General features: G+C 37.5%; 3 protein-coding genes and 2 non-coding genes across 14 annotated transcripts in view; 2 read left to right on the forward strand and 3 right to left on the reverse strand.

Annotated features, from left to right (window-relative positions):
• Positions 1-764, forward strand: part of MRPL19 (mitochondrial ribosomal protein L19) — an 8,892-nt gene extending 8,128 nt beyond the window's left edge. Inside the window, exons 5-6 of the mRNA XM_043917918.1 lie at positions 1-73; positions 166-764. The exon at positions 1-73 is cut by the window's left edge and continues 109 nt beyond it. Of these exons, the coding sequence (XP_043773853.1) occupies positions 1-73; positions 166-387 (295 nt within the window). The 3' untranslated portion in view covers positions 388-764. The remainder of the gene's footprint in view (positions 74-165) is intronic.
• Positions 765-6,403: 5,639 nt separating this feature from the next.
• Positions 6,404-7,524, forward strand: LOC122703576 (anaphase-promoting complex subunit 13-like). The gene has a single exon (XM_043917919.1). It carries the CDS (start codon positions 7,021-7,023, stop codon positions 7,243-7,245), a length of 225 nt encoding a protein of 74 aa, XP_043773854.1. The 5' UTR covers positions 6,404-7,020; the 3' UTR covers positions 7,246-7,524.
• Positions 7,525-18,213: 10,689 nt separating this feature from the next.
• Positions 18,214-102,465, reverse strand: GCFC2 (GC-rich sequence DNA-binding factor 2). 10 transcript variants are annotated; one of them, XR_006343528.1, is made up of 19 exons: positions 102,148-102,285; positions 99,514-99,572; positions 98,321-98,446; positions 81,207-81,428; positions 79,981-80,078; positions 68,085-68,200; positions 59,041-59,227; positions 54,398-54,521; positions 53,315-53,396; positions 52,714-52,826; positions 51,490-51,689; positions 47,440-47,590; positions 41,904-42,025; positions 34,756-34,832; positions 32,783-32,849; positions 30,893-31,039; positions 26,621-26,745; positions 25,356-25,803; positions 18,216-18,995 (listed from the first exon to the last, which is right to left on the reverse strand). XR_006343528.1 is itself a non-coding variant. In XM_043917920.1 (17 exons), the coding sequence occupies exons 1-17, from the start codon at positions 102,416-102,418 to the stop codon at positions 25,683-25,685; spliced, it is 2,349 nt and encodes a 782-aa protein (XP_043773855.1). In that variant the 5' UTR covers positions 102,419-102,459; the 3' UTR covers positions 22,976-25,682. The 10 variants fall into 10 exon arrangements, 4 of the variants coding, with proteins under 4 accessions (XP_043773855.1, XP_043773856.1, XP_043773857.1 ...); XR_006343529.1 differs by having other exon boundaries at positions 99,514-99,520; positions 102,148-102,255; XR_006343527.1 differs by lacking the exon at positions 99,514-99,572 and having other exon boundaries at positions 18,214-18,995; positions 98,321-98,422; positions 102,148-102,460.
• Positions 102,466-109,007: 6,542 nt separating this feature from the next.
• Positions 109,008-109,114, reverse strand: LOC122704083. Its single transcript, XR_006343715.1, has one exon. It is a non-coding gene; the product is annotated as a U6 spliceosomal RNA (small nuclear RNA).
• Positions 109,115-121,867: 12,753 nt separating this feature from the next.
• LOC122704129 lies at positions 121,868-121,975 on the reverse strand. The gene has a single exon (XR_006343754.1). It is a non-coding gene; the product is annotated as a U6 spliceosomal RNA (small nuclear RNA).
• Between the last annotated feature and the right edge of the window lie 21,719 nt (positions 121,976-143,694).

Genomic DNA, 143,694 nt, shown 5'->3' on the forward strand with positions numbered 1-143,694 from the left:
TGAATACAGCACTTTTGATATGAACATGAAGCCAGTAGCACAAGAACCTAGCCAAGAAGTTCCTATTAATCAGGTATAAGTTGTACATTTGGAACTGGAAGTGCAAGAATAATTTTTTTTGGCAATTATCAGCCTAATTTGTTCCTTTTCTTATATCTTCCTTAGCTAAAAGTAAAAATGAAGCCAAAACCCTGGTCCAAACGCTGGGAACGTCCAAAATTTAATGTTAAAGGGATCAGATTTGACCTTTGTTTAACCGAAGAGCAAATGAGAGAAGCCCAGAAGTGGAGTCAGCCATGGCTTGAATTTGATATGATGAGGGAATATGACACATCAAAGATTGAAGCTGCAATATGGAATGAAATTGAAGCATCGAAAAATTCCTGATCTGAGAATGGGTTTGGTTACTGGCAGAGGATATACTGACCCTCAGAGGATTTATTTAGAAACCAATTTAATCTCATATATTAGGACATAGTCATTAAATCAGTTAAGTGTTATTTTATGAATTTTATTAAAAAAATCATCACACCCGTTTATTATTTTAAAAAGAAAAATGTTCATGCCAAGTGGTCTGATGTTCATTCTTTTAATGGAGGCAAAGCTATAATAGCATCAAACTGTTACTGGAATGCTCTTCATTGAGCTTGGGATCTGAACAAGGAAGTCGGTAGGATGATTTTTTGAATTTGTGAAATAAATTATAAATACAAGAAAGTGTATGATTGAAAGGGTAATAATAAAATGAGCATTCATATACCCACCACCAGATTAAGAAGTAAAACATTTGTAATATTGAAGAAAGTTAGGAAATAGAGCATTTAGTAGAATCTAAGAAGACTCTTGTGTGTCTGTAATTGCATCTGTCCCCTCTCCCACATACATGTGGATACTGCCTACAGGCAGTATCCCAACTTTGTGTTAATCATTCCCTTGCATTTCTTTTAGTTTATTACATAACATACATTCTTAAACAGTACATTTACTTTTGAAAAATCTGTTTGCAGGTGTAAAAGGACAAGATTGCCTTTTTTTTGTAGTGCTGGGTGTCAGAGCATGAGAGGGCTTCTCTGCTTGCGGCACACAGACTTCTCTCGTTGCTGTGCATAGGCTCTCTAGTTGTGGTGCGAGGGCTTAGCTGCTCTTTGGCATGTGGGATCTTGGTTCCCCAACCAGGGATTGAACCCTGGTTTGATCCAGTGTCCCCTGCATTGGAAGGTGGATTCTTAACCAGTGGATCACTAGGGAAGTCCCAACATTGTTATTTTTACATGAAGGCTTTGGGGAGAGCATAATGAAGTTCTTTGGATCATAGTTGCTTCAGCTTCCATGAGAGTTTACAAAAAGATACTCCACATGAGTATCTTGCTTTGGTCAGTCTCCAAAGTAAAGGTTTCCAATCTCCTTCCTGGAGGCTAAGGGTCTTTCTACCTTTACCCATATTGAAGAAAAAGAATGAGATTTCTGGCACCCTGTATTTTTATGGCCATCCTGTCCATCCCCCTCCCCCACACACAAGTGCCTGCAGTCCAGAAAACTGTTCTAGCTTCTCTAGAGAAACCTCCTAACTTCAGCTGATGTGGAGGAGGGCCAGACAAGCAATTGTGGGGAGTTGGGAAAAGGATATCCTATTTGAAACTTCCAGATAGTTTCATCAGGTTTCATGAGTTTAGCCACTGTCCTTGACCCCCTAGTTGCTGATCTGCTGACTTAACAATTGAGGTTAACTGGGTTGGTTCTCATCTTCTCCACTGCTGGCTTGATTTGCCTTTCTTAAGTCTGCCAGTCCATTCATGTTTTCTCAGCTTTTAAAATTGTGTTCTGCTTGTTTCTTGTCCTGTTCTTCTTGTGGTTTTATATCTCATCCATATGTTTCTCGACATTTTGTACTATTTGCGTCTTGTCCTGTTTTCTCCTTCCTTGTGGGTTTTCTTTTCTCTGTGGTATATTTTGGTGGTTATATGAATAATTCATTTGACAAATTAACCTATTTAGCCACTTTTCCCAGTAATAGATTTCTTTTGAAGAAAATTTCAGATATTAGTCCTTGGGGTTCTCAACATTCAGTGCTATCTTGCTCTTTCACTAAAAGTTACACTGCCACCTATTTTCAGAAAGCAACATATATACCATCATTCACTTATTTAGATTACTTGCTGAGATAGCCTCTCAAAGTAAAATTTTAACAGTCTATGTCCTACATTTTCTTCTCTTGTCAGAAGAGAACCATTAAAGCTTGTTCATTTTTTACCTTGATAAACACACTTCAACGTTGGTAGAAGGGCAGATGAATGGTATATTTTGAGATCTAAAGCTGTGCAAATGTATGATTGGCTCCTAAGTACATATGCTTATAACAACATAGCCAGTCATGTTTTTTACTCTATAAAATTCTCTAAAGTTCTTTGGAATTTTCCCCCAGAAAAAGCAGATCTTAGTAAATTTTTATTGTAATATATATGTATATTTTACCATAATAAAAATTGATATTAAAAATGATTATAACAATTTATCTTTTTAACCATTTTTAAATAGGCAATTTTAGTGGCATTAATTACTTTCATATTGTGCAGCCATCACCATTATCTTCAAAACTTTCATCACTCTAGAAAGGAACTGTAGCTAGTAAGTAATAACTCCCAATTCCTCTCTCTTGTGTCAGCTCCTGGTAAGTTCTAATCTACTCACTTTATGAATTTACCTACTCTGATTCTTATAAGTGGAATCATACAGTATTTGTTCTTTTTTAATATTTTAAAAACATATACTCCAGGTATATACATATCTTGGAGTATAATTGCTGGATCATATTTTGAAATTTCCCTTATACTTTCTTTGATCTATTGGTTGTTAAAGAATGTTAATTGCCACATTTAATATGCCACAAGTGAAGTTTCCACTTCTTTTGTTACTGATTTCTAGCTTCATTCCATTGTGGTCAGAGAAGATACTTAGTGTGATTTCAGTCTTTTTTAAAAATAGAATAAACAGTCACATTTTACAAAATAATTTATTTATTTAACTTTTGGCTATGGTGGATCTTTGTTGCTACAGGAGCTTTTTCTGTAGTTGCAGTGTGCAGGCTTCTCATTGTGGTGTCTTATTATGTTGTAAAGCACAGGCTCTAAGGAGCATGTGCCTCCTGAGCTCTAGAGCACAGGTTCAGTAGTGGTGCATGGGTACAGTTGCTCTGCAGCATGTGGGGTCTTCCCAGATCAGGGACTGAACCCATGTCTCCTGAATTGGCAGGCAGATTCTTCACCACTAAGCCACCACGGAGGCCCTGCATGCAGTCTTTTAAAATGTACTAAAAATTGTTCTATGGCCTAACATATGGTCTGGACAACATGCCTTGTGCACTTGAGAAACATATTTTACTGTTGTTGGGTGGAGAGTTTTATATGTCTGTTAGGTCTAGTTTGTTTATAGTGTTGTTGAAGTCTTCTGTTTCCTCATTGATCTGTCTGAAGGTTTTATCCATTTTTCGAGAGTGGAATATTGAAGTTTCTAACAATTCTTATAGAGCTATCTACTTTACTCTTTGATTCTGTCAATGTTTGCTTCATATATTTGGGGGCATGTGTCATTTTTTGCATAAATTTTATCTTCTTGATGAATTTTTATCAATATGTAATATGCATTTTGGTTTCTTAAAACAGTTTTTGGCTTACAGTCTTATTCTGCTTAATACTAGTATACCCACCTCAATTCTCCTTTGCTTACTATTTACATAGAATACCTTTTTCTGTCCTTTCACTTTCAATATATCTGTGTCTTTGGAGCTAAAGTGAGTCTCTTAGCATATAGCATATAGTTCTTAACCTATAGCTGGATCATTTGATTTTATCCATTTTGCTGATATTTGCCTTCTGTTTGGAGAGTTTATTTAATTCATTTACATTTAAAGTAATTAGTATATGGAACTGCCATTTGTTGTCTTTATGTATTATACATTTTTTGTTTCTCATTACTGTCTTCCATGTTGATTTTTTCGTGGTGAACCATTATGAGTCCCTTCTGGTTTCCCTTTTGCATATAGTTGTTAAATATTTTCTTTGTGATTACTATGGTGATTATAGTCAACATTATACAGTCTAATTTGAATTGATTATCAGTTTGAATTCAACAACAAAATTTCTAGTCCTATAAAGCTCTTTTCTCCCTTTATTGATGTTACAAATTACATCTTCATATATTGTGTGCCTGATAATATATTTATAATCATTTTGTTGCACTGTTCTTTTAAGTCATGTAACTGTTAGTTGCTCAGTCGTGTCTGACTCTTTGGAACCCCATGGACTATAACTCGCCAGGCTCCTCTGTCCATGGGATTCTCCAGGCAAGAATACCAGAGTGGGTTTCCATTTCCTTCTCCAAGGGATCTTCCCAACCCAGGGATCAAACCTGGGTCTCCCTTTAAGTCATGTAGGAGATAAAACAGAGTTACCAAACAAAATTACAACAATAATACCTATTATATTTTCCCATGTATTTACCTTTACTAGAGGTCTTTTATCACAAACTAGATGTAGATTCAAGTTACTGCCTACCGTCCTTTCATTTCTGCCTGAAGTACTCCCTTTAGCCTTTCTTGTAGGACAGGTCTAGTTGTAATGAATTGTCTTAGGTTTTGTTTATCTGGGAATGTCTTTATTTCTACTTTTTGAAGGTCAGTTTTTCTAGATAGAGTATTTTTTGTTGACAGTATTTTTCTCTCAGCAAGTTAAATATCTCCTGGCCTCTGATTTCTGATGAGATTTGTCTGTTAAATTTATTGAGGATATTTTGATCATGAGTTGCTTCTCCTTTGCTGCTTTCAGTATTTTTTGCCTTGTCTTTGTCTTTGCCAGTTTGTCTTTTGCCAGTTTGATTATAATATGTCTTGGTGTGGGCCTCTGAGTTTATTCTGCTTGGAGTTCATTGAGATTCTTGGATTTGGAGATTCATGTCTGTCATCAGATTTTGCCTATATTTGACCATTCTTTCTTCAAATATTCTTTCTGATCCTTTCTTTTGGGACATTCATAATGCCCACTGGTCTTTTTGATGGTACCATTAGTTTTGTAGACTGTGTTCACGTCGTTCTTTTTTTCTTTTTGCTCCACAGGCATGATCATTGTAATTATCCTAGTTTTAAGTTAGTTGATTTATTTTTTCAGCCTGCTCACACTGGCTGTTGAACTCCTCTAGCACTTTTTTAAAGTGTCAGTTATTGTAATTTCCATCCTTAGAATTTGTCTGGTTCCTTTTATGATTTCTATGTCTTTATTGCTAATCTCATTTTGTTCATATATCCCTTTTCAAATTTCCTTTTGTTCTTGGTCTTTGTTTTCCTTTAGCTCTTTGAGCATGTCTAAGAGTCATTTAAAGTCTTTGTCTATTAATTCTGATATCTCTGCTTCTGCAGCGATTGGTTCTGTTTAATTTGTTCCTTTAGATGGCCATGCATTCCCATGTCTTTGAATGTATTTTGCTTATTTTTGTTGAAAATTGGACATTTAAATATTTGAATGTGATTCTGGAAATCAGATTTGCCCTCCTTCCCTAGGGTTTTCTCTATTTTTATTATTGGACTATAGTAGTCCATTTACTTAATGATATTCTCAAAATTATTTTTTGCAAACAATATATTCCTTATGTGTGATTGCTGAAATCTGTTTCTTACCTTTTTTTTAGATAGTGTTTTGATAGGTTTTCTTAAAAGTCAGGAGCTAAAACAAACACACCTCTCCCTGTTTTTGCAGGTTGTCACTTTTCTAATATAGTCCCTCAACAATAAACCAGGCTTGCATTAAGCCTAACAATTAGCCTGAGTTGAAAACTTAGGGTCTTTGGAGTCTTTTTAAAGCATGTTTCTTATTCTGGATGTGTGTGGCTTTGTAAATTTCCCTATATATACTTCTGATTATCCTAAGTGCCCAAAGTAACTCCCCACCCTCAGCTTTTTCTCCCAGTCCTTAGATGGTCTATTGTATCATAGATCTTAGATGTATCTCAGTTGTAATCTTTTGACCCAAGCACTTGTGGATTGTTGGCTTGCCTTATGCTGTTTTAGGGCAATGCTTTCTGCTTTTCTGGCCTGAGTTTCAAGTTAGGCAAAACAGAAATGAGTGCTTTGCTTCAGTTTTCAAGAAACCCCCTGAGAGGCTAGAGTATAGACATAAATAGTAATTTGTGAATGAGGTCTGCTCTGCACCATTCAGTCCATCCTAAATAAAATCAATCTTGAATATTCATTGGAAGGACTGATGCTGAAGCTGAAACTCCAATACTTTGGCCACCTGATGCGAAGAACTGACTCATTTGAAAAGACCCTGATGCTGGGAAAGATTGAAGGCAGGAGCAGAAGGGGACGACAGAGGATGAGATGGTTGGATGGCATCACTGACTCAGTGGACATGAGTTTGAGTAAACTCTCGGAGTTGGTGATGGACAGGGAGGCCTGGCGTGCTGCAGTCCATGGGGTCGCGGGGAGTCGGACACAACTTAGTGACTGAACTGAGCTGAACTGAACTAACTGCACCATCCAGAGACAGGGAGTGAAGTTTCACACTGAGAACAAAGCTGCTTTTTTTTTTTCAAGACAGCTGCCATATCAAGGAGGGGTGAGGGAAGGGCAAATAAAAATGCCACAAAAGGTCCGGCGGAGGCCAGCGCCGCGCTTGGCCAGTGCTGGTAAAATTTTCCCGCGCCCTGGCTTAGGTAGTGTAGAAGAGGAGAGCGTTCAGGTTTCTGCCGATCCTATTGACCGAGGTCGTTCTCCTCACCTCATCCTCATAACTACCTCCCTTACCACACATCGGGAGGGTGGAAAGGGACGTATGTGGCGGTCCTGGACTTCCCCCGCTTCCGCATTTGATATAGGGAAGCCCAGGCTGTGGGGCGGGCTGTCCTGTCCGGACGGTGGTGGCCCGAGAGGGTCATTTTTAGCGAGGGAAAAGGCATTCCAGGTTTGCTCTTGTAACTACAAGTTTACAGAGCTCTAATACAGAGGTCCGACAAGATCAAAGCTGCAGGAGAATGAACAGTGAAGTACAGAGAGTTGGGAGGATCTTGGATTTGACTGATGATGCTTGGCGAGAAGACAAGCTGCCTCATGAGGATGTTGCAATACCACTGAATGAGCTTCCTGAACCTGAACAGGACAAAGGAGGCACCACGGAATCTGTTAAAGAACAAGAGATGAAGTGGACTGACTTGGCCTTCCAGTACCTCCATGAGAATGTTCCCCCCATAGGAAACTGACACCTGGCTCCTTGTTCATCTACAGATTTTTTTTTTTAAATACAGATATAAAACATTTTCTTTCTGTCTCCTAACTTAAATCTTTTAGTGATAGATCAACACTCAAAAATGTACAACTAATTTTGTGGCAGCAAAATGCAATGTGAAAATGCTCAACCAGGTTAAGAAGCTGATTGCAGTTTCTTAGGGATGCAGAACATCTGGCCCTTTGAACCTAAAGTTCTTCATTAACTAGCTTGTGTTTGAACATGATTCATTAAACATTTGCCTTAAAAAAGCCACAAAGCTTTACAACCAATTGTTTTTGTTAAAATTTTTTCTAGGATTTTTTGAGATATAATTGAGTACTATGTAAGTTATAGCTTAATAGTTTTATTTCATATGTTGAAATGATTATCAGCATTTTTAGGTAATATCAATAATCTCATATTTGTACAAAAAAAATAATTCTTTCCTTGTGATGAGAAATTAGAAACTATTCTCTTAACAACTTTAAAGTATACTATACAGCAGTGTTAACTATAGTCATCAAAGTGTATATTACCTCTCTAATACTTATTTATCTTATAACTGGAAGGCTGTACCTTTTGAACAACTTCATCCAATTCCTCCACCTCCTGCTCCCTGCCTGAACCACCAAGAATCTGATGTTTTTGGGTGTTTGTTTCAGTTTTACATATAAGTAAGTTCATACAGTATTTATCTTTCTCTGACTCATATCACTTAGCAAAATGCCCCACAAAGTCCATCCATGTTGTAAATGGCAGGATTTCCTTATTTCTTTATGGCAGAATAATATTCTATTGTATGTATATTACAAACCACAACTTCTTAATTTATTTATCTGGTGAGAGATACTTAGGTTGTTACCATGCTTTGGCTATTATAAATAATGCTACTATAAACTTGAGGGTGTAGATAATTCTTTGGCATAGTGTTTTTATTTCTTTGGATATACCCAGGAGTAGAAGTGCTGGATCATATGGCAGTTATATTTTTAATTCTTTGAGAAATCACCATACTATTTTCATAGTTGCTATACTAATTTACATTTCCATGAATATTGTACAAGTGTTCCCTTTTCTCCACATCCTCAAGGTTTGTTCCCACATGTATTTTTGGTGGTAGTCATTATAATAAGTGTGAAGTACTATCTCATTCAGGTTTTGATACACAAAACTATACAAAAAAGGTGATGGAACTCCAGCTGCACTATTAAAATCCTAAAAGATGATGCTGTTAAAGTGCTGCATTAAATATGCTAGCAGATTTGGAAAACTCAGTAGTGGTGATAGGACTCGAAAAAGTCAGTTTTTATTTCAGTCCCAAAGAACGGCAATGCCAAAGAACGTTCAACTGTGTATATGCTCGGTTATTCAGTCATGTCTGAATCTTTGTGACCCCATGGACTGTAGCCAGCCAGGCTCCTTTGTCTGTGGGATTTTCCAGGCAAGAATATTGGACTTGGTTGCCATTTTCTACTCCAGGGGATCTTTCTGACTCAGGAATTAAACCCACATCTCTTGCGTCCCCAGCTTGGCAAGCAGATGCTTTACAACTGGCACAACCTAGGAAGCCTGAGAAAGCTCAAAGATCAAACTACCATACAGTTGCACTCATTTCACTTGCTAGCATGGTGATGCTCAAAAACACCTATATGGCTTTGACTATACGGACTTTGTCGACAAAGTGATATCTCTGCTTTTAAAAACTCTATCTAGGTTTGTCATAGCTTTTCTTCCAAGGAGCAAGCAACTTAATTTCAAGATTGCAGTAACTGTTGAGAGTGATTCTGGAGCCCAAGAAAATAAAATCTGCCACAGTTTCCACGTTTTCCCCACCTATTTGCCATGATCTTAGTTTTTTGAATGTTGAGTTTAAGCCAACATTTTCACTCTCCTCTTTCACTCTCATCAAGGGGCTCTTTAGCTCCTCTTTACTTTGTGCCATTAGAGTGGTATCATCTGCATCTGAGATTGTTAATGTTTCCTCCAGTAATCTTGACTCCAGCTTTTGATTCATCCAGCCCAGCATTTCGCATGATGTATTCTGCATATAAGTTAAATAAGCAGGGTGACAGTATACAACCTTGATGTACTCCTTTCCCAATTTTGAACCAGTTCATTGTTCCATGTCTGGTTCTAACTTGCTATTTGACCTCCATACAGATTCCTCAGGAGGCACGTACAGTGGTCTGGTGTTTCCATCTCTTTAAGAATTTCCCACCATTTGTTGTGATCCATACACAGTCTAAGGCTTTAGCATAGTCAATGAAGAAGTAGATGTTTTTCTGGAATTCTCTTACTTTTTCTATGATCCAACTGATGTTGATAATTTGATCTCTGGTTCCTCTGTCTTTTCTAAATCCAGCTTGAATATCTGGAAGTTCTTGGTTCACATACTGTTGAAGCCTCGCTTGGAGGATTTTGAGCATTACTTTGCTAGCATGTGCAATGAGGGTAATTGTGTAGTAGTTTGAACATTCTTTGCTACTGGCTTTCTTTGGGATTGGAATGAAAGCTGACCTTTTCCAGTCCTGTGGCCACTGCTGAGTTTTTAAAATTTGCTGGCATATTCAGTGCAGCACTTTCACAGCATCATCTTTTAGGATTGAAATAGCTCAACTGGAATTCCATCACCTCCACTAGCTTTGTTCATAGTGATGCTCCCTAAGGCCCACTTGACTTCTCTCTCCAAGATGTCTGGCTCTAGGTGAGTGATCACACCAATGTGGTTATCTGGGTCATTAAGATCTCTTTTGTATAGTTCTTCTGTGTTATTCTTGCCACCTCTTAATATCTTCTGTTTCTGTTAGGTACATACCATTTCTGTCCTTTATTGTGTTCATCTTTGCATGAAATATTCCCTTGGTATCTATAATTTTCTTGAAGAGATCTCTAGTCTTTCCCATTCTATTTTTTCCCCCTGTATTTCTTTGCATTGTTCACTTAGGAAGGGTTTCTTATCTCTCCTTACTATTCTTTCAAACTCTGTATTGAGATGGGTATATCTTTCCTTTTCTCCTTTGCTTTTTGCTTCTCTTCTTTTCTCAGCTATTTGTAAGGCCTCCTCAGACAACCATTTTGCCTTTTTGCATTTCTTTTTCTTGGGGATGGTTTTGATCACTGCCTCTTGTACAACGTTACAAACTTCTGTCCATAGATCTTCAGGCACTCTCTCTATCATATCTAATCCTTTGAATCCATTTGTCCCTTCTACTGTATAATTGTAAGGGATTTGATTTAGGTCATACCTGAATGGCCTAGTGACTTTCCCTACTTTCTTCCTTTTAAGTCAATTTGGCAATAAGGAGTTCATGATCTGACCCACAGTCAGCTCCCAGTCTTGTTTTTGTTGACTGTATAGAGCTTCTCCATCTTTGGTTGCAAAGAATATAATCAATCTGATTTCAATATTGACGATTTGGTGATGTCCATGTGTAGAGTCATCTCTTGTGTTGTTGGAAGAAGGTGTTTGCTATGACCAGTGCGTTCACTTAGCAAAATTCTGTTAGCCTTTACCCTGCTTCATTTTGTACTCCAAGGCCAAACTTGCCAGGTATCTCTTTTTTTAAATTAATTTATTTTAATTGGAGGCTAATTACTTTACAATAGTGTAGTGGTTTTTGCCATACATTGACATGAATCAGCCATGGGTGTACCTGTGTTCCCCATCCTGAACCCCTGCCAGATATCTCTTGACTTCCTACTTATTCCAGGTATCTCTTGAATTCCTACTTTTGCATTCCAGTCCCCTATAATGAAAAGGACATCTTTTTTTGGTGTTAGTTCTAGAAGGTCTTGTAGGTCTTCATAGAACCACTCAACTTCAGCTTCTTCAGCATTAGTGGTTGGGCATAGACTTGGATTACTGTGATATTGAATGGTTTGCCTTGGGAATCAATAGAGATCATCCTGTCATTTTTGAGATTGCACCCAAGAACTGCATTTCAGACTCTATTATTGACTGTGATAGCTACTCCATTTCTTCCAAGGGATTCTTGTCCCCAGTAGTAGATATAATAATCATCTGAATTAAATTCACCCATTCCAGTCCTTAGTTCACTGATTCCTAAAATGTCAATGTTCATTCTTGCTGTCTCTTATTTGACTACTTCCAATTTACTTTGATTCATGGACCTAACATTCCAGGTTCCTATGCAATATTGTTCTCATGGTGTCAGACTTGACTTCCACCACCTGACACATCCACAACTGGGCTTTGTTTTTGCTTTGATTCAGCCTCTTTATTCCTTCTGGGCTATTTCTCCACTCTTCCCTAGTAACATGTTTGTACATCTACTGACCCGGGGTGTTCATCATAAGCATAGCACTGCATAGCACTGCATTAATATATATATAATATATATATTAATATATAAGATTAACCTGTTATCAGACACGTGGTTTGCTGATATTTTTCCCATTGTATAGGCTGTTTTTTCATTTTGTTGATTGTTTCTTTTGTTCTGTATACATTTTTAAGTTTGATGTTGTCTCAGTTGTTTATTTTGCATTTTCTTGCTTGAGTTTTAGAAGTCATATTCAAAAAATCATTTCCAAAACACATGTAAAGAAGCATTTTTCCTATATTTTCCTTTAGGAGTTTTAAGGTTTCCAGTCTTACATTTAAGTCTTCATTCCACTCTAAATTAATTTTTGTGAGTGGTGAAATACAGGGGTCTAGTTTTATTCTTTTATATGTTCAGTTCAGTTCAGTTGCTCAGTCATGTCTGACTCTTTGCGACTCCATGAACTGCAGCACGCCAGGCCTCCCTGTCCATCACCAACTCCCGGAGTTTACCCAAACCCATGTCCATTGAGTTAATGATACCATCCAACCATCTCATCTTCTGTCATCCCCTTCTCCTCCTGCCCTCAATCTTTCCCAGCATCAGGGTCTTTTCAAACGAGTCAGCTCTTCGTATCAGGTGGCCAAAGTATTGGAATTTCAGCTTTAATATGTAAATATCCAATTTTCCAAGCACCATTTATTGACAATACTATGCTTTCTGCATTGATTATTTTTGGTTGCCTTGTCAAATATTAGTTGCTGTATAAACATGGGTTTATTTATGGGTTTTCAATTCTGTTCCATTGCCTGTGCATCCATTTCTATGCAAGGACTATACTGTTTTGATTACAGTAGCATTTTAATATAACCTTAAATCAGGCAGTGTGATGCCTCTGACTTCTTCTTTTTCAGGATTGCTTTGTCTATTCAATGTCTTTCATAGTTCCCTATATGTTTTAGGATTTTGTTTTCCTCTGGTTAAAAAAAAATGCCATTGGAAGCTTAATAGGGATTGCATGAATTCATAGATGGCTTTGGGTATTATGGACCTTTTAACAGTACTCATTCTTCCATTCCATGAACATGGGATACCTTTTCATTTATTCATGTCTTCTCCAGTTTCTTTCATCAGCACCTTAAGTGAGAGATCTTTTACCTACTTAAGTTTATTCTTAACTTTTTCTAATTCTTTTTGATGCTATAGTAAATGAAATTGTTTATTTCATTTTCAGATAATAGTTGTTAGTGTATAGAAACTCCACAGATTTTCATATGTTGATTTTGTATCCTACAACTTCACTAAATCTATTGATTAGATCTAATAAGGTTTTTTTTGGGGGGGGGAGTTTTAGGATTAGAAAATCATGTCATCTGCAAATAGTCAATTTTACTTCTTTTGTTCCAATTCTGATGCCTTTTATTTCTTTTTCTTGTCTGATTTCTCTGGCTAGAATTCCAATACTTTATTGAGTAGGAATGATGAGAGTTGGCAACCTTGCCTTGTTCCTAGCCTTAGAGGAAAAACTTTCAATTTTTCACCATTGAGTATGATGTTAACTGTGATCTTGTCCTATGTGGCCTACATTATGTTGAGATTTGGTTCTTCTGTACTTAATTTTTGAAGAGGTTTTTATTAAAAAATATTTATTTGGCTGTGTAGGGTCTTTTTAAAATATTTTATTTATTTATTTGGGTGCATCAGGTCTTAACTGTGGCATGCAAGATGGTTGCAGTGCACAGCCTCTCTAGTTGTGGCACATGGACTCAATAGTTATGGCATACAAGCTTAGTTGCTCTGCAGCATGTAGGATCTTAGTTCCCTGATCGGGCTTGAACATGCAGCCTCTGAATTGAAAGGCAGATTCTTAACTCCTGGACCACCAGGGAAGTCCCTATGTAGGGTCTTGGTTGCAGCATGCAAAATCTTTGCATCATGTGATTTCTTTCATTGCAGCACATGGACTCTATTTGTGCTGCATGGGCTTGGTAGTTCTGGCCCATGGGCTGCAGATTGTGGAGGCTCAGTAGCTGCAGCATGCAGGCTTAGTTGCTCCTTGGTATGTGGGATGTTAGTTCCCTGACCAGAGGTCAAACTCATGCCTCCCTGCATTGCAAGGTGGATTCTTAACCACTGAACCACCAGGGAAATCCCTCTAAGAGTTTTTATCATCAACAAATGTTGACTTTTGTCAAATGCTTTTTCTGTATCTCTTTCTATGATTAGTTTTCTTTAGTTGTATTAGTGTGATATATCATGTGTATTCTTCTGTGGATGTTGACCCATCCTTGCAGGGTAAATTCCACTTAGTCATGGTCAATGATCCTTATAATGTGCTACTGAATTCAGTTTGCTAGTATTTTATTAAGAATTTTTGCATCCATATTCATCAGGGATATTGGCCTGTAGATTACTTGCAGTGTCCTTTCCTAGCTTTCGTATCAGGGTTATGCTGGCCTCATAAAGTTAGTTGGAGAATATTGCCTCCTCTTCAATTTTTGGGAAGAATTTGAGATGTATTAGTATTAATTCTTCCTGGTGTGGCTCAGCAGTAAAGAATCCTGCAATGCAGGAGATGCAGGTTTGATCCCTGGGTTGGGAGGATCCCCTGGAGAAGGAAATGGCAACCCACTCCAGCATTCTTGTCTGGAAAATTTCATGGACAGAGATGTCTGGCAGGCTACAGTCCATGGGTTCCCAAAGAGTTGGACACGACTGAGCAACTGAACACACACTTCTTTAAATCCCTGGGAAAATTCATGAGAGAAGCCATCAGGTCTTGGAGTTTTCTTCTTTGGGAGATTTTTGATTATTAATTCAATCTATTAGTGATTGGTCTGTTCAGATTTTCTATTCCAGATTCAGTCTTATATTTCATCTTTCTAAGACTTTTTCCATATCAAGGTTTTCCAATTTGTAGGCATATAATTGTTCATAGTAGTTTATAATCTTTTATATTTCAGTTGTGCCAGTTTTGAATGTCTCCTCTTTCATTTATAATTTTGTTGTCTGAGTCTTCTCTTTTATCATTGGTTGGATAATTAAAGTTTTGACAATTTTGTTTATATTTTCAAAGAACCAATTCTTTTGTTAATACTTTCTATTGTTTTTCTCTTCTCTATTTCATTTATTTCTGCTCTTATCTTCATTATTTTCTTCCTTCCCAGGTAACTTCATGGCCTATTGTTTGGGGACCTGAATCAAATAAGACTGTACACTGAATTCCCTGGCCAGGTAGGGCCACCCCTTTTGTTCTACAGACAGGGAAGCCACAGGCTGGCTCTGTGTTCAAGTGCCACTTTAAGCAGAGCTGTTGGATAAAATATGCAACTTCCTATCAAAGTGCCCTGATAAGTTTCCTGGTAGGGTGGGCAAGACTATAAAATTTTCCTGTCAAGCTGAGTAGAATAATCAGATCCAAGGTTGGCAAGGGTCTTTGCAAACTTGACTCAGGCCAACCCATGCACCAAGTTTCCTGGCTAAATGGGGCCACTGGACTTGCAGATGATCACCTGTGTTTGCCAGTCTATTGGTGTTGCTGGGTTAGTTTTCTACGTGTTCCAGCAAGGATTTCTGGTTTGGAAGGGCTGAAGTGAGAGAGACTATGAATTAGCTCCTTTGTGTGGGCAGAGAGAGGGAACCAGTTCAGTCTGGAAAAGCTCTGTTTGAGGTCTTGACTCAAGCTAACCCTCACCCCAAATTCCCTGGCTGAGTGGTGTGCTCTGTGGAGGATCAGCTCTGCCTACTGTACTCTGTTGTTCAGTGTCATTGGGTTACACAGCTTATCAGGTTTTCCAACCATGCTTTCCCTGTGAGGTGAGGCCAGAGTAGAATCCCAAGATGCAGCCAATAATCCTGGGGGAGCTGGATGTTTACCCTGGGCTCTTTTTTTCCCACTGGAGGAAATGGAGGGGCAGTGGAACCCTCTTGGTGTATTGCTGCCCTTGCCTGGGGGATAGGCAACGTGCTAAGCACGTAGCTGCTCCCCTTACTCTGCTTATGCAGTGTCTCAGTCTCTGTGGCGCAGGGGAGTGCTTCAGCCTCACCTCTGTGTTCTAGGATTTTCTCAACAGTGTCTTGCTTGTGAATAGTTGTTGGTTCAACTTGTGAAGGGGAATGAAGCTAGGAACAACGCCTGACATGATCTATGTTGCTGTCTTGGTGACTTCCTACCATTTAAAATTTGTTTTGCCTCAGTGTTTGGTTGGCTGCTATTAACTTTTTGACCTTTCCAGAGTTCTGGAAAAGTTGGTTGTGAATGTTGGGGTTTTTTCAGTGTTTCTCTGGAACATCAAGATCTTGGAGGTATCTAGTAACCATTTTTCTCAAGTGTGTTGTTTTTAAACCTCCCTTTAGCATTGTGGTGGGACAGTTATTAGCTGAGAAGAAACAACTCCCTGAGTCTTTTGTATAACTCAGCGTTTAAAAAGTAGTGTTTTCCTTTGTTTTCAAGAACAGGCTAGTCTATGTCCTATTAGAAGTCCTCCTGTTTCAGACACTGCAAGGCACTTCATGTCTCTTAATATTCACAAAAACCTGGTGAGATCAGTGTCTTTATTTTTACAAATGAAGTAGCTACGGAGAGGAAAGTAGCTTATCTAAAGTGGAGATAGGTGATCAGGCTAATGTTAAAACACAGAAATGTCTGAATTTTCAGAACTGTTTTAAAAAAAATACCTCCAAACTATCTCGGATTATGATAGGGAAGGTGAGGGATGGAGATTTGCTGTTTAAAAAGTTCTCATTGTAAGAAAAAAAAAAAGTTCTCATTGTGACTGTAATGTATAGTTTAGGAACCATTGCACTTAACATCTTGGTCTTACAGGAACAGCAGAATGGAGGTGAAATTCAAGGCAGGTCACTTTGTTCTAAATTAGGCCACTAACCAAAATGTCTACATACTGTGAAGGGAGTAAGTAGAGTGACTAACTTGTCTTGGTTTGCTAGGGATTCCCCAATTTTAGTATTGAAAGTCCTGCATGTTGGGAAATGTTAGTCCCAGAGAACCAAGATGGCTAGTCATCCCTACCAGTCATATATTTACAAAATTTAATTATCTGCAATAGCCCTTATTTTTTTTTTTTTTTTGGTTGTGTTGTGCAGCCTAAGGATCTTAGTTCCCCAAAGAGGGATCGAACTCATGCATGTCTTGAGTTCATGGCATTTTTTTTTTTTTTTTAATTTTGGCCACACCATCTTCATTACTGAATGGGCTTTTCTCTAGTTGCAGCAAGCAGTGGCTACTCACTAGTTGTGCGGCGCTCAGGCTTCTCATTGTGATGGCGTCTCTGCTGTAGAGCATGGGATCTAGGGCATGTGGGCTCAGAAATTGCAGCTTGCAGGCTCTAGAGCACAGACTCAATAGTTGTGGCGCATGAGCTTAGTGGCTCTATGGCATATGGGATCTTCCCAGATCATGGATCGAACTTGTGTCTTCTGCACTGGCAGGCAGATTCTTTACCACCAAGCCACCAGGGAAGCCTGGGAGTGTGGAGTCTTAACCACTGGACCACCAGGAAGTCCCTGCAATAGCCTTTTTATAATTTAAAAGTCCTAGTGCTCCTGAAGACTAGAGCACAATAGGGAGGTGGTATTTCTATGTATTCCAGTATAGCTTTGCTATAAGAAGTCCAAATATATCCAGAAACATTCTTTGCTTTTCAATGAATAGGCTATCAGTAGTTCTCACATTATTACTTCACAGAGCCTTTAGTTCTGGATAAATTTTAAAAGGGTGCTCTATCCTTTATTTATCTCCATACCTCCTGTCAAATGATGGGTGCCACTTTTTAACCATTGAGGTCCTAATAACAAAATTTAAAAAAAACGTGTAAATTACTTTTATTGCATCCTTAAATAATTACTAATTGAGGTTGTATTCATCTGCTGGCCTCTATGTAACTTACCAAATCTTGGAATCAGATTGAACACTATCAACTCATATCCATACAGAATTTCATATGGTATTTGCTTTTTATCACAGCAACCTTTGAAAACCCAGCTTCAAAAATACATATCTTCTAAAGTTATGTCAGATAATCTAATGTTGAAACTGAACAACCCTGGGGTATTAGTGCCAGTGGTTCTGACAAGGTGTCAAGTACTGCTATTTTCCTTGAAAACTTAAAGTGTCCCACAATGCACCTGCGTTCACGGTGCTGCCACAGGGCATCTATGATCAGTTTGGGAACTGTGGTTCCATAGACATTTAATTCTGTCATGTAACCACTGCATGAAAATATTCAAATGAATAGACAACCTTAATGTTCTTTTGACATTTTGTAAGAAGCCTGTAAAATCTCTCTGGAATAATTCCGTGAAACTTATTCAAGTTTAAAGGTATCATCAACATAAATGTTTTGTTCATGACTGTCTTAAAGAATCTGCCTGTGACATTTCTGGTTAGCAGGTCATACTGAAATATCCGGGGCAGTGATCCTAAAGCACTATCTTTAAAAAATAATTAATTTTAATTGGAGGATAATTACTTTACCATATTGTGGTGGTTTTTTCCCATACATCAACATGAATCAGCCATAAGTGCACGTGTGCCCTATCCTGAAACCCCTTCCCCACCCCATCCCTCTGGGTTGTCCCAGAGCACTGGCAGTGAGTGCCCTGCTTCATGCATAGAGCTTGCCCTGGTCATCTATTTTACAGATGGTAATATACATGTTTCAATTAAAGTACTAGTCTTGCTGGAAACTTGTTAGGGTCAGGTTTGGGCAGAAAAGAGTAAGAAACCACTGGTCTGGTGGACTGTGTTGTTAAAAATATCTCTGAATTATCACCATCAGTTTTCTTCCATTAACATCCACTGATGACTTCTGAAAACTGTCATAGGAAGGGCAATTAATATGGTCTTCAGTGGTGCTCAGTCCATTCATAACACTACCAGAGATAGTTCATTATTCTAGATAGTTGTCTGACTTACAAGGTATTTTTTAAAAATTGATGCATAATTAATGTACAATAAAATACACAGATCTTTGGCTTTCTCTTTGAATGTATTCCTACCTAACTTCTTTCATTTAATGACGTTTTCAGGTATACTTATTGTTTACAATAGTTTATTTCTAATGTTGAGTAGTTTTCCATTGTATGAATCTAAAACTCTATCCATTTTGGTTACAGTTTGGGGCTATAATTAATAAGGCTCCTATTAACACTCTTATATAAGCTTTTCTTATGAACATATTTTTATTTTCTTAGGTAAATACATCTAAGAGTGACACTGTTGAGTTGTATGGTTAGTAAATGTTTAATAAATTGAGGAACAGTTTTCCAACGCAGTTTTTCCATTTTACACTTCCATCTGTGACGTAGGAGTGTTCCAATGGCTTCACATTCTTGGCAGCATTTGTTGATATTAGTCTTTTTCAGTCATTCTAGTGAATGTGAACTGTTGTATCATTGTAGTTTTAATTTGTATTTCCCAGCAGACCTAAGATGTAGAATACTTAAAAAAAAAAACATTTATTTATTTTTAAATGAAACAAAGATGAATATTTTTAATGATAAAAGGTACAATTCACAAAGATGATATACATCATAAATCATGAGACACCTAACAAGAAAGAAAGAAAGATGTATAAAGCAAAAATCAGAATAAATTTAAGGGAAAAGAAAAAATATATATAATCTAATCATAGTGAGACATATTAACATTTCTCTGAGACTATTTTATCAGGTGTAGAAAAAATAAGAATGGGAATATCTTGAATGATGTCATTAATAATTTAAATGTATTTCTATTTATATTAATTTATATTAACCTTATATCCTACACAAATATATTTAAAATTTTGTATCTCACATGTTATCAGATGTCCATAGGACATTTAGAAAAACTGGCAAAAAGATAAATATTACCAAATTTCAAAAAGTAGCTGTTTTTTTGTGATTCAGTTATACATATACATATATGTTACTTTTGAAATTATTTTCCATTATAGATTATTATAAGATATTGACTATAGTTCCCTGTGCTATACAGTAAACCTTTGTTGCTTATCTATTTTTTTTAATTAGAAATGTAGCACTCTATTCATACTAAGTCAAACAAATGGAATCAAAATGTCATAAATTTTTTAGTTAGGCAAAAATTAGTAAGTTTTTCTAAAATATATATACTATACATATTATACATATGTATACAAAAGTTTCTCTACTACAATTAATAAAGGCTTGATAAAGAACATCAAAAAAAAAAAAGAATAACTGGAAAACTAAATGAAATGGGAGCACTAAATATGAAATAGAAAAAGTGAAACAAACTAGATAAAAGATCCTCATACAGTCCAGCTGTTTTTAAACATGGCTGCTCATCAGAAACATATCTGGAGCTCTGGTGAAAAAATAATATAACTGAGTATTTGTATTTTTCAAAAAATTCCAAAATAATTCTGATATGCATATGGATTATAAAAAGTGATTACAGATTTTCTATTAAACACTTGCTTTGGTGATATAGAATTCTATTTTTCAGTTGACCAATCATGATACAATGGTATTAAGTAACAGTTACATAATCACTACAGTCAAAGATGTTTATCAGTTTTCAATCAGTAGCCAGACAAAAAATAAAAAGATAATTACAACTGCAAGTCATAATAGGAATATGATTAACCTAACAATATAAAATAATTAATAAAAATTGGGGGGTCAAGCAGAGGGATGTGGTAAATGAAGTGCATACATGCACATATTTTCATCTACCTAGTCAGTCTCTGTCTTTTGGTTGGTGCATTTAATCCATTTACATTTAAGGTAATTGTCAATATGTATGATCCTATTACCGTTTTCTTAATTGTGTTAGGTTTATTTTCTGTAGGTAGGTCTTTTCCTTCTCTTGTTTCCTGCCTAGAGAATTTCCTTTAGCATTTGTTGTTGGTGTTCCGTTTAGCCTTTGTTGGTTTGGTGGTTGAATTTGCTTAACTATTGCCTGTCTGGAAAGCTTTTGATTTCTCCATCAAATCTGAAGGAGAGTCTTGCTAGAGTATTCTTTGCTGTAGGGTCTTTCATCACTTTAAATGTATCATGTTATTCCCTTCTGGCTTGTAGTTTCTGTTGAGAAATCAGCTGATAGCTTGATGGGAGTTCCCTTGTATGTTGTCATTTCCCCCTTGCTGCTTTTAATATTTCATCTCTGTCTTTGGTTTTTGTCAGCTTGATTATTATGTGTCTTGGTGTGTTCTTGGGTTTATCCTTATGGGACTCTGTGTTTCCTGGACTTGGCTCTTTCCTTTCCCATGTTATGGAAGTTTTCAGCCATTACCTCTTCAAATATTTTCTCAGGTCCTTTCTCTCCTCTCCTTCAGGACCCCTATAATGTGAATGTCGCTGCATTTAATGTTGTCCCAGAGGTCTCTTAGGTTGTCTTTTTTTGCCCCCTATATTCTGTTCTGCGGCAGTGATTTCCACCAATCTGTCCTCCAGGTCATTTATCCATTCTTCGGCCTCAGTTATTCTGCTATTGATTCCTTCTAGTGTATCATTCACCTCTGTTTGTTTGTTCTTTAGTGCTTCTAGGTCTTTGGTAAACATTTCTTCGCATTTTCTCAAGCTTTGCCTCCATTCTTTTTCTGAGATCCTAAAACATCTTCACTATCATTATTCTGAATTCTCTTTCTGGAAGGTTATGTCCACTTCATTTAGTTGTTTTTTCTGGGGTTTTATCTTATGCCTTCATCCAGGACATAACTTTCTGCTTTTTCGTGCTGATTAACTTTCTGTAATGTGGTTTGTTAGTCACTAAGGGACTGTGGTTCTTCTTGCTGCTTCTGTCTGCCCTCTAATGGAGGAGGTTAAGAGGCGTATGTAATCTTTCTGATGGGAGGGACTGATAGTGGGAAAAACTAGGTCTTTCTCTGGTAGGCAGGGTCTTGCTCAGTAAAGCTTTAATAGTTGTCTGCTGACTGGTGGGGCTGCAGTCCCTCTCTGGTAGTTTTTTGGTCTGAGGTGACCCAGCTCCATGGTCGGGTTAATGGTGACCTCGAAGAGGGTTTACACCAGGGAGGGACCTTCCCAGACTGCTGCTGCCAGTGCCCCCATCTTGCAGTGAGCCCCTGCAGACCAACACCCCCACAAGAGACCCCCCAACACCAGCAAGTTGTTTTGGTCCAGTCTCCTGTGAGGTCACTGCTTCTTTCCTCTGAGTCTTGGTGAGTGCAAGGTTTTGTTTGTGCCCGCCAAGACTGGAGGTTCTCTTTTCCCCAGTCCTGTGGAAGTCTTGTAATCAAATCCCTCTGGCCCTTAAAGTCAGATTCCCTGGGGATTCCCAGTCCATTTGTCAGGTCCCCAGGGTGGGAAGCCTGACATGTGGTTCAGAACCTTCAAAACAGTGGGAGAATTTCTTTGATATTACTGGTCTCCAGTTTATGGGTCACCCACCTGGCGAGCATGGGATTTGACTTTTATCATGATTGTGCCCCTCTTTCTGTCTTGCTGTGGCTCTAAGGTGTAGAATACTTTTGAATACATTTTAAATTTTGAAAAAGTCCAACTTATCCTTTTTTTTTTCCCCCAACTTATCCTTTTTTTCTTTTTTGGTTAGTGTCTTCTGTGCCCTACCCCCTGAAATCTTTCATCTATTCCAGTGTCAAAGACAGTCTATGTTTCTCCTTGCAAGCTTTTGTCTCTAGGCTTTACATTTAGATTTGATTCACCTGTGTGGGTGTGTAGAAAATAAGGATTGAGGCTCATTCTGTTTCTTATTCAATTGTTCTACCAATATTGTTATACTCTCCTTTTCTGATGTATTAACATGATACTATGGTCAAAAATTGATTATTTATATTTAGGTCTATTCCTGGACTCTTGATTTTGTTCCGCTGATGTATTAGTTTATTCTTATCCTAATACCAAAGACTTGATCATTGTAGCTTTATAGTAAGTCCTGAATTCAGAAAGAACAAGTTTTCCAATTTGTTATTCTGTTTCAAGATTGTTTTGGCTATTTTAAGGTCTCTGTACATTGAGATAAACTTTAATTTTTATGTATTTTAATCAATCACTTTGTTCTTTTTCTTTAAAGTCTGATAGAATTTTGATAGGGACTGCATAACAATCAATATTAATCAATATAAGAAGATACCTGAAACAATACCTGAGTTTTCCAATTCATAAACATGATGTCTATCTTTTTATTTAGGTTTACACATTTTTTTCCCTCAGCAATTTGTGTACTACTCAGTGCACAGTCTTTCTATAGATTTATTCCTAGATATGTGACGTTTGTCAAGGCTACTGAAGTATTACTGCTTTAAAACTTGTTTCCACTTAAATCACTAGTATGTCCTTAGGCTTTGAGTTTTGTAAGATCTTGCTAAATTTAATTTTTTTTTTTTTGGTAGAGTGCATAAGGTTTTCTATGTAAACAATCTTGTCACTTGAGAATAATGATTCAACTCTTGTGTTTTAACCCTTATGTCTTCTTCCTGACTGACTGCATGGTTAGGACCTACAGAACAATGCTGAACAGAAAAGGTGAGAGCAGACATCCTTGCATTAATACTTTACCATTAAGTATGATGCTAAATATGGATGTTCTTTTACAGATGCTCTTTATTAAATAATTTATATTCCTGTTTTTGTACTGGGAGAGGGTGTTGAATTTTGTCCAGTGCTTTTCTGTAATCATTGGATGATCGTATGGTTTTCCTCTTTTATTCTGTTCATAGGTGAATTATACTGATTAAATTTCTAATGTTAAGCTGACCTTCTCTTCCTGGAATAAAACCTATTTGGTCATGATGTATTATTATTTTCCTTTTTATACATTGCTGGGTTCGGTTTGCTAGTATTTGAAGGACTTTTATTTCTATATTCATGAGTAATATTGGTCTATTTTCTTGCAATATCTTTTTCAGATTTCATATCACATATGGTATTTCTTATAAGTTATCTACATAAAATAACCCAACTGTTCTGAGGTATATTTTCATGGCCATTGGAAAGCTCCTAAAAGCCATATAAAAAAGTAAAAACAAAAAGGTAATTTATCTGATTCTGTAAAAATTTTATATTCTTTAAGTGAACAAAAACCTGAAAAAATCCAGAGAAAGAACTGAGATGTGAGTTAAGTTGTTAACTCAAAGGTTTGTTTTTGTTAGCTGGCATTTCTCTTCTTCATTCCATTCCATTTCTTCATCCATTTCACAGTAACAAGAAAAAAAAAAAAGAACTCTGCACTGAGGATTAGGCAATCTCCACAAATGTTTTTGAATATCCTTAGTTACTGTATATGATGGATAAAAATCCTGAGATTCAAAACCCAAGCATAATAAAATTTCAAAACTACTGGGAGTTTAAATCAATTTGCAGTTTTAAAAGTAGTTTTAATATTTTCAATTCTACAAAAAGCAAGAGAAATTCTCTACCCAAGTTAAAAATGTAAGGAATCATCTAACACACCTTTAATTACAAAGGCAAAAATCATAGGGAAATTTCAGGTGGTGTACACTTTTAACAATAAAAAAGTACAAATTTAATACACAATAAAATATTTGCCACTTATATAAAAAAAAGCTGTGTATAGACATATGTGTACATACTTTTTAAGTAGAGAAAAGTTCTGAAAGGATAACAAAGTGAAAACAGCAGTTGCCTCTGGGAATAATAATTGTGTAAGAAAACTTGACTTTTTTTAGCAATGGCTTGAATTTTCTAGATGAGATTCTGTTCTGTATAATTTGTGTAACTAAAATAAACTTTAAGAAACTGTTCATACCAGTGAATCATGAATCTTCACTATAGTAGAAATCACATACCACTCTGCGAAAATTTATTACATGCAGCTTCAAAACTAGTGTTGATGACGTTAGAAGCCACACACTCAAACCCTACATATAGAGTTCAAAGGCTGGTTCTTTATTCAAACTATTAAACCGGACATATAACCAACTTTTTCCTGATTTATCTTTTGGGCAACAATTTGCAGGATACATTTAAGACTTCCTGAAAGTTATTTAAACAAATAGATTTAAGAAAAATTATCAGTAAACTCACTGTGAAAAATGTTCTCAATTTCTTTTTGATTCAATGACCTTGCCTCACATTCTTAATCACACACATTTTTAAAAAATGAATCATATGTTCCGAATATTTAAAATACTTGTTTCTTCTCTAAGCCTACTACCAATGACACACACAAAAAAAGCATAACAAAAAATAGTAGTAACTACCGAACAAGCAATAACTTAGTACACCAAAACTCATACACAAATTTAAAGAAAATGGCAAGTGAGGAAAACTGTAACACAGCATGGGCACAACATCAGTCATCTTTTTGTTTTGTTCTCATTTTTTACCATACCACGTGGCTTGTGGGATCTTAATTCCCTGACCAGGGGTCAAACCCATGCCCTCTGCAGTGAAAGTGCAGAGTCCTAACCACTGGACTGCCAAACCATCAGTATCTTTAAAATATAATATCTTACAAATCCATAAGGAAAAAATAGATACTTCAAAAGAATTACAAATGACCAAGAAAACAAGTAGGCACTCTCTAATAAGTCAATATAAATAATTAAAATAAGATTTTTTTTTACCTATTAAGTATAAACGAGTTAAAAAAAATACTGCTGGCAGAGATTCATTGGCTGTTCTCAGACTTGTGTTAGAACAATATACTGGTATAGATTCTGAAGCACAATCTGACAAGCATTAGTAGCTTTAAAATGCCTTAATCAGAATTCTTAATAAGTAATTCATTCCAATTAAGATTTTCATTTTAACTCATACAAATGGGTTAAAAACAGAGATTGCTAAAATGAAGAGAACTAAAAGATGTTTTTATGGTTCAGGACAGAAGACTCACCAAAGCCAAAGCAGCTACAATAAGCTTCAAGTCCTTTCTTAAACTGGAAAAGTCATCAGAAGAATCAAATGGAAATACATTAAACTCCTACTGTTCCTGTGTGTTTAATTCCTGCAAACACTCAAAAAGGGGAGGGTCAGTCTTTCATGATACCAGAAGGCAGAATATGGAGGGAATGGAGGGACAGAGTGCTATTCTTTTGGTTTAGGAATTCTCTCCTCCATTACTGGGAGTAAAGAAAAGGCAACACCTTTTTTTCTTTTTCTACAAGCAAAATAGCCAAGTGTGACTATATTAAAATCTCATTTTAGTACTTTTCTATAAAGTTTACTCAAATTCTTTAATTACTGATCTAAGATGGTCTAGGTGATATTCTTCTATGAAGGATTCTGCTTGATTCAAAGCTTTTATTTTCACCAGGATAAGAATTATTTCTTTGACTTCATCCCTGAAAAAAACAACAAAGGGCATTTTCCCTCTTAGAAATGCAATGTATAAGGGCACAGTGAAACATCAGTAGTTGATCTGAAACAAACTTTACCTGATGCCAATATCTAAAATATATAGCATAAAGTATTTAGATGCTACCTTCTTCACATAATCATGAAATTCCACCAGAGACTGTTAGTGGATATATTCTGGAAAATTTTAATGTGAATGACTATAAAAACATAGAAAAAGCACAGAAGAAATCTATCATTAGCAATCTGAGCAGTGGTGTGTTGCTACCAGCAGTTTATATGGACTATCATGGTGGGAGTATTTATCCCACAGATATAATCAAATGCTGCAATTTGAGCGTCATTTTGTTTGTGTTTTGAGGTGGTTTGCCAACACCATTGTATTCAAGTCTTTAAACATCTAGCGCTGTGAATGAGATCCAGCTGCTGCTGGGTAAATGCCAGGTTGCAGATCTATACTTAACAAATATTGAGCTTTTGAAATGGCTAGGAAAATTAGAAAGACATTAAAAACATGCTTAAATAAAAGGCTTTTGACTTACAGTTTTAATTCTAAATTCCCCTGTGATATAGTTTTCTGGAAGTGCTTATTTTGGAAGAGATTTTACATTTAAAAATATTAACTAATATGCCTGAGGTGTAAAAGTAAAATACTGAGTAATTCTAAAGTTGCATATGAAAATATCTCCTAATTCTACAGTGACAGTCTCAGATTTTTGAATGTAAAGTACAAATCTTTCTAAAAATTGCCAAAAACAGAAGCCTAAACAATGCTTATGGAGGTACAAATAAAATATGCATTACCTGATTTCATTTCTAGATAATTTACATGCAGACTGCAGTAAAAACTGGATGAAATTTTCTAGCTGGGGAATGGACGTTCTCATGGCAGAGTTTTGGAACCACTTTTCTGGTAAATATGCTGCTATCTGATAATCAAAACACATGGTTGATTTTTAATGACAGTTATTAACTAAGTACTTTAACATAATCTCATTTAATCCTTATACTACTCATGTTAAGATTCCTTGGAAGATCCCCTGGAGAAGGGAAAGGCTACCCACTTCAGTATTCTGGCCTGGAGAATTCCATGAACTGTATAGTCCATGGGGTCACAAAGAGTCAGACATGACTGAGCGACTTTGACATACACACTACTCACGTTGGTTGTATTATTCTTCCATTTTATAGTTCATGGTTAAATAACTTTTGAGAATTTCCCCTTTTCTTTGTTAAGGTTTTATACTTAAAAAAAAATCATATTTGTATACCGAAAGCTTAAAGGAGACTACTCTTTATAAATACTTACTAGTACTTGTAATACTTTCACTACTCTGTATTCCTGAGTGATTAAATTGTACAAAACATAATCTATAACTAAACACCAGAAATGTGTAGACAGAAAACACTTAGTTAACAAACCTACATTTGGCCCTTTAACAATGCAGGGAGTTAGGGACAGTGACCTATGCGCAGATGAAAATCAGTGTATTAACTTCACAGTCGGTCCTCCATATCTGTGGCTCAGCATCCACAAGTTTAACCAACTGTGGATTTTGAAATACTCTAGTACGTACTGATAATTTATTGAAAAAAAATCCACATAGAAGTGGACCCATGCAGCTTAAATCTGTGCTATTCAAGGGTCAACCGTATAAAATAGGTACGTTTAATGTGATTTCACAATATGAAATTAGATTACTTTGTGTATAACCTATATGAATAAATTATGGTTAAGAAATAAAGGTCATTCTAAGATACACTGTGTAAAAAATTTATCATAGCTTTCTTCTAATTTAACACATTGCTTTAAATGTCAATGGCAGCATAAGGAGTCAATGTATGTGCATTCATTTGTTTCTTTTGGGGGGGAAAACCCCTCAAACAACACTTACTGTCATCATGCTAAAGGTAATACATGACTTGGGGAAAAAGCTTTGGGAAAAACCAAAAAATGTAAACAAAAAGGAAAACTTCCTTGTTGGAGAAGAATTTTTTTTTAAAAAGGAGAGAGAATGGGAGCAAGGAAAAATCTGAGATCATACTCTTTAACGAAATTCTTGGTTATGTTAGTTGCTAAGGTCAGGATCAGTATGTACCTCTAGAAAGTAGAAAGTTGTACTATATATATATAAAATAAAATACATTAAAAGAAAGTTCTGGAATGCATGTTTTCTAAAATAAATCTAGTTGGTCAACACGGAAAACACAGTTGAAAATGATTTATCCTATTTCTTAATCACTTTTTTCAATTATCTAGAAAAAACAGACCCACTAGTTGCCTAAGGCAGAAAGTCCTATAAGTCTTGTTATGCAAACTATATCTTTTTAGTTTTAAAACCAGCCGTTAACTGATCTGGAATTTAATGTCATTTATACTTGATTTCCCCTTGTTTTGTATCACAAGGCTCAATAAAATTCTGAAGGAACTATCTAGCTTTCCCATAAATGATCCTGGGACTTAAAGCCACCCAGTTTTGGTCTGGTTTTCTAGCCACAAACTGTGAAGAGAATGTCATATATCATATCCTCTATTGCATAGTAGAGCTTTCTGGTCAAAGAGAACGAAACTGCAATCTGAAACACAACAGGATGGATGAAGATTGAAATTTCTGATAAATAATGTAGTTAAAAACTACACGATACAAAACTACATGATACAAAAACCATAGCTGGGAAAATAATGGTTGTCTAGGAACTGCTAGACAGTTCCTAGGACTTGTCTAGGAATCCGCCTGCAATGCAGGAGACCCTGGCTTGAGTCCTGGGTCAGGAAGATGCCCTGGAGAAGGGAATTCCAGAATTCCTGGGCTTCTCTTGTGGCTCAGCTGGTAAAGAATCTGCCTTCAATGCGGGAGACCTGGTTTCAATCCCTGGGTTGGGAAGAAGTCTTAGGGCTTCCCTTGTGGCTCAGCTAGTAAAGAATCCGCCTGCAACGCAGGAGACCTGGTACGATCCCTGGGTTAGGGAGATCTCCTAGAAAAGGGAAAGGCTACCCACTCCAGTATTCTGGCCTGGAGAATTCCATGAACTGTACAGTCTATCGGGTTGCAAAGAGTTGGACACAACTGACTTTCACACTTTCAGGAATATATAAGAATATAAATATTTTCCCACATTCTTAGAAGATTATGTCCATTGATTTTTTAACTTAGGATAATTTCCTAGAAGTAAAATTGCTATGTAAAAGCATGTGGACTTTATTTATTTATTTTCTTGGCTGATGGTTCTTTGTTGTGGTGGGACCCTTCTCTCATTGTGGCATGCAGGCCCTCTAGTTGTGGCGCATGGGCTTAGTTGCCCTGTGGCATGTGGGAATCTCAGTTCCCTGACAAGGGATTGAACCCATGTCCCCTGCATTGGAAGGTAGATTCTCAATCACTGAACCACTAGGGAAGTTCTCTAAAAGGGTATGAACTTTAAAGGTTTTATATCGATTGTGCCAAAAGAGTCTCCAGCATTGTATTCCTCTTCCCACAGTGCAGAAACTATTTCTCAGAATTGCCTCTTCACACTTTCTAGATGAATGATGTTCCTGGACAGATGTGGGGCTGTTGTTTCCATATGCTTATGACAATACTGGGAATTACAATGAAAATAACAGCACACACACACAGAAAAAATCCTTACTGAATTATTTAGAATTCTCTGATTATTAGTACTATTAATATTTTCCACATGTTTAGAGGTTATTTTGGCACCTTCTTTTTCGTGGGGGGGATTGCTTTGCCTTTTGGTCATTTTCAATAAGCACATTCAAATTGTTTAGATTTGTAGAGAGCTTTTAAAAAAATGTGGGTGTTTATCTTCATTATGCACATTATAACTTATTTCTCTGTTTTTCAACTTTCTTTCTATTTAACTTTTTATTATAGAAAATTCCAAATATAAACAACAGGAGAAAGAATAAGTATGTGCTGGGCTTAGTTGCTCAGTTGTGTCCGACTCTTTTGTGATCCCGTGGACTATAGGCCACCAGGCTCCTCCTCCATGGGGATTCTCCAGTCAAGAATCTGGAGTGGGTTGCCATGCCCTCTTCCAGGGGATCTTCCCAACCCAGGGACCAAATCCAAGTCTCCCACACTGTAGGCAGCTTCTTTACTGCCTGAGCCACGAGGGAAGCCACAAGGGAAGAACAGGTATAGTGAGCCCAATAAGCCCGTCTTCGAGTTTTAACAATAATCAAATAATCCTGATACCTTTATTTATTTAACTGGAGGATAATTACTTTATAATATTGTGATGGTTTTTGCCATACATCAATATGAATTGGCCACGGGTATACACGTGTCCCCTCCATCCTGAACTCCCTACCCACTCCCCCCCAAACCCATCCCATCCCTCCAGGTTGTCACAGGGTACCCTGTGTCACACATTAAATTCGCACTGTTTATCTATTTTACATATGGTAATGTACATTTTTCAATGCTATTTTCTCAAATCATCCCACCCTCTCCTTCTCTCACTAAGTCTAGAAGTCTTTTTATGTTTGTGTCTCCTTTGCTGTCCTACCCATAGGATTATCAGTACCATCTTTCTAGATTCCATATATATGTGTTAATATACAATATTTGTCCTTCTCTTTCTGACTTACTTCACTCTGTATAATAGGCTCTAGGCTGATCCACCTCATTAGAACAGACTCAAATGCAATCCTTTTTATAGTCCTGATACCTTTCTGTTTGATGCTTTTTGGTTGACTGAAGTTTTTTATTTTTGTCAAATCTATTATCTTTTCTCATCATTTTTTTTTTTTTTTGGCATTCAAGTTCAGAAAGGACTCCCTTAACATCAGGTATAGTCATTTATCTTCCTAGTACAATATTTTATAGTTTTATTTTTTCACATTTAATTTTTTACTTTAGCTATAATTTACACTGGTATTTAAGTGAGAGGTGAGGATCTGTCATTTTGTAAATAATTAACCAGTATACTAATTTTTAAATACTGGATTCTCCTGGATTTCTAGTCTGTTAAATTGTTATTAGGTAACACAATTTAAATTATTTTGCTATAAAATTAATTTTAATAACTTTTAAAAATGATAAAATGAGGATCAATTTCTATACAACTTACCTGGCTGCACTTTTTAACAACATCTGGGCCAGGTATGGCATTGAGAAGAGCTATAATAAGGTAACGATTCAGCAGCTTCCCTAGTCCTAGCTCTTGCAAGATGTCTTCTGGGAGGAGTTCATTCCAAAGAAGAATATTGCCAAAGAGCTAAAATACAACACAATTTCAAGTGACTCTGTACCTTTTCTCCAAAGGAAAACTGTAATAGTCTCCAACAAACAAAAAGCTGGTCAGACTGTAAAACTCTCACCACAATTAGTACTGTTGGAACCATCAGTTTTAGAATGGAAAACATTTCTGGATAAACACTCAATTCCTCCCAACCTGCATGTATTTCTTCATCGTATCTTCATTTTTTTTTTTTTTAGGATAACCACTCAAAATCTATTTCAAATTACCTTGTTGGAACTTTTCCAGATCAACAATCTTCCTTCTCAATCCATTCTCTCTTGGAGGCTGGGGCCATTGGATATAAGACTGCAGAACCCCAGGATTCATAAAAGCACTGATGTTAAAGCCAGTGGTACTGTTACCAATATGTGACCTTGAGAAATCAATCAAACCTGAGAACCTCACTGCTCTAATATAGAAAATAAGATTAATAATAACCTGTGGGTTTGGAGATGTTTTGGGTAAAATCCTTTTAAGAAATTCTAATAAAATTCTAATCAAAATAATACAGGTTGTATTTCTCTCCTCTAAATGCAGACCTTTATGTGAATTTTATGGTAGCTTCCATTTTCTTTCCATTACTAAATTTATTATGTAAGTGCTAAACTACATCCAGTTGTACTAACATGCAATGGTTTTTCACAATGTCATTGTTGATGTTGCTCCCTCTTCCTGAAAAGCCTTTTTCCTGACCCAACCACATGACAAGTATTGACTCACCCTATCAAAGCTATTCCTGCTGAAGTCATTCATGACCTTATAACTATGAAACCCAGTAAACATTTTCAGTCTTCCTTCTAATTCTCTTCAGTGGCATTAATACTTTGCTCTTAAAAGTCCTTCACTTAGTTTCCCTGATGCCACTCTCTTGTGACCATTCTTAGTTTAACAGCTTATTCTTAAGGCCTGTCTGAAGACTTCACTTTGTCTGCCCACTGCTTCTTCTCTTCAGAGGTTGTCATTCATCACCATGCCTCCAAACACTGCCTAAATGTGACTGAATCCCAAATCTCCAGCTCAGATCTGTCTCCTGTAATTCAGACTCACAGATTCAAGTGCCTCCCTTTATCCCATAGATATCTTACATCCACTATGTCCACTTATCTTTCCTCCCAAACCTTTTCTTCCTTCTCTAATGCCCTCAAAGAATGCCACCATTCTTTGTTAATAGGGTGCCAAAGTCAGAAACTTGGCTAGCACCCTACATTCTTCAGGGTAGAATTAATTCTGTAATTAGTCATTGGGTTCTTTCGATGCTTCATCCTAAAGATCTTTTGAACCAATCTTTTCCTTACTGTCCCCATTGCCATTGATTCTGCGCCAATTTCATCCTTTACTGTTTAGACCGGAGGTTAGACAACTATGGCCTGTGAGTTAAATCCAGCTTATGGTCTGTTTTTGTAGAGTTGGTGCACTGAGAATGGTTTTTATAATTTTAAATGATTAAATATTTTAAGACATGAAAATTATATGACAGTCAAATTTCAGTGTCCATAAAGTAAAGTTTTACTGAAACACAGACATGCTCATTTATTTACATATTGTCTATGACTGCTTGCACTACAGTGACAGAGCTGAACAGTTCAACAGACATTATACGACCTACAAAACCTAAAATACTACTGTCTGGTCCTTTATAGAAGAATTTTTCTGATCTTCACTATACAGTAAACTTTTTTCAAAGAAAATATTTTTTTCTTTTTGCAGTCTTCTGCTTACCTTTAGACCTGACCAGAACTGTCTTTCTTGAAACTTTGAATGTGGTGATGTTCTGTTTTCTACAGCACTAATTTAAAGCAAAAGAAAGAAAATGCAAATGACTGTTCATCTTTCAGAAACAGAGTTTAAAGAACTGAATGGTTACTTTTTTTTTTTTAATCAACCAAACTATATCTTTTTTTTTTTTTTTCAAACTATATCTTAACAATATAATTGAAGGTGCTCTGGTGATACCTAATAAAATTACTAATGTATGTACACTCTTACTCAACAAATCCATGTTTGAAAATGCCTTCTATAGATACATTTGCACATGTACAGGATAATATGTTCATAAAATTATTCACAACATTGTTAGTAATGGTTTACTGCTTACATATTCATCAATTACAATACAGCCATAAAATGGCATATTGTGCAGCTAAAAAAGCATGAGGAAACAATCTGTGGATGACACAAAAAGTTCTCAAAGATGTACCAAGTTAAAGTAAGGTACAAAACAATGGTTATGACAACAATATACTTACTTTGCTATAAAAAAGAAGGGGAAATAAGATTAATTCTAATTGCACTGTAAGTATTAAAATTCTATCTAAAGTATTTAATTCTAACTGCAGAAAAAAATTCCAAAAAAGTAAAAAAAAAAAAATTACCAACAGTGAGTGTTCTTGCATGTCTACGGAAAAGAAGGCAAAAACTGGGTAGATGGAGGTCAGGAGCAGGAGAGAATAAGACTTTTCATTTTAAACATAAGTAAAAATTTTAAATACACATATTTTTTAACTGTGCAGATATATTACTCACCTAAAACACTGAAAGTGAAAGTGAAAGTCGCTCAGTCATGTCTGACTCTTTGCAACCCCATGGACTATACAGTCCATTGAATTATCTAGGCCAGAATACTGGAGTGGGTAGCCTTTCCCTTCTCCAGGGGATCTTCCCAACCCAGGGAATCAAACCCAGGTCTCCCACATTGCAGACGGATTCTTTACCAACTGAGCCATCAGGGAAGCCCTGATGGCTCTAAAACATTACAAATCTTAATTGTTGTTGTTGTTTAGTTGATAAATCATGTCTGACTCTTTTGTGACTCCATGGAAGGTAGTCTGCCAGGTTCCTCTGTCCATGGGATTTCCCAGGCAAGAATACTGGAGTGGGTTGCCATTTCCTCCTCCAGGGAATCTTCCCGACCTAGGGATCAAACCTGCATCTCCTGCATTAGCAGGTGGTTTCTTGACCACTGAGCAATCTGGGAAGTCAACAAACTTTAATTGGGGTGAAATTTTACATGCAGGCATCTCTTCAGGATTCCAATTAACCAGCAAGCTTAGAAGTTCTTTTTTCCTTTCCATAGAACTCTTTGATCATGTGAGTACTCACTGTAGAGTGAGCTTCAGTCCATAATCCATTACTACAACTGATGCTTTCTTAGCAAACCTACCAATATGCATCAAATACTACTTGTCTGATCATTTAAAAGTAAAAATATATTGCAAAGATGTAGGTTCTGGCCCCTCAGTGATGTTCCAGGCCTTATTTTGAGCTCTCTGTGTCAGGTATTATTCTGAGCACTCTCTTCATCTTCACGGTGTCCTATGAGATAGGCGTTAATTTAATGCCCATTTTATATACAAAGACACTGAGGCATGGAAAGGCCCAAGGTCAAGTGTCTAGTAACGGTGAATCTGCACTCCCGAAGCTGTGTTTCTAACCACCTGGCTATGCCACTTGTCATGTTCTCAGGAATATCATCACATCATACATGGCATATAAAAGGTGATTAAGAAATATTTGTTGAAATATCAATTTGCATGCTCGCTTCGGCAGCACATATACTGAAATATCAATTTGCATCTTAATAGGTATATGTGTTTTGAAAACAATATATTTAGTTTCTTCTCTATTACACTCTTAAATGAATCTGTATTGCAGGAGTAACTATTTCAAAAAATCTTGAAATTAGCAACTCTTACCTCTTTGGATACAGAGGAATAAAAACATCATCTTCTATTGCCTTCTTCATTCTTGAAACAATGGATTTAAGTAAATCCTATTTTTAAAAAATGTAAAAACATCACTGATAGTCATAGATAAAAATGTATGAACCAAAAAAAAGAAAAAGAAATGTATGAATCAAAAGTAGCAATTTTAATAGAATAGTGCAAACTTGTACACACTCAAAGACCTAGGTGTTAAAGTAATTGTAAATTAGGTACAAGAGAACTTCATTCATCCAAGTGGTTGCATACTGTAGTAGCCGGTGCCTTTTCATTGCAGCGTAGTATTCTGCTGCATGATAGACCATTCATTTAGATGGTCTTTGGTTTAGGGGTTATTATGAAGCATGTTACTATATAAATTCCTGTAGAGCATGTCTTTTAGTATGCATGGGCATATATTTCTAATGGGTATATATGTAGAGATGGAATTGCTAGAATCCAGTTCATGTCAACTTTGGACAGAATGCCAAGTTGTTTTCTGAAACAGGGGTATCCCATTTATAGTCCCACTAGTCAGTATGAGAAATCCTGTTCCCCTACACCTTTACTAAGTCATATTTTTAGGGTTTTTAAAAGCTTGCAATTCTGGTGAGTATGTCAGTTAGTCAGTTCAGTCGCTCAGTTGTGTCTGACTCTTTGCAACCCCATGGACTGCAGCAGGCCAGGACCCTGTGTCCGCCACCAATCCCCAGAGTTTACTCAAACTCATGTCTATTGAGTTGGTGATCCCATCCAATCATCTCATCCTCTGTCGTCCCTTTCTTTCCCACCTTCAATCTTTCCCAGCATCAGGGTCTTTTCCTATGAGTCAGTTCTTCACATCAGGTGGCTAAAGTATTGGGACTTTCAGCTTCAGCATCAGTCCTTCCAATGAATATTCAGGACTGATTTCTTTTAGGATGGACTGGCTGGATCTCCTTGTAGTCCAAGGGATTCTCAAGAGTCTTCTCCAACACCACAGTTCAAAAGCATCAGTTTTTCAGTGCTCAGCTTTCTGTATAGTCCAACTCTCACATCCATACATAACTACTGGGAAAACTATAGCTATGACTAAATGGACCTTTGCTGGCAACATAATGTCTCTGATTTTTAATATGCTGTCTAGGTTGGTCATAACTTTTCTTCCAACGAGCAAGCATCTTTTAATTTAATGGCTGCAGTCACCATCTGTAGTGATTTTGGAGCCCCCCAAAATAAAGTCTGTCATTGTTTCCACTGTTTCCCCATCTATTTGCCATGAAGTGATGGGACCAATGCCATGAGCTTAGTTTTCTGAATGCTGAGCTTTAACCAAACTATTTCACTCTCCTTTTTCACTTTCATGAAGAGGCTCTTTAGTACTTCGCTTTCTGCCATAGGGTGGTGTCATCTGCATATCTGAGGTTATTGATATTTCTCCTGGTGATCTTGATTCCAGCTTGTGCTTCACCCAGCCCAGCATTTCTCATGATGTACTCTGCATATAAGTTAAATGAGCAGGGTGACAGTATATAGCCTTGACATACTCCTTTCCCAATTTGGAACCAGTCTGTTGTTCCATGTCCAATTCTAACTGTTGCTTCCTGACCTGCATACAGGTTTCTCAAGAGGCAGGTCAGGTGATCTGGTATTCCGATCTTTTAGGCATAGTCAATAAAGCAGAAATAGATGTTTTTCTGGAACTTTCTTGCTTTTTCAATGATCCAGTGGATGTTGGCAATTTGATCTCTGCTTCCTCTGCCTTTTCTAAAGCCAGCTTGAACATCTGGAAGTTCTCGGTTCACATACTGTTGAAGCCTGGCTTGGAGAATTTTGAGCATTACTTTGCTAGCGTGTGAGATGAGTGCAACTGTGCGGTAGTTTGAGCATTCTTTGGCATTGCCTTTCTTTGGGATTGAAATGAAAACGGACCTTTTCCAGTCCTGTGGCCACTGCTGAGTTTTCCAAATTTGCTGGCATATTGAGTGCAGCACTTTCACAGCATCAACATTTAGGATTTGACATAGCTCAAATGGAATTCCATCACCTCCACTAGCTTTGTTCACAGTGATGCTTCCTAAGGCCCACTTGACTTCACATTCCAGGGTGTCTGGCTCTAGGTGAGTGATCATAGATAGCATTGTGATTATCTGAGTTATGAAGATCTTTTTTGTACAGTTCTTCTGTGTATTCTTGCTACCTCTTCTTAATATCTTCTGCTTCTATTAGGTCCATACCATTTCTGTCCTTTATTGAGCCCATCTTTGCATGAAATGTTCCTTTGGTATCTCTAATTTTCTTGAAGAGCTCTCTAGTCTTTCCCATTCTGTTGTTTTCCTCTATTTCTTTGCATTGATTGCTGAGGAAGGCTTTCTTATCTCTCCTTGCTATTCTTTGGAACTCTGCATTCAAATAGGTATATCTTTCCTTTTCTCCTTTGCTTTTTGCTTCTCTTCTTTTCACAGCTATTTGTAAGGCCTCCTCAGAGAGCCATTTGCCTTTTTGCATTTCTTTTTCTTGGGGATGGTCTTGATTCCTGTCTCCTGTACAATGTCATGAACCTCTGTCCATAGTTCTTTAGGCATCGGTCTCTTAAGATATAGCCCCTTGAATCTATTTCTCACTTCCACTGTACAATCATAAGGGATTTGATTTAGGTCATACTTGAATGGTCTGGTGGTTTTCCCTACTTTCTTCAATTTAAGTCTGAATTTGGCAATAAGGAGTTCATGATCTGAGCCACAGTCAGCTCCCAGTCTTGTTTCTGCTGACTTTATAGGGCTTCTCTATCTTTGGATGCAAAAATATAATCAATCTGATTTCGGTATTGACCATCTGGTGATGTCCATGTGTAGAGTCTTCTCTTGTGTTGTTGGAAGAGGGTGTTTGCTATGACCAGTGCGTTCTCTTGGCAGAACTCTATTAGCCTTTGCCCTGCTTCATTCTGTACTCCAAGGTCAAATTTGCCTGTTACTCCAGGGGTTTCTTGACTTCCTACTTTTGCATTCCAGTCTCCTATAATGAAAATGACATCTTTTTTGGGTGTTAGTTCTAGAAGGTCTTGTAGGTCTTCATAGAACTGTTCTACTTTAGCTTCTTCAGCATTACTGGTTGGGGCATAGACTTGGATTACCATGATATTGAATGGTTTGCCTTGGAAATGAACAGAGATCATTCTGTCATTTTTGAGACTGCATCCAAGTAGTGTATTTCAGACTCTTTTGTTGACCATGATGGCTACTCCATTTCTTCTAAGGGATTCTTGTCCACAGTAGTAGATATAATAGTCATCTGAGTTAAATTCACCCATTCCAGTCCATTTTAGTTCGCTGATTCCTAAAATGTTGACATTCACTCTTGCCATCTTCTGTTTGACCACTTCCAATTTGCCTTGATTCATGGATTCATTAGATTTCAGTTAACAATGAGAAACAAACTTGTCTCCTACACCTTCCACAGATTGTTCATAGTATACCTCTCAAGATCATGCAGAACAAATCTAATCATCCTTCCATATGAAAACTCTTCAGATTTTAAGATTGATATCTCACTTTTCTATATTTTCTCTTTCCCATACCATCTTAGACACTCTCCATTTAATATACTTTAACCTAAAATTAAATGCAAATAGCCCAGGGAAATGAGGAAAGCACATATAACAATTTTACTCAAAAGAGCAGACATCTAGAAGGATGAACTTCCATTAGTCTTTCTGCTACTCAAGTGACACTGTTGGCTCATAGTGAGTTTACGGACGATTACAATCCCTCTCCATTTTACCTGTGTTGCTTTAAAGTTGCGCCTCTCCCACCTTTTATTTATGCATAAAATACATATTCTTTTCACATTTCATATTTTGAGAGTCAGTCCTTTTCTCAGTATTTTGAAATTCTTTTGGATTCTAATTCTGTTATCCATAGATTTATGATAGAATTCCTAGCTTTCTGCCATTGAGAAATTTCATTAGCATGTATTTTACATCCTCATCCAATTCAATAAAAATACCGAACAGGACAAAGCTGAGAGGATTCCAGCCTTATGAATCAGTATTCTTTAGGTATAATTTTACTGGTTTTCTTTGTATCTAACTATACCCTATTTCCCCCCCATTTGATCTGTAAGAAAATTATAACATATTTAAATAATTATTTACTGTACCTGTACAGTACCTTACTTAGTGGAAGTAACTGAGATATTAGTAATATGGAAGAATATGCTTTGACATACATTTGGTTTTAGGAACCCCATCAATGAGAGATTACAGTAACCACTGCTTTCTCATTTTAAGTGTTCATAATCCATCTCTGTAATAATCTATTTTAGAACCTTAGAATTAAAAGTATTCTCACCAGGCATTAGCTTACAGAATCATTTACTTTTCACTGAAAATCAGCCACTGTGCTGTCTGATTTGTGCCTCTGGGGCCTTTCTCATTCTCTTCAATTCTTTCAACATCACTAACAAAAACACAGTGAGCTCACCAGCAAACTGTGTTACTAATGGAATCTTACCTAGTACACTGATTCTCATATAGGAGTAACTTTGCCATGCCTCAGAATATTCTCTAAGTCTAGAGATATTTTTGGTTGTCAAGACTGGGAGCTTACTGCACAGAACATCTCACACAAAGAAATATTGGTTCCAAATGCCAAGAACGCCAAAGCTGAAAAGTCCTGATGTAGCTCTGGTCTCCTACTAAAGCCAAAAACCTATTTCCAACATTCATCGTAGGAGGGTTTTCAGAATTAAGATTACCAGTATAAAAACTTCATGAGTGGATCCATAAACTGTTAAAAGACTTTAGTGGTTACAAAATGCCAGGCCTGCCACTGTTAAAAGTGATCTTTTAAAGTGACTTGGCCCTATAGGCCCCAGCTTCCTCACCTGTAAAAATGTAATTAAAATCAACATGTTTTACAAGGTTTTGAGGATCAAATGAGAAAGTGTTTAAAAAACTGTAACTGTAAATGCACTATTTACATTTAGGCTATAATCACATAATCCCATGTAGAGAGCAAATACAGGACTATATAGCTGTTTGCTTGTTTGCTTGCTCTAACATACTCGTCTTGGTTCTATGCTTTGTAAAAACACAAAATAAACTTACTCCTTCATCAAACATAATCTCCAAGCACACCATCTTTAAAGTTGAATCTAATTCTTGCATGATTTTCACATGTTTTTATCCTGTTGGAGGTGAGTGGAAAACGCCCTTTCTCCTTCAGTTGCTACAATGCTCAAATCCTATTCTTTCCTTTAGGTCCTTGCTCAGATTCCACATGTAATAAAAATTCTTTCACTGCTGAAATTTCTCTCTCCTGCCTCTCTTCTGAAGCTTGAGAGCACTTTATCTGAGCCACTCATGGAGAGGCAATGTGGTCAGTGAGATGAGCTTGGGTTTTAAAGTAAGACTGAGTGCATTCAGCTGCTTCAGTCGTGTCTGCCTCTTTGCAACCCTGTGGACGGGAGCCCACCAGTCTCCTCTGCCCATGGGATTCTCCAGGCAAGAATACTGGAGTGGGTTGCCACACCCTCCTCCGGGGGATCTCCCCGATCCTGGGATCCAATTTATGTCTCCTGTGTGTTCTGTATCACAGGCAGATTCTTTACTGCCGAGCCTCTGAGGATGCCCAAAGTAAGACGGACCAAGGTACAAATCTTAGTCCTAACTCATGGTATTACTCTGAACAGGTTTCTGCGATTCAGATTCTTCATCCGTAAGATGAAGCTATCATCTTTTTAAAAAAAATTGTTTGTTTATTTTTGGCTATTCTGGGTTTTCACTTCTGCTCAGGCTTTTCTCCAGTCGCAATGAGCGCGGGCTCCTCTCTAGCTGTGGCGCACAGGCGTCCCTCGTTGCAGAGCACAGGTGCACAGGCTTCAGTAATTGCGGCTCCCGGGCTCGAGAGCACAGGCTCAACAGCTGTGGTACATGGGCTCAGTTGCTCCTCTGCCTGTCGGATCTTCCTGGACCAGGGATCGAACCCACGTCTCCTGCACTGGCAGGCGGATTCTATACCACTGAGCTACCAGGCAAGCCCCATCACCCATTTTTAACAGGACTGCTGAGACTAAGTGGGCTGACGCAGGAATAAGGCCTAACAAAGTACTGAGTACATAGCAGGAGTTAGACAAGTAAGTCTTGTCATTCCCACTTACTTCCTACTTCAAATAACAGTTTATATGTATCTTGTTTCCTCTAAGATTACATGATTCTTGATGGCAGAATCATGCCGGTATCCTCCTCTCTCTTTTTCTTCTTACGGCTTCCCTCCTTCATTACTTAAAACGTATTGGTGCACATATGACATGTCTCCTTGCTTTTCAACTACTTTGATTATTCCACTCTGGGTATGCTCCAGTCTGTGAATCTCCCTCTTAATTCTCTTAAAACTCAACATAAAATTGTCTTACTCTTTTAACTGCATCAATCTACAATATTATTATCAACAAACAAAATGATTTAAAAAAACAGTAGTGTAATAAAAGATTCAAGAAACTCTCACCACAGCCTCTGAAAAGTTCCTTCCTCTTTATGTCTTATGTTCAGTAAAACTCAATTCTACATTATGCTGAGAATCTATCCTTTTTTAAACTTTGAATCCTCAAAGAGCTACCTGTTCTTGACTATGCAGATTACAGAATACCAGTTAAAATACTGAATGTTAGTCTAGTTTTAAAATTATTGTTAAAGTAAGGTCATAATATTACTAGATTTTTGCCAAAAGAACAAATGTAATTAGTTTTCTTTTCTTTTAGAAGGAATCAATTTGCACTAATGTATTAATGCCTGTTCATCTCTGCAGGGCCAATGTACATTCACAAACCTGAAAAACAGGTAGTTGGGTCATGAGATCTGTTGAACAAATCAGACCATTGAACAGACAGAAATACGCTAATAAGAATGAAAGTAATAATCTGGGTCTTACTGCATGTTTGTGTATTCTATTATAATGATTACCATTCCTGTAAGAATGTTTGGAAATATCAAGGTGTATCCTTTAATCTTATTAATTATAAAGAGCAAGAAATGGTCAGTCCTAAATATTTTTCATCAATAGTATTCTGATAATTACTTCTGCATCGTCTGTAAACAAAGATTTATAATAAATTATATTGATTTAAAAGTAAATCAAGAAATTCATAATTATAGACATTATTACCTGTTTGCCTTTATTAACTTCATTTTCACAAGTGGAATGTTCTTCAAGAATCATTCTGCACTGTGTTATTAAACTTGTTGTCTGTGTGGTTGACAAGGGATCCCAAATGAATTCTACAAAGCCTGAAACAAAAATTTTCAGTGGTGCAGTTTAGTTACTAGACTACTTTGCTTGTCACATATAAACAACTGAGGCCTTTTGCAAATGCTACTTCCCTCCTTAAGTGGTTTAAAAAAATCAATGCCAATCAGTACATTATGTATTTGCATACATACTCAATTTTCTTATCTTTTTCGGGTTTTGCTGAACTTGTATGGCTCAGCTACAACTCTAGTTAAATCACCTTGTCAGTGTTGGTGGCCACAACCATGCAGTTAAAACATGACTGGAAAAAAGTACACTTTAAATTGATCACCATGGCACTCCAGTGAGACCAAAATGCTGCCCAGCAATCACATTTCGTTTTTCTGGCCCATTCTCTTTCCCTTCTCGTGAGACAATTATTTCCTGCCTTCTCCTTCCTCCTTGCTCTCAGTTAATGGGCTTCACTCTTCCAGATGACGATTTCTTATGATTTCTTTTTTCCACCCTTGCTCTCACTGTCAGTTGATTACTTCCCAACTTGATGAGAAAAACAGAATTAATCAGAAAAGCTCCACAAGCTCCTACCATGGCATCTACCAATCTAGCAGCATCTGCACCCATAAATTCTAACTTGTCTCCCATTTCTATGGATGAAGCACTAGCCTCCTTGCTAATGCCAACCTTTAATTTGTACAAAAGAGTCCAACCCCTTTGGCTTACTTGAAGATTCTGCTCCTGGAATTCTGCCCTCTCACTTCAGTATCACCATCACTTCTACTGGATCTTTTCCATCACTGTACAATTTTTTTTCTTGTATTAAAAATAATCCCTTTGTTGACTCTAATTTCCTCTCTAGAGCTGCCCTATTTCTTTCCTTCATTTTACAACAAAATTTACTCAACAACTGTTGAAACTTTCTATCTCCAATTTCTTTCCTCAAACTCCTGAGTTCACTTCAGTTAGGCCTTACTTCAGCAGTTCTCCTAAACTACTCTTAATCAAGTAACAGATAACTTTCACATTGCAAAATCTAAAGGCTGATTCTAGTCTCCATCTGATTTAACAGCAACAACTACAACATTTTTTTTTTTTTTTAAACTTGGCTTCCAGGATACTGCTGGTTTCCCACTGACCTCTCTTGTCTCCTTTACTGTCTGCTTGTCATCCTGTTGACTTTCTAAATGAGGGACCTCAGGACTCAGGTCACTTACCTTCTCTTTCCTATTTATATTTATACCCTTAGTATGTCAAGTCAGTTTTGTGGCTTTAAATGCTATCTATGTGCTGATACACTCCAAATTTATATCTCCTCCGTGGATCTGTCCTTTAGACTCATACATTTAACAGCCTAGTTGACAGCTCTATTTGGATGACAGGCATCTCAAACCCAACAGGTGTCAAACTGAGCTCTCGCTATACCTCCTCCCCAAAACTTGCTCCTCTCAGTCTTTTCCATTTGAGAAAATGGCAACTCTGTCCTTCCAGCTACTCAGGCCAAAAACCACTTAGTCATTCTTGATTCCTCTCTTTCTCTCTTGTTCCACAATCCATATCAAATTCTGTTAGTGTTACTACTGTTGAAATATATACAGAATTTGACCACTTTCTAGCCACCTCCAATTTTTAACACTCAAGTCAAACCACCATTGCTTAGATTACTGAAAAAGCTTCATAACTGATCTGCATATAGTTCATTCTTAACACAGGAAACAGAATAAGTCTGTTAAAATGATAAGGCAGATCTTGTCACTTCTCTGCTCAAAACTCTCCAACTGCTTCTCACTCACTTACAGTAAAAGTCCTTACAAATGATTATAAGGCCCCATATGCCACAGCCACGGTCATCCTGCTAACCTCTTCTTACTGTCCCTATTGCTCACTCTACTAAAGTTACTCTGGCCTATCTGCTGTTTTTCAAGTAAATCAGGCTAGCCTCTGCCTCAGGGCCTCTGCATGTGCTGTTTCTGCTGCCTAAGATGCTGTCACCTCAGACATTCATTTGGCCCACTTCTTTACTTCCTTTTGGAAATCTGCTCATTTGTGACCTTTCCAGGAAGCCTTTCCCTGGACAAAGTATTTTAAATTGCACTCCTCTTTCATAATTTGTATCTCTCCCCCTTACTTTATTTCTCTCCTCGGCCCTTGTAACTAACACACTATAGATTTTACTTGTTTATCGTTGGTCTCTTTCACAGAATGAAAGCTCCATAACATCAGGGATTATTATTTTGTTTACTGATGTATACGCTGAAGTTAAAAATTGTGCTTGACTCTTGTAAAATACAAGTTAAATAATTTTTTAAAAATTTAAATAGGTTAAAAAAACACCTCAAATCAAATATAAAACTGATTTCTCAGACATCTTGAAGGTTAGGCTTGTAATAATCTTAGAAATATTTGGCCAACTAATACTGAGAATCTACTATGTGCCTAGCATTAACTATTAGAAATACAGCAATAAGTAAGATTAGGTTTGCCTCAGAACAATTTTGTTTAATGTCAAATACAAATATATTTTATATATTTTATATATATATATATATGTATAGTTGCTTAGGTAAACAATTATAACATGTAGGTACCATCCTAAAGATTAGTTTAGAGTACTTCAGGAACCCTGAAAAGGTATGCCTAACCCAGTTCCTAGAAATGATGTCTATAGAGTGTTCTGAAAGATGAAGAGGAGTTAGTTAGCTAGATGAAAGAGGTATAGGGTTAAGGGATTTGTCAGGTGGATGGAGTGTAGAAGATGTAAAGGCCAAGGAGAAGATAGCTTAAGACCAGTAGAGGTAGAGATGAGGGGAAGAAGGAACTGAGCTTGGCAAGAGATGAGGCTAGAGAACTACTAAACAGAGACAAAATCCTGAAAGTCCTAGAACGCATGTTAAAGAGGTTAGACTTCAACCTAAAGGCAGTTTAGAATAAAGTGTTTTAAGTGAGGTATGACAGAATCAGACTTACATTTTAGACAGATCACCATGGCTGAAGTATAGAAAATGGGTTAGAAAAAGGAAAAAAGTAACAGATGTGGCATTTGCTTATATAAAAGAGGTTAAGAAAAAAGCAGGAGTAGATGACTTGGAGGTTCTGGTTTGAACATGTGGGTAGGTGGAGGTTCCATTTTCTAGACAAGGAATATAAGAGGAACAAGTCTGCAGCAAAGATGACAAGTGTGATTTTGCATTTGGAATTTGAGTTGCCAAGTAGATATATTCAGAAATTACTCTGATAAGAGATATGGTGCTCTAAGAAGAGATCTGGATTTGTTCTTTCAGTTCTTTTTGATTGAAAATCAAGCAGAAAAGCACTGTCCAAAAGAACTTTCTGTGATGAAAGGAAAAAACATCTGACACCTGCACTATTTAATGTGATAGTCATGAGTGATATATGGCTATTGAAGAACACAGATATAGATGGCACTAGAGGAGAGTATGCAATTACCCAGGGAGCTCAAAAAGAGCTATTGTAAAGTGAAGTATTTGGAATTTTCAGATGAATACTTAAGTGAGGCATATATATTCTATGCTATCATTAGTAGTGCTTAATAGCTAAAACTAAATGGTTAAAAGCACTATTTTTCCAAGATACTCCATGATTGCACTGTAAATTATTCTGAGGAAGATCTTTAAAGTTTAGTCAAGTTGGCTGAGAAGCAATAAAAAGCAGGTTGCTTTAGTTTTTAAGAGTTTTCAGACTTTGCAGTCAGAATCCATTTTCAGTGACATGGTGGAACAGATCCTTATCAAGTATAATTTCAGATAAAACAAGTTGAGATTGAGGCACAAGCATTAATGCCCAACGGCTCTGAGCGCTAGTAGGAGAAGTAAGGGGAATGTAGTAATGTTTATCTAAAGAAAGAAGAAACTCACCATACACAAAAATAAACTCAAAACTAAATGTAAAGCCAGACACTAAAAAAATTTATAGAAGAAAACACAGACATGACACTCTTTGATATAAATTGCAGCAAGATCTTTTTTGATCCAACTCCTAGAGCAATGAAAATAAAAACAAAAATTAACAAATGGGATTTAATTTAATTTAAAAGATTTTGCACAGCAAAGGACCATAAGCAAAATAAGAAGATAACCCTCAGAATGAGAAAATATTTGCAAACAAAGCAACTAACAAGGGGGTCAATCTCCAGAATATACGAACAGCTCACGCAGGTCAATATCAAACAATAAGTAACCCAGAAGGCAGAGGATCTAAACAGACATTTCTCCAAAGAAGACATATAGATGGCTATATGGCACATGAAAAGATGACCAACATCAGAAATGCAAATCAAACTACAATGAAGCATCATCTCACAGAGGTCAGAATGGCCACCATCAAAAAATTTACAAACAATAAATGCTGGAGAGGATGTGGAGAAAAGGGAACTCTCCTACACTGTTGGTGGAAATGTGAATTGCAACAGCCACTATGGAGAACAGTATGGAGCGTCCTTAAAAAGCTGAAAACAGAACTACTAAATAACCCAGCAATCTCACTCCTGGGCATATAACCCAGAGAAAACTGTAACTAGAAAAGATACACTCACCCCAATGTCCACTGCAACATTATTTACAATAGCCAGGACATGGAAACAAGCTAAATGTCCATCAACAGAGGCATGGATAAAGAAGATATGGTAATATTCCATTATATACCATGGAATATTATCACCCAGCCATAAAAAAGACCAAAAATACCATTTGCAGCAACATGGATGAACCTAGACTGTCATATTGAGCGAAGTAAGTCAGACAGAGAAAGACAAATATGTGACATGGTTTCTATGTGGAATCCAAAAATCAGGCTACAAACAAACTTATTTACAAAACAGAAGGAGAGTCATGGCTGTAGAAAACAAACTAATGGTTACCAGGGAATAAATGTGGGGAGGAATAAATTGGGAGATTCGGATTGACTAGACACACTACTATATATAAAACAGAAAACTAGTGAGAACCTGCAATACAGCACAGGAAAATCTACTCAAGACTCTGTAATGGCCTGTATGGGAAAGGGATCATTAAAAAAAGGTGGGTATATGTATAACGGATTCACTTTGCTGTACACTTGAAACTAACACAACATTGTAAATCAACCATACGCCAATAAAATTTAAAAAAAAAAGGAGAAGAAATGTAAGGGGAGAAGTTAAGGGAAAGACATACACATAGTAGAGATCGAAGTGTGCCACTAATAAATGACTTATAAAAGTAGCTAATAAAAGTAATGCAAATGTCACAAATACTAAAGGTCCAAGAGTATCAGGAGTTTGATAGCTAGTCACCTGCACAAACAAGCTGTTTTTAATCAGCTTAAATTATAAATCTCTTGATTTTTACTGCATATTACAGCTGTGTTCAAAAACGAAAAAAATTTGTGACTGTAACAGGAATTATTGATCTTATACTTAGCTAAAGAACAATTTAATTTTATCAAGATTACAAAACAGTACCTGTAAGTCGAGGAATAACTGTTTTGTTGATGACAGTAGACAAGATTTTCTTATCAGAACTATCTTCCTTCTTTGAATCTTCCATACTGCAATCTATAAATTCTTTTACAGATGTGAACCATGGCATCTGTTTTAAACCTATGGAATCAAACTTATAAATAAAATTATCCAAGTTATAAATAAATTCTTAAACTTTATCTTTAAATAGTTAACTTTTTCCATAATTACCAGAGCTTTTTTTTTTTTTTAATTTTTTTATTAGTTGGAGGCTAATTGCTTCACAACATTTCAGTGGGTTTTGTCATACATTGATATGAATCAGCCATAGATTTACACTTATTCCCCATCCCGATCCCCCCTCCCATCTCCCTCTCCACCCGATTCCTCTGGGTCTTCCCAGTGCACCAGGCCGGAGCACTTGTCTCATGCATCCCACCTGGGCTGGTGATCTGTTTCACCATAGATAGTATACATGCTGTTCTTTTGAAACATCCCACCCTCACCTTCTCCCACAGAGTTCAAAAGTCTGTTCTGTATTTCTGTGTCTCTTTTTCTGTTTTGCATATAGGGTTATCGTTACCATCTTTCTAAATTCCATATATATGTGTTAGTATGCTGTAATGTTCTTTATCTTTCTGGCTTACTTCACTCTGTATAAGGGGTTCCAGTTTCATCCATCTCATTAGGACTGGTTCAAATGAATTCTTTTTGACGGCTGAGTAAAATTCCATGGTGTATATGTACCACAGCTTCCTTATCCATTCATCTGCTGATGGGCATCTAGGTTGCTTCCATGTCCTGGCTATTATAAACAGTGCTGCGATGAACATTGGGGTGCATGTGTCTCTTTCAGATCTGGTTTCCTCAGTGTGTATGCCCAGAAGTGGTATTGCTGGGTCATATGGCAGTTCTATTTCCAGTTTTTTAAGGAATCTCCACACTGTTTTCCATAGTGGCTGTACTAGTTTGCATTCCCACCAACAGTGTAAGAGGGTTCCCTTTTCTCCACAGCCTCTCCAGCATTTATTGCTTGTAGACTTTTGGATAGCAGCCATCCTGACTGGTGTGTAATGGTACCTCATTGTGGTTTTGATTTGCATTTCTCTAATAATGAGTGATGTTGAGCACCTTTTCATGTGTTTGTTAGCCATCTGTATGTCTTCTTTGGAGAAATGTCTGTTTAGTTCTCTGGCCCATTTTTTGATTGGGTCATTTATTTTTCTGGAATTGAGCTGCAGGAGTTGCTTGTATATTTTTGAGATTAATCCTTTGTCTGTTTCTTCATTTGCTATTATTTTCTCCCAATCTGACGGCTGTCTTTTCACCTTACTTATAGTTTCTTTTGTAGTGCAAAAGCTTTTAAGTTTCATTAGATCCCATTTGTTTAGTTTTGCTTTTATTTCCAATATTCTGGGAGGTGGGTCATAGAGGATCTTGCTGTGATTCACTCTCACCACTACTGTTCAACATAGTGTTGGAAGTTTTGGCCACAGCAATCAGAGCAGAAAAAGAAGTAAAAGGAATCCAGATAGGAAAAGAAGAAGTGAAACTCTCACTGTTTGCAGATGACATGATCCTCTATATAGAAAACCCTAAAGACTCTACCAGAAAATTACTAGAACTAATCAATGAATATAGTAAAGTTGCAGGATATAAAATTAACACACAGAAATCCCTTGCATTCCTATATACTAACAATGAAAAAACAGAGAAATTAAGGAAACAATACCATTCACCATTGCAACAAAAAGAATAAAATACTTAGGAGTATATCTACCTAAAGAAACAAAAGACCTATACATAGAAAACTATAAAACACTGATGAAAGAAATCAAAGAGGACACAAACAGATGGAGAAACATACCGTGTTCATGGATTGGAAGAATCAATATTGTCAAAATGGCTATTCTACCCAAAGCAATCTATAGATTCAATGCAATCCCTATCAAGCTACCAACGGTATTTTTCACAGAACTAGACCAAAGAATTTCACAATTTGTATGGAAATACAAAAAACCTCGAATAGCCAAAGTAATCTTGAAAAAGAAGAATGGAACTGGAGGAATCAACCTGCCTGACTTCAGACTCTACTACAAAGCCACAGTCATCAAGACAGTGTGGTACTGGCACAAAGACAGAAATATAGACCAATGGAACAGAATAGAAAGCCCAGAGATAAATCCACGAACCTATGGACACCTTATCTTTGACAAAGGAGGCAAGGATATACAATGGAAAAAAGACAACCTCTTTAACAAGTGGTGCTGGGAAAACTGGTCAACCACTTGCAAAAGAATGAAACTAGAACACTTTCTAACACCATACACAAAAATAAACTCAAAATGGATTCAAGATCTAAATGTAAGACCAGAAACTATAAAACTCCTAGAGGAGAACATAGGCAAAACACTCTCCAACATAAATCATACCAGAGCTTTTCTAAGGATCAAGGGAGAATAATTCCATATTTTAACCCAATGTATACAGTGGGTTACAGTTTATAGGGTCACAAAGAGTTGGACAGGCACATACAGTACTAGACCACCAAGGCTAGACAGGATGACATGACTAACACATGACGTCTAGATGGTGAGACAGGATATTACATTTCATGCATTTATTCATGTCCAGAAATGCCCCCTGTGTATTCAGGATGTACTAAGTGGCAGGTACTGTTAGGAACAAAATATACATTTATAATGATAGCAGTTAAAATACCCATGGAATTTGCTTTTAAAGATATACTTACCTCATACAAAATTCACTTCTGGCTCTCCCAAGTCTCCCTAGCACAAATGTATACTTTGCATGTGGCTTATCTTATTATTAAGCAAACAGCAGATGGCCAATTACTATTTGTTGAATGACTGAATGAACAGATCTTTGCTATATGTGACAGAATACTCAATTCAGCTTGAGTGGTTAACAAATAGGCTGCCATCCAACCTAGCTTAGGGCTAAGCTTGGTTCCTAAACTAAGAACACTGCATGGCCCTGAACCTAACAGAAAGTCTAAAGGCATGCATGACTAGGGCAGAGGAAGACCTGCCTTAGTTGAACAAAAGGGATTCACCCTTTGTTAAATCTTTATTTTCAGCTCTCCTCTCTTCCTAGAATTTCATTTTCTCAGTTCTGTTTGCTTAACCACATGGATGTCCCATCATCATTTCATTGTCTATAGTTTAAAACTTCCTTGAAAACCTTTTCCCTCTTTGAAAAGACACCATTTCTATGAACGGAACTACCATTGTCCTAATAACTTAGAATCCAAACCTTGGGGTCACCATTTTGATGTGTTGTGTTAGGGTTATTCGCAGTAGTTTATTGATTCTTCATAAAATCACTTGTAATCAACCCTTTCTTTCCTCTTTGCTTTGTCACTATCACCCTATGTGAGGAACTCATCTCCTTGGACTTGGGCTACAGCAACTGCCTTTCAGTATATCTTCATCTCTTTCTCTCTACCCTCCAAGTTAGCCTATTGCTCAGAGCTTCCTAAATCATTACCTTCATCATGTAGCTCCTCCCATTACCTACCAAAACAAGTTCATATCTTTTGATTTAGAATCTATGCAGTCTCTACAAAACTACTATTTCTCCCCATGTACCTTTACAAAACACCTTTCCTTCCTCTCTCTCTTCCTGTTTAAATTCTATATACCCTTTAAATCCTCATTTAAATTCCCCATCTTCATTGTAGCTTTCCTAGTCAAGTATACCCATTATGTCATCTCCAACTTCAGAACTCTTGGTACCTATTTTGAATTTCACTCAGATTGCAAAATTCTTATGGTCTAATACTATCTTATTTTTTTGAGTGATCTTCAACTTACCACAGAAGATTTTTTTAAAGTGTTTCCTTTACTGATGTGTTAGCCTTAAAACAGAGTGAGAACCAAGAAATGGTAAATGTAGACTACTACTCCAAAGCATGATTATTAATTCCATCTCTAAAGGTGAGATATTTTATGTTACAGTTAACCTGATAACAAGAGGATTTAAGTAACTAAATGTGATTAGGATTATTTTTTTCACGTTAAGCTCATATACCTTAAGAGGGTTCCAGTCAATCAACTGAAATCGTATTAGGGGATTTAAAAGCTTCGGAATGCATAAACTAATGAAAGCTTCATAGTAAGAATCAGGAAACTTTTCTCGCCATTGTTGAAATTTCAATAAAATATTCTGGATATTACAAAAATCACTGTGTACATCTTCAAAAATCTTCTTATGATCCTGTAAAATGTCACCTGTGAAGAAAATGAGTCTCTGTATATTATGCATTTTACATTTGTGATCTTTAAGTTTGATTCCTATAGTTATGTATAACTTATGTAATCAACTGAGTTGAAAGTTATTCCTTGACATTAACATATAAATTAGTTTTTATTAAAAAAACACACCTTAGTAACAGCTGATACTAATAAAATCTACCATTTACTAAGCCCTTGCTATATGCGAAAACATTATAAACACATTATCTCATGTCATCATCATAACTATCTTCCCTAAAAGGTAAGTGTTTCTAGCCTATCTGTTTACAGACAAAGAAAAAGCAAACAACAATATCAGATACAGTGAAGTCAAGTAATTTGCTTAATGTCACATAGAATAGATTCCCTCTTTGAACTCATCTATTTGACTGTAAAGTCCACATTCTTTCAACTGTATGTATTTTACCTTCTTACAATGCTAAAAATGGACTTTACTATAAGTTCAATTCAAATTCAAACTCCGGGAGATTGTGAAGGACAGGAAAGCCTGCCATGCTGCAGTCCATGGGACTGTGAAGAGTTGGACATGACTGAGCGAATGAACAACAAATAGGGACTTCTGTGGTGGTGCAGTGGCTAAGACTCCAAGCTCCCAATGCAGCAGGCCTAGGTTCAATCCCTGGTCAGGGAACTAGATCTCACAAGCCACAACTAAGACCTGGCACAGCCAAATAAATAAATATTTTAAAAAATTGAAAAAAATGATAATATAGAAAGCATGTAGCAGAGAAATGAAGCCAAAAATGTTCATAGCTCATTTATAACAGGAGATGAAAAAGGTTGAGGGGAAAAAACTACAAAGATGCAGGAATACTCCTCCCACTTCTCCACTTTATCCATTCTTTCAGAGGTACAGACAAGTCTAATAAGGAAAAAAAAGTATTATTTTTTCTGAATTTTCCTAATTATTTTGGATAGCTTAATTAAGGGCAATCATGGCAAAGATTTTCCATCATTTCAGTATTTCAAATTAAGCCACATCAGAAACTTGATAACTGACCTTGGCTTTTTTGGAAGTCAATCATGTCTGCTGAAGACAGTTCATCATCACTAGATGTTCCTTCTTCATGAGTACAATTCCCAGAAAGAACCCTTGCTTGTCTTCTTTGTGCCCTGTATTTTGTAAAAAACCAAAAATAAAATATGAAAATAATTGCTTTAAAACAAAAAGTAAAAGTCATCATTACTTAACATGCCCAGAAATAAACAATCATACTTTCACACATTTTATGTTAATATTTTTGACATTTTAGCTTCATTAATCTGAACTGATTCTCCCTCTTACTCTTTTTTTTTTTCCCCCACTTATTCTTGTTAGATACTCCCATGATTTGGAAAAAGGAGTAGCAATGTATTTAGGACTAGCTTCCAGGTACGAGACAGTCCCAACCTGATAAATACCACTTTACACGTTCCTTCTAACTGATCCAAATACACAAGTGTGTCTTTAAACCATGGGGTAGAGGACTGCTTAACTAAATTTTGGTTTTACACCATTCTCACAAATTAATATGCTAGGTTATAGTTATTTATACTGTATGATTAACTATATTTAAACTGTGAGAAATGCTTGCTCAGGGATGCTTTAAGTCTTTAGTTACCTTCGAGATTCAACCTCTTCTAAAATCCACGGAGTTTTTTCATCTGTAGCCAAGCTATTATTTACTGACGTCTCAGGTGTGCCTGTTAATGAATAAAACTGATTTTATACTGTAAATTCTAAAAAGAAATACAGTGAAACATTTTGAAAACAAAAGTTGTATTTTAGGTATGTATACATATTTGTATATATAAACATCCATACATAGACTATGCTTAAATTACATATTTCATTATGCAATGAAACTGCAATGTTAACTCTGCCACAATATTAATAGGTATTGAGTTTGCTAATCTAAGAAAATGTACCTTGTCTGGCGAATATAGTTCAGCACTTGAGAACAGTAACAAAAATAAAGTTTCTTTCCCTTGTATTCTTTTTCAGCAGTTTTCACCTTTTTTTTTTTCTGTCCCTATGGTCAAATTCTAGAAACACATTACCAATATGTCAATCATATTATCTCCTATTTTAGCATATACTGTAATTTATGACCAACTAAATGTCATATATTTGAGTCATTTTGATTTTGCTTTTATCATCTACTTGATGCTATGGTCTCATTTCTTTCACTATACTCTGACAGCACCTTAATCAAAGAAAGACATCTCTGCAAATACAAAATCAGTGTGAGAATTAAAGGGCTGCATCCAATTCTTTTTTTTTTTTTCAATTCTTTTATTAATATAATGAGATCTTATAGATGATTCTATACTGAAACCCACCAGAATTTCTTTAACTTCCACAATCAATCTATGGAAAATTTATAAAGTTGGACTTCTGACACAGTCTATATGTTTATGTCAACTCACCTCAAAATAATCATTAAATGGTCATATAAATATTTTCTTTCAAACACTAAGTGATTAGAAGTCATAATTTTTTTTTTTTTAGATTTGGACTTAATTTAAGACATTTTAAAGCCGAGATTTTAAAATGGTTTGGGAATTTTAGAAGAGGGTAGGTGAAAGGTCAGTGGGAAAATACACAATAAACATTTTTTATACAGAAATAAAAATATTTTTAACTTTTAGCTACAATTTAGCTTAATGAACAAAAAATCACATTGAACATGAAAAACACTAACATGATAACTGTTGTAAATATGCTGATTCATGTTTTAATTCATCTTGCCTGCGTTTCATAAAGATCATGGCTTGTTTTAAAAGGAGTGCATGCATTGCTGATTCTATTTCTTGGATGTTGATAATCTGAAATACATACATAAATAACATTTTGTGGGTGGTCATTAAATGATTATAAAAAATAATTATATATAAGCACATTATATGCTCAAATTTCATATAACAGAAACATTTTTAACACTATCACATCTCAATTAAATGAACATTGTGAGGAACAGATGTAGCTTCCAATACTTATAATACTAATAAAACTAGAAAATAAACTTATTGTACCAAAACAGCTATAAATATCATAAATAATAAACCTAACTTGGCTGGAGTCAGGAACATGGATAAACATGGATAGATAAGAAAGATTCTTTTTTGAGATAGAAGAGAAGAAGGAAATTATGACTGCAGCTATTTTTCACAGGCCGAGCATGTCAGACTGTAGGGGAACATCTGAAGAAACTGGTAAAATTTGAAAAAAATAGAGGACAGAAGACACCTAAACAGACAAGAAAGCAAGCTGTGAAGCAGAATTGAGTGACTAATTAAAACTGGCATTCATATTACATATTTCTTGGGCAACAATTTCTCCCACTTCAATCATGTTCCATAGCTAATGCTATGGATTCAAGCCTTTGACAGTGTAATTCTTCAAGGATGAATGAAGAAGGTCACACTGTAATAAATATTTCAGAAAAGTAGCTACCAAATAGTATTAAGGGTAGCTGACTTAAAACCATAGGGGAGAAACTAATTTGGTAATCTTTTAAAAGTAATAAAGAAAGTAGAGTGTATTTTTAAAGTGATTAGTCTACTTTAGGAAAAGGACAACTCAAGATCCCAATTTAAGGACTCAGTATGTATAAAACAAAAACAGGAATTATAATGGAAAAGAATGATTCATAAATCTGATTAACATAAAAATTTAAAAACATCTGATGTCATTGCTAATAGAGAAATGTGTATCAAAACTACAGTGAGGTATCATATCACACTGGTTACAAAGGTCAACGACAAAAAGTCTACATATAACAAATACTGGAGAGACTGTGGAGAAAAGCGAGCCCTCCTACACTGTTGCTGGATATACAAACTGTGCAGCTACTATGAAAAACAGTATGGTGGTTCCTTAAAAAACGAGAGTTGCCATATGATCCTGAAATTACACTCTTGGGCACATATCTGGAGAAAACTCTAACTCAAACAGATACATGCATCCCAATGTTCATAGCAACATTACTTACAAGAGCCAAGACATGGAAGCAACCTAAATGTCCCTGAAAGATGCCTGGATAAGGATGATGTGGTGTATATATGTATACACACACACACACACACACACACACACTGGAATACAACCCAGCCATAAAAAAGAATAATGCCATTTGCAGCAGCAGGGATACACCTAGAGACAATAATACTAAGTGAAGTAAGTCAGAAAGAGAAAGACAAATATATTATGATATTACTTATCTGTGGAATATAAAATATGATAAAAATGAATCTATGGGGAGGAATAAACCAGGAGTCTGGGATTAGCAGATACAAACTACTATATACAAACTAAGCAACCAGATCCTACTGTACACCACAGGAAACTATATTCAATATCCTGAAATAAACCATAATGGAATAGAATATGAAAAGAACATACATATATATAACTGAATCACTTTGCTATACACCAGGAACTAACACAACATTGTAAATCAACTATACTTCAATTAAAAATTGAAAAGAAAAAAACAAAAAGCACACCTAATATCGAAAAAAGGACTTCCTGGGTAGCACAGCAGTAAGAATCTGCCAGCCAAGCAGGAGATGTGGGTTTGATCCCTGAGTCAAGAAGATCCCCTGGAAAATGAAATGGCAGGCCACTCCAGTATTCTTGCCTGGGAAATCCCACGGACAAAGAAGCCTGGCAGGCTACAGTTCATGGGGTCAAAAAAGAGTCGGACACAACTTAGTGACTAAACAACAACAAGTATCAAAAAACCACCTCAACAAAATTAAAAGACAAAACAAATTGGAATGTTTACCTACATCAAATAGGATAAAGCACTAAAATTTTTAAGCAATAGAAAGCTGTTCATCATATACTGGGAAAAAGGGAAAAAACCCACAAAAACAAACCCATCGTATGAACAAGAAGATAGCAGGGCAAAGGACACAAATAATTCACTAGAAGAAAACTATATGTGTTAAGAAAACAAATGACTTGTGAGATCAAAATAAATATGTAAAAACTAAATACACTAGAAACTGATAGAATTTTTCTGAAGGATAATTTAGCAATGTTTCATAAGCCTTAATATATTTAGACACTTTGACTTAGTAATTCAACCTCTAGGACTTTTCTTAAACAGACAGAATTTTAAAAATTTATATTGCTATTTTAGTCAGTTCAGTTCAGTTGCTGAGTCGTGTCTGACTCTTTGACCCCATGGACTGCAGCCTGCCAGGCTTCCCTGTACATCACCACCTCCCGGAGCTTGCTCAAACTCTTGTCCATTGAGTCGGTGAGGCCATACAACCATCTCATCCTCTGTCATCCCCGTCTCCTCCTGCCTTCAATCTTATCCAACATCAGGGTCTTTTCTAATGAGGAAGCTCTTTGCATCAGGTGGCCAAAGCATTGGAGCTTTAGCTTCATCATCAGTCCTTCCAGTGAATATTCAGGACTGATTTCCTCTAGGACTCACTGGTTTGATCTCCTTGCAGTCCAAGGGACTCTCAAGAGTCTTCTCCAATGCAATTAAAAAGCATCAATTCTTTGCCACTCAGTTTTCTTTATGGTCCAACTCTCACATCCATACATGACTACTGGAAAAACCACAGCTTTGACTAGACGGTCCTTTGTCAGCAAAGTAATGTCTCTGCTTTTGGATATGCTGTCTAGTTTGTCATAGCTTTTCTTCCAAGGAGCAAGTGTCTTTTAAATTCATGGCTGTGGTCACCATCTGCAGTGATTTCTAAACCCAGGAAAATAAAGTCTATCACTGTTTCCATTGTTTCCCCATCTATTTGCCATGAAGTGCTAGGACCAGATACCATGATCTTCATATTTTGAATGTTGAGTTTTAAGCCAGATTTTTCACTCTCCTTTCACTTTCATCAAGAGGCTCTTTAGTTCCTCTTTCTGCCATAAGGGTAATATCATCTGCGTATCTGAGGTTATTGATATTTCTCCCAGCAATCTTGATTCCAGCTTGTGTTTCATCCAGCCTGGCATTTTGCATGATATACTCTACATATAAGTTAAATAAACAGGGTGATAATACACAACCATGATGTACTCCTTTCCCAATTTGGAACCAGTCTGTTGTTCCATGTTCAGTTCTAATTGTTGCTCCTTGACCTGCATACAGATTTCTCAGGAGGCAGGTATGGTGGTCTGGTATTCCCATCTCTTGAAGAATTTTCCACAGTATGTTGTGATCCACACGGTCGAAGGCTTGAGTGTAGACAATGAAGCACAGGTAGATGTTTTTCTGGAACTCTCTTGCTTTTTCTATGATCCAGCAGATGTTGCCAATTTGATCTCTGGTTCCTCTGCCTTTTCTAAAACCAGCTTGAACATCTGGAAGTTCTCGGCTCGCGTATTGCTGAAGCCTGGCTTGGAGAATTTTGAGCATTACTTTACTAGCGTGTGAGATGAGTGCAATTGTGCGGTAGTTTGAGCACTCTTTGGGATTGCCTTTCTTTGGGATTGGAATGAACACTGACCTTTTCCAGTCCTGTGGCCACTGCTGAGTTTTCCAAATTTGCTGGCATATTCAGTGCAACAGTTTCACAGCATCATCTTTCAGGATTTGAAATAGCTTAGCTGGAATTCCATCACCTCCACTAGCTTTGTTCATAGTGATGCTTCCTAAGGCCCACTTGACTTCTCATTCCAGGGTGTCTGGCTCTAGGTGAGTGATCACACCACTGTGATTATCTGGGTCATTAAGATCTTTTTCTGTATAGTTCTTCTGTGTATTCTTGCCACCTCTTCTTAACATCTTCTGCTTCTGTTAGGTCCATATCATTTCTGCCCTTTATTGAGCCCATCTTTGCATGAAATGTTCCTTTGGTATCTCTAATTCTCCTGAATTGATTTCTAGTCTTTCTCATTCTATTGTATTTCTCTATTTTTTGCACTGATCACTGAAGAAGGCTTTCTTATCTCTCCTTGCTATTCTTTGAAACTCTGCATTCAGATGGGTATATCTTTCCTTTTCTCCTTTGCCTTTAGTTTCTCTTCTTTTCTCAGCTATTTGTAAGGCCTCTTCAGACAACCATTTTGCCTTTTTGCATTTCTTTTTCCTGGGGATGGTCTTGATCACTGCCTCCTGTACAATGTCACAAATCTCTGTCCATATTTCTTCTATTTGCATGTAAATATTGCTATTTACATGCTGCAAAATGATTACAAAAAACACCTAACTGTCCAATATTAAGGGAATAATTAATATTCCAGTATGTCAAAAATAGGTAGGAAGAATCCTAGATGAAGTACCTAGTTATGAGATTTAAACTAAAAAAAAAAAAAAAATCGCATTGTAAGGGAATTTCTCTATAAAAAGGAAATGATTCAATATTTATAGACACATACCTTTTCATTAAGACAGTCAATTAAATTTTCCACATAAACTTTCATGCTTTTATAGAATTTAAAACTTAGAGCTTGATTTGATGAATTCTCTAGGTTCTGGATGGTACTCTTTGAGCTCTTGATATCTTGTATGTATTTTTCATATTCTCTTAGATGTGAGCGGTGAGTATCCTGTAGTAATGTTAATCTAAATAAATAGAAAATAAACATAAAAATTGCTTTATATTACAAATTTATTTCTATTATAGTAAGTAGCAGTCTAATGAAAATTTTTTCAGAGCTACCTTATAAAGACCACCAAGAAAACTGACAATCATACAAACCTGGGTTTATAAGATGTGTGGAGCAAAGGAAAATTCCACAATAAGAATGGCTTCAAAGGGAAAGGCAGCATAGGACACGAAGAGATTTTTAGGTGCTACAGCTAATCTCAGGGTAGTCTTAGAGGAGAAATTAGTGTGGATCGATCAGAATATGTAAACTAGGTGACCTTCTAGAAAAATCGTGCAAAGTCTCTTCAGTCACATCCAACTCTGTGACCCTATGGACTATAGCCCACCAGGTTCCTCTGTCCATGAGATTCTCCAGGCAACAGTACTGGAGTGGGATGCCATGCCCTCCTCCATATGTGTACTTACTTTATATAGGCAGTAACAGTCTTTCTTTTGCAATGTTTCAAAGGGTGGGGTATGTGCAGGGTCTGAGGTGGTCCAGTCTTCCAATCTTGATGAGCATTTCTGGACCTTTAAAGTTTCACTGCCTTCCATTTCTCTTCAAGCTGTTGTTCGGGACATTGCTCTTTTTTCACACTTTGGGTCCCCTGCTTTGAAGAGATACAAGGGAGCTGCACACAACCTAGTCTTGATTAGACAAGGCTATGTGAGTGCAGGATCTTAGTTGGTCCAGTCTCCTAATCTTGACAAGCTTCTCTGGACCTTTAATCTTGCCTCGGGTGGTTTCATTGCTCTTCCTCCTTTGTTTAGCAACTGTTCTGCCATTTGGAACTGAGAGAAGGTCATGGAAGCTAGAGTCTAGCCTATAATAAATGAGGGACCAAAAAAAAGGCCTCAATACCTAGGAGCTCCACAGGGCCCTACTAGGCTCAACACCTCCTTTTCTTTGATACTCCTCAATCTTGAGGACCACTGAATTCTTTCCATTTCTCTTCAAGCTGCTGCTCAGGACACTGCTCTTTTTCACACTTTCAGGAGCATCGGGTCTCCTGCTTTGAAGAGATGTAAGGGAGCTTCCAGGCAAGGTAGAGACCTTGTCCCATTTCAGGTGAGTTTTCCAGCACAGCTTCATAAGTGATGTCTTAATAATGTCCTTGTTGTTATTGTTGTTCAGTCGCTCAGTCGTGTCCAACTCTTCGCGACTCCATGGACTGCAGCACTCCAGACTTCCCTGGCCTTCACCATCTCCTGGAGCTTGTTCAAACTCACGTCTATTGAACTGGTGATGCCATCCAACCATCTTATCCTCTGTCGTCCCCTTCTCCTGCCTTCAATCTTGCCCAGCATCAGGGTCTTTTCCAATGATTTGGATCTTTGCATCAGGTAGCCAAAGTATTGCAGCTTCAGCTTCAACATCAGACCTTCCAATGAATATTCAGGATTGATTTCCTTTAGGATTGATTGGTTTGATCTCCGTGCAGTCAAAGGGACTCTCAAGAGTCTTCTCCAACATCACAGTTCAAAAGCAATCAATTCTTCAGTGCTCAGCCTTCTCTATGGTCCAACTCCCACATCCACACATGACTACTGGAGAAACCATAGCTTTGACTAGATGGACCTTGGTTGGCAAAGTAATGTCTCTGCTTTTTAATATGCTGTCTAGATTGGTCATAGCTTTTCTTCCAAGGTGCAAATGTTTTTTTATTTTCATGGCTGCAGTCACCATCTGCAGGGATTTTGGAGCCCAAGAAAATAAAGTCTCTCACTGTTTCCACTGTTTCCCCTTCTATTTGCCATGAAGAGATGGGACCGGATGCCATGATCTTCATTTTTTGAATGTTGAGATTTTTCACTCTCCTCTTTCACTTTCATCAAGAGGCTCTTTAGTTCCTCTTCACTTTCTGCCATAAGGGTGGTGTCATCTGCCTATCAGAAGTTATTGATATTTCTCCCGGCAATTCTGATTCCAGCTTGTGTTTCATCCAGTACAGCATTTTGCATGATGTGCTCTGCATATAAGTTAAATAAACAGGGTGACAATATACAGCCTTGATGTACTCCTTTCCCAATTCAAAACCAGTCTGTTGTTCCATGTCCAGTTCTAACTGTTGCTTCTTCACTTGCATACAGATTTCTCAGGAAGCAGGTCAGGTGGTCTGGTAATCCCATCTCTTAAAGAATTTTCAAGTTTGTTGTGATCCACACAGTCAAAGGCTTTATTGTAGTCAATGAAGCAGAAGTAGAGTTTTTCTGGAACTCTCTTGCTTTTTCTATGACCCAGTGGATGTTGGCAATTTGATCTCTGGTTCCTCTGCCTTTTCTAAATCCAGCTTGAACATTTGGGAGTTCTCAGTTCATGTACTGTTGAAGCCTCAATTGGAGAATATTGACCATTACTTTGCTAGCATGTGAGATGAGTGCAATTTGGTGGTAGTTTGAACATTCAACCTTAATCATATCCTTAAGAAGGGTTTTTGTCATTTCTGATGCTTCAGTGGTCTTATATTTGAAACATAAGAGTTCATGTGGAATTACTGTTAGATCAGTCTGTGGTCTTCCTTAGAATATAGGTATCTGTTACTTAGTGTCAGTCACTCAGTTGTGTCCAACTCTTTGGGACCCCATGGACTGTGGCCTCTGTCCATGGAATTCTCTAGGCAAGAATACTGGAGTGGGTAGCCACTGCCTTCTCCAGGGGATCTTCCCAACCCAGGAGCTGGTATTAAAGCCATTTGAGCATGCTATGATTTGGTATGAATTTTTTGTTTTGTGACCTATTTTGAAACTGTGAGTACACTAGAATTAGAGAATTAACTACCAATGAAATAAATTCATAGTATTTGGACCTGAATCAAACAATTAAAAAAATTAAACTTTTGCTAATCTCCTCATGGGCTTCCCTGGTGGCTCAGTGGTACAGAACCCGCCTGCCAACACAGGAGATGCAGGTTTGGTCTCCAGGCAAGATCCCCTGGAGATGGAAATGGCAGTGCATTCCAGTATTCTTGCCTTGCAAATCCCATGGACAGAGAAGCCTGGCACATCAGGCTTAGCTGCCCTATGACATGTGTAATCTTCCCAGACCAGGGATTGAATCTGTGTCCCCTACATTGGCAAGGTGTACTCTTAACCACTGGACCACCTGGGAACTCCAAGAGATAACTATTAATAGCAATAGATAATAGTTAGCTATGCTTTAGAAATGTATTTGTACCAAGAACCTTAAAAACCACTGGACCACCTGAGAACTCCAAGAGATAACTATTAATAGCAATAGATAATGGTTAGCTATGCTGTAGAAATGTATTTGTACCGAGAACCTTAAAAATATAACCTTTTAACTTTATATTTTTTATAAAAATATAACTTTTGTTGCAGTTAACTTTCCCTGGAAATTTATGTTAAGAAATAATATTACAGTTTAAATAACTTATAGGAACAAAATGTTCATTATCTGTAGCATTATTTATAATAGACACATTTAGAAACCAAAACGTCTAACATAGAAATGCAATATACCAACTATATGGATAAACAAAACATCACTATATGCTTATAATTTTTTACTGTAGTAAAAAGCACATAACTTACAATCTTAACCATTTTAAAGTACATTACAGTAGTATTAACTATAGGCACACTGCTGTATAACAGATCTTTAGAACTTTTTCATCTTGCAGAACTGAAACTCTATACTCATTGATCAACAACTTTCCATTCGACTCCCCTCCACACGGGGCAACCACCATTCTACTTTTAGTTTCTAAGAGTCTGACTACTTTGCTTGTGTGCTTAGTTGCTGAGTCCTGTCTGACTCTTTGTGAACCCACTGACTATAGCCCGCCAGGCTCCTATGTCCATGGAATTTTCGAGGCAAGAATACTTGAGTGGGTTTCCTACTCTAGATCTTCCTGACCCAGGGATTGAACTGGGGTCTCTTGCACCTCCTGAACTGGCAAGTGGATTCTTCACCACTGCAACACATCATACAGAGCTTCCCAAGTGGCTCAAGTAGTAACAAATCCACCTGCCAATGAAGGAACTGTGGGTTCAGTCCTTGGGTTGAGAAGATCCCCTAGAGTGAGGTTATGTTCTGTAATTCTCTAATGATTAGTGATGTTGAGCATCTCTTCATGTTCCTTCACCACTTGTATGTCTTCGAGAAGGTTTATTCCAATCCTTTGACCATCTTTCTGCTGGGTAGTTTGTTGTTGAATTATATGAGCTACTTATATATTTTGGGTATTAACCACTTATCATATATACGGTTTGCAAATATCTTCTGTTATTCTGTTGGCTGCCTTTTCACTCTGTTTATTATTTCCATGCTGTGCAGAAACTAGTTTCATATAGTTTCAACTGTCTATTTTTGCTTTTATTGCTTGTGTTTTTTCTTTCTTGGGTCCTTTGAGATTCCATATATATTGGCACTGGAGAAGACTCTTGAGAGTCCCTAGGACTGCAAGGAGATCCAACCAGTCCATCCTAAAGAAAATCAGTCCTGAATACTCACTGGAAGGACTGATGCTGAAGCTGAAACTCCAATACTCTGGCCACCTCATGCAAAGAACCAACTCACAGGAAAAGACCCTGATGCTGGGAAAGACTGAAGGCAGGAGGAGAAGGGGACAACAGAGGATGAGATGGTTGGATGGCATCACAGACTCAATGGACATGAATTTGAGTAGGCTCTGGGAGTTGGTAATGGACAGGGAAGCCTGGAGTGCTGCAGACCATGGGGTCGCAAAAAGTCGGACACGACTGAGCAGCTGAACTGAACTGAATGTATTTTAGGATTTTTTTCCCTATTTCTGCAAAAAATGCCATTGTGATTTTGATAGAGAATGCATAACATTTATAGATTGCTTTGGGTAATATGGACATTTTAACTATATTAAATTTTCTAAACCATGATCACGGATACCTTTCCATTAATTTATGTCTTCAATTTCTTTCAGCAATATTTTGTAATTTCTGGTGTATAAAACTTTCACCCCTTGACTAATTCCTAAGTTATATTCTTTTTGATGCTATTGTAAATGTTTTCTAAATATATATTTTTGGACTTTTCATTGTTAGTGCATATAAACAATTGATTTTCATCCTGCAATTTTGCTAGATTTATTAGCTCTAACAGGGTTTGTGTTTGTTTCTTTGTGTTAAATGCAGTCTTCAGGTTTTCCCATGTGTAAGATCATGTCAACTGTGAACAGAGATCATTTTACTTCTTGCTTTCCTATTTTGATGTCTTTTTATTTTTATTGTCACCTGAATTCTCTGGCTAGGGCTTTCAATACTTTGTTGAATACAACAGACAAGAATAGGCATCCTTGCCTTGCTCCTGACTCTACAGGGAAAGCCTTCAGTTTTCCACAACTAAATGTGACATTAGCTGTCCATTACTCCTATATGGTCTTTATTATGTTGAAGTAGTAACAATTTCTCACAAAAGCATGCTTAACATCATCAAAGGCTTTTCCTGTACCAGCTGAAATGATCGTGTGGTTTTCACCATTCATTCTGTTTATATAGTGTATCACACTGATTTTCTTACGAAACACCCTAATAATTCCAGGAATAAATCTCACTTGGTCATGGCGTATAATCCTTTTAACTTACATTTGCAAATATTTTATTGTGGATTTTTACATCAATACTCATCAAGGATACTGGTTTACTAACTTCCTTTTCTTACGCTATCTTTGGGATTTTGGGGATCAGGGTAATGCTGACCCCAGAGAATGAGCTTGGGAATGTTATCTCCTCTTCAGTTTTTTGGAAGAGTTTGAGAAGGAATGGTGTTAATTCATTATTAAATGTTTGGTAGAATTAGGCAGTGAGGCCATCTCACACATATATATGTATATAACTGCTATACTGTCCCAATGAATTGATCTTTTTATATTATACAATGGCTTTCATAGTCTCTTGCAGTTTTTAACTTAAAATCCTTTTCTCTAAGTAATGCCACTCCTGCTCTCTTTTGTTTACTGTTTGCATGGAATCTTTCTGCAAGACTTTCACTTTCATTCCATATACATCCTTAAGTCTAAGTGAGACTCTTGCAGATGGCATACAGTTGTATCTTGCCTTTTTTTTTTTTTTTTTTTGGCTTGGGTGGCTTTTGGGATATTAATTTCCTGACCAAGGACTGAACCTGGGCCCTAACCACTAGACTGCCAGGGAATTACTGGATCTTGCTTTTCTTTTCAACCCATTCAGCCACTGTACATCTTTTGATTCTAGAATTTAATCCATTTATATTTAAAGTAATTACTGATATGGAAGGACTTATGATTACCATTTTAAAATTGCTTTTTGTCTTACAGTTATTTTGTCCCTCTTCCTCTCTTGTTGCCTTGGGCTTTGTTATTTTATTTTTTTAGGGATGTGTTCTGGGTCATTTTCATTTTCCACTGCATATCTTCTACAGGTATTTCTTTTATGTTTACCATGGGGTTTACAAAAAATATTGCAATTCCAGTAATCTCTTTTAAACTGAAAACATCTTAACTTCAATCTCATATGAAAACTCTATTCCTTTACATCTCCCCTGCCACCTCTTGTTATTAATACCACAAATTACATCAAAATTCTTATAGGTATTAACATAATATCATAATTATTTTTGTGTTTTTACCTTTTAAATTCAATTTCTGAATTAAAAGTGATTGTCATACCACTCTTACAGTATTACAGGATTCTGCACTTACACATACATTTACCTTTACCAGAGAACTCTGTATTTTTATATGCCTCATGCTACTGTACAGTGTCCTTTCATTCAACTTGAAGGATATCTTTCATCAATTTTTGTAAGGCAGGTCTAGTGGTGATGAACTCCCTCAGCTTTGTTTATCTGAGGTCTTTATTTCTCCTTCATGAAGGATAGTTTTGCTAGATACAGTAATCTCTGTTGGCAGTTTCCTTCTTTCAGTGCTTTGAATATATCTTCCTACTCTCTTCTGGCCTGTTAACAGAGAAGACCTTTGTTGAGACGCCTCCTGGTAATGTTATGGGACTCTCTTGGACATGACAAGGTCCTTTTGTTTTGTCACTTAATTCTTTCTTTGTATCTAGAAAGTCTGTCTCAGTGTAAGCCTCTTTGGGTTAATCCTTGTTGGATTCCTATCTTTAGCTTTTGAAATTGAATGCCCATTTCCTTCTTCAGGCTGGTAAGTCTTTGGGCATTATATCTTCAGATAAGCTCTCTGTCCCATTCTGCTACTCTTCTCCTTCTTGGATTCCCATAAAGTATATGATATTCTGCTTGATAGCATCATGTAAATCCCTTATTTTTTTTTTTTCACTTTTCTTCATTCTTTTTTCCTTTTTGTTACTCTAACTTGGTAATTTCAAATGACTATTCTTTGAGGTCATCACTTGTTTCTTCTGCTTGATAAGAGTCTGCTTTGGATCCCCTTTAGTAAATTTTTCAGTTCAGTTATTGTATTTTCAGCTCCAGAACCTCTGGTTCTTTTACAGTTTCCATCTCTGTTGTTATTCCAACCTTGTTCATGTATCATCTCCCTGATTTCTTTAGTTGTCTGTGTTCTCTTATGGCACATTAAGCTTCTTTAAGAGGATCATTCTGAATTCTCTGTCAGGTAATTCATAGGCCTGTTTCTTTTGGTTGTGGAAATTAATTCTGGTCCTCTTACTGGGCCAGGTTTCCTTGCTTCTTCACATGTCTGGTTATCTTTATGTTGTACTTTTTGTATTTGAAAATGCACGTAAGGGCAGTTTCTCCCCTTTTTGAAGCTGTATCCCTTAAGTGCATTTCAATTAGCCTGGATAAAGATTCCCAGTGGTAGTAGGGGAAGACTGTCTTCTCAAACCTTTCAGGGAGGATGATTCTCCTCAGGGTTTCTAGAGCTTTCCCAATTAGAGACATTTGTGGGTTTTCCAGGATTTTATGGTCTCTTGGTCCCCCTGGTGTTTGTAGTACTGAAAGCTTTCTGGCTCTGCAACAGGCTGCTTAGTTCATTCTTGTCCTTTGTGGCCCTCAGGCATCTAATGTATGATGGTTCTCCAACAGTGCTCTGAGACAGACAAGAGAGAGACAGAGACAAGTCCTTTGGGCAGTACCTCTAGAATATAGAATATATGTTCCGCTCTTTCCCTTCCAAAGGAAAAGCTAGGAGTCAGGTTTTTTTCTCTCCATTGAAAGCAGTGCTGGCTTGCTAGAGTGGCTAGATGCAGTTGGAATGAAATGGCTTTTCTTACCCATTACAATGTAGCTAATCTGGGCTTTGAACTTCCCTGGGATACTACAACTTCCTGATTTCTGGGGTACTCATAAATGCTTTTTGGATGGTATGCTGTTGTTCAGTTGATATCTCTGTGGGGCAACGAGGTCTGGGGCTTCTAATTCTGCCATCTTGCTGCCATAAATTCCAGCATACTATTTTTAAAAATTAAGGGCTTTTTAACAATGTAGATAAATGCAGATTAAAAATAGTAAGTTAAAAAAAGCAGGATTTGATATTACTTGTTGATTTTAACTACATGATATATCTATTATAAACACTGAAAGACATATACAAAAAAGGATCAGTTATGTTAGTGTAGTAACACACGTGATGCTAATTTTTCCTATAACTTTAATATTATCATTTAATAATTAATAAAATATATATTTATATTTATGGCTGTGTCAGGTCTTAGCTGTGGCTTGCAGGCTCAGTAGTTGCCCTGCATGTGGGATCTTAGTTCCCTGACCAGGGACTGAACCCAAGTCCCCTGTACTGCAAGGCAGATTTTTAACCACTGGACCACCAAGGGACGTCTCAATTAAAAATATTATAGTGCTAATTTTTTCACTACTAAATGTCTATAACAACTGTAAATTTTAAAATTAATATTACTTACCTAGTATTTAGTTGCTTCTTTATAATTTCTAAACTTACTGGTGGAAATGAAATGGAAGCATCAAACTTCTTCACTGTTTGAGATTCATGGCCATAAGAAAGATCTATGTCTTGTCCCTAAAAATAATATGAAAATTTGTGTTGTTTTCAACATTCATTAGTCCTCCAAATATTAATACCATTAAAGCAGACTGGATACACTAAGGTCTCACCAGCTTAAAATTCCATGCCTCTGACATTTTTTATGGTTGTAATAAAATTTTTAAAATTATTACACAGTTTTAAAATTTAGAACTTTAAACTTACATGCAAGAGGCAAATTACAAAATCTCATTTTCCATAAAAGCTTGGTTTTCAGTGTTTTTAAAGTTAGTTCTATTTGTGATCTAATATACTCTCAAAAAAACAAATACCAGAGGCTTCAATCAAGATGGTAGAATAGAAATATAGGTAAAATGAAGACACAGAAGAATGACTCTCAATTAAAAGATCAAGAGAATTGCCTTAAAAGAACAATCACTGAAACAGACCTCTCCAGTCTAATGAACACAGATTTCAAAAAGGAGATAATGAAAATACTGAAGGAATTAAGAAAGGAATTAGGAAAGTCTGTATTTCAATTGAAATACAGACTACTCCAAAAAGAAACTAGAAACTAGAAAGAGGAGCCGAGAAAAATTAGAAAACTCACTTGCCAAGATGAAAGGTGAGCTAAAGGCAATATAAATAGAAAATGAATAATGCAGAACACATAAGTGTTCTGGAAGATGGAATAATGGAAATCACCCAATCAGAGCAACAGACAGAAAACCAAATGAAGAAAATGAAAGCAATGTGAGAATTATGGGATAATATAAAGAATGCCAATCTATGTATAACTGGAAAAGGGAAGAAACGGAAGAGGGGATAGAAAATGCATGTCAAGAAATTATGGCTGAAAACTTACCAAACTTAAACAAGGAAACAGATATCTAGGTATAGGAAGCACAGTAGTCACTTCAGTCATGTCCGACTTGTTGGAACCCCACAAAATGTAGCCTGCCAGGCTCCTCTGTCCATGGAATTCTCCAGGCAAGAACACTGGAGTGGGTCACCATGTCTTCTTCCAGGGAATCTTCCTAACCCAGGGATCAAACCTGCATCTCCTGCACTGCAGACAGATTCTTTACCCACTGAGCCACCTGGGAAGCCCATAAGAAGCACATGGTCTCAAACAAGATGAACTCAAGCAGACATACACCAAGACATATTATCATTAAAGTGGCAAGAGTTAAAGATAAAGATAGGATTCTAAAGGCTGCATGAGAAAAACAAAGAGCTAATTACAAGGGAACCCTCATAAGGCTATTAACTGATTTCTCTATAGAAAATGTTGCAGGCTAGAAGGGAGTGGCAAAATATATTCAAAATCCAGAAAGGAAAAAAATACGCAACCTAGCATACTCTACACATCAAGATTATCATTGAGAATAGGAGAAAGAGAGAATTTCTCAGAAAAGAAAAGGCTAAAAGAATAACAGCAATATTAATCTATCCTAGCAAAGAAGCAATAATCTATAAAAAAGAGAAAAACAAGAAAATCCAAAATGGAAAGGAAATCACTTAAATGAGCCAGTATACATATTAAATTAAATTTCACAAAAACATTTTTTTATGAAAGCAATGATAAACAAAATGAACAGCAAAAGCATAAACATGAAGATGTAAAAGAGGACATCAAAATCATAAAATGCTAAGTTGGAAAGTAAAAATATGTAAATTTTTAAATTTTAGAATGTGTTTGAGGACATATGACTATCAGCCTAAAGGAAGTAGATATAGCAATGGGTTAATATACTTGAAAACAGTGTGGGTAACCACAAGTTGGGCTTCCCTTGTAGCTCAGCTGGTAAAGAATCTGCCTACAATGCGGGAGACCTTGGTTCAATCCCTGGGTTGGGAAGATCCCTTGGAAAAGGGAAAGGCTATCCACTCCAGTATTCTGGCCTGGAGAATCCCATGGACTGTATAGTCCATGGGGTCACAAAGAGTCGGACATGACTGAGTGTGAAACCACAAATTTAAAACATACAGTCAGTTCAGTCAGTTCAGTTGCTCAGTCGTGTCCGACTCTGCGACCCCATGAATCGCAGCACGCCAGGCCTCCTTGTCCATCACCAACTCCCAGAGTTTACTCAAACCCATGTCCATCGAGTTGGTGATGCCATCCAACCATCTCATCCTCTGTCGTCCTCTTCTCCTCCTGCCCCCAATCCATCCCAGCATCAGGGTCTTTTCTAATGAGTCAACTCTTCGCATGAGGTGGCCAAAGTACTGGAGTTTCAGCTTCAGCATCAGTCCTTCCAATGAACACCCAGGACTGATCTGCTTTAGGATGGACTGGTTGGATCTCCTTGCTGTCCAAGGGACTCTCAAGAGTCGTCTCCAACACCATAGTTCAAAAGCATCAATTCTTTGGCACTCAGCTTTCTTCACAGTCCAACTCTCACATCCATACATGATCACTGGAAAAACCATAGCCTAGACCAGACGGACCTTTGTTGACAAAGTAATGTCTCTGCTTTTTAATATGCTATCTAGGTTGGTCATAGCTTTCCTTCCAAGGAGTAAGTGTATTTTAATTTCATGGCTGCAATCACCATCTGCAGTGATTTTGGAGCCCCCAAAATTAAAATCTGACACTGTTTCCACTGTCTCCCCATCTATTTCCCATGAAGTGATGGGACCAGATGCCATGATCTTAGTTTTCTGAATGTTAAGCTTTAAGCCAACTTTTTCACTCTCCTCTTTCACTTTCTTTTTTTTCCTCTTTCACTTTCATCAAGAGGCTTTTTAGTTCCTCTTCACTTTCTGCCATAAGGGTGGTGTCATCTGCATATCTGAGGTTACTGATATTTCTCCCGGCAATCTTGATTCCAGCTTGTGCTTCTTCCAGCCCAGCGTTTCTCATGATGTACTCTGCATATAAGTTAAATAAGCAGGGTGACAATATGCAGCCTTGACATACTCCTTTTCCTATTTGGAACCAGTCTGTTGTTCCATGTCCAGTTCTAACTGTTGCTTCCATACAACAGAGTCACAAAAATCAGTAAGAAGAGAACACAAGCATAATACAAAAGAAATCATTAAACCACAAAAGGAAAAAAATAATAATAAAGAAGAAATAAGAAAATCAACCAGAAGATAAGGATAAAAATGGCAATAAATATGTATCTATTAATAATCACCTTAACTGCCAATGGACTAAATGCTGCAATCAAAAGACAATGAGTGGCAGACTGGATTAAAAAACAAGAGTCCACAATATGCTACCTACAAGAGGCCCACTTTAGGGTGAACAACACACAGACTGAAAGTGAGCGGATGGATAAAGATATTTCATGCAAACAGAAATGATAATAAGAAAGCATGGGTAGCAGTAATGGACTTGAAAACAAAGGTCATAAAGAAAGATAAAGAAGGACACTATATAATGATGAAAGAATCAACATAAGAAGAGTATATTACATTCAACATATATGCACCCAATATAGGAGCACCTGATTACACAGAACAAATACAGACTAAAGGGAGAAATGGACAGGAATACAACAGTAAGAGATTTTAATAACCTACTCCTATCAATGGACAGGTCTTCTAGACAGAAAATCAATAAGGCAACAGAAATCCTAAATGATACACTAGAACATTTAGACTCAATTGATACTTTCAGGACATTATATATATTAAAAAAAACCAATATACATTCAAGTGCACATGGAACATTTTCTGTGGTTGACCACATACTGGGCACAAAAAAAGGCTCAACAAATTTAAGAGTACAGAAATTTCTGAAGCAGCTTTTCTGACCACAACAGCATGAAACTGAAATTAACCACAGAAATAGAAATGACAAAACAAACAAACAACTCGATTACCTGGAGCCTAAAGAACTTGCCTCAAAAACAAAAACAAAAACAACCCAGTGGGTCAATGATGAAAGCAAAGAAGAAATTAAAAAATACCTTGAGAAAAATTACAATGAGAAGATAACCATATACAAATCTATAGGATGCAGTAAAAGCAGTTCTTAGAGGGCAGTTCATAGTGATATAGGCCTTCCTCAAGAAACAAGAAAAATCTTAAATAAAAAATCTAACACCTAAAAAATTAGAAAAGGGAGAAAAAACAAAACACAAAGTCAGAAGAAGGAAGAAAATAATAACAATCAGAGAGGAAATAAAGTAGGGATTAAAAATAATAGAAAGAAATCAATAAAAACAAGGGCTGTTTCTTTGAAAGAATAAATAAGATTGACAAACCTCTAGCCAGTCTCACCAAGAAGAAAAGAGAGAGGAATCACATAAACAAAATGAGATATGAAAGAGGAGAAATCACAACTGATATTGCAAAAATAGAAAAAAACTATAAGAAAACACTATGAACAATTATATACTGACAAACTGAACAACCTGAAAGAAATGGGCAAATTTCTACAAACATAACAGGTCACCAGAATTGAATCAAGAAGAAACAACATACTTTGAAAAGACCAATCACTTGAAGTGAAACAGAATGTGCAATTAAAAAAAACACAAAACCTCCCTACAAACAAAAGCTCAGGACCTAATAGCTCCCCAGGCAAATTCTATCAAACATACAAAAAAGAACTCATACTGATCCCTCTCAAAATCTTCCAAAAGACTGTAAAGGAAGGAGCACTCCCAAGAATATTCTATGAAGCCACTATTACCCTGATACCAAAACCAGATAAAGATACTATAAAAAAAGAAAATCACAGGCCACTATCTTTGATGAATATAGATGCAAAAAGTCCTAATAAAATACTAGCAGCCTGAATCTAACAACACATAGAAAAGATCATAAACTATGACCAAGTTGGATTTATCCCAGGATCACAGGGATGGCTCAACATGCATAAATCAATGAATGAATGTGATTAACCACATTTGACACAGAAAAGACAAAACTACATGATCTTCTCAATAGATGTAGGAAAAGCATTTAACAAAATTCAACATTCATGATACAAACTCTTAAGAAACTGGGTACAGAGGGAACATACTACAATGTAATAAAAGCTACAAACCTACAGCCAACATAATACTCAGCGGTGAAAAATGGAAAGCCTTCTTGGTAAAATGTAAATCAAGACAAGGATGCCCACTCTCACCTCTTCTATTCAACACAGTACTGGAAGTACTAGCCACGGCAAACAGACAAAAAAAAGAAATAGAAGGTATCCAGACTGGAACTGAAGAGGAAAAATTGCCATTTGAAAATGTAACATGATACATAGAAAACCATAACAACCCACACAAAAACTATTAGAACTGTTAAATTCATGAACTAGCCAGGATACAAGATTAACACACAGAAATTGGTTGCATTTTTTTTACACTAACAAGGAACTCTCAGAAAGTGAAAGAATAAAAATAATCCCTTTTAAAATCACATAAAAAATACTTAGAAATAAACCTCACCAAGGAGGTAAAAGACTTATGTGCTGAGAACTATAAAACATTAGTAAAGGAAATTGAAGATGATTTAAAGAAATGGAAGACATCCCATGCTCTCGAGTTGGAAGAATTAACATTGTTAAAATGTCCATACTACTCAAAGCAATCTACAGATTTAATGTGATCCCTATCAAATTACCTATAACATTTTTCACAAAATTAGAACAAATAATCCATATGAAACCACAAAATTGCCAAAGTAATCCTGAGGAAAACAAGCAAAGCTATAGGCATGACCCTCCCAAACTTCAGACAATCCTATAAAACTATAGTAATTAAAACAGTGTGATACTGGCACAAAAACAGACATGTGGATCAATGTAAAAAAACTAAGAAATAAATCCACACAACTATGGCCAATTGGTCTTTGACAAAGGAGGCAAGAATGCAACAATGGAGGAAAGAATTTATTCAGCAAGTGGTGTTGGAAAAGTTGGACAGCCGCATGTAATTTAACAAAGTTAAGAACATACCCTTACTCCATACACAAAAAATAAATTCAAAATGGTTTAGAGACTTAAATGTAAAGCATGACATCAGAAAACTCTTGGAAGAGAACATAGGCAAAACATTCCCTGACATAAATTATACAGTTTTTTTTTTTAAGATATTTTCTTATGTCAAAGCAAATTAGAAATAGAAGCAAAAATAAATACGTAGCACCCAATCAAGCTTATAAGCTTTTGTACAACAAGGGAAACCATAAACAAAATGAAGACAACCTATGGTGTGGAAGAAAATATTGGGTTGGCCAAATATGAAAAGACCAGAACAAAGTTTTTGAACAACCCAACATTTGCAAATGATCCAACTGACAGGGAGATTCCAAAATCTACAAACAGCTCATACAACTCAATAACAATAACAACAAAAACAACCCAATCAAAAAATGGGCAGAAGATCTACATAGACATTTTTCTAAAAAGACACACAGATAGCCAACAGGCACATGAAAAAATGCTCAACACTGCTAACCATTATAAGAATACAAATCAAAACTACAAGGAGGTACTGCCTCACACCAGTCAGCATGTTGCTGTTTTTCAGTCACTAGCAGTGTCCATCTCTTTGTAACCCCATGGACTGCAGCATGCCAGGCTCCTCTGCCAGAACTTGCTCAAATTCATGTCCATTGAGTGGGTGATAGTATCTAACCATCTTACCCTCTGCCGACCCCTTCTCCTTTTGCCTTCAGTCTTTCCCGACGTCACGGTCTTTTCCAATGAGTCAATTCTTCACATCAGGGAGCCAAAGAAATGGAGCTTCAGATTCAGCATCAGTCCTTCCAATGAATATTCAGGATTGATTTCTTTTAGGATTGACTGGATTGAGCTCTTTGTAGTCCAAGGGACTCGCACAAGTCTTCTCCAGCACCAGAATTCAAAAACATCAATTCTTTGGTGCTCAACCTTCTTTATAGTCCAACTCTCAAATCTGTACATGACTACATGTACATGACTACCAGTCAGAACAGCCATCATTAAAAAGTATACACATAACAAATGCTGGAGAGGGTGTGGAGAAAAGGGAATCCTCCTACACTGTTGTTGGGAATGTAAATTGGTGCAGCTACTGTGGTCAAGAGTATATGAAGGTTCCTCAAAAAACAAAAAATAAAGCTGCTATATGATCTTGCAATCCTACTCCTGGGCATATATCCAAAGATAAATATAATTCAAAAAGATACATGCACCCCAATGTTGACCACAACACTATTTACAATAGCCAAGACATGGAAACAATCTAATGTCCACTGACAGATGAATGGATAAAGAGGAAGTGGCACATATGTATTAATACAATAGACTGCTACTCAGCCATAAAAAAGAATGAAATAATGCCATTTGCAGCAACATGAATGGACCTAGAGATCATCACACAAAGTGAAGGAAGTCAGAAAGAGAAAAACAAATACCATATGATATCACTTAAACCTTGGGTCTAAAATATGACACAAATGGACTTTTACCTAATGAAACAGAAACAGACTCACAGATATAAAGAACATACTTGTGCTTGCCAAGGCAGGGGAAGTGGGGAAGAGACAGATTGGGACTTTTGAAGTATCAGATGCAGATGAAACTTATGTATAAAGTAGATAATCAAGAAGGTCCTAATCTATAGCCCAGGCAACTATATTCAATATCCTGTGATAAAACATAATGGAAAAGAATATGAAAAAAGAATGTATATATGTAAATATAAAACTGAGTCACTGTGCTGTACAGTAGAAATTACAATATTATCAATAACCTATACTTCAATAAAGTAAATTAAGAACAGCAACAAACCAAATATTTGTTTTTTCATGATAGAAGTTGCCATCTAACTCCAGTTGAGTGAAAGGATAGCAAATAGAAGTCTGCTGGTGGGTTTGTAGGTAAAGCTTTTAATTTTGTTTAAGCCACCATTATTTGGGTTTTCTGTTACTTGCAAAGGAATGCATTCCTAGGTAATACATGTTGTAACACAGTATATTTCACCTTACAAAGAAAGAGAAACAACCAAAAACATCTCTGATCAAAAGAAAGAAAAAGAAAAGGAAGGAAAAAAAACCAAGCAAATACTTCTGTTCTTATTAATAGTAGTGAAAGAAAATAATTCAGATTGCAAATAACTGGAAAATAGAATGGCTCAGAGACTTCTACAACTGAAGGCTTACTTATACTTAGCTTTTTAGTTTTAATAACATGAAGAGTGTAAAAAATTTTCTTGCTTAAAAGAGCAAAACAAATTTCAAAGCACTCTTACTAAAAAGATTAAAAATAAAGTTGTTAATAATTTTAAAATTAATATAATTTTGAGCCTTATAGCCACCTGCTTAGGTAGGTAACACTATCATTCAAACTTTATAATTTCCATTTTATTGTTGAGAAAATAGATTTAGAAAAATGAAATTATTTTCTCAGAGTATACAAGTATTTATTGAGCTCTCACCATATTAGGCACTATGGGATATAACACTGAAAAAAATAGTTAATAATTCTTGACTTCATGGAGAGTATATTTTAGTGGTAAAGTCAGAACCCAAATCCAGGACATTTGACCCCAAGTGTAACGCTTTCCGTTGTTAGTTTTGTTTTAACCCTATTTATTTGTTTGAATGTCACATTTAGGCATCTACCATACTTTTAAGTGTAAAATTAAAAGTAAAAAAGATATAGTTGCCTCAAGGGGCTTACAATATATGGAAAGCATTTATAATCTAGTGGGAAAAGAACATGATGTACATGGTATAGTGGGCTGAATGATGGCCTCCCAAAGTTAGGTCTATGTCCTAACCCGTGGAACCTCTGAATATAACCCTGTTTGGAAATAGAGTCTTTGGGGTTGTAATTAAGTGAAGAATATCAAGATGAGATCATCCTGGATTATCCAAGCAGGCCCTAAATCTGATGACACGTATCCTTATAAGAGAGACATTAAGCAGAGGCACAGAGAAAACCGTGTAAAGAAGAAGCTGGAGACAGAAATTATGCGGTCACAAAGCAAGTAATACCTAGAGCTACCAGAACTTAGACAAAGCAAGAACAAATTCTCCACTGAGAGATTCAAGGCAATCCCTACCAAAATGCCGGGCTTCCCAGTGGGTAAACAATCCACCTTCAATGCAGGAGACACAGGACATGGGTTCGATCCTTGGAGGAGGGCATGGCAACCCACTCCAGCACTCATGCCTGGAGACTCCCATGGACAGAGGAGCCTGGTGGGCTACAGTCCATACGGTTGCAGAGTCAGACATGACTAAAGCGACTGAGCACACACACCAAAATACCAAGGATGTTTTTCATGGAATAAGAACAAATAATCCTAACATTTATGTGAAGCCACAAAAGACCTTGAAATAGCCAAAGAGATCTTAAGGAAGAACAAAGCTAGAGATATCAAGCTCCCAGATTTCAAATTACAGTAATCAAAACAACATATTACTAGAACAAAAAGAGACACATAAATCAATGGAACAGAACAGACAGCCCAGAAGTAAACGCATGCTTATATGGTCAGTTAGTCTATAACAAAGAAGGCAAGAACATACAACGAGGAAAAGACAGTGGTGGTGCTTTAGTCGCTAAGCTGTTTCCAATTCTTGTGACTCCATGAAGTGTAGCCCACCAGGCTCATCTCTCCATGGGATTTCCCAGGCAAGAATACTGGAGTGGGTGGCCATTTCCTTCTCCAGGAAAAGAGATAGCCTCTTCAACAAAATGGTGCTAGGAAAACTAGGCAGCTACATTTTTGCAGAAGAATGAAATTGGACCACCTTCTTATACTATTTACAAAAATCATTTCTGAAACCATAAAACTCCTAGAAGAAAACATAAATGATATGTCTTTGACATCAATCTCAGCAATATTTTTTTTGGCTATGCCTTCTCAGGCAAGGGCAATAAAAGCAAAGATAAACAAATGAAACTACAAAGTAAAAACATTTTGCACAGTAAAGGAAATCATCAATAAAACAAAAAGGCACCCTATTGAATGGGAGGAGATATCTGCAAATGATATATTTCATAAATAGTTAATATCCAAATTACATTAAGAACTCATACACCTCAATATTAAAAAAAAAAAAAAACCTGATCAAAAAATCCACAGAAGATTGGAAAAGATATTTCTTCAATGAAGAGTTAAAATGGCAACAGACATATGAAAAGATGCTGAACATCACTACTCATCAGAGAAATGCAAAGCAATACCACAATAAGACACTTCACACCTATTAAAACAGTTATTATCAAAAAGACAACAAATGGGACTTCCCTGGTGGTCCAATGGTTAAGAGTCTGCCTTTCAATACAAGGGAAGTGGGTATGATCCCTGGTTGGGGAACTAAGATCCCACACACTGCAGGGAAACTAGGCCTGTGTGCCACAACTAATGACCCTGCGTGCTCTGGAGCCTGCACACCATGACTAGAGAAAAGTCTGAGCATGCCACAACTAAGACCTGACACAGCCACATAGATAACAAATAAGTTCTGGCAAGGATGTAGAAAAAAGGGATCCCTTGTGCACTGTTCATGGGAATGTACATTGGTACAGCAACCAGGGAAAACAGCATGGAGATTCCTCAACATGTGGAAAAAAAAGAACCACCATATCATCCAGCAATTTCATTCTAGGTAATTACCTGAAGAAAATAAAAACATTAATGTGAAAAGTTCTGTGCAACCCTCTGCTCACTGCAGCATTATTCACAGTTTCCAAGATAAGGAAGCAATGTAAGTGTCCACTGATACGCAAACAGATAAAGAATATGTGGTCTGTGTGTACGTGCGTGTGTGTGTGCATGAGTGTACTTCGTAGCTCAGTTGTGTCTGACTCTTTGCTACCCTCTGGACTGTAGCCCACCAGGCTATTCTGTCCAGGGGATTTCTTTTCATGCAAGAAATACTGGAGTGGGTTGCCATTTCCTTCTCCAGGGGATCTTCCTGACCCACGGATCAAACCCACATCTACTGTATCTCCTGCACTGCAGGTAGATTCTTTACCCAATGAGCCATTGGATAAGTCTCATATATGTGTGTGTGTGTATACACAATGGAATATTATTCAGCCATAAAAAAGAATGACATCATGCCATTTGTCACAACATGGATGGACATACAGGGTATTATGCTAAGTGTAACAAGACAAAGACAATCTCTTTGATCTCACTTATACGTGGAATATAATAAACAAAACAAAACAAAACAAGACAACTTATAAATACAAAGAACACACTGGTGGTTGCCCAAGGGGAGGGGGAAATAAGTGAAGCAAATGAAGAGGTTCAAACTTCCAGTTATAAAATAAATAAGTCACAGGGATGTAATACAGTGGTCCCCAATCTTTTTGGCACCATGGACGATTGTTTTCCACAGATCAGGAGTGTGGGGGATAGTTTCAGGATGATTCAAGCATATTACATTTATTGTGCACTTTATTCCTAATTTAATGCTGCCACTGATCTGATAGAAGGTATTAGTTCATGGCCCAGAGGCTGGGATCCCTGATGTAATATACAGCTTAAGGAACATATTCAATTACGCTGTAATAATTTTGCATGGTGAAAGATGGCTACTAGACTTATCATGGTGATTTATTTCATCATGTTTTAAAAGTCAATCACTGTTTTCTACACCTGAAACTAACAAAATACTGTATGTCAATTCTACTTCAATTTAAAAAAGAATAAAAAGAAAAGGGGGGAGAAAAGATTCTTCCCCAGGGGCTTCAAAAGGAGCACATTCCTACCAATACCTTGAATTGAGACTTCTGGCCTCAACAACTGTGAGAGAATAAATGTCTGTTGTTTTAAGCCATCAAGTTTGTGGTAATTTGTTACCACAAATACATATGGAATGAAACTAATACATATGATATAAAAAATTACTACCTTTGTGATTTTAACAGCTTTCCTCATCTGCTGCTGCTCCCAAATATCTTGATTTTTCTCATCTTGACTATCATCACTTGTTTCTTCATTTCTAGTTTCTAGGGAAAAAATGTTGATGTATAAATATTCCATATTTTTCCATTCTAATTAAAGTGAAGTGAAAAGTTGCACAGTTGTGTCCGACTCTTTGTGATCCCGTAGACTGTAACCTGCCAGGCTCCTTTGTCCATGGAATTCTCCAAGCCAGAATACTGGAGTGGGTTCCTTTCTCCAGGGGATCTTCCACCCCAGGGATCGAACCCAAGTCCACTGCATTGCAGGCGGATTCCTTACTGTTTGAGCCATTCCAATAGCAGCAGCAATCAGCAATTCAGGAGCTTATAAATGGCTTAGCAGCACTTTTTGTGTGTTAACTTTTCCTTCCCAATACCTAATTCTGGGAGGAAGGCACTATTAGTATCCTCTTTACAAAGAAATTTAGATAGCGAGGTTATATAACATAACCCTGTATCAAAGGACTGTGTTGAAACCAGGCCTTGATTTGAGCAATTTGACTTCAAAATCTGTACTTATCACCACACTGTCTCACTGAAAACATGGCAGTCTCACTTATGAAAAAGCTTGGGAAAAAATGAAACACTTGGTTTCATCAGAGATTCTCAATTATGCCTGAGAATCTATATATGTATCAAAAATAATTTCTGGGTTAATAGGAACCAAAATACCATTCAGAAATGGTATTATCTGAAGTGACAAAAATTTGGTAGAATATTCCTCTTAATAAATGAGAAATGTGAAAATATTCTTTGAGACATTATTATTGGTTGAGGAAAACTTTTTACTAGAGCAGGGAAGATTTTAATATATGACACCTGAAATCCCTGTCGATGCTTCCATGTTAAAAAATCTTATAAAGGTGACAATGGAAGTCTTCAATATCAAAAATATTTTATCAAAAACTCTAAAAAATTTTTTAACCTGTCAAGAATGATCAAGTGGAGGTCAGATAACAGTAAACATTATTGCACCCTTGATAACGGTTTGATACAGACATGTAAAATATTTTAGAAGTCACGATGTCAGTGATATTGGTATAAAAAAAACAAAACTTAAAACATTTTAGAATAGCAGATACTACATTATGTTTTTATGGATATACTTACCATAATATATTCTACTGAAAAATGCCTTAATATTCATATACTACAAATAAATTAAATACATACTTGTTTCTTCAGCCATTCTTTGTCTAAGTGTTTGAGGCTTTGGGGTAAATGGCATTACATCTTTAAAATCATCAGGCTCACTTTCAGAATCTTCACTGTTTTTCTTCATACCAGAGTTGGTGAAGGCATGTTTTACATCCAAAGAAATATAGTCCTCTTGGGCCCTGGCCAATTTGCATTTTCCATAGGTTGCTTGAATAAAAGCTGCATCAGGGATATCTACTGAAAGAAACAAAGAGGAAGACGTTGAAAACAAAATACCAAAAGAAAGAAATATTCCTCATAATTAAAGGAAAAAAGCACCATTTTTCCATTTTTTTCATTATTTTGATATAATTGATTCAAAATCTGCATCAATAATGGAAGATATTTTGATAGAGGTTAAATATAACATAAAGAAATGAAGCAAACCTAGAAGCATCAGAAAATAAACTGAAACTACTCCAGTTAATCTTTTATCTTTCTCATTCATCAGATGTTGTTGCTGACTTTTTGTTGAGGGCTAGCTACTTCTCCTTTCCAGAAGCTCTGTGATTACCCGGGTATGGATGTGGAGAGGACTGAGTATGGAGTTACTCGTGGAGCGTGGAGAGCAGAATGACAGTGGGAGAGCAGTCTGACATAAAGTATGAGGGACAGCCTACTGTGACCTGCCCCTAGACACTGGGCATTCAGGCACACAGGGAGTGAGAAACAGACTAAAAGCCAGCACACATTCAGATCAGGCTCAAGGGCCTGCGGTAATTCTCACATAAACAAATATAAGTTAAAAAGTATAAAAGAAATAATCAGGTTAAAATATTTAAAGGACAACATCTTTTCATAGAGCCTTGTTTTTTATTTTATTCAGTACAAACTTCATTGATATCTACTCTTTCAACTCAAAATAAGTTTCTTCATGCATGATCTAAGTTGAAATTTATCTTTATACTCAGGAAACAAACAGTTTCTTAGGTAAACAAAATGGAAAGGGAAATAATCATTTCTAGCACTTCAAAAATATTAACAGGAATACCAAGTCACTGAGTAAAATTTTCTAACTTCTCTCATAAATTAGTCCAAATTCTTTGAGAAATAAAAGGATGTCATATAATTGGAGATATAGAAATACTCTATTTTTTAATAAATTATTTTAATTGGAGGATAATTACTTTACAATATTGTGGTGGTTTTTGCCATGTATCAACATGAATCAACAACCATGGGTATACATGTGTCCCCCCATCCGGAACCCCCCTCCCACATCTCTCCCTACCCTATCCCTCTGGGTTGTCCCAGATACTGGCTTTGGGTACTCTGTTTCATGCACTGAACTTGCACTGGTCATCTATTTCACATGGGATAATATACATGTTTCAATACCATTCTCTCAAATCATCCCACCCTCGCCTTCTCCCACATAGTCCAAAAGTCTGTTCTTTACATCTGTGTCTTTTTTGCTGCCTTGAATGTAGGATTATTAATACTGTCACTTCAAATCCCATATATATGTATTAATATACAGGATTTGTGTTTCTCCTTCTGAATTACTTCATTTTGTATAACAGGCTCTGGTTTCATACACCTCATTAGAACTGACTCAAATGTGTTCATTTTTATAGCTGAGAAATATTTCATTGTGTATATGTACCACAACTTCCTTATCCATTCATCTGCCAATGGACATCTAGGTTGCTTCCATGTCCTAGTTATTGTAAACAGTGCTGCAATGAACACTGGGGTACAATGGGTCTCTTTCAATTCTGGTTTCCTCAGTGTGTATGCCAAGCAATGGGACTGCTAGGTTGTATGGGAGTTCTATTTCCGGTTTTTAAGGAATCTTCACACTGTTCTCCATAGTGGCTCTATGAGTTTGCATTCCCACCAACAGTGTAAGAGAGTTTCCTTTTCTCCACACCCTCTCCAGCATTTACTGTTTGTAGACTTTTTGATGACAGCCATCCTGACTGGCTTGAGATGACACCTCATTGTGGTTTTGATTTGCATTTCTCTAATAATGAGTGATGTTGAACATCTTTTCATATGTTCACCAGCCATCTGTAGAGTCCTTGAACTACAAGGAGATCAAACGAGTCAATCCTAAAGGAAATCAGCGAATACACATTGGAAGGACTGATGCTGAAGCTCCAATACTTTGGCCACCTGATGCAAAGAAGTGACTCATTGAAAAAGACCCTGAGGCTGGGAAAGATTGAAGGCAGAAGGAGAAGGGGATGACAGAAGATGAGGTGGTTGGATGGCATCACCAACTCGATGGACTTGAGTCTGAGCAAGTTCTAGGAGTTGGTGATGGACAGGGAAGCTTGGCGTGCTGCAGTCCTTGGGGTCGCAAAGAGTTGGACATGACTGAGCAACTGAACTGAACTGATATCTTCCTTAGAGAAATGTCTGTTTAGTTCTTTTGCTCACTTTTTTGATTGGGTTGCTTGTTTTTCTGGTACTGAGCTTCATGAGCTGCTTGTGTATTTTGGAGATTAATTCTTTGTCAGTTGTTTCATTTGCTATTATTTTCTCCCATTCTGAAGGCTGTCTTTTCACCTTGCTTATAGTTTCCTTCACTGTGCACAAAAAAGCACAAAATGTGCTTTTAAGTTTAATTAGGTCTCATTTATTTTTGTTTTTATTTCCATTACTCTGGGAGGTGGGTCATAGAGGATCTTGCTGTGATTTATGTCAGAGAGTGTTCTGCCTATGTTTTCCTCTAAGAGTTTTATAGTTTCTGGTCTTACATTTAGACCTTTAATCCATTTTAAGTTTATTTTTGTGTATGGTGTTAGAAGGTGTTCTAGTTTCATTCTTTTACAGGCAATTGACCAGTTTTCCCAGCACCACTTGTTAATAAAGAGCTTGTCTTTTCTTCATTGTATATTTTTGTCTCCTTTGTCAAAGATAAGGTGTCCATAAGTGCATGGATTTATCTCTGGGCTTTCTATTTTGTTCCATTGATCTGTATTTTTGTCTTTGTGCCAATACCATACTGTCTTGATGACTGTAGCTTTGTGGTATAGTCTGAAGTCAGGGAGGGTGCTTGGTCCAGTTCCATTCTTCTTTCTCAAGATTGCTTTGGCTATTTGAGGTTTTTTGTGTTTTCATACAAATTGTGAAATTATTTGTTCTAGTTCTGTGAAAAATACCATTGCTAGTTTGATGGGGATTGCATTGAATCTATAGATTGCTTTGGGTAGTATACTCATTTTCACTATATTGATTCCTCCAATCCATGAACATGGTATGTTTTTCCATCTGTTTGTGTAATCTTTGATTTCTTTCATCAGTGTTTTATAGTTTTCTATATATAGGTCTTTTGTTTCTGTAGGTAAATTTATTCCTAAGTATTTTAGTCTTTACAATGAAATGGTGAATGGGATTGTTTCTTCAATTTCTCTTCCTGATTTTTCATTGTTGGTGTATCAGAATGCAAGGGATTTCTGCATATTAATTTTATATCCCTGCAACTTTACTATATTCATTGATTAGTTCTAGTAATTTTCTGGTGGCATCTTTAGGGTTTTCTATGTAGAGGATCATGTCATCTGCAAACAGTGAGAGTTTCACTTCTTTTCCAATCTGGATTCCTTTTCTTTTTCTTCTCTGATTGCTGTGACTAGGCCTTCCAAAACTATGTCAAATAGTAGTGGTGAGAGTGGCACCATTGTCTTCTTCCTGATGTAAGAGGAAATACTTCCAATTTTTTGCCATTGAGGATAATGTTTGCTGTGGGTTTGTTGTATATGGCTTTTATTACATTGAGGTATGTTCCTTCTATACCTTCCTTCTGGAGAGTTTTCATCATAAATGGATACTGCATTTTGTCAAAGGCTTTTTCTCCATCTATTGACATAATCATATGGTTTTTATCTTTCAATTTGTTAATATGGTGTAACACATTGATTGATTTGTGAATACTGAAGAATCCTTTCATCCCTGGAATAAAACCCACTTGGTCATGATGAAAAACACTCTAATTTTTTAAACAGAATAGGAGAAACAGTTCTTAGAAATTACAGAATATACTTGACACCACAACTAAGAAAATCATGAAGTGGTTGTTTAATTATGAAGCAGTAAGTGGTGAACACTAGAAACCAACATGCTCATTAAAAACAAGGAGAAGCAAATCAAGTGATTTACTTGACTAGAATTTTTTGTAAAATAGTACCAGGAAAATGACACACGTGTCTCTTCAACTTCTCAAAACACTCAGGATAATGTTAGCATTTCCCAACCTTGGCTACACATTAGAACTACCTGGGAAGGTTGACAATCTGATAACTAGGCTCCTATCCAAAACATGGGATCTAAATTCAGTTGATCTGAGGCAAAGGTGAACAGCGGTATGTTTTATAGCTCCCTCAGTTCAGTCGCTCAGTTGTGTCAATTGTGTTCAGTCAGTCAGTTGTGTCTGACTCTTTGCGATCAGACTCTTTGCAACATGAACTACAGCATGCCAGGCTTCCCTGTCCATCACCAACTTCTGGAGCTTGCTCAAACTCATGTTCATCAAGTTGGTGATGCCATCCAAACATCTCATCCTGTTATCCCTTCTCCTTCTGCCTTCAAACTTTCCCAATCTTTATAGCTCCCTAGGGGAATTTAACGGAGAAGGCAATGGCACCCCACTCCAGTACTCTTGCCTGGAAAATCCCATGGATGGAGGAGCCTGGTAGGCTGCAGTCCATGGGGTTGTGAAGAGTCGGACATGACTGAGCGACTTCACTTTCACTTTTCACTTTTATGCATTGGAGAAGGAAATGGCAACCCACTCCAGTGTTCTTGTGTTCTTGCCTGGAGAATCCCAGGGATGGGGTTGCACAGAGTCGGACACAACTGAAGTGACTTAGCAGTAGCAGCAGTAGCAGGGGAATTTAATGTGCTACCAGGCTTCAGCAATAACTGAACCATGAACTTCCAGATGTTCAAGCTGGTTTTAGAAAAGGCAGAGGAACCAGAGATCAAATTGCCAACACCCGCTGGATCATTGAAAAAGCAAGAGTTCCAGAAAAACATCTATTTCTGCTTTATTTACTATGCCAAAGACTCTGACTGTGTGGATCACAATAAACTGTGGAAAATTCTGAAAGAGATGGGAATACCAGACCACCTGACCTGCCTCTTGAGAAATGTGTATGCAGGTCAAGAAGCAACAGTTAGAACTGGACATGGAACAACAGACTGGTTCCCAATAAGAAAAGGAGTACATCAAGGCCGTATACTGTCACCCTGTTTATTTAACGTATATGCAGAGTACATCATGAGAAACGCTGGGCTGGAAGAAGCACAAGCTGGAATCAAGATTGCCAGGAGAGGTGCACTGGGAAGACCCAGAGGAATCGGGTGGAGAGGGAGGTGGGAGGGGGGATCGGGATGGGGAATACGTGTAAATCTATGGCTGATTCATATCAATGTATGACAAAACCCACTGAAATGTTGTGAAGTAATTAGCCTCCAACTAATAAAAAAAAAAAAAAAAGATTTCCAGGAGAAATTCCAATAACCTCAGATATGCAGATGACACCACCCTTATGGCAGAGAGTGAAGAAGAACTAAAGAGCCTCTTGATGAAAGTGAAAGAGGAGAGTGAAAAAGTTGGCTTAAAGCTCAACATTCAGAAAACAAAGATCATGGCATCTGGTCCCATCACCTCATGGCAAACAGATGGGGAAACAGTGGCTGACTTTATTTTGGGGGGCTCCAAAATCACTGCAGATCGTGATTGCAGCCATGAAATTAAAAGACGCTTACTCCTTGGAAGGAAAGTTATGACCAACCTAGACAGCATATTAAAAAGCAGAGACATTACTTCTTCAACAAAGGTCCGTCTAGTCAAGGCTATGGTTTTTCCAGTAGTCATGTATGGATGTGAGAGTTGGACTATAAAGAAAGCTGAGCACCGAAGAATTGATGCTTTTGAACTATGGTGTTGGAGAAGACTCTTGAGAGTCCCTTGGGCTGCAAGGAGATCCAACCAGTCCATCCTAAAGGAAATCAGTCCTGGGTATTCATTGGAAGGACTGATGCTGAAGCTGAAACTCCAATATTTTGGCCACCTGATGCGAAGAGCTGACTCATTTGAAAAGACCCTGATGTTGGGAAAGATTGAAGACAGGAAGAGAAAGGGACGACACAGGATGAGATGGCTGGATGGCATCACCGACTCAAAGGACATGAATTTGCGTAAACTCCAGGAGTTGGTGATGGACAGGGAGGCCTGACATGCTATGGTGCATGGGGTTGCAAAGAGCTGAGCAACTGAACTGAACTGAACCAGGGTTATGATGATATACTTATGTTCAAACACTCAAGTGCATGAATACAGAAACAAAAATACTTGAACTGGAAGTGATTCACCTATCAGTCTCTCCGCCAGTGGCTCAGATGGTCAACAATCTGCATGTAATGCAAGAGACCAGGGTTTGATCCCTGGGTTAGGAAGATTCCCCTGGAGAAGGAAATTGCAACCTACTCCAGTATTCTTGCCTGGGGAACTCCATGGAAAGAGAAGCCTGGCAGGTTATAGTCCATGGAATTGCAAAGAGGTAAACAAGTTTGAGTGACTAACACCTTCACTTTCACCTATCAGTGACTTAATGGGGTTTAATCAGTAAATCACAAGCAGTGGACTAAACAGTCAGTAAACTAGTGTTACATAAAGCTAATCCTCTCTCAAGCTACAATAAAGAAATAAAAGCTCAAGGAAGACTATTCCATCCTGTCCTGTCTATATCCAACACCTAGTTCAAGGGTTCCCACATAGCAGATGCTGTTCAGACATAAGAGGAATTAATAATGTTAGCATACTGCTTTATAATAATAAAAACAGCATATTCTTACAGATTTATAACTCATAAATAATTTTCACATATATCATCTGACCTAAAAAGTAGTGGTTAGGAGGGTGATCAAGATGGCAGAGTAGGAGCTCATTTCTCCCCACGAACACATCAAATATACATCTACAAGTGGAACAATTCTCACAGAAAACCAACTGGAAACTAGTAAATCTACACAACCAAAGCTGCAAGAAGGATCCCCATGTAACTGGGTAAGACAGGGAAAAAAGGGGGCATTATGACAAGACCCATGTCCTTGGGAGAGACATGTAAGAGAGAAGGTCCACACTGGCAGACTCTTGTCGGGGGAGTACCCCTGCCAGCTGAGAAATCTGTTGGGACAGAGAGAGGGGCTGGAGAAGCCTAGACTTTATTTGCATGCAAGCATGCTGACTTGCTAACAGTAAGGGTGAAAAGGAACTAGTGCTGATGGCTGCTCCCCCACTGTTCTTCCCAAGCCTCAACTTACTTCCCAATCAGAAGCATGCTCCAAGTAGGGCCACAAATACAAATACGCTAAGTGCAAAACCTGGGAGAGAACACCATTTACTTCTGTAGAGACAGTCTTGAGGGTCTGGGCTGTGGTCCTGGCTGAATCACGTAGCCCATTGTCAATGTACACATGGAAGGGGGTGAGTCTGGGGGTGGCACACCAGGTGGTACCACAGAAACGCATGGTGGCTGGATGCTGAGGCTCAGTGGGAAGGCCCTGGGCAGGAGCATGCAATGGTTCATTTCCCAGCAGGAGTGTTCCAGCCCTGCCCACTCCACACCTCAGCATGGAGCTCAAATTAGAGTCGACAGGTCCTAGAAGAGGTCTGCCACAGAGGCAGCCCAGCCCAAAAGCACAACCACCTTGATCCTACAGCGACAGTGCCCCAGCCTCTAGACCCACTCCACAACAGAGCCTACCACTAGGTCTGGAATGAACACAATGGAGAAAGAGATGTGAATTAAACTGTATCTAGCAGATGCCTGCATGGGCAGCACATGGCTTCACTGTGACCACACAGGCCCCACTTGCATCAATAGTCACCTCTTTTGGGGCAGGGAATGCACTCAAGTCTGATCAAACACAACCTTCAGGGCTTCTACTTCAATACTGTGGGCAGAGCCTACCCCTAACAGAGCTGTGACAGCCTCAGAGAAAAGAGGAGGCCCTGCCCACCACAGAGCCCAGGTTCTGGACACTATGACACCAATCACACTGCATGTCAAGGGGATAATGGCCAGTAAATGCTGAGGAAAGATGTGCCTGGCACCCACACCAAAAGCAGCCCACACACCAAAAATATCTGACTCACATGGTCTACACAAGGATAGTCCCACATAAAAATATCCCTTCAAGACCACAGTAGATAAATGTTCCTCCTAAATTCAGAGACAGATAAAGTAAAATGAAAAAGCAGAGGAACTACCCTTAATTAAAAGAACAAGAAGAAACCCATGAAAGAACAAATAATGAAACAGACCTCTCAGTCTACAGGCATTGAGTTAAAAAAGGTAAAAAAAATTCTAAAAGAATTAAGAAATATTATCCATAGAAATGCAGATCACTGTAACAATAAACTAGACACTATGAAGATGAACCAATCAAAATTAGACAACTCAATTACTGATATTAAAATGAATAGCAGACTAAATAACACAGACCACATAGTGATTTGGAAGACAGAATAATGGAAATCACTCAATCAGAATAGCAGACAGAAAGACAAATGAAAAAAATATGAAAGCAACATATGTGACCTACAGGATAATATAAAGCATGCTCATCTATGAATAACGGGATTCCACAAGGAGAAGACAGAGAAAAGGGGACTGAAAATATATTTGAAGAAATTATGAGTGAAAACTTCCCAAACCTTGAAGAAGGAACAGATAATCAGGCATAGGAAGCACAGAGGGTCCCAATAAGATGAAAAGAGACCCACATCAAGATACACATCATAATTAAAATGGCAAAAGTTAAAGTGAATTTCTAAAGGCAGCAAGAGAAAAACAAAGAGTTAATTATAAGGGAACCACCATAAGGCTATCAGTTGATTTCTCTGTAGAAACTCTGCATGCCAGAAGGAGTGGCATGATATATTCCAAGTCCTGAAAGGGAAAACCCTGCTACCTTGGATACTCTACACTGTGCTTAGTTGCTCAGTCGTGTCTGACTCTTTGTGACCCCATGGACTATAGCCCTCCAGGCTCCTCTGTCCATGGGGATTCTTCAAGCAAGAATATTAGAGTAGGTTGCCATTTCTTCAACCCAGGGATCTTCCCAAACCAAGGATCAAACCCAGGTCTCCTGCATTGCAGGTGGCTTCTGTACCATCTGAGCCATCAGGGAAGCCCCTGAATACTCTACTCAGCAAGATTACCATTTAGAATAGAAGGAGAGATAAAGAATTTCTCAGACAAATAAAAACCATAAGAATTCAGTATTACTAAACCTACCCTAAAAGAAATGTTGAAAGGTCTCTAAATAAGAGAGAAACAACAATCTATAGGAAAGGGAAAATCACAATGGGATGCCAAATATATAAGAGGATTGAAGATCACTTAAATAATCTATGTACTTCATAGATTAAAAATGTAAATTTTTTTAAAACATATTTGACTTGTATGCCTATTACTTTAAAGCAAGTTGATATAGTTATGGGTCAACATATCAATATTTGAACCCCACAGCAATCACAAATTAAAAACATAGAAGAGATTCATAAAAACCAAAAAAGAAAGGAATTCAAGCAAAATACGAAAGAAAACCATCACACCACAAAACGAAAAACAAAAAGAAGAAACAGAAAACAAGTACAAAAACAACTGGAAAACAAGGTTTAAGATGGCAACAAATACATACTATCAGTAATTTTACTTTCAAAGTCAGTGGACTAAATGGCAGGCTGCATAAAAAAACAAGAACCTACAATACACTATCTATCAGAGACTCACTTCAGTGTGAAAAACACACACAGATAGAAAATGAGGAGATGGAAAAAGATATGCAAATGGAAATGATAAGAAGGTGGTAGTAGCAATACGTATATCAGACAAAACAGACTTTAAAACAAAGGCTACAAAGAAAGACAAAGGGTACTGTATAATAATAAAGAAATCAATACTAGAAGAGGATTTACACTCATTAACATATATATACCCAATCTAGGATCACCTAAATATATAAAGCGAATACTAAAAGTTAACTGAGCAGTTGCGGATCATGAATTTTAAATCATTATAACTAGGCTCAAACATATCTTTATTAAACAAAATAGGAACCTGTCTCAGTCAACATATTTTTGCCAATAAGAAATAAGTTTATTTATTCTTGTAGCATAGAAATCCATGCATCAGGATTCAATAAGCTCTTGGAAAGCATTTTCTGCCTCCTGCTGGTTGTGGAAGCATTTTTCCTGCAAAAAGTTGTCGAAATGCTTGAAGAAGTGGTAGTCAATTGGTGAGAGGTCAGGTGAATATGGCAGATGAGGCAAAATTTCGTAGTCCAATTCGTTCAACTTTTGAAGTGTCAGTTATGTGTTGTAGTCAGGTGTTTTCATGGAGAAGAACTGGGTCCATTCTGTTGACCAATGTCAGCTGCAGGCACTGCAGTTTTCAGTACAGCTACAATTTGCTGAGCACACTTCTCAGATGTAATGGTTTCGCTGGGACTCAGAAAGCCATAGTGGTCAAACAGAGAGCAGACCACCAAACAGTGACCACGACCATTTTCTGATGCAAGTTTGACTTTGGGAAGTGCTTTGGAGCTTCTCAGTCCAACCACTGAGCTGGTCACCGCCAGTTTTTGTATAAAATCCACTTTACATTGCACATCACAGTCTAAGAGATGGTTCGCTGTTGTTATGCAGAATAAGAGAAAATGACATTTCAAAATGAAGACTTCTTTGATTTTCAGTCAGCTCATGAGGTACCCACTTATTGAGCTTTTTCACCTTTCCAATTTGCTTCAAATGCTAAATGACTATAGAATGATCAACACTGAGTTCTTCTGCAACTTCCTGTGTAGCTGTTAAAAGGATCAGCTTCGATGATTGCTCTCAATTGGTCATTGTCAACTTCTAATGGCTGGGCACTATGCTCCTGATCTTAAAGACTCTTGTCTCCTTTGCAAAACTTCTTGAACCACCACTGCATTGTATGTTTGTTAGTAGTTCCTCAGCCAAACACACTAACTGATTTTGCAAGTTGCTTTATGACCCATTTTGAACTCGTTTAAAAAAATCACTCAAATTTGTTTTTTGTCTATAAGCATCATTTCTATAGTCTAAAATAAATATAAAATAAACAACAAGCAGTAAATCATTAGCAAAAAAAGACACAAAGCAAGAAATGTGCAATAAAATGATATGTAACATAACCACATTTATTTCAGAATGTATTCCAATATCAAATGGCCAAGTTCAACAATGTAAAACCACTATTACTTTTCTGCCAACCTAATAATAGATGTAAAGTTACCACTGACAGGAATACATAACAGTAAGAGACTTTAATACTCCACTGACATCAATGGACAATCCAGTAAGGTGACAGATGAACTAAAAGAAAAGAATTCACATCAAAAAAAATCTCTAGGGGAAAAAAGTAGAAATCAACCATAGAAAGAAAAATGGGAAAAGATCAAACACATGGAGACTAAACTACCTGCTACTAAAAATCCAATGGGTCAACAATGAACTAAAAGTAAAAAATACCTTGAAACAAATGACAATGAAAACACAACCATACGAAATTTATGGGATACAGCAAAAGTAGTTCGGGGTTGGGGTGGGCAGGGAAGTTCATAGTGATGTGGTCTTCCCTCAAGAAACAAGAAAAATCTCAAATAAACAACCTAACCTAACACCTAAAAAAATTAGAAAAAGAAAAAACAAAACCCAAAATCAGCAGATGGAGAAGGAAATGGCAACCCAGGCCAGTGTTCTTGCCTGGAGAATCCCATGGACAGAGGAGCCTGGTGGGCTACACTCCACAGAGTCACAAAGAGTCAGACATGACTTAGCAACTAAACAGCAAAGTCAGCAGAAAAAAGGAAATAATAAAGATTAGAGAGGATATAGATAAAACAGAAATCAAAAGAATAAAAAGATCAATAAAAGCCAAGAGTTGGCTTTTTGAAAAGATAAACAAAATTGACAAATCTCTAGCCAGGTTCACCAAGAAGAGAGAGGAACCAAATCAACAAAATAAGAAATGGAAGAGGAGAAAAAACACTGATATCATAGAAATATAAAAATCATAACAGAATACTAGGAACAATTATATGCCAACAAATTCGACAACCAAGAAGGAATGAACAAGTTTCTAAAACATTAAAGCCTGCCAAAACTGAATAAAAAAGATAAAGATATTTTGAACAGACCAATCACTAGAAGTGAAACAGAATCAGTAATTTTAAAAAAACTCCATATAAATGAAAACCCAGGACCTGACAGCTTTACTAGGAAATTCTACCAAACGTACAATGAGGAACTTAACTTATCCTTCTCAAACTCTCCCTAAAGACTGAAGAGAAGAGAACACTCCCAAATTCATTCTATGAAGGCCACCATCACCCTGATACCAAAACCAGACAAAGACACTACCAAAAAAAAGAAAATTCAGTGCAACATCTTTGATAAATATAGATACAAAAGTCCTCAGCAAAATATTAGCAAATCAAACCCAACAATACATAAAAAAGATTATACACCATGATCAGGTTGGATTTATCCTAGAGTGACAAGGATAGTTCAATATATGCAAATAAATTAGTGTCATACACAACACTGACAAAAGGAAAGTAAAAACTCACATGATTATCTCAAAAGATGCATAAAAAGCATTTGACAAACTTCAGTATCCTTTCATTATAAAAAAACTCTCACCAAAGTGTGTATGGAGGGAATGTATCTCAATATAATAAAATCTATTTATGACAAACCCATAGTCTACAACACACTCAACGATGAAAAGAACGTCTTTCCACTAAGTTCTGAGTAAGAAAAGGATGTCCATTCTTACCATCTTTTTTTTCTTAGTCAGTACACATCCAGAATTTATTCTAATACATTGTGAAGAACTTGCGTCAAAGAAGAAAAACATATTATCATCTCTTAATCACAGAAGATTTAATCCTGCTTATATTTAAAGAAATGTAATAACTCTACACAACAGTGCTCTGTGTATTTGCCTGACTCCAAAGACCAAGCTTTTACATTCTATCATCTTGCCTCTAGTAAGCAACGTAAAACCACTGCTGAAGGTGGTGACTACGACTATATGTTCTATAGTTCTTGCTCAAATGCTCAGTCATGTCTGACTCCTTGTGACCTATGGACTATAGCTTGGCAGGCTCCTCTGTCTATGAGAGTCTCCCAGCAAGAAAACTAGAGTGGAGTGCCATTTCCTTCTCCAGGGGATCTCCTCAACCCAGGAATCGAACCTGCGTCTCTTACATCTCTGGCACTGGCAGGTGGATTCTTTACCACTAGCACCACCTGGGAAGCCCCCAAAGGAGAAAAACATATTACCATCTCATAAAATAATCATAAGATTTAATCCTGTTTATATTTAAAGAAATGTAATAATTCTACCCAACAGTGCTATGTGTACTTGGTTTTTCTTCAAGGAATGAAACCTAAGAATTGTGCTTTTATATATTTATTTATTATTTTATATAGGAGTATGGGCTTCCCTGGTGGCTCAGATGGTGTAGAATCTGCCTGCAAGGTGGGAGACGTGGGTTCCATCCCTGGGTCAGGAAGATCCCTTGGAGAAGGGAATGGCAATGCACTCCAGTGTTCTTGCCTGGAGAATCCCATGGACAGATGAGCCTGGTGGGCTACAGTCCATGGAGTCACAGAGTCAGATATGACAGAGCTACTAACACTTTCACATAGGAGTATAGTTCATTAACAATGTTGTTAGTTTCAGATATACAGTGAAGTGATTCAGTTATACAGATACATGTAGCTATTCTTTTTCAAATTCTTTTCCCATTTAGGTTATTACAGATAATTGAGCAGAGTTCCCTGTGCTATTCAGTAGGTCCTCGTTGATTATCTATTTTAAATATAGCAGTGTATACACATCAGTCCCAAACTTCCAATCTACCCCCCTCACCCTTCCTCCCTGATATCCACAAGTTCATTCTCTGAGTTTGAGAGTCTGTTTCTGTTTTATAAGTGGTTCATTTGAATCATTTTTTTAGTTCTGCATATAAGCAATATCATATGATATTTGTGATATGTATTAAAACAAAGAAATAATACCATTCGCAAGCAGCATGGATGGACCTGGAGATTATCATACTAAATGAAGTAAGTTATGCAGAGAAAGACAAATAGCTCACCATTTCTATTCAACATAGTTTTGACAGTCCTAGTTACAGTAATCAGACAAGAAAAAGAAATGAAACATATCCAAATTGGAATTGAAGAGATGAAGTTATCATTTTGCATAGATGACATGATACTCTATAGGAAAACCCCAAACATTCTACATAAAAACCATCAGAATAAATAAATTCAGTAAGATAGCCAGACTACAAGATTAATATACATAAATCTGTTGTATTTTTTTACTCTAACAATGAAATATCAGAGGGGGAAAGTAAACAAATTCATTTAAAATCATATAAAAAAAATCCTAGGAAGAAACCTAACTAAGGAGGTAAAAGACCTAAATGCTAAGAACTATAAAACATTGATAAAGGAAATTGAAGATGATTCAAAGAAAGGGAAAGATATCACATGCTCTTCAGTTGGAAGAATTAATATTATTAAAATGGTGATATTATCCAAGGCAATCTTCAAATTTGATGCCATCTCTATCAAATTACTGATGACATTTTTTCATAGAACTAGAACAAACAATCCTAAAATTTATAAGGAACCACAAAAGAACTGCCAAAGCAATCCTGAGGATAAAGAAGAAAGCTGGAAGCATAACTCTCCCAGACTTCAGATAATACTATAGAGCTACAGGAGAGCCCAGAAATAAAACCACACACCTATTGCCAATTAATCTTGACAAAGGAGACAAGAACAGAACAAAAAGACTCACAGACGTAGGAAAAAAACTTATGTTTACCAGAGGGGAAAGGGTGTCGGGGAGAAATAAATTAGAAGTATGAGACTGATACAAACTACTATATATAAAATAGATAAGCAATAAAGACTTACTGTACAGCACAGGGAACTTATGCAATATCTTGCAATAACCTATAATATGAAAATAATCTGAAAAAAATATATATAACTCAATCAGTTTGCTACACACCTGAAACTAATACTGTAAGTCAACTATACTTCAATTAAAAAAAACAGAGGCTAATACTATGTCCCACTGGTAAGCAGTCTCTGCAACAATGAATATCTCAAGGCAGACATTCCAGTACTGGATCATTCAGTAGACATATCATCTGAACAGCAACAACAACAAAAATAAATGCACTCTATCTTCTATATACTTCCTTAAACTTATCTCATTTCTTCTTTTTCCCTCTCCAGAATAAAAGAAAAAATAAAATGTTCCTTGCAGGACAAGTTTTCATCTTTCAATAACACCTTAAGGACTATGATAATCAAAAACTATTCAATACATTTCCAAACTCTGCCTTCTCTCCTTAGGTTCCCAGTGCTACCAACACTTTACAAGTACTGCCTTACCTGTCTAATCTGCCATTTTCTACAGCAGCATGTTAAATACAGTAACCGCCAGCCACATGTGACCATTTAAGCAAACTAAAAATCCACTTCCTTAGTCACACTAGCCACTTTTCAAGAATTTTACAGCCACGTGTAGCTAGTGGGTAATATACTGGATGGTGAAGATACAGGACCTTCATAGAAAGTTTTACTGGACAGCATTGTATCTAGAGTTTGGACAAAACTTTACGTGTTTACTAGACTTCAATTCTTAATACTGGCTTCATCACTAAGTACTTCTGTAGCTTAATGAACTTGCTTAAGAAAAAAAATTACAAGAACTTCTGGTTCTTATTATTTCATATGTAATAAAGCACTTGCTACTACCTTACAAATCTTTAAAATTATATATTAACAATTATATTTCAAATTAGTTTGTTTTCTTTATAAAGCTATATACTTTGTTTTGCTCAGAAGGGGTCTTAGGCTTTATGAGACTGAAGAGAGTCTGCAGCACAAGAGAAGTTAAGAACCTTGAATTAGAGTAGACCAAGGAAATATTTCTGGCTTTTTGGGCCATAAGTCTCTGTTATGACTTCTCAGCTCCGCCATTGTAGTGCAAAAGCAGCCACAGACAAACAATTGAATGAGCATGGATTTAATAAAACTTTATTCACAAAAGCAGACAGTGGGCCAGATTTGGCAAACAAGTGGTAATTTGCCAACCCTTGAATGGAATTATCTTTCTAAGACACAAAAATGGTCGTGTCATCTATTTGCATAAAGTTTTCAGTAGTTTCCTCAAAACCCTGTATTATCTGACTTCAACCTGTACCTTACTTTCTTTTTCTTCTTCTTTCTTAAACCTTAACCAAGCACTTTCAGCCCAACAACTACTTTTTAGCTCTCTGCATATTATTCTGGTTATCTTCCCTAGGTTTTTATATAATGCTGCATCCTGTACCTGAAACATCCTCATAGACAAATTCTTACCATCTTTCAGACACTGAAAGATGGCATGAATCACTCAGTAGAGCACAATGGTTAAGAATGCAGACTCTGAGGCAGCCAGGGCCCAGAGTAGTTCAATATCCTTTTAGACTAACTCAGCTATTTAGAAGCAGAGCGAGGAGTGGAACTCAGCTCTCTATCATTAATTTTTTCAGCATTTATAGATCATTAACTATGCTCAGGTAAACATTATGCTGAACCTGAGATGTATAAGGCAAGATCCCTTCCCTAGCCCAGTCAAACTGCTCAGCTAATGCCACATGGAACACAGTTAATCTCTGTTAAGCTCTGCCCAAATTCTTGACCCACAAAATTGTGGGACAGAATAAAACAACTGCTATTATAAAATAAAATAAGTAAATAAATCCGAAACAAAACAACAAAAAAAGTATATAGGCTCTGCGGCAGATTCCCTAGGTTGGAATCCTAGTGCTTTCTCTTATAAGCCCGTCTGACCTTGGGCATGTTATGTAATGGAAATGACAGCAAATTTTGGTCCCTTGACAATCATTAGTAATAACTTACTTGCCCCATACTTCACTAGAGTTTTATCAAAAACAAGAATCACTGGTATAGAAAAATGTTAATACTAGAAGTAAAATTCTTAACCAAAATTACAAAAATTACTGACCTACTGATGAAAACTCGTCCTCCAGAGTCCTAGAGCCGTTGGGAGATGAACTCTGATCATCTTTACTTTCTGAAGAATGGTGTGCTCCATCCTCTTCGTCGGCTGAAAGATCAACCATTCTGGATTCTAACAGGACATTTTTTTAATATAACAAGAAAGATTCAGGATGTTGGAATCAGTAACTGAAATTCTACACAACACATAGCATATGTAAAATACAGTGTTTTAATTTTACTTCACATATTTAAAGTAGATATGCAGATCTTTCTTTAACTTCCTTTCTTTCTGAAATCAACAGTCTATAGATATGCAACAATATATCCTATTTGCATTATCTACCTAACTAGTGAAATAACATGAAATACATACTATTTAAAAATGCAACAAAAAGAGGGAAGGGAAAAAACAAAAAGAGAAAAAAGTAAATGACAAAAAAATGAAAGAATATTTAAAAGAGAAAAGACTAACAGTGGTAGTAAATAAGAATATAAAGAAAAGAACACTTAATGTATACTTGCTATGTGCTAGGCATACTGAAGTCTGTTTTACAAAATATATTTCATTTAATTCTCACAATTCAATAAAGTAAATGCTATTACTGACGAGGACACTAGGGACTGGAAAGGCTAAATAACATGTCCAACATCACAAAGTTACTAAACGGAGATATCAAACTCTTGGATTTAGGCTGGTGGTAAGAGGTACTATAATGGGCACTGCAGGCTTAAACTAAATCATGGATCTATTTCCACTGTATGATTCTGTAAAGGACACAGTCAACTAATCAATAAACAAAGAGAGTATTAAGAGAGAACACCCCATAGAAGTGTTATCAGGACTGAATGAGCAAGATGTAAAGGAATTCATGGTATTATTGACAAAAAAGGACTTGTTGGTTCACAATTATTTTGTAATATTTATGAACAACCTTAAGATTTAAGATTGCATAAATAACTACTCTATCTTAAAAATGTTCCTTAGGGATCTCCCTGGCAGCCCAGTGGCTAAGACTGAGCCTTCCAATGAAGGGAGTGCAGGTTTGAACACTGCTTAGGGAACGAAGATGCTACCAATCATGGACGGGTAAAAGATCCACTGAGAGTGCAAAACACACGGGTGGATTTTAATCTAATCGAGCATAACAAAATGATACGGTTTCAGCTTCCACATGTCACGTAGAAATTGGCACTTGCCTTCTGCCTGTACAAGGATGAAATCACAAACTGCTATAGTTACTGATCTTCAACACATCCTGAAAGGAGTTCACGGTAGAGATCAGGAATGAGGCACTCTGTGCTTTGGGAAAACTGGCAGAACAGGCTTTCAGACAGGTATTTTCAGGAGATTTTATGAGCCAAGTTCTTGCATCCCCTCACATCTAGAAAAGCACTAAAATCATTAATGGTGACATCTGTTCCTCATGACTAGCAGCAAGCTTCTGCTAAAATGTGTTTTTGACTGCACAACTCCTCTTCACTAAAATCATACATAATACTGACCTCTTCCCTACATCTCTGGAGCAGTTTCTCAGAGCTATATGAAATGCTGCTCCTGGGCTACAGTTTTCATTTTGCCCCAAACAAAACTTAACTCTTACATTGTGTGTTTTTTTCAGCTGACATCTGTTGCAAACTAACCTTTGAAAACCTATTACCTTTTGAGCTTCGTTGTAATACTAAAGTAGAAAACTCTCAAAGAACTAAAAAGGCTGTTAAATACTCTTAATCACCTATCTGTGGTTTTCTTCACACGTTCAAACAAAACAATATATTTCAACAGACTGAATGCAGAGACAGCTTTCAGAATTCAGCTGTCTTCTGAGAAGCCAGACATTAAAGACATTTGCAAACTGAAAACAATGTCATTCTTACTATTTTTTGGAAAAGTTATTTTTCTTAAAAATGTTTATTACCCTTACATGTAATGAGCTAACTTTAAAAAAGAATAAAAATGTATCTTAATTTCTAATATGGTAAACATTATAGGGGCTTCCTTTCTGGTGGCTCAGTGATAAAGAATCCTCAGCCAAAGCAGAAGACTCAGGCTCGATCCCTGGGTCGGGAAGATGCCCTGGAGGAAATGGCAACCCACTCCAGCATTCTTGCCTGGAGAACCCCATGGACAGAGAAGCCTGAAAGGCTATATAGTCCTTGGGATCACAAAAGAGTCAGACATGACTTAGCAACTGAACAACAATAAACATTACAGATACAATCCACAGAAACAAAGGTTCTTTGGGGTCTTTAATTCTTCTTAAAGAGTACAAAGAGTAAACTTTAAGACCAAAACTGTAAGAACAAAAAGTTTGAGAAGCGAAGTTTAACCAGATGACTTACATAAAGCACAAAAATATTTTTAAAAAATCATGAAAACTTCAGACAAACAGGTGATTATTAACAATGACTAAGAAATCAACAAAATCACTTGGACTAAAAATATTGGGGTGAAAATATTCCTACCTCAAGTATAACCAAAAACTATATATATACATATATATAGTTTTTTTTTTACAGATAATTTACTGAAATTATACCATCTTGAAAATAATAAAAAAAAAACCTAACATTAGCAACATAGGTTTGTTTTCTACATGGTATTTCATCCTGTGACAAATCAGAAATGTTCAATTATCATTCTACTGGTGACATTATCCACAGGTGACAAACTGGATTTTCTACTCATATTAACAGGGCAGGGATTAACCTCAATTCATTAAATCTGGGTGTTATGTATTCTGGAGTGCCATGGATTGCAGACAAAGTATGTAAAAAGTGTCATTTACCTGGAGAAGTTGATTGCTTCTAGAGACTTTACTACTAAGTTCACGATGGAATATTTTTAAAAGTTCCTTTTAGACTGAAATATAATCTCAAAGATTTTTATGTGTGTCTGAGTCTGAAGTTAATGTATTTATACTTCAAGACACCACGTAACAAGCTCCTTCCAAGTCTGTTTCTGTGTTTTTCTTTCTTTCTCTAACTATATAGCTTTATTTCTAACTATATTCGTATTTAACTCCAATTCAAACTAGAACACATCTCATGTAAACAACTTTATGCGGCCTGAATCCTATTTTCAAGAAGGCAAAGGTACTTCAAAATTGCTGCATTGCGTTTAACTTTATTGGTAGTCTACAGAGTCACCAGTCAGTGAAAGTCGCACAGTCGTGTCCCACTCTTTTCGACCACATGACGATACAGTCCATGGAATTCTTCAGGCCAGAATAGCGGAGTGGGTAGCCTTTCCCTTCTCCAGGAGATATTCCCAACCCAGGGATCTAACCCAGGGATCTAACTCAGGTCTCCCGCATTGCACACGGATTCTTTACCAGCTGAACCACAAGGGAAGCCCAATCTACTGTTAGTGACACATACTGCTACACTTATCTTTTCTTTAAATAACCGATTGAAAAAAAAGTCCTAAAGTCTGTCACCTAAGTTTTCCCAGCGTGCCGGTTTGGTTAAGTGTTTTCGAGAAAAAGAAATGGGGACAGAAAGCACTTCCGCCTACCTAAGAGTATTAGGAATTTTTAAACTCTTGGGTGGCAATTTAGGTTCTCCGTAAGCATCAAGCACTTAAAGCAGTCACTGGTGAGGGTTCAGTTGACGATGCAAACACAAGCCCAAACCGCGCAGAGTTCTTTCTACGCCCCCAAGCGGCCCAATGTGGACATGCAGGCAGCAGCCAGTGTTCACAGGCACGCATCTCCGCGATTCAATGCTGCTGTGGTAGGCACCGCGTTACAGAATGCTTTAGACAGCCCGCGGACTTCTACCTCACCCTCCCCACTCCCCGCTCCGGGCGCCCACTCTGCTGCCCAGCATCACCTGGGACGTCCGAGGATCCGTCCAGGCGCGGAGCCGCTGTCGCGGCGCGCCGGGAACTAGCCCAGGCCCGGCCGCGGCGACGGCCCCGGCCCCGGCGGAGCAGTTCAGCCACCTCCGCGTGGCCTCTTCCAGACGGCGGCCCTTTCACCGCAGGGCCCCGGGCCGCCTGCTCCCCAGTCTCCCCGGGTTCAGCAAATGTCTCCTGGGCGCCGTCGCTGTCACTTGAGTCTGCTCGGCGCGGCCGGAACGTTCTTTTCGGCCTGTGAGCCATGGCCGAGGACCCAGCGCCCCGCGCAGCTTCCGCTTCCCGCCGGCTAACCCCGCCCCTCTAGGGCAAGTACCCCGGCAGACGCTCCTGTCTTTCCACTGCTTGCTTGCATGGGACCCGCCCAGCTTAGACGTCAGCTTCGCCCTTCGCATGCGTGCTTTGCTTCTTTCGATCTGCTCGAGAGTTGGGGTTCCAGGGATGAGGTATGGGGATGTAGAGCGTTCTCTTTGTTTTGCAAGGTGAGCTTGAGTAGATGGTCGCTGAGAAATTCTCGCAGATTTCGCCGTGGAGAGCAGCGCTCACAGGCTCCCTTGTACACACGCTTTCGAGGAATCAGACATTATGCCCACATCCTGGACTGAGACTTGGATCTGCTCTTCTACTTTCTAGGGAGAGTGAAGTTCTCTCTCCAAACAAGAATTAAAACAAAGGAGAAATGAAGCGTTTCTTGTATCAATAAACAAGTATGTCACAGTAATCAGTGATTCCAGCTCTCTAGGGCAATTGGGAAGAAAATAATACCTGTGATCCGGCTTTAGCTGCTCATTAGTGAGTCCTCAACATTCAGAAAACTAAGATCATGGCATCTGGCCCCATCACTTCATAGCAAATAGATGGGGAAACAGTGACATACTTTATTTGCGGGGGCTCCAAAATCACTGCAGATGGTAAGTGCAGCCATGAAATTAAAACACGCTTGTTCCATGGAAGAAACCCTATGACCAACCTAGACAGCATATTAAAAAGCAGAGATATTACTTTATCAACAAAGGTCCATCTAGTCAAAGCTGTGGTTTTTCCAGTAGTCATGTATGGATGTGAGAGTTGAACTATAAAGAAAGCTGAGAGCCGAAGAATTGATGCTTCTGAACTGTGGTGTTGGAGAAGACTCTTGAGAGTCCCTTGAACTGCAATGAGAGCCAACCAGTTCATCCTAAAGGAAATCAGTCCTGAATATTCACTGAAAGGACTAATGCTGAAGCTGAAACTCCAATACTTTGGCCACCTGATGCGAAGAACTGACTCATTGGAAAAGACCCTGATGCTGGGGAAGATTGAAGGCAAGAGGAGAAGGGGACGAAAGAGGATGGGATGGTTGGATGGCATGACCAATTTGATGGACATGAGTTTGAGCAAGCTCTGGGAGCTGGTGATGGTCAGGGAAGCCTGGTGTGCTGCAGTCCATGGTGTCACAAAGAGTCGGACATGACTGAAAGATTGAACTGAAACAGTGAGTACTGAGGAAAGCAGGATACTCACCAGAGATAGCTGAGATGCATATGAAAGGAATTATTTCAGTGAGCCCAAACTCTTGCATTTTCCCACACATAGAAAAACTCTAAATTCCTTAACTTGAGATAACTGGTTTTCTTGAATTCACAAAAATACTTTTGAGGTTAAGACTACCTGCCTTTGTTGCATTCAGTTCAGTTCAGTTGTTCAGCCGTATCCGACTCCTTATGACCCCATGGACCGCAGCATGCCAGGCTTCCCTGTCCATCACCAACTCCCGGAGTTCACTCAAACTCATGTCCATCAAGTCGGTGATGCCATCCAACCATCTCATCCTCTGTCGTCCCCTTCTCCTCCTGCCTTCAGTCTTTCCCAGCATTAGGGTATTTTCTAACAGGTCAGCTCTTCACATCAGGTGGCAAAGGCATTGGAACTTCAAACATCAGTCCTTTCAATGAATATTCAGGACTGATTTCCTTGAGGATTGACTGGTTTGGTCTCCTTGCAGTCCAAAGGACTCTGAAGAGTCTTCTCCAACACCACAGTTGAAAAGCATCAATTTTTCAGCACTCAGCTTTCTTTATGGTCCAACTCTCACATCCATACATGACTACTGGAAAAACCACAGCTTTGACCAGACGGACCTTTGTTGACAAAGTAATGTCTGTTTTTTAATATGCTGTCTAGGTTTGTCATAGCCTTTCTTCCAAGGAGCAAGTGTCTTTTAATTTCATGGCTGCGGTCACCATCTGCAGTGATTTTAGAGCCCAAGAAAATAAAGTCTATCACTGTTTCCATTGTTTCCCCATCTATTTGCCATGAAGTGATGGGACCAGATGCCATTATCTTTGTTTTTTTAATGTTGAGTTTGTCAGCTTTTTCACTCTCCTCTTTCACTTTCATCAAGAGGCTCTTTAGTTCTTCTTCACTTTCTGCCATAAGGGTGGTGTCACCTGCATATCTGAGGTTATTGATATTTCTCCCAGCAATCTTGAGTCCAGCTTGTGCTTCATCCAGCCCAGCATTTCGCATGATGTACTATGAGTACAAGTTAAATAAACAGGGTGACATTATAGCCTTGATGTACTCCTTTCCCAATTTGGTACCAGTCCATTGTTGCATGTCAGTTTCTAACAGTTGCTTCTTGACCTGCATACAGATTTCTCAGCAGACAGGTAAAGTGTTCTAGTATTCCCTTCTCTTTAAGAATTTTTCCACAGTTTGTGTGATCCACACAGTCAAAGGCTTTAGCGTAGTCAGTGAAGCACAGGTAGATGTTTTTCCGGAATTCCCTTGCTTTTTCTGTGATCCAATGGATGTTGACAATTTGATCTCTGGTTCCTCTGCCTTTTCTAAATCCAGCTTGAAATCCAGCTTGAACATCTGGAAGTTCTTGGTTCACATACTGCTGATGCCTAGGCTAGGAGAATTTTGAGCATTACTTTGCTAGCATGTGAGATGAGTGCAATTAAGTGGTAGTTTGAACATTCTTTGGCATTGCTTTTCTTTGGGATTGGAATGAAAATGAAAACTGATCTTTTCCAGTCCTGTGGTCACTGCTGTTTTCCAAATTTTCTGGCATGTTGATTGAAGCACTTTCACAGCATCGTCTTTTAGGATTTGAAATAGCTGAGCTGGAATTCCATCATCTGTCTATCCCTTCTCCAGTGGATCTTCCTGACCCAGGAGTTGAACCAGGGTCTCCTGCATTGCAGGTGGAATTTTTATTTGTAACAGCTTTATTGAGGTAGAATTGACACAATAAATTTCACATTTTTAAAGTGTCCACTTTGATGTTTTGCTATGAAATTGTCACCAAATCAAGAGACTGAACATCTTCAGTACCCTCTGTTCTCTCTCTCTCTCGTCCTTCCCCACATCCTCTTCATCCCCAGGCAGCCTCTGATCTGCTGTCACTATAGATTAGTTTGCATTTTCTAGATATTTATGTAAATGCAGTTTTACTGTATGTACTCTTTTGTCTTTTTTTTTTCACTCAATGTAATTATTTTGAGATTCATCTATGCTTTCATGCATCAGTTATTCATTTCTTTTCATTGCAAAGTATTTTTCCATTGTGTGTATGTATTGTTGTTGCTATGTTGTTTAGTTGCTAAGTTGTGTTCAACTCTTTGCAACCCCATGGACTGCAGCACACCGAACTTCCCTGTCCTTGACTATCTCCCAGAGTTTGCTCAGACTCATGTCCATTGAGTCAGTGATGCCATTCAACCATCTCATCCTCTGTCTTCCCCTTATCCTCCTGCCCTCAATCTTTCCCAGCAACAGGGTCTTTTCCAGTAAGTCAGCTCATCTCATCAGGTGGCCAAAGTATTGAAGCTCCAGCTTCAGCATCCATCCTTCTAATGAAGATTCAGGGTTGATTTCCTTTAGGATTGACTGAGTCCAAGGAACTCTCAAGAGTCTTCTCTAGCACAACTCAAAACATCAATTCCTCAGTGCTCAGCATTCTTTATGGTCCAACTCTCACATCCTGCCTGACTACCGGAAAAGCCAGTATGTGTGTGTAAAATGTGTTTATTCATTTATCTGTTGATGAATATCTGGGGGGTTCTGTTTGTTTACTGTTACACACGAAACTCCATGAACACCTGTGCACTAGTCTATGTGCTCAGTTGCTTCAGTCCTGTCTCGCTTCATGCGACCCCACTCCAGTGTTCTTGGGCTTCCCTTGTGGCCCAGCTGGTAAAAAATCTGCCTGCAATGTGGGAGACCTGGGTTGAATTCCTGGGTCAGGAAGATACCCTGGAGAAGGGACTAGCTTCTGGTTTAAAGAGCAATAATAAGACAGAGATTCGCTTAGTCATGTCTGACTCTTTGTAACCCCACACACTCTAGCCTGCCAGGCTCCTCTCTTCATGGGATTCTCCACCCAAGAATACTGGAGTGGGTTGCCATTTCCTTCTCCAGGACATTACTAATTTGTTAAATTAATTAAAGGTTATTAGGAAACTTTGCATTATTCATCTCATATAATTTAAAATTGCAGAGATTAATAGTTGAAAGAAAATTGGCATATGAAATATTCCCAGGTTTTAGAAATTGATGTCATATTTACTCAAACAAATCGTTTATCCCACAGTGAAGTGACATTTTAGTTAGCTTCTCTAGCATTAACCAGTGGATCCTGAGCTCCCTCTAGTGAGAAATGTGCTACTTACAGAAGGGTGGTGTCAATCTTTTGGAAATTGCCTCCTTTCTCGTAATAGTGCTTTTCATTCTCTATTGTTCTAAGTAATAGATATATTTTCAGTTTTAAGCCAAAACTATGTCAGATTTTCTCAGAGAACAATTTTTTTGAGAAATTACATAAATAAATAAGATATCACTCTCTCCTTTGAGAATTAAAAACACTTATTAGTGGTGCTAAAGAACCCACCTGCCAATGCAGGAGCCACAGGAGATCTGGGTTCTATCCCTGGGTCAGGAAGATCCCCTGGAGGAGGGCATGGCAATCCACTCCAGTATTTTTGCCTAGAGAATCCCATGGACAGAGGAACCTGACAGGCTACAATCCATACAGTCACAAAGAGTTGGACACAACTGAAGTGACTTTGCCTATTGTGGAAATGCATCCATAAAATTTGTTTTCATTTGTGCAGTATCTGTCTTTGAGTACCTAGTATGATGGTCCCTTGTCCTGAGATTGAAGGGTCACAATACCCTTGGGGATCATGCTCCTGATGGTAAGCTGCTATTAGCCAAATTAGCTCTACAGATTGACCTGTTAGAAGATACTTTTAAGAAAATGATGCTCAAAATATTTAACATAAGATCTACCCTCTTAATAAATTTTTAAGTGTACGGTACAGTATTGTTAAATATAAACACAATGTTATACAGCAGATCTCTGGAGTTTTTACTTTTTAACTGAAACTTTTTACATGTTGTACTTTAATGCCCAATTTCTCCTCCTCCAAGCCCCTGGCAGTCACCATTCTTTTTGCTTCTAAGCCTTTGGCTCTTTTACGTACCTCATATAAGTAGAATCATGCAGTATTTATCCTCCTGTGGCTTAGCATAATGTCCTCAGAGTTAATCCATTTTGTCACATATAGCAGAATTTCCTTCTTTTTTTAATGCTGAATAATATTCCACTGTCCCTATATACCACATTTTTTTTATCCATTCATTAGACAATAGACATTTAGGTGGTTTCCATACCTTGGCTATTGTGAAAAGTGCTTTAATAAGTGTGAGAATGAAAATATGTCTTCAAGATCCTGATGTGAATTCTTTTGGATAAATATCCAGAAATGGGATTGCTGGATCATATAGTAGTCTCAGGCTCCCCTGGTGGCTCAGTGATAAAGAATCTGCCTGCCAGTGCAGGAGACTTGGGTCAGGGAGATCCCCTGGGGAAGGTAATGGCAACCCACTCCAATATTCCTGCCTGGAAATCCCATGGACAGAGGAGCCGGGTAGGCTACAGTCCATGGATTGGACACAACTTAGTGACTAAATCAAGAACAAAAATGGTAGTCTTATTTTTAACTTTTTAGGAACTTCCATACTGTTTTTTTCATCTGCACATTTCACATTCCTGCCCAACAGTGTGCAAATATTGCAGTTTCTCAACAACCTTGCCAACTCTTGTTGACTGTTGAGTGATTGCTTGATACTGACCATCCTAACATGTGTGAGGTGATGTTTCATTGTGGTTTTGATTGGCCTTTCCCTGATTAGTGATGTTGAGCTAATATGGTTTTGTTGTTGGTAGTGGTTTTGTTTTGTCATTGAGTTGCAATAGTACCTTATATTTTTTGGATATTAATCTCTTATCAGATACATGGTTAGTAAATACTTTTCTCCCTTTCTGTATGTTGCCTTTCACTCTGATGATTGTTGCTCTTGCTGGGCAGAAGCTTTTTAGTTTGGTGTAGTCCTACTTGTCTATTTTTTATTTAATTGCCTGTGCTTTTGGCATCATATTCAATAAATCATTGCCAAGACTAGTGTCATGAAGATTTTCCCTTAAGAATTTTAATTTTTAATTTTAACAGCTTAAGATTTTTCCTTTAAGTGTTTAATATATTTTGAAATTCTTTTTGTGTATGGTGTAGGATAAGTGTCCAATTTCATTCTTTTGCATGTGAATATCCTGTTTCCCCAACACCATCTGTTTAAGAGATTATTCTCTTAAACAGTCCCAAGTGTGTTGTTTTTTTTTTTTTTTTACATTTTTTGAAAATTTTTATGAGTGAAACATATCAATTTTTAAAGACAGATGCTATGTAGTAAATCTTTTTGTAATTTTCATCAGTTATGATGGCTTTATTCTACTTGAAATTTTGCATCAATTTGTTTTTTTATATATGCCTTTAGGGATTATATATTACAAAATATGGAACGCTTCACGAATTTGCGTGTCATCCTTGCGCAGGGGCCATGCTAATCTTCTCTGTATCGTTCCAATTTTAGTATATGTGCTGCCGAAGCGAGCACCCAAGTGTATTGTTTTAAGCTGATAAATATTGGAATAAATTGTCACACAACAGAAAATAACTAATGCAGCTCCTAAGTGAAACTGATGCTCCTGGTCTGAGGACCACACTCTGAGTAGCTAGGAAGTAAAGGAAAAGAATAAGATCACTGAAGAAGGCTGAAGTAGTCAACAGAAGGTACTGGATCTGTGGTTTGAGAGTGTCTCAGCCACTGCACATGTTGCTGTTTGTCCCCCTGGTGCAATTACAACCAGCATAAAGAAACCAAATATTTGTGTGCACGTATTTCTTCACCTGATACAGAAATTGCTAATGATTTGCAAGTGCCTTGAAGAAAGAAAATCACTGGGATAGGGAATCAATAAAATTTTCAAGTTCTCTTGAAAATTTTCTTAGGATTGGAAAATTATAATTTTCTGTAAACTGATGATTTCAGTTATCTTCACAGATTTGTAACCCCTCATTTTAGGTATTGGTTTTAAAAAAAGACTGTTACTGAATTTAATAACTTGAAAAAGTCAAGGTCATTTTTTCTCTCTTAGAATGTTTTATTATGTAAGCCATCCAATCAGATCTTCCAAGAGTGTGGTGGGATGTACATCTTTAAATGTACATCTTTCAAAAAAAAAGATGTACAAAATTGTTCATAACATACCAGCTCTATTCATAATAGTAAAATATAACTGGGGAAAATCAACATCTAACAACTGGAAAATGAATAAAACTGTGGAATATTCATATAACGGAATACTATGTAATAGAAAGAATGTACTACTGATACACAGAGCAACACAGATACATGTTTAAAACATTTTGTTGAGTGAAAGGAGCCAGACACAAAAAGATAGACACTGTATGATTCCATTTATATGAAGTTCAAGAACAGGCAAAACTTTAGTCATAACAGAGATCTTTGAGAAGGGGGTATTGAATGGAAAGGCCACAACGGAACCTTCTGGCATGTAGAAATGCCTCGTGTAGATCTAGGTGGTGGCTACATGGATGTAAAATTCATTGAGCTGTATGCTTAAGATTTGTGCACTTCACTGTGTGTAAGTTATACCTCAAATTTTTAAAGGAAAAAAGGAGATAACGGGATAGAAGATATGGTAAGGTATCTGGTGATGTAAATTTGAGATTTTTCTGCCAAGAAAATATTTAACCTCATAGATCTGCATGAGATTAATTGGGAAGAGAATTTAGATAGAGAAGAGACCTCTAGATTAAGCACTAGGGAACCAGAGGTTGGGAAAAGGAAAATAAGTCAGCAAAATAGAAATTAAGAGTGAGAGAGAAAAAGAGCAGAACTAGGTCTCAGAGAAAATGAAGAATAGAGTGGTCACCTGCATGAAACACTACTGAGAGCTAGAGATGACGACAGAGAAGTGTTGGTACAAAAGAGACACGCTGCTATCAAAATCAACTTGAAGGTACTCCAACTACTCTCCATTTCCAACTCTTAACTCCACTACCCATGACCCCAACACACAGCACTTAAGTCCTGAGAGCTTCTGGTTTAAAGAGCATTAATAGCTTTAAAAAAATCTGTATGAAAATCAGCTGTAAAATATTTCAAATTATTTTTTAAATTACCATATCAATAAAGCTCCAAGACCCAGTCTTACTCTCAAAACACAAAAAAAGAACATAAAACTAAAGAACTTTTTTCCCTTTAAAGAAGTCTTGAAGCACTTTTTTAAGTTATAAAAAAAAAAGTTCTGCAGAATAGGCAATTCGGACCAATTTTCCTAGAGGACAACTAGAAATGACTATTTTAAAATATATGTTTGAAATCATATGAGAGCAAATAAGGCCATGAAGAATTATGTGCCAAGATTCAGGAGAAAACAGAAAGATGGAAGTAGGTAGCTGAGTCCAGTATTTGGGGCTCTGCCAATCTTCCAGTTTCAGAAGATGCAAAACAGATGAGAAGCTAAACAGAGCTTTGTACAGACTCATGGGGTTTGGGAATATGATCTAAAGCAAATCCTCAGGCTTTAGGTTAAGATGCAAAGGGTCACACTCTAGGAGTAGGTTGAACAGGCCCTCATAAGCACTAAAGCCCAATTCTGAATTATCTCAGTTTTGGAGTGGATTAAGTAGCTCTGAGATTGGTAGTGTCTGTAGCCACCTGTCAGGAGGAAACGTGAATTCTCTATTGAGGAAAAGGGCACTACTTTGAGGCTTCAAATTATCTCTATAACCACATTTCAAAAAAAAAAAAAAAAAAAGCCAGGCATACAAGGAGACAAATTGATGTATTCAAAAATCAAGGGAAAAAAAAGACCCAAAGGAGAACCAGCGAGTGGAGTTATCGGACATAGATTTTAAAGTAGCAATGCTTAATATGTTCAAAGAGAAAAGACAAATTTGGCAACTAACCCGGAAATTAAGAACTCAATAAATAGGTTTAAAGGCAGATTAAACAGTACCAAAGAAAAAGCACCACTCATTTTTTAAAAATTGATAATTGGACCATATCAAATTAACACTTTCTGTTCATTTGTAAAATTAGATAGCCAGTGGAATTTTGCTGTATGACACAGGGAGCTCAGATCTGGTGTTCTGTGACAACCTACAGGGGTGGGATGGAGTGGGAGGTGAGAGAAGTTCAAGAGGGAGGAGACACACGTATACCTATGAATGATTCATGTTGCTATATGGCAGAAACCAACACAATATTGTAAAGCAACTATCCTCCAATTAAAAATAAATAGATTTTTATAAAGACCTATTGTTCATCAAAATATATTAAAGTGAAAAAAGAAGCCAAAAGTTTTTATGTACAAAGGAAATATGTTCAGAAAGTATAAAGAATAAGAAAAAGACAACCCAACAGAAAATGGGCAAAAGACTTGAATGGACACTTCACACAAGAGGATATTCAAATGACTAACAAATATAAATGGTGGATAAATTTAAAAATATAAAAGACCAAGAGCTTTCGGTTTTAAAATACCCTTTCCTGGGACTTCCCTAGTGGTCCAGAGGTTAGGAATCCACATGCCAATGCAGGGGACACAGGTTTGATCTCTGGTCCAGGAAGATCCCACATGACATGGAGCAACTAAGCCCCTGCACCACAACTACTGGAAGGCATGCTCTAGGGCCCACGCTCTGCAACAAGAGAAGCCATTACAGTGAGAAGCCCCAGCACCAAAATGAAGAGTAGTCCCCACTCTCCAGAACTAGAGAAAGCCTGCAAGCAGCAATGGAGACCCAACAGAGCCAAAAAATTTAAAAACCTTTTCCTTAAATAAAAATTTAAAAAACCCTTTCCTCCATATTTCTGAAGCATGTAAATAACATGCATGATAATTAAATTTTTAAAATACATTTACGATTAAATCAAGTAAGATATTGAAAGAAGATAGTTGTGGTGCAGGGGCTTAGTTGCTCTGTGGCATGTGGGATCTTCCTGGACCAGAGATCAAACCATCTTTCTGTTTTCTCCTGAATCTTGGCACATAATTCTTCATGGCCTTATTTGCTCTCATATGATTTCAAATCCCCTGCATTGGCAGGTGGATTCCTAACCACTAGACCACCAGGGAAGTCCTGGAAAAGGGTTTTTTAAAACCAAAGCTCTTGGTCTTGTTAATAGTAGTTATCTTTAGAAGGAAGGGGACAGTTTTCATCTTTTATAGTACATATTTCTGAATATTTTAAAAGTGATAATTTTTTACTTCTAATGGATAACATTCACCTGGTTCAAAAGCCAGTAAATTATAACACATGCATCGAGAAGTCCCTCACCCTGTCTTTCCCTCCACCCCACAAGAAATTATGATTGTTTCCTGGGTATCTTCCCAGAATTTATTTATGTGGAAACAAGAAAGGATCATAAAATCTTATTCTCCTGTCCTACACAAAAGGCATATCTTACTTGCTAAGTTAAAAAACCCAAGTACAAAAGTGTTTTAACTTAGCAAGACATCCTGGAGATCTTTCCATATCAGTACACAGGGAACTTCCTCATTCTTTCTCACAGCTGCATAATGCTCCACTGTCCATATGTAATTATAGTTTTTAAAATCAGCCCTCTGATGGTTATTTGGGTAATTTTCAACCTAATTACAACCAACAGCCTCATACATCATTTCATATGTAAGCAAGTGTGTCTATAGTAAGAATTCCTCAAAGATGGATTTAGTTGAATCAAAGTGTAAATACACCTACAGTCTGGTAAACACTAAGGGTTGTGACATTCTCCTCCTCCATCTGCACTGAGGCAGTGCCTGTTTCCCCATATCCTCTTACAGAGTATGTCTCCAGACATTTCCTTGTTTGCCAAGCCAGTAAGTACGTAACAGTAACTCAGTGCAGCTTCCCTGGTATCTACATTGGTAAAGAATCCACCTGCAAAGCAGGAAACCTGGGTTCGATCCCTGGGTCTAAAAGATCCCCTCGAGAAAGGGAATGGCAACCCACTCCAGTATTCTTGCCTGGAGAATTCCATGGACAGAGGAGCCTGGCTAGCTACCATCCATGGGGCCGCAAAGAGGACACTCAGCTTTTCATTACAACTGATGCTAAACATCTTTTTGTATGTTTGAGGCCTATTTGTAACCATTTTTTCTGTGAAATCTTTGTTCCCCGGTTCTTTGCCTATTTTTCTAGTGGATTTTGAATGTAAATTGTTAGATATTTTACAATGAGTATTCAATATATATTTGTATTTAGGGGGGAAATTATTCAAGAAGAAAAAACAGATGTTAAAACTCCAGTCATAAAAACAAATATACCAGCTTTTCTTCCAGGAGTCTGGAATCCGGTCAAGGGGGGCCCTGAACTACACACGATTCTCCTGCCGCGGTTGACAGGAGCCAGGACCCGACAGCGCATGCCCGGAAGAGTCTCCCCAGTCCGGATGTCTGTGCGCGTGCTCAGAGGTTTCTTAACGGAACATCTGTTGCGCATGCTCCTAAGCCCGCCCTACTGGGACATTTTCCACAAAAAACTGAAGGCGTTTGTACCTTCGGGTTGCGGACGCTGTGAGCGTCACCTGGCCACCTGCTGTTGGAAAACGTCCCCGACTTGAAGAAAGAAGGAATTCCACTACAAACAGACTTCTTCCCATGGCTCTTAGACAAACAAAAAACCCCACTGCATCACATCAGCGGGTAGTCATCACAGCCTCTCTAAACAGTGTCTAAAGCGAGTGTTTCAAGTTGATGCTTTATATTGAGGACGAAATAGATGATAAATGACTTTCAAGCGTGTCAGGAGTTTAATAGTAAACTATATACTTACAAGACAGAGAAAGAGACGCACAGAAAGAATAGGCTGGGGAGCGGGGTGGCCGGAATCTATTATTCACAGAGAAAAAGATGCTTTTCCAGTTTGGTTGATGCGATGGAGAGTTAACCTTACTGAAAGGCACCATTGACTCCAAAAAGGATGCTGCACCGGTCATGTTTCTGCATTTTGTGAGACTTTTTGAAAGCTCTGGAGACAGTGCCCAAGGTTTTTAAACTAAATCCTTAGAGAGGTGGTTCTGGATGCTTAAAGACTGTTTTCCCCAATAAGCTATAACGTTAGCTCCACTCTCCTCACCCTACAAAGCAGCTTGTGTTCAATAGCTGGTTATATATGGCCCGAAGAAGTTTCTTTAGGGACCAGAGAATTTTTTAAATAAGTCCTGCCAAGCATTACCTTAGTATTTTAAATTTTTTTCTAAGTAAGTTTGGAATGTCAGATAGTACCTGCTACGAAGTGGGGGAGATGGTGATGGCTGAGCCAAAGGTTTCTTTGAAGTGCACAGCTTTTCCTACCATTTCAGAAGCTGTTCATCACTAGCCAGATGCTTTATCAAAGCTCTAATAGGACAGCTTATTTCAGAAAATGGACTGAAGCCATGGCTGTGTAAATGCAGCTTTGCACCACCACGGCACTCCTGGTTGGAGCCAGTTGGACCAGGAGACCTCTCCATAAACTAGTGTATCCTGTGTCCTGGTCTTTATTAATGTTTAGTTATAAAATGCACTTACTCTGTTTGACCACTGTGAGGGTAAATTCTTTAATAGCTACTTTGGGTCAGACTTCTACATTAGAATTTCTTTTTATCTTTTTCCTGAAGCTTTAATTCTTTCTTAGATGATGTTTATTGGAATTTAGCAACGTGGATATTGTTGATGGCCATAAAGCATGTTCAGTGGCATTGTGGGGACAGAGGTGCATTTAGGGTGGATTTTAACAGAATAGGAGTCAGTAGAAAAAGCATGTGTATACCAGTGGCCTTCAAACTAGGGCACACAAAGACTTTCCAAGGGACCAATTTTCAGGTCCTCAGTTTCATATGAACTCTTTCCTAAAATTGTGTTTTTCTAAAAACACTCTTCCCAAGAGCAGGCCTGTGTTGTGGGTACAGCTTCCCCTTTCCCATGTCAGCTTTCGCAGCCACTCCTTTTCCCTTTCTTACAAAAGAAGGTGTACATCTCTTTGTATAACAACAGCATGTTGCCCAGGATGTAAAATGTCCAGGGATGACAAGCAGAGGGGACAATTCACAACACTGAACAATGAATTGAAAAAGCAGAAACTGTTGACTGCAGCCAGGACCCAACAGTGCCTGCTTGGAAGAGTCTCCCCAATCCGGACATTCAAAGTTATTTTGAACACTGGGTGTTTTCTTAGTCTTTCCTTTCAACCAAATTGAAGATGACAGATAACAATGTGATGACAGTACACGAGTCATTTGGGGCATTAATTTAAGAGTCCAAAGAAATGACTGATATTGCTGTATCAATTTCTTATACTTCTACTTAGTAATGTGAACAAGTTTCTTATCACATAAAAATGAAAAATTGAAATATAAACTGATGCTGAGCCCAGCATTCTGAGCAGTAAGCTATGCTTAAAAACATAAGCCAATTAGGAAAAGTCCTGGTGATCCAGTGGTTAGGACTCCAAGCTTTCACTGCCGAGGGACAAGGTTTCTTCCCTGGTTATGGAACTAAGATCCCACAAACCATGCAGCCAAAAAAACACAAAAAATAAAAGAGAGAAAATATGTAAGCCAATTAAAAAAAAAAAATCTACTCGCTTCATTAAGATAGGATTTCCAGGATTTCTCTGGTGGTCTAGTGGCTAAGATTCCCAAAGTAGGGGTTCTGGGTTTGATCCCTGGTCAGGGAACTACATTCAACATGCCCCAACTAAGAGTTTGCATGTCACAACTAAAGATCCCGCATGCCTCAACTAAGACCTGGTGCAGCCAAATAAATACTTTTTTTTAAAAGATAGCATTTCTAATAAAATTTTACTTCAGTGTGATTTTGCTCTGTTATGTTTTAATAATTACAATGAACCCACGAGACACTGTTTAACTTTTAGAGGCTTCTGGCCACAGGAAAACTGTAAACATTTTAATTTCATATACTGTTTTTCAAAGAACTATGACAGGTAATCAGTAAAAAACTTTGAAGTAAAAGATATATTACATTAGGGTAAATTTCTATGAGGGAAGTAAATTAGAACTAGGAGTTAAAAAGAATAATGAATAATTATTTTTAAAATTAATAATTTTATTGATTTTAAATAATAAAATTTGTGTGCTAAAGATGAGCTTTTTAAATTGTTTTTGGTTTTTTAGTGAATGATGAGTTTCATATTTAGATGTACTGAGTATATTTTAAAGAATGATGTGGCAGTGTTAAAGCACCAATACATACAATATTCTGGAAATTACAGCCTTTCCAACTATATAAAGAGCATGAAAAAATTTAAATGTTAAACTAAAAATGTTTGCCAAGGGGAAACTAAAAACTGAAAAGCTATGTGCCAAGGGGGTACATAGCTTTACCAAATCTCCCAGGGCAGGCAAAAAACAAACAAACAAAAAAACTTTGAAGACCACTGCTAAGGAAAAATTCAAGTTTTGCTATGAGGGAGAATGGCAAGATGGAATAGTGGCTGAAGGGTAAATGTTGAGTCAAGAGGAATGATTTAAAGCATGAGTTGAGACATGTTTTTAAGCTGATGGGTATGGAGAGAGGGGAAATTCTCTAACTTCTGGGTTCAACCTCAGAATTAAACTGACATTTAGATGAGCAGGAGAAAAGCATACAAGTTTTGTTAAATTTTTACATGCACATGGGCCCTTTACAAGAGACTGAAGATATGAAGAAGTGACCAGATTAGAAAGCTTTTATACCTTTTAGACAAAGATACAATAAACTTGTGAAGAAATGACAAAGAGGTTTGAGCTGGTATAGTAAATTATAGGAAAGTGGCTATGATATGTATGGGGGCAGGTTGAAATAGATGAGTTATTTTATTTAGTAAGTTTGTTTGTAGAGATCCATTTCAGCATTGATTCCCAGTCTATGGGAATTTTATGGCCTGGTTTTAGGTAGAAAAAAAGGAGGTCAAAGAGCTCTTCCTGCATCTGCTGTTTCTTAAGTGCCTTCGGCTCAAAATAATATACCAAAAAGGTGTATTTGGGGGTGGCATATCCTGATAGAGCTGATGTAGGAGAGGGGAGTGGCAACCTTGGCAAGGTGACAGCCCAAAGGATCCAGGCAGAAACAAAGTCAATTTTGATGCAGGAGGCAAGGAAAAGGTGGCTGCAGGTGTAGGTAAATCATATATATATATAATGAAAGGATTATTTTTTTTTTCAGTAAACAGTGAAGTGGGATGGGGGCATTAGTTGAGGGGGTGGATGTTGTGAGAGTTTAGGAGATGTTGAGAAGTAGGTGATAGATACACTACATGTAAGTATAAGCTTATGTGAAATCTATATAGCCTAGATAAAAGTCCAAACATGTCTGGTGGTCTATGGAAAAACTTATGTTTTTGCTTTATGGAAGGGAACTCTAGTGATCTATCACTCAAGGAAGTCTTGCTGAGAGAGAAAACATTAAAATTAAAAATTTTCTTATTATCCAATCCCATATAAATATTATTGCAGTTTTCAGTCATATTTCAACAGTTTGAAACCTCACAAATCTCAAAAAGGCCTTGACATTTGATATATATTGTCACCTCTGACTCTGAAAAACTATGTTGGAATACCAGAGAATCATCACTGATATTTTTTAGATATTTTCACACACATTTTAAGTCAAATTTGGAGAAAAAAATATGGTAAGTCATATAAGTCAAATAGTGATAAAGATCCTTGTTATACCAGAAGTGAATATGGAATTTTTATTATAAAACTCTGCTAAAAGTTTTTTGTTACTAGAATCAAATTGGTTTTGTTTTCTTTATTGAAATCTTACAATGGATGCTGAGTATTTTAAACATTGTATTGCTTTTTGTAAAGATAATAGATTTTTGTCAAATTGGTCACTTGACAGAAAATATATTTCCTTAGTTCTTAACATGCCAATTATGTGAAACTAACATACTAAAAAGTAGAGCTACTCATATTTAAAAGTTTAAATTTGTCATACAAATACATTTAATATACCATATGTCTTGGGAGCTCTCTCCTAAATACCAACTGATTAAAATATAAACTTTGTATCTCATTATATAGAATTTTTTAATCTAAAATATTGAACCTACATGGCAAGGAACAGAACAAAACAAAACTTTCTTTAAAAAGCAGAACCAGGGGATTCCCACAGTGAATAGGAACCAGTGGTACAGTGGATAGGAATCAACTTGCCAATGCAGGGGACATGGGTTTGATCCCTGGTCTGGGAAGATTCTACCTACTGTGGAGCAGCTAAGCCGGTGTGCCACAGCTACTGAGCCCGAGCTCTAGAGCCCAGGAGTTACAACTACTGAGCTCACGTGCTGCAATTGCTGAAGCCCATGCACCCTGGAGTCTGTGCTCCACAACAAGAGTGGCCACCAAAATGAGAAGCCCATGCACTGCAACAAAGAGTAACCCCCGATCACCAAAACTAGAGAAGGCTGGGGCACAACAACAAAGACCCAGCACAACCAAATTCAAACAAACGAAAAAACAGAACCCAGGAACACTGCCTTGGCTGGCTAGTAGTTGGGTCTCTGCACTTTCACTACAAGGGGCGTAGGTTTGATCCCTGGCTAGGGAACTAAGATCCCATATGCTGCATGGTACAAGCAGGACAATATTAAAAATAAATAAACAAATATACTACAAATACACTACTATCTACCTGAATTTCCGTTCCTAGATTTAGGTAGGAAATCCAAAGAAATTGCATTATTCAAATCTATTTGTTCTTGAGTGTCAACTAATAGCAGGAGTTTAGATAGAGGATGAGATGGTTGGATGGCATCACCAACTCAATGGACATGAGTTTGAGCAAGCTCCAGGAGTTGGTGATAGACAGGGAAGCCTGGCATGCTGCAGTTCATAGGGTCGCAAAGAGTTGGATATGACTGAGCAACTGAACTGAACTGAGACAAAAAGAAATTATCCAAAAATTTTCTTGAATATCAAGTTCCCGAGTTTGGATAGCAAGGGTTGCCTTGAGTGTTATTCTCCACTTATATGCATAAAAATGTTATAATTATTCAGATGTATCATCTGTCAGAAACTGCATCATCCAGTACTACTCTCTCTTCCCTCATCCCTAAAACTCAATCAAGTCCTGAAAAGTTGTATCTCCTAAAGTGAAAGTCACTCAGTTGTGTCTGACTCTTTGCGACCCCTTGGACTATACAGTCCATAGAATTCTCCAGGCCAGAATACTGGAGTGGGTAGTCTTTCCCTTCAGTAGATGATCTTCCCAATCCAGGGATCGAACCCAGGTCTCCCACATTATGGGTGGATTCTTTACCAGCTGATCCACAAAGGAAGCCCAAGCCACAAGGGAAGCCCAAGGATACTGGAGTAGGTAGCCTATCCCTTCTTCAGCAGAGCTTCCTGACCCAGGAATTGAACTGGGGCCTCCTGCATTGCAGGTGGATTCTTTACCAACTGACCTATCAGGGAAGTCCTGTATCTCCTAACTGAGATCTATTTCCCTCCATCATTCTCACTCAGTCCAAAAAGTGTCTTAATGGTCACCATGTATATCAAGTCTCTTTGGTCCATTCTTTCCAGAAAAAAAAAAAAAAAACAGAAAAAATATTCTAGACATTATATTCATGCCACTGTCCCATTTAACACCCTTCAGTGGTTCATCATTGTCCTTAGGATCAAAGCCTATGTCTCCAGGTCTTCATCTCTCATCTTTTCCTGCTACTCTGACTCTATTCCAGGTCCATCAAACCATTACACTTGCCTTACCATAAAGATTCAAATCCTATCTCCAGGCTTTCTTTATTCTGTCTCCACCTTCCTACAACAATGTCATCCCTTTCCTATGAATAGCCTCTACTTCAGCTCTATACCTCAAATGTTACTTTCTTTGGAGAGGCATCTCCTGATCTCCCCTCCCCTCACCTGAAGGGTAGATTAGGGGTCTATTCTCTGAATTTCCATTGGAATTCATGCTCCCCACCGCACAGCAGTCTATTTTGTGAAGTATCTTACCTCTACCTCCTAAACTCTAGGAGTGTAGCCACTATCCCTAGTTCTTAGCAAAGGACTGACACACAGTAAGTATATGCTCATAAATACTGCTGCATGGATGAATTAACATTTCCAGTAAAATTACTATAACCTGCTTCACAGACTCAAGTACCTACGTATTTGCAATGCTTTTGTTTTTTCCAAACAACTGCTTAATCACCCAAAGCCCTTTTCGCAGGATGCCTATTATATCCCACCTGGAGAACACTCCCCCATAGATTGCCCAGATTTGACAAGCAATGACTTATGCAGGATCTGTTCTCTTCTTAATTATAGCCTGATCAATTGGCTAATGCCATAGTTTCTCATCTCACACTGTCACTTTTGGAAACCTGTCCCCTTTGATCCAAAAGGCAGTACCTGTCCACTCCTGTAGATGAGGCCCTTGTAGGTCTATATTCCTGCTATGAGGCTGAACAAGGAAGACAAGCTTAGTTTGTTTGCCAAGGACATGCCACATTTGGCCTCCCAAGGGCCCACTCTTCACAATCAACCTGAGCAGGTCACACACAGTCACAGGAGGGCTGGGTCAGGATGATTCAATGTGCAGAACCACCATTTCTCCCTTTCTCTACAGCAAGCACCACTTCCTAAAAAATGAGGCAGTTTAAAAAAATTTTTATAGTAAAACACAGAAAGTCCTGCTATGCCTTTCTCCCAGGACATTCAGAGCTCCTTACTGCTTGCCTATCCTAAGTAAAGCTTCCCTCTGTCATTCTCTACCCTAACCTGTACTGTGAAAGGAAAAACACAAATTTGATCTTTTGCAGAGCACTTTTCTGGCCCGGCATCCTGTCATGTCAAGAAAGAAGACACAGGCACAGAAAGATACTGAACTAGTTGAAATTTGAAAATTTAAGTCTATTCTCCAACTAGTTGGTCTAATGATTTAGCCTCTTTAGACCTCAATTTTTATCATCTGAAAAAGCAGGAGACACTTAGGTCCTTTCCAGCTCTTTAGAATTCTATAATTTCAATATTTTAAATATCAATTTAGTTGAAATATAATTTACATATAATAATAAGCATTTCAAGTATGCATTTCAAGTGTTTAACAAATTTATACTATAATCAAGTTATAGACCATTTCTATCACCCCAAAATGGAATTTCCATTTCCATCATAGTTCCCCATCATGCCCCTCTGCAGCAAATCCCCTTGAATGAAGCAACCACTGATCTGCTATCTGTTACTATAGATTCAATTTTTCCTATTTCCAGGTTTCATCTAGATGGAATGTTACAATATATACTCTTTCTAGTTTATTATTTTTTAACATGGTAAGATACGTATAACAAAATAGAGGAATTCTTCATAAATTTGTGTCATCTCTGCACAGAGATCCTGCTAATCTTTCCTGTATAGTTCTAATTTTAGTATATATGGTGCCAAAGTGGGCACAGTATGTAAAACACAGTATGTAAAGACTCTTTCATACCTGGGTTTGTTTTTTGTTTTTGCATGGTTATAATATTTTTGTGATTTACTCCTGTTATTGCCTGTTCAAGGTGTTTTAAATGTATTTTTTTTTATTTTCCTAAGTCAGTTTTAATATTACACACTTTCATTTTCATATTTATTTATGATTTTCTCTGAAGTAAACCAGCATAAATGTATTTTTAAAAGCCAACAGTGTTTTTAGACCGGATACTTTTTTTAATACCACCATTCAAATGTTAAAAAGTTAAACTTGAATGATTCCTTGATTTCACATAGGATCTGTTTATTAGCAAAGAAAAGATTCCCGTGCTATTTATTTTCAGAATCAACTGCTTTCACAAGTGAAAATGTAATGGTGGCCCATACAAGGATGGGATCAGAGCAGGGCAACAGGGATAACACTATGGCAGCAGGTCATCACAACCCATTGTGAGGAGAGCATTGGAGAGAGTGGTGGGGGCAGCATGGGGGTGGTTAGGAGATTGGCTCATTTGGGTGATTCAATATATGAGAAAATATATTTCAGATAATGGTAGCCAGATTGATCACCAACTGAGAAGGAAGAAACAAAAACAAAAAGGGAAAATGTTAGATGAATCCTGCAGTACTGAAATGGGTTTGGCATTACCAGTGTGAATTAATAGTTTATAATATAGGTGAATAGTTACAGAAATAAATATGGAAGTAAGGTATATATTTATATTTCCTAGCTCTGACCACAGAGTGGGTGCAGAAGCAGAAATATCCCACTAGAAATGAACACATCTAGGACCCAGATGTTGGTTTCTAAATACCACTCCTCACTAAAAGGAACCAGTCTTCCTTGAAGACTCTGGCTCCAGAGTGGAACAGGGAAAACACAAGTTGACCTTGGAACATCTTATTGTGCTGAGAAGATGGAAGTTCTAAAAATAAATGATGGGGAGATGTCAAGAGGAAACAGGATCCAGCTTGAAGGGGCTCCCGCTGGTCAAGTATGGGATAATTTGAGCATCAAACTGATATTTACAGAACTCACTGAGTTAAATATGATGCATGCTATAAACAAATGAATCAGATATGTGGATAAGAGACAGCTTTTTCTTATAGTAAGAGAGAAATAGAAAAATACCATTTGGCAACTATCATAGTAGTAGTTGACTGAAGGAAGAATAATCAGTGGGTTCCAATACTAATTGATAAAAATGTGATGAGTAACTAGATATTAGTATAGTTTCAAAGTATTTCCACATAAAATACTTTTAATTACAAAGAAGAAAAATAACTTCATAATGGAGATTAGAAGATATGATCTTACTCAAATGATCAAATTTAATAGCACCAACAAAGTACAAATTGTCATTGAGCCACTCAATAGGATATGAGGGTTTACAGAACAAATCCAAATCAAGGACAGTCTATAAAATTCCTTTGCCTTATAATCTTCAAAAATGTCAAGGGCATGAAACTCAAAGACTCAGAAACTGTCCCAGGTTGAGAGAGTATGATGAGACATGACAGCTAAGTACGAGGCATGAATCTAGACTGGATCCTTTATAGGTAATATAAAAAATATAATTGGGACAATTCACAAAACTTGAATGTGGTCTCTGGGTGTACATGGGAATTCTCTGTGCTAATTTTTTTTAAACTTTTCTGTAAGTTCTGAATTATTTCAAAATAAACTTTTAAAAAGATTAAATCAGTTGGTTTCAGAAATCATTTTTTACATTTACTATCTTGGCCAGAATTCCTTAGAACTATTTTTTTTTTCGTTTTGTGTGTGGGGGGGGCTGTGTGAAGAATGATTTTGGATCTGTTAGGATGTATTTGCTTGCAAGTAACAGGAAATCCAACTCAACTATCTAAAACAAACAAACAAACAAAAATCATGTTCTCACAAAATTTCCTGAAGTAGTTTAGCCAAAAATTTTCATTAAATTGAAGTCCATTTTTCAGTGTAGCAACTTTGTCCTCTTTTGGCTTTCTTCATGATTGCAATACGGTTTCAGCAATTCCAAGCTCCATGTTATGACATTACAAAATCCTGAGGTCTGAAAGGGAAGTAGAGTGCATCCCTTACTCACACCTATTTTTAAATAGCAGAGAAAATGTCCCAGAAATGCTTCAACAGACTTTCCCTCACCTCTCATTATCCACAATCACATCCTTATTCTTAAATGAATCACTGGCAAGCAAAGTTGAATCACCATTACTAGCCTGGACAAATCAAAATTCATCTTCTGGGGCTAGTGAAGGGTAAGGGTTGGCTTCCCTTATAATCATCTTACCACTTAACACTTGAGAAAATCTGGAATTCTATTAGCAAAGAAGGAAGGGAATGGCTGCTGGATAAGCAACCCAACATTATCTGCCACACAATGATTCTTAATTTGATTGAGTAATCTTTAAAGATTTCTTTAGTGACCTCTCTTTTCCAGTTTTCTCACCTTCTGAGATGGCCCACAGTCTGTCTGTGGGGTATATATCTCTCTAAATAAATTTTTCACTTTACTATGGCCTGCTCTTGAATTCTTTTCTGCACAAAGTCAAGAACCCTCACTCGGTGGCTGATTCCGGGGACTCACTCAAGACCCCAGGACATGACCATCCTCTCATGTCCCATTTTTTCCTTCAATATAATGATTTCCAAATAAAGTTGTTTTTTTTTTTTAAATCAAAACTGTGTAAAGAGTTATGCTCAGAGAAGCCTAGCTTTTCCTAACCTCTCCACCTTATTCCTGCTCCCCATAGACAATTAGTTTCGTCACTTTTTTGGTTGATGTCTTCTGTTTCTTTTTGCCAAAATAAACGTATTTATTGTTGAACTAATATGGATATATTGTTAAGTAAAACTGAATATATTGTTTAAAAATAGACTATGAATTTCTTATTTCTATTTCCTAAACAAAAGACTCTTACTCTATACATTTCTTGCTTCTCTGCTCAATACACCCACATCAATTCACAGAAATAGGGCTTCTCTGGTACTCAGTGGTGAGTAGTCCACCTGCCAATGCAGGGGACATGGGTTTGAAACCTGATCTGGGAGGATCCTAGATGCCTCAGAGCAACTAAGCCCATGAACCACAACTATTGAGCCTGTGCTCTAGAGCCCAGGAGCTCTACTGAGGCCATGTGCCACAATTACTGAAGCACTCACAACCTGGAGTCCATGCTCCACAGAGAAGCCAATGCTATGAGATGCCTGGGCATTGCATCTAGAGAGTAGTCCCTGCTCACCGCACTAGAGAAAAAAATAAGAAAAAATAAAAGCCTGTATAGAAATGAAAATCAAGCACAGACAAATAAATAAAAACATTAAAAAATTCATAGAAATTATCTTTGTCCTTGTTCTTGGTAATGGCTAGTCAGTACTCTAATGTGTTGAAAGTGAAAGTCACTCCATGTCCGACTTTTTGTGACCCCAAGGACTATACAGTCCATGGACTTCTCCAGGCCAGAATACTGGAGAGGATAGCTCTAATGTGCTGGTGCCCTATTATTCAACCAGCTTCCTGCTGATGGACATTTGAGTTGTTTTCACATTATGCTATTGTGTATGAATAGTGCTATAATGACTAATCTTACTTTTGTATCATTTTACATTTGTCAGGATGTAATTTCATACTAATTTCCTAGAAGTGGCATGGTTGGTTTAGTCGCTAAGTCATGTACAACTCTTGAGACCCCATGGACTGTAGCCTGCCAGGCTCCTCTGTCAATGGGATTCTCCAGGCAAAAATACTGGAGTGGGTTGCCATTTCCTTCTCCAGGGGATCTTCCCGACCCAGGAATTGAACCCAGGTCCCTCCCATTGCGGGCAGATTCTTCACTGACTGAGCTATGAAGGAAGCCCGGACGTGGCATTGCTGGGCAAAAGGACAAATGCACATGTATATTTGCTAGACATTGCCAAATTCCCCTCCTTAAGGTAGCACCATTTTATTCTTTTCAATTTTGGGGGGGTCATTTTGAAAGTTGAGAATTGGTACTTCAGTGTAGTTTTAATCTGCATTTCTCCTATAATATACTCAGCACCTTTTGTTTGTTTGAAAGCCATTCATATATCATTTTCTGTGAACTGTCTATCAAATATTTTGTTCTTTTTTCATGAGTTCTTGTCTTTTATCTTTTTCATCTTGATTTTTAAATAAGTATTATATATTAGTGAGATTAGCTCTATGTAATAAAATGTTTAATATTTTCTCCAAGTTGCAATCTTTCCTGATTTATTTATTCATTTTCTTTATGGCAAGAAGTTATTTTAAAAATAGTTACCAGCCTTTTCTTTATTGCTTTCCCCACTCCCAGATTATAGAGGAATTCATACACATTTTTTCTACTTCTTTTATTTAATTATTTACAGATAGCTCTCTGATATTTTGAGATTCTATTCTAGTATATGATCAGGTACAGTGCAAATCTGTCATTTTCAAAATATTCAATTGTCCCAATGCTTAATTTATTAAAAGTCTGTCTCTCCCAGTAGGTTTGAGATGCCACCTTTGTTATATACTCAAATTCTTTATTTTCTTGAGTCTATTTCTGGATTCTAATAGATCCACACCCAGTTTTAGTTGTAGAGACTTCATAGAGTGCTTTCACATCTGATAGGGCCAGTCTATTCTGCACACTACATTCCATTTCTTTTTCAAGATTTTCCTAGCACTTCCTGCATATTTTTTCCATATAAACTTTATTATCAATTCATCTAATTCCATGAAAAACATGGTATTTTTATTTTAATTACACTAAATTTGTATATTATTGGGGGGAAATGAACAACTTTATAATATTGTAAATCTATCCATGAACAAAGGCTGCTTTTGTATATGTTCAAGTAAAAAACAAACATTAATGAAATAGAAAACAAAAATACAATAGACAGAATTGTAGTTTAACAGGAAATGACCAGTCCATACTGATGATTATTCTTCAACAGAGCTTTTATAGGTATAGTATTATCAGAGGATATAATCAGGTTACATTTACCTCTGTCCAGGCCCTCTCTGTCTCTATAATGCACAGTATAATACAGAAAATATGGGTTTCACTATGTCACATATTATACAAGTTTATGGAATGTTAGTGGGGCAGTGGTAATGAATCTGCCTACCAATGCAGGAGACACAAGAGATGAGGGCTCCACTCCTGGGTTGGGAAGATCCCCTGGAGGAGAAAATGGCAACCCACTCCAATATCCCTGCCAAGAAAATTCCATGGACAGAGGAACCTGGCAGTTTACAGTCCATTGGGTTGCAAAGAGTCAGACATGACTGAATGACTAAGCACACACCCACAAAGGATTTTGCAATATCCATCACTTCTCTAAACTAAAAAAAAGTGGGGGGGGGCGGCGAAATAGTTTGTCAGCTTGCTAGCTAGCTGAGTTTTGACAAGAATCTTTTATAAACTGCTTTGCAAATTTGGGAAAATTTATATATTTACAAAGTAACTGTATAGTCTTGCCAGCTGGGCTCTTGAAAAATGCTCTCTGTACTAAATTTTTTTAAATTTCATCATCTAGGAATGAGAAAACTTATTTTCACATTCGTGGTCTATAACTAACCTCATGCATTTCATAAGGGTCAGTATTGATCTTCAAACATTTTGGTTTGTGGGGGTGGGATTGAGGTTGAGAGAGAATGGGTCATAATCTTAAATTTCTCCATCAAATGGCTTTTTTTTTTTTTCTAAAAGCTGGTTCTTTGAAAACCTGATAGAATATATTAGCCTCTGACAAGATTAAGGAAGAGAATGACTTCCCTGACAGTCCAGTGGTTAAGACTTCATCTTCCAATTCAGGTGGTGAATTGGAAGATTCTTGGTTGGGGAGCTAAGATCTCACATGCCTCGGGGCCAAAAAACCAAAACTTAAAACAGAATATTGTAACAAATTCAATAAAGACTTTAAAAAATGGTCTTACATCAAAAAAATCTTAAAAAAAAAAAAAGAGGGCAACAGGAAGTGCTAATTAGAAATGAAATTTATGGGACTTCCCTGGTGGTTCAGAGGTCAAGAATCCACCTTGGAATGCAGAGGACACGGGTTCAATCCCTGGTTCAGGAAGATCCCACAAGCTGTGGGGTAGCTAAGCCCAAGCACCACTGAGTCCACAGTCCTTAGAGCCTGTGCTCTGCAACAAGAGAAGCCACCGCAATGAAGAGCCCACGCCTCTCAACTAGAGAATAGCCCCCACTCACTGTCAACTAGAGAAAGCCTGTGAGCACCAATGAAGATCCAGTGTAGCCAAAAACAAATTAATATTTTTAAAAATTTTTAAAAAAATGTATGGAAAAACAGGTGAAGCCATGTGATTGTGCTCAAAGCAACAGAATTTGAGGCAAAGTGATGTATGGATGTGAGAGTTGGACTGTGAAGAAAGCTGAGCACCGAAAAATTGATGCTTTTGAACTGTGGTGTTGGAGAAGACTCTTGAGAGTCCCTTGGACTGCAAGGAGATCCAGCCAGTCCATCCTAAAGGAGATCAGTCCTGGGTGTTCATTGGAAGGACTGATGCTGAAGCTGAAACTCCAATACTTTGGCCACCTCATGTGAAGAGTTGACTCATCGGAAAAGACCCTGATGCCGGGAGGGATTGATGGCAGGAGGAGAAGGGGACGACGGAGGATGAGATGGCTGGATGGCATCACGGACTTGATGGGCATGAGTTTGAGTAAACTCCGGGAGTTGGTGATGGACAGGGAGGCCTGGCGTGCTGCGATTCATGGGGTTGCAAAGAGTTGGACATGACTGAGTGACTGAACTGAACTGATGTGAGCCACTACCAGGCCTGCCCACATGTAATCGTTTCCTCTGTCCCTGTCCTCTGATAAGCATGGCTACTTGGAAGCCTGTTTCGAAAAGTGTGGAGTCAGAAGATAGTAAGAGCCTGGGTCCTCAAATTACCAATTCAGGAAGCTGTCTGCTAATGAAGAATACATATTTGAAATTTACTCAAATGACACGTAAACTTCTATTGTACTTGAGCCCTTTTGGGGGGGGGGTTGCAGTTAGAATTACCTTAAACCAGGATTCAGTGTGTAAAGAATTCAGCATCTCAAATTAGTGGGGGGAAGAATTCTAATATGTGTATTTATCGTCAGCATGGAAACTGGGTGACCATCTGAAAGAAACACAAAGTTGCATCCATACTTCACATATTATACCATGAAAACTTGTAAATGAATCACATACTTAAATGGGAAAAATAAAATCATACATATTCTACAAGGAAACATGGAGAATTTCTTTATAGCCTTTAAATGTGAAAGACCTTTCTACATATGACTCAGAATCTAAAGTCATGAAAGATTAGATGTTAAACTTGAGAAGCTTAATGTAAAAACTCTCTAAAAGACCAAAATACACCATTCACCAAGTAAAAGGAAAAATGATAAATAGAAACTTCTTCACTTTGTTCTCTCAGCCCTAAGGGTGGTGGTTGTACCTGCAAATAGTCTCGTACCTCAATGTCCTCTTCTCATTTTTTAAATTCTCCATTGCCTGCTTTCTAGTATTGACACCCATCTATTAAAACACCTGGGCTTCCCTGGAAGCTCTTCTGGTAAAGAATCTGCCTGCAAAGTGGGAGACCCTGGTTCAATTCCTGGACCGGGAAGATCCCTTAGAAAAGGGATAGGCTACCCACTCCAGTATTCTTGGGCTTCCCTGGTGGTTCAGCTGGTAAAGAATCTGCTTGAAATGCAGGAGACCTGGGTTTGATCCCTAGCTTGGGAAGATTATGCTGAAGGAAGGCATGGCAATCCACTCCTGTATTCTTGCTTGAAGAATCCCCATGGACAGAGGAGCCTGGTGGGCTACAGTCTGTGAACTTGCAAAGAGTTGAACATGACTGAGCAACACAGAACAGCACAGCACAGCACAACATTAAAATACCTAATATGGTTTCTATTTGCTGACATACAATTGTTTTATAGCCTTTAATTTTTAAACCATGTAAACTACTTTTAAAAATAAGAAAGAAATAGAACAAGGTGGCTGGACTTAATCAGATACAAAGGTCTTTACAAAGCCATAGTAAATTAAGACAGTGTAGTTCTAGCACAGGATTAGACAAAGACCAATGGAAAAAAGTAGGATCCTGGAAAAGCTTATACATATTCAGAAACATGACACTATATGACAGGCAGCATTATAAATTAAAAATGAGGCTGAAATCATTTTATATTTAAATGGAGTAAAATAAGAATCAGATCCTCACTTTATAGCACAGCCAAAGTCAATATCAGGTAGATTAAAGAGCTAAGTGTGAAAACACAATACTTTAAAACTTCTGTTAGTAACTATTGCTATAAATTTTGAACAAGAAAGGATTCCTTTTAAAAAAGCAATATTTATTTATTTGGCTGCTTTGGATCTTAGTTGGAGCACTCAGGATCTACAGCTGCAGCATTTAAACCCTTAGTTGTGGCATGTGGGATCTAGCTCCCTGCCCAGGGATGCAACCCAGGCCCCTGCACTGGGAGTTTGGAGTCTTAAGCCACTGGACCACCAGGGAAGTCCTAAAGAAAGGATGTCTTAAATAAGATGCAGAAACTACTAACCATAAAGAAAAAAAAATTGGCAAAAATGACTACATTAAAATTAAATTCCATTAACAAAGGATCCTTAAACAAAGTGGAAAGCAATGCCACAGTCTGGAAGATAGAATCAATAAAGGATTAGTAGCCATACTATAAAGATATGCTATAAAATCACATTTTAAAAACTCAATAGAAAAGTGGACAAGGGATAAAAACAGGCAATTTTCAAAAAAGTAAACACATATGTACAAAAAACATCTGAATATATGCCCAACCTCAGTAATAATTGGGGACACAAATAAAAATAACAAGTCACTGTTTCATACTCACTGAACTGATAAAAATTAAAGTCTATCAGTATGTGGTAACCATTCACAAACATTCAGACTCTCAAGTGAGAAACTGGAACTCTGAGGTGATCACATGATTTGTTTTGGCCAATTAAATGTGAGCAGAAATGATGTGTGTCACTTCTGTGCAGAAACTTTCACAGAGTGGAAGTCCTTTAGTTCTCTGTCTCTGCCTCTCAGAAGCATGTGTCAGGATGGATCCTCTCAGCCCAGGTCCCTGAGTGACTGCAATGAATAGCCTTTCACTGCTGACCTGCACTGCAGTTGCAGCACGAAATAAACTTTGGAATTAAGCCACTGGTGGTTCTCGGTTGTGTGCTTGTGTGCTAAGTCACTTCAGTTGTGTCCAAATCTAATGGAGTGGATTGCCATGCCCTCCTCAAGGGGCTCTTCCCCACCCAGGGATCGAACCCAAGTCTCTTGTCTCCTGCATTGGCAGATGGGTTCTTTACCACTAGTTCCATCTGGGAAGCCCAGTTCTTGGTTATTGAGGCTTAATTTAGCCATCTCAATTGATATAACCTTCATTGTTGGTGACAAAGCAGAAATGATGGGGACCTTCACATATATGCTAGCAGGCCAGGCTGGTGGGGCAACTCTGGAGAATAGTTGACTTGTGCAACTCACAGATGCACAAAGACAATGATCAAATGTTTCTACTTCAGTATTATTCTACAAAAAAAAAAAAAAAAATTAAAATAAACTCAATGCCCATTGATAGGAAATAAACATATTTTTGTAGATTCACAGAATAGATGACTATGGAGTAGCTAAAATAAATAAAGAGAAGTTATCTGTCTCAAAAATGTATAAATCTCAAAAATGCAGAGTATAAAAAATCAAATGAGATACATAGAGTGAGTTCATTATACTAAATTTAATACTAAATTTAAATAGTATTTTATGTTATGGATACATAGTATATGTAGTAAAATTACAACATGCATGGGCATAATAGACCTATAGAATAAATATACAAAAGCACTGTTATGGGAATAGGCAATTCTGTTGAAAGGATGTGAAATTTAAATTTGATATTTTAAGTGGTGCTCCTTGTTGTTTTTTTTTTTTTTTTTACCCTTTTCTTCCTTTTTCTCATTTGCCTTCCAGGATTCCTCCTTATGTATTTTAGCTAAAATTCCTTTTAACAGTTCTTTCCTCAATATTCTATTTCCCTCTACAACCAATATGCATATGTGCACTTGGCAAGGAAGACTAAGCGAGCATCAAGCTTAATGTGACTTAAACTATGGTTTTCTTATACTTTGGCACCACCTTATGGCAGCACCCTGGTGAGTGCCCTGTACTGCAGCACATATATAGTGCAATATATATGCTTTCATATATTCTGAAGACATCAGAATATATGCTTTCTTGATTTTTTTATGCTCCTGAACACAACATTGGCTGAGGTTTACAGTGTCAGTCACTTAAAGATGGCATGTCACATAATAAAGTTCTCAACCTCTCTCACAACAGTTACCTGGTGACCTTTAAAAAAATACTAACTTAGCACCTCAATACATAAGGCAAATGCTAAGAAGTATAAAAGGGGAAATTAACAGTAACACAATAATAGTGGGGGACTTTAATGCCTTAGTCACACCTATGGATAGATCAACCAAACAGAAAATTAGCAAGGAAACACAAGATTTAAATGATACAATGGACCAGATAGACCCAATTGATATCTATAGGGCATTTCACCCAAAAACAATGGATTTCACCTTTTTCTCAAAGGAACACGGAACATTCTCCAGGATAGATCACATCCTGGGCCATAAATCTAGCCTTGGTTACATTTTAAAAAATTGAAATCATTTCAGGCGTCTTTTCTGACCATAATGTATCTGTATATCAATGTATCTGATCACAAGTTGATGTACGATTAGACATCAACTACAGGAAAAAAAAAAAAACTATTAAAAAACAAATATATGGAGGCTAAACAACATGCTTCTGAATAACCAACAGATAATGGAAGATATCAAAAAGGAAATCAAAATATACATAGAAACAAATGAAAACACAATAACTCAAAACCTATGGGATTCAGTAAAGGAAATGCTAAGAGGTAGTTTCATAGCAATACAAGCCTACCTCAAGAAACAAGAGAAACATCAAATAAACAACCTAACTTTACACCCAAAGCAACTAGAGAAAGAAGAAAAGAATAACCCCGAAGTTAGTAGAAGGAAATAAATCATAAAAATCAGAGCAGAAATAAATGAGAAAGAAATGAAGGAGACTATAGCAAAAATCAACAAACTAAAAGCTGGTTCTTTCAGAAGATAAATAAAATAGACAAATTGTTAACCAGACTCATCAAGAAAAAAAGAGAGAAGAATTAAATCAATAAAATTAGAAATGAAAATGGAGAAATCACAATAGACAACACAGAAATACAAAAGATCATAGACTACTATGAGCAATTATATGTCAATAAAATGGACCACTTGAAAGAAATGGATAAATTCTTAGAAAAGGATAACCTTCCAAAACTGAACCAAGAAGAAATAGAAAATCTTAACAGACCCATCACAGGCACGGAAATTGAAACTGTAATAAAAAATCTTCCAACAAACAAAAGCCCTGGACCAGATGGCTTCACAGGGGAATTCTACCAAAAATGTAGAGAAGAGCTAACACCTATACTACTCAAACTCTTCCAGAAAACTGAAGAGGAAGGTAAACTCCCAAACTCATTCTGAGGCCACCATTACCCTGATACCAAAACCAAAGATGCCACAAAGAAAGAAAACTACAGGCCAATATCACTGATGAACACAGATGCAAAAATCCTCAACAAAATTCTAGGAAACAGAATCCAACAACATATTAAAAAGATCATACATCATGACCAAGTGGGCTTTATCCCAGGGATGCAAGGATTCTTTGATATTTGCAAATCAGTCAATGTGATACACCATATTAACAAATTGAAAGATAAAAACCAGATGATTATCTCAAGAGATGCAGAGAAAGCCTTTGACAAAATTCAATACCTATTTATGATCAAAACTCTCCAGAAAGCAGGGACAGAAGGAACATACCTCAATATAATAAAAGCCATATACAACAAACCCACAGCAAACATTATCCTCAATGGTGAAAAATTGAAAGCATTTCCTCTAAAATCAGGAACAAGACAAGTGTGCCCACTCTCACCACTACTATTCAACATAGTTTTGGGAGTCCTAGCCACAACAATCAGAGAAGAAAAAGAAATAAAAGGAATCCAAACTGGAAAAGAAGAAGTAAAACTCTGTTTGCAGATGACATGATCCTCTACATAGAAAATCCTAAAGACACCACCAGAAACTTACTAGAGCTAATCAATGAATATAGTAAAGTTGCAGGATATAAAATTAATATGCAGAAATCCCTTGCATTCCTATACACTAACAATGAGAAAACAGAGAAACTAAGGAAACAATCCCATTCACCACTGCAACAAAAAGAATAAAATACATAGGAATAAATTTACCTAAAGAAACAAAAGACCTGTATATAGAAAATGATTATAAAACACTGATGAAAGAAATCAAAGATGACACAAAGAGATGGAGAAATATGCCATGCTCATGGATTGGAAGAATCAATATAGTGAAAATGAGTATACTACCCAAAGCAATCTACAGATTCAATGCAATCCCCATCAAACTAGCAATGCTATTTTTCGCAGAACTAGAACAAATAATTTCACAATTTGTATGAAAACACAAAAAGCCTTGAATAGCCAAAGCAATCTTGAGAAAGAAGAATGGAACTGGAGCAATCAACCTGCTTGACTTCAGATTATACCACAAAGCTACAGTCATCAAGACAGTATGGTACTGGCACAAAGACAGAAATACAGATCAATGGAACAAAACAGAAAGCCCAGAGATAAATCCATGCACCTATGGACACCTTATCTTTGACAAAGGAGACAAAAATATACAATGGAGAAAAGACAAGCTCTTTATTAACAAGTGGTGCTGGGAAAACTGGTCAATTGCCAGTTTTTAAAAGAATGAAACTAGAACACCATCTAACACCATACATAAAAATAAACTTAAAATGGATTAAAGATCTAAATGTAAGACCAGAAACTATAAAACTCTTAGAGGAAAACATAGGCAGAACACTCTCTGACATAAATCACAGCAAGACCTACTCCATTATCCACCTCCAAGAGTGATGGAAATAAAAGCAAAAATAAACAAATGTGACCTAATTAAACTTAAAAGCTTTTGCACAATGAAGGAAACCATAGGCAAGGTGAAAAGGCAGCCTTCAGAATGGGAGAAAATAATAGCAAATGAAACAACTGACAAAGAATTAATCTCCAAAATATATAAGCAGCTCATGCAGCTCAATACCAGAAAAATGAGCAACCCAATCAAAAAGTGGGTCAAAGAATTAAACAGACATTTCTCCAAAGAAGACATACAGATGGCTAGCAAACACATGAAAAGATGTTCAACATTACTCATCATCAGAGAAATGCAAATCAAACCCACAATGAGGTATCATCTCACGCTGGTCAGAATGGCTGTCATCAAAAAGTCTATAAGCAATAAATGCTGGAGGGGGTGTGGAGAAAAGGGAACCCTCTTACACTGTTAGTAGGAAAGCAAACTGTTATAGCCCCGATGGAGAACAGTGTGGAGATTCCTTAAAAAACTAGAAATAGAACTGCCATACAACCCAGCAATCCCACTGCTGGACAATCACACCGAGGAAACCAGAATTGAAAGAGACACAAGTACCCCAATGTTCATTGCAGCACTGTTACCTAGATGTCCATTGGCAGATGAATGGATAAGAAATTGTGGTACATACACACAAGGGAATATTACTCAGTTATAAAAAAGAAAGCATTTGAGTCAGTTCTAATGGGGTGGATGAAACTGGAGCCTATTATACAGAATAAAGTAAGGTAGAAAGAGAAACACCAATACAGTATATTAACGCATACATATGGAATTTAGAAAGATGGTAATGATGACCGTATATGTAAGACAGCAAAAGAGACACAGATGTAAAGAAGAGACTTTTGGACTCTGTGGGAGAAGGCAAGGGTGGGATGATTTGAGAGAATATCATTGAAATATGTACATTACCATATGTAAAACAGATGACCAGTGCAGTTTGATTCATGAAGCAGGGCACCCAAATCTGGTGCTCTGGGACAACTCAGAGGGATGGGGTGGGTAGGGAGGAGGGAGGGGGGTTCAGCGTGGGGGGACACACACACACCTGTGGCTGATTCATGTTGATGTAGGGCAAAAACCACAATATTGCAATTAGCCTCCAATTAAAATAAATAAATTTTAAAAAATACTAACTTAGGACTTCCCTGGTGGTCCAATGGTTAAGAAGCCACCTGCCAATGCAGGGGACACAGGTTCGATTCCTTGTCTGGGAAGATTCCACATGCCTCAAAGCAACTAAGCCCCTGTGTCACAGCTACTGAGCCCACGTGCCCTTAGAGCCTGTGCTCTGCAATGAGAAGCAACCACAATGAGAAGACTGCACACCACATCTAGAGAGTAGTCCCTGCTCACCAAAACTAGAGACAGCCTGTACACAGCAACGAAGACCCAGCACAGCCAACAAATTAAAAAAACAATGACTGATAAACTCATTAAAAAAAAATACTAACCTAGACCTACCTACTCCAAAACCACTGTCAGAGAGACTGAAACTGATTTGTTGGACAAAGATAGATGTCACTTAACAAAAATTCAGCTACGCTACTTACTGGGTAAAAGTCATGTTTCTTCCCTGAGTATATGACTCCATACACTTAAACACTATCATATTATCATATCACTACTTACTGTTAGAAATAAATACACTTTAGAGACCCTTCCCCTCAAGTACTTGTTCCTGATGTAAAATAATTTTGACAGTTGCCTACATTTCTTGCTGAAGCTTCATTTATTCTTAATTTTTTTGAAATTCTCATAATTTCAATGAGCAATAGCTTCTGGTTGCCTCATTTTTTTTTTTAATTTGGGAAATATATTATCTATAGATGAGCATAGTCTGAAACAACAACCCACCATTCAAAAAGAACAAACATGAACCCTGTATCACTTGTTTCATATATAATTTTACTAACAACATCAGAGTTATAGGGAGTCAAGATTAATAACATCAACAAGAGCAGTGAGAACATTTGACTGCTAAACTGTGGCCATGTTGTGAGTTTAACACAATTCAGAGAAGAGAGAGGTCAGCAGGTTCATGGAAGAGGTTAGAGTTGAGTAGGGACTTATAGCTAGAGGAAAACTTCGACAGGTAGCAAAAAGCACACGAGCAATCAAGATGGGGGGAATAGCATGCGGTAAGGCAAAAAAATGGCAATGAGCATAATATAGTTATTTCAAAATAATAATGATCTAATAATTAATAATGTTTCACATTTTTTTGAACACTTACATATGACAGGCATGTTTTAAGTGCTTCACACACATGTTACCTGGTTTAAAACAGTATTACTGTCACCCAGAGCACACTACTCAGGTCATTCTTTTCTGTTCCTGTTAGACAAATTGCCATGTCTGGGACTCAGTTTCTCCACCTGTTTAAAACAAGGCAGATAATACTGTACTGTGCATATATGAGTGTACAGGTAAACACAAGAAGGGACTACATAGAAAATGATATACTTGTTAGGGTAAATTGGTAGATAAATGGTGGTGATTCTGTTTATTTTTTTTGAGGAACTTCCAGACTTTTGCAAAGTACAAAACAGCTGCGCCATTTTGCATTCTGACCAGGAGTGCGTGAGCATTCCAATTTTGCACATTCTTGGAAACATTATTAGGTGGCTTTTTGCTCATAAACCATTCTACAGGGTATAAAGTGGTAATTCATTGTGGCTTTCATTTGCCTTTCCTTGATGGCTAATGAGGTTGAGCATCTTTTCAAGCAGTTTTGGCCAGTCATTTTCTTTGGAGAAATGTCTATTCAGATCCTTTACTATTTAAAAAAAGTGGGTTGTCTTTTTAATGCTGAGCTTTAAGAGTTCTTTACATATTCTGGATATAAGTTCCTTATCAGATATATGATTTGTAAATACATTCTGCCATCCTATGGGCAGTCTTTTCACTTTCTCAACTGCATCCAAATCTTTTCAACCTGGTAAAGTCCAATTTATCTACTTTTGTTGCTGTTGCTTGTGCTTTTAGTGTCATGTCTAAGTATCCATGGCCAAATCCAAAGTTGTTAAGATTTACCCCTGAGGCTTCCTCTAAAGAGTTTTACATTTCTTTTGTTAAGTTCATTCTTCAGTACTTTATTATTTTTGATGTTATTAGAAAAGGATGTTTAAAATATCATTTTCATATTTTTCTAGTGTATAAAAATGGATTTTTGCATATTGATCTTGTGTCCTGATATCTTGAACTTAACTATATGTTCTAATAGTTGGTTTTGGTGGATTTCTTTGGATTTTCTATAAACAAGGTAATGTCATCTGTGATTAGATATGGGTTTCCCTCATACTCAGTTGGTAAAGAATCCACCTGCAATGCGGGAGACCCCGGTTTAATTTCTGGGTTGGGAATATCTGCTGGAGAAGGGATAGGCTACCCTCTCCAGTATTCTTGATTAGGTATATTTACTTTTCCATTTGGATGCATTTCATTTTCTGACATTGGAGACAAATTGCAAACCAACAAATATAGAAAAATAATGAAACAACAATGTCAGATTTGTGATTTGTACGGGAATAAACTGTGATGATGTAATGAGTGACTTGGGTAGCTACCTCAGATTGGGTACATAGAAATGCCTCCTGGGAGGAAATCTAAAATCGGAAGTATAATAAAGAAACTTCTCTTGGCAGTGGGACAGCTAATGTAAAGGAACTAAAAGGTGGGAATGGGTTTACTTACTGGAGGAACAGGTAGACCATGTGACTGGAATGTAGTAGCAAGAAGGGAAAGGAAACCACAGGCAGCCAAGGGCTAGGCTGAATGTGACTGTATAAACCTGGGCAATGGAAATTGGGTTTTATTCTCAGTATGAAGAAGTGCTACTGGAGTGTTAAGCAGGGAAGTGATGTGATCTGAATCACACTTCAAAATTATTGTAATTGTTTTGTGCATAACAGAGGTTGAAGTGGGAGCTGGAAGCATGTAGGAACCTTGGAGATGTTACTAACCTGGAGTGTTAGGCCACAGCGATGGAGAGAAGTGAATGGATACAGCATATGGATGGGACTTGCTGATGAAACTGGATGTGGGGAGCGAAGGCAAAAGAGGAATGATGAATAATTTCTAGAGACTCAGCTTACACACTTGAGTGGGCAGTGGTGCCATTTACTGAGCAAGCAGGGAGTTGGTGGTGGGTTGGGGAGCTACATCACAAGTCATGCTTCTATCATGTCAAGTTGGTGGTACTTACTGATATTCCAAATACAAACATCAAGTGGGCAGTTGGATTAAACAAGACTAGAACCACAGAGAGGGAGCTGGGGTCACTTGTTTTCAGTGTGAAGGAGCTGCCAGTGAGCCAGAAGACACTCCAGGAGAGAATGGTTTAGGCAATCCACAGTGAAACTGTTTCAAATGCTACAGGCCTAGTATGTGAGTTACTTTAGCTGCCTGAAAGTTTTTCTCCACCCGGAAAATGGGGGTAATACCCAGTCTGGGGGTTGCCTGTAAGACTAAAGGCAAAAGGCACTCAGAAAGCCAGCAACATCTCAGCACATACATTTAGAAACTACACTTCTACAACCACCTCTAGTTCATAAGAACTGGTCTTGGCATAGACAAGCAGAAAGAGCAAAACTAGCTACATTTTCTGAAGTAAAGATAACCTTGGAATAAGAGCTACTCTAAAACAACAGCTGCAGCCTCACTCTCCTTCAGTAAACCTCACTGAAAACTGCACAGGTCACTACCACCTATCAGGAAAGTTTTCCTACCTAACTCTTCCTATAAATCCTGTTTACACTGCTTAAGTAAAGCAAGACTTTCAGTATAACAAAATAACAAATGATGCCACAGCAACTACTTAAGTATTAGGCACCTCTCACCTTTCTTGCATTAAACACACATCAGTCTTAACAACTCAAGTTAGAGGAAGAGGGGTATCCATCTCTCATTTTAAAGACTTTAAGGCCAATTCCCAAATATTAAAATAACAATGCAGCAATAATACTACCTAACATTTCTATTAGCCAGAAAACATTGTATTTTAGATCTCTAAAACATTTAATCTTCCAACTATCCTTTTGGAAATAATATCATTCCCATATCATCCTTCTCAATAGATCAGCCTTATCATTATTATTATTGGCTGTGAGTGAGGCATGCAGGATCTTATTCCCTGACCTTAGTTTCCAGGCCAGGGACTGAACCTGTCCCCCCTGCCTTGGAAACTGGAGTCTTAACCACTGGACTGCCGGGGAAGTTTATCTGTGCTCAGTCATGTCCAACTCTTTGCCACTCCTTGGCTCCTCTGTCCATGGAATTTTCCAGCCAAGAATACTGGAGTGGATTGCCATTTCCTTCTCCAGGGGATCTTCCTGACCCAGGGAAGATCTGTATCTCCTGTATCTCCTGCACTGCAGGCAGATTCTTTACCACTGTGCCACAGGGGAAGCCCTCAGGGAAGTCTCTAGATCAGTTTTAAATGACACCATTAAGCCTATTAGTTCGCTGATTCCGAAAATGTCAACACTCGCTCTTGCCATCTCCTGTTTGACCACTTCCAATTTGCCTTGATTCGTGGACCTAACATTCCAGGTTCCTATGCAATATTGCTCTTTACAGCATCGGACCTTGGTTCCATCACCAGTCACATCTACAACTGGGTGTTGTTTTTGCTTTGGCTCCATCTCTTCATTCTTTCTGGAATTACTTCTCCACTGATCTCCAGTAGCATAGTGGGCACCTACCGACCTGGGGAGTTCATTTTTCAGTGTCATCGCTTTTTGCCTTTTTATACTGTTCATGAGGTTCTCAAGGCAAGAATACTGAAGTGGTTTGCCATTCCCTCCTCCAGTGGACCACATTTTGTCAGAACTCTCCACCATGACCCATCCGTCTTGGATGGCCCTACATGGCGTGGCTCATAGTTTCATTGAGTTAGACAAGGCTGCGGCCTATGTAATTAGATTGGTTAGTTTTCCGTGATTGTGGTTTTCAGAATGTGGAGTACAGAATGAAGCAGGGCAAAGGGTAATAAGAGTTTTGCCAAGAGAATGCACTGGTTATCGCAAACACCTTCTTCCAACAACACAAGAGAAGACTCTACACATGGATATCACCAGATGATCAACACCAAAATCAGACTGATTATATTTTTGCAGCCAAAGATGGAGAAGCTCTATACAGTCAGCAAAAACAAGACCGGGAGCTGACTGTGGCTCAGATCATGAACTCCTTATTGCCAAATTCAGACTTAAATTGAAGAAAGTAGGGAAAACCACTAGACCATTCAGGTACGACCTAAATCAAATCCATAATGATTATACAGTGGAAGTGAGAAATAGATTTAAGGGACTAGATCTGATAGACAGAGTGCCTGATGTACTATGGATGGAGCTTCGTGACACTGTACAGGAGACAGGGATCAAGAGCATCTCTAAGAAAAAAATGCAAAAAAGCAAAATGGCTGTCTGAGGAGGCCTTACAAATAGCTGTGAAGAGAAGCCAAAAGAAAGGAGAAAAGGAAAAATATACCCATTTGAATGCAGAGTTCCAAAGAATAGCGAGGAGAGTTAAGAAAGCCTTCCTCAGTGATCAGTGCCAAGAAATAGAGGAAAATAATAGAATGGGAAAGACTAGAGATCTCTTCAAGAAAATTAGAGATACCAAGGGAACATTTCATGCAAAGAAGGGCACAATAAAGGACAGAAATGGTATGGGCCTAACAGAAGCAAAAGATATTAAAGATGTGGCAAGAATACACAGAACTATACAAAAAAGATCTTTATGACCCAGATAATCACGATGGTGTGATCACTCATCTAGAGCCAGACATCCTGGAATGTGAAGTCAAGTGGGCCTTAGAAGGCATCACTATGAACAAAGATAGTGGAGGTGATGGAATTCCAGTTGAGCTATTTCAAATCCTGAAAGATGATGCTGTTAAAGTGCTGCACTCAATATGCCAGCAAATTTGGAAAACTCAGCAGTGCCCACAGGACTGGAAAAGGTCAGTTTTCATTCCAATCCCAAAGAAAAGCAATGCCAAAGAATGTTCAAACTACTGCACAATTCCACTCATCTCACATACTAGTAAAGTAATCCTCAAAATTCTCCAAGCCAGGCTTCAAAAATACATGGAACTGTGAACTTCCAGATGTTCAAGCTGGTTAAAAAGGCAGAGGAACCAGAGATCAAATTGCCAACATCCGTTGGATTATTGAAAAAGCAAGAGTTCCAGGAAAACATCTATTTCTGCTTTATTGACCATGCCAAAGCCTTTGACTGTGTGGATCACAATAAACTGTGGAAAATTCTGAAAGAGATGGGAATACCAGACCACCTGACCTGCCTCCTGAGAAAACTGCATGGAGGTCAGAAAGCAACAGTTAGAACTGGACATAGAACAATAGACTGGCTCCAAATAGGAAAAAGGAGTACGTCAAGGCTGCATATTGTCACCGTGTTTATTTAACTTATATGTACATCACGAGAAACACTGGACTGATGAAGCACAAGTTAGAATCAAGATTGCCGGGAGAAATAGCAATAACCTCACATACACAGATGACACACCCTTATGGCAGAAAGTGAAGAAGAACTAAAGAGCCTCTTGATGAAAGTGAAAGAGTAGAGTGAAAAAGTTGGCTTAAAGCTCAACATTCAGAAAACTAAGATCATGGCATCAGGTCCCATCACTTCATGGCAAACAGACTGGGAAACAGTGGAAACAGTGGCTGACTTTATTTTTGGGGGGGGCTCCAAAATCACTGCAGGTGACTTCAACCACGAAATTAAGACGCTTACTCCTTGGAAGAAAAGTTATGACCAGCCTAGACAGCATATCAAAAAGCAGAGACATTACTTTGCCAACAAAGGTCCGTCTAATCAAGGCTATGGTTTTTCCAGTAGTCATGTATGGATGTGAGAGACTATAAAGAAAGCCGAGCACCAAAGAATTGATATTTTTGAGCTGTGGTTTTGAACTGTGGAGAAGACTCTTGAGTCCCTTGGACTGCAAGGAGATACAACCAGTCCACCCTAAAGGAAATCAGTCCTGAATATTCATTGGAAGAACTGATGTTGAACCTGAAACTCCAATACTTCAGCCACCTGATGCGAAGAGCTGACTCATTTGAAAAGTCCCTGATGCTGGGAAAGATTGAAGGCAGGAGGGGAAGGGGACAACAAAGGATGAGATGGTTGGATGGCATCACTGACTCAATGGGCATGAGTCTGAGAGCTAGTGATGGATAGGGAGGCCTGGCATGCTGCAGTCCATGGGGCCGCAAAGAGTCGGACATGACTGAGCGACTGAACTGAACTGAAGCCTTTTAGAATTGGACTGGCTAGGTAGCCCCCATGCCTTTTAACTGGGAGGTGTGAAAATGTGAGGTTTATAATAGAATAGTTGAGGATTGAAGAATTACTTCGAGATGTTGAAGATAAAAGGTTTTTTGTTTGTTTTTATACATTTGCCTTTGGCAGATTAGTGTGGTGGGCTTCCCAGGTGGCTCAGTGGTAAGAATCTGTCTGCCAAGCAGGAGATGTGGGTTTGATCCCTGGGTCAGTAAGATCTCCTGGAGAAGGAAATGGCAACACACTCCAGTATTCTTGCCTGGCGAATTCCATGGATGGAGGAGCCCGG

Source organism: Cervus elaphus, chromosome 11 (genome assembly GCF_910594005.1).
Source record: "Cervus elaphus chromosome 11, mCerEla1.1, whole genome shotgun sequence".
Lineage (NCBI taxonomy): Eukaryota > Metazoa > Chordata > Mammalia > Artiodactyla > Cervidae > Cervus > Cervus elaphus.

What these genes read in the sequence shown, in the direction of transcription:
- LOC122703576 (XM_043917919.1), top strand. Translation starts at nt 7,021, where the DNA reads ATGAACAGTGAAGTACAGAGAGTTGGGAGGATCTTGGATTTGACTGAT.
- GCFC2 (XM_043917920.1), bottom strand. Translation starts at nt 102,418, where the DNA reads ATGGCTCACAGGCCGAAAAGAACGTTCCGGCCGCGCCGAGCAGACTCA. An exon ending in CGGATCCTCGGACGTCCCAG is followed by an intron (nt 98,447 to 102,147) that starts GTGATGCTGGGC and finishes ATGTCCTGTTAG; the next exon opens with AATCCAGAATGGTTGATCTT. An exon ending in ATTCCTCTGTATCCAAAGAG is followed by an intron (nt 32,850 to 34,755) that starts GTAAGAGTTGCT and finishes GCTTTAAATTAG; the next exon opens with TGCTGTAGAAAACAGAACAT.